General features: G+C 42.2%; 3 protein-coding genes and 1 long non-coding RNA gene across 12 annotated transcripts; 1 reads left to right on the forward strand and 3 right to left on the reverse strand.

The window, feature by feature from the left end:
- Positions 1–4,348: 4,348 nt before the first annotated feature.
- Positions 4,349–11,229, reverse strand: TLR2 (toll like receptor 2). Of its 2 annotated transcripts, XM_061374271.1 has the most exons (3): positions 10,782–11,229; positions 9,235–9,302; positions 4,349–7,243 (listed from the first exon to the last, which is right to left on the reverse strand). In XM_061374271.1, exon 3 carries the CDS (start codon positions 7,233–7,235, stop codon positions 4,884–4,886), a length of 2,352 nt encoding a protein of 783 aa, XP_061230255.1. In that variant the 5' UTR covers positions 7,236–7,243; positions 9,235–9,302; positions 10,782–11,229; the 3' UTR covers positions 4,349–4,883. The 2 variants fall into 2 exon arrangements, with proteins under 2 accessions (XP_061230255.1, XP_061230264.1); XM_061374280.1 differs by lacking the exon at positions 9,235–9,302.
- Positions 11,230–12,297: 1,068 nt separating this feature from the next.
- LOC133223585 (toll-like receptor 2 type-2) lies at positions 12,298–17,257 on the reverse strand. Its single transcript, XM_061374398.1, has 3 exons — positions 17,043–17,257; positions 16,817–16,893; positions 12,298–15,060 (listed from the first exon to the last, which is right to left on the reverse strand). Exons 1-3 carry the CDS (start codon positions 17,115–17,117, stop codon positions 12,678–12,680), a joined length of 2,535 nt encoding a protein of 844 aa, XP_061230382.1. The 5' UTR covers positions 17,118–17,257; the 3' UTR covers positions 12,298–12,677.
- Positions 17,258–17,488: 231 nt separating this feature from the next.
- LOC133223610 (uncharacterized) lies at positions 17,489–25,225 on the forward strand. Of its 2 annotated transcripts, none has more exons than XR_009728639.1 (3): positions 17,489–18,839; positions 20,678–20,836; positions 25,150–25,225. It is a non-coding gene; the product is annotated as an uncharacterized LOC133223610 (long non-coding RNA). The 2 variants fall into 2 exon arrangements; XR_009728638.1 differs by lacking the exon at positions 25,150–25,225 and having other exon boundaries at positions 17,489–18,365; positions 18,639–18,839; positions 20,678–22,337.
- Positions 25,226–37,810: 12,585 nt separating this feature from the next.
- On the reverse strand, positions 37,811–120,755 carry TMEM131L (transmembrane 131 like). Of its 7 annotated transcripts, none has more exons than XM_061374151.1 (35): positions 120,587–120,755; positions 120,238–120,308; positions 113,022–113,065; positions 85,379–85,450; positions 84,016–84,139; positions 82,836–82,952; positions 80,682–80,792; positions 73,986–74,063; positions 71,982–72,135; positions 69,662–69,720; positions 69,188–69,296; positions 68,161–68,263; positions 67,385–67,538; positions 66,560–66,730; positions 66,194–66,263; positions 64,056–64,173; positions 63,169–63,310; positions 62,095–62,204; positions 60,608–60,680; positions 57,966–58,108; positions 57,196–57,338; positions 56,705–56,891; positions 55,633–55,818; positions 53,856–54,005; positions 52,635–53,248; positions 50,159–50,313; positions 49,060–49,184; positions 47,429–47,586; positions 46,338–46,523; positions 45,196–45,274; positions 44,065–44,150; positions 42,329–42,449; positions 40,644–40,732; positions 39,679–39,821; positions 37,811–38,223 (listed from the first exon to the last, which is right to left on the reverse strand). In XM_061374151.1, the coding sequence occupies exons 1-35, from the start codon at positions 120,708–120,710 to the stop codon at positions 37,945–37,947; spliced, it is 4,848 nt and encodes a 1,615-aa protein (XP_061230135.1). In that variant the 5' UTR covers positions 120,711–120,755; the 3' UTR covers positions 37,811–37,944. The 7 variants fall into 7 exon arrangements, 6 of the variants coding, with proteins under 6 accessions (XP_061230135.1, XP_061230129.1, XP_061230121.1 ...); XM_061374145.1 differs by having other exon boundaries at positions 44,065–44,147; positions 52,632–53,248; XM_061374137.1 differs by having other exon boundaries at positions 52,632–53,248.
- Positions 120,756–121,896: the final 1,141 nt, after the last annotated feature.

Raw genomic sequence — 121,896 nt, forward strand, 5'->3', positions numbered from 1 at the left:
TTAAAATGTATTTATGCACCCTTGATTTTAAGCAAATATTTTGTTGTTCTTTGGCTTCTTTTCTCCTGTAAATTTGATCTTGACAGTTTTACAGCATCAGTGGCATACCAACAAGGAATTTGTCCAGTGACATCTGTACAGTCTGTGGGCAGAAAATTCTTGTGGGTATAAATGAAGAAGGGATTATTGAAAATACCTACCAGCTGTCCTGTAATCATGTGTATCTTTTCCATGTAATTATGGAACACTTGTTTTCTCCTCTTTTATACTGCATTAAAAAAATAATAGCAGCAATAAATACGAAGAAAAAAAAAAAAAAAGGAACCAAAACCACATTCAGAAACAACGTAGCACAAAAATAAAAATAGGAGCATGAAATATATTTCAGTTCTGTGACACAAGTTGAAGCCATGCAGCTTTTTGACAGATGAACTGACACAAAAGTGTCCATAACACCACAGTTTGAATCCTACGTCCACCTTCCAGGTACTTTGTGCGCAGCTGGTGTAGGTGTGCCTGGCAGTATGTTAGATTAGGCATGCTGACCCAGTGGCCAGGTCTGCTAACCCAGACTCCCCCATACAGCAGAGGATTTCCCCCAGCTGCACCTGGGGCTGTGTTTGTGGGTAAATTTTAAGGCAGATGTGGAATCTTTCTCAAACATGGCACATACATACCCTACAGCCGAACAGAAGATGAAGTGTCTCATACTTGGGGATACCAAACAACTCCTCACTTTGCGTTCCAGAAATTAAAGTGAAAGGTATCACATATGTGTTGGAACAATATTACTAATCACCCCCTTCTGCAGTTCATAAAAGGATCCTGGCTTCTTGCAAGCTGGAAATATGAATACCAGTCTAAATGTTCAGGACATCAGATTTAACTTCAAAATAATTCTAAATATTTTAAGTTGAAATTGCTCAGTTATAAAACAAAGCAGTATCCATAATCAGTCATTAAAATAATCTGTTGATGGTTTGACTAGGTTTGCAGATGTAAGCACTGGACCTTCTTTATATTTGAAAGAACTTTTAACTATACACCTGATCTCAGGTTTCATGAATCCTACATCCATGGCTGGTGCCTTGTTGGCAAGGACCAGGATTGCCCATACTGCCTTAAGAAAGTTAATTCAAAGAGAATGTTAAGTAACCCATACCATCTCCCTAGCAAGTGCTTTTGATTTGGATTTTCTAAACTGTAGCCTGATTATTTACTAATTCTTGTTTTGATCTGCAGTGAAAGGATGAGATGGCCACATTAAATATGTCAAAACCCAATTATTATTAAGGAACAATTACATTTAGGGAAGATGATAGTTATGTTTGGCTTTCTCTTATCTAAGACCCCAAGCAAGCTAGGAAAAGTCCATGTATTTCTTCCTTCTTGATTTAAAGACATCCGGAAATCATTTTTATAATGAGAGGAAGATTTTAAAGAATGTAAATCACAGTTTTAGAAAGACCATGCAGTGGATTTTGCTCTTTAATGAAATAACGAAATTGATACAATCCCCTTTCAGAACAAGTGCTGGTTTTTCTGTCTTCTCTTAGTAGTTAGTAAACAGCATTTTTTTCTTTAGTAAATGAAATCATAGTTGAAGATCTGCTGCTGCAACTGGAGAAACCTGCTCAAGTAGAAGCAAAGTTTGGCTTGCCTTTTTGAAGCCTATTTTAACCATTTATAGGGAGAATATTTAATTTCAACCTGACCCCTATTAAAAAAAAAAAAAAAAAGTAAATTAGAAATGCGGAAGGCATTTCAAAATTTTAATCCAATACTTTTTCTTTGATTCTGGCTAAGAAAAACACTAAGATTTACCTATTGTGGCATTTTCTCTCCAGACTGCTTAACAAAAGAGTAGGTCGGAACACATATATATTGTATAGACAACTTTTGGACTGGCTCTGCTACCTGATGGCTTGGCAATCAGTCGTTATAAGCATCATCCAAGACATTAGTTACTCATTGGGTCTAGAATAGGACTCAGATTATTAGTCAGAATGCAAAGTGTTGCATATTTACTGGTCTATAATGATCTGTATATTCTGTACGTAATTTTAAAAGACTAGAAAAAAATAGCAGCTGGTTGAACTCTCGTGTGCTATACACCCTTTTGCAGGACAGTGAGTCCTTTTGTATTACAGCAAGATTGTTCAGCATGCTACTAAAGCAATTTTTTAATTTACTCAAAATAAGAATTAAAAGAAATTTCTGCCAAAAGGCCCAACTCTTAATAAACAGCTTCTCAAACACAAACAAAACCAACAACCGGATCAAAATGGATGCGTATGTCTTGATGCTTAACAGCTGAATGATTGACATCTACACTACTCTGGCCACACTGTGGGGAACTGAAACGCATGATGTTTATCCAAGAATGGTGAGTTCTGCTTAGGAAGTAGAGAAGCTGGTCTTACAAGGTAATTAGCCTAGCTGAAGTAGCTTTGGAACTCAAATGAAATATGGTCAGTATATCAACAGTCTTTACATTGTTATTAGAAATAAGAGATAAAGATTTAATTTACACTTCAATATATAGATGAGAATAAAGCAGAGACCACACAAAGCCGTCTACTGATGAAGGTAAGTTTTGGATCCTAGAAGTAGAAAAAGCTGCAACTAAAAGTGTTAATTAAATGAAATAAAGAGCAGAACTAAAGGATGTCAAAAGCAGGGGGCTTTGTTTAGTTAGATGAAGTAGCAAACTTAATAATTCTTACAATGTGTCATGCTTGTATTCATGTATGCAAAAATTCACATAAATAAATCATTTGTGTTACACAGAGAGAGTTGCCCAGCTGTGGGTGTAATGGAAGAATGCTTGTCCTCAGCTTTCTCAATGGCTAGCAAGGACAGGGGGACTTCAGCTCTCACTGACATGGGGGCTCAGAGAAGAATTTCCGAAAAGCATTAATACAATAGGTAATTAGCTGTGAGATGAGACTTTCAATGTACCAATTCAGCTACAGGTATTGAGGTGTTTAAACAGAGATTTTATATGCATTAGATGCCCAAGACCAAACACAACAGTAAAACACTAACTTCAACGCTATCTTATCATGGATATAACCAAATGCTGTAGGCGATTGCATGTGAAGGGTTTTAAGGTCTGCTTCTCTATATGCCTGGAAATTCCCTACACTTTGTGTAAGCGCTGTACTGATCTAGAAGTTAGTTGTCCCTCTGGCCTACCAGACTCAAGATGTTAGGATTCATCTGAAATTTCCTGTGGCTGCAAGGCGTGCATCACCAAAGATACTCCTTTCTTTCTAAAGAAGGAAGAGCTTCTCTGAAGGAAAAGCTTAATGCCAGTGTTTCCCATTTATTCCACTTTTCCAGCAGTTAGAGGCCTTGTCCCAGTAACCTAGAGAAAACAAGGGTCCGCCAGACAGCAAACATGGTATCTGCTCTTTACCTTCCTCACTATGTCCTCTCTTCATTTATAGAGAGAGACAAGAGGTAGGAAACACCATTTTTGTGCCTGTGCTAAGGCTGCTGATCACAGAAAGGACTAACGGTGTTAGATTGAAAGACTACATATGTATTAGTGTTTCCCATATTCTAGATGAGAACAGCTTAAACTCCATTTGAAAAAGTCAGAAGAGTATTTGGACAATACTGTGAAACACCTATTACCACATATGGTACTGTGGAACTAGAGAGAAATCATCCTCCATCCTCTTTCATCAAGAAAGTTGTCTGCCATGGAACATATATGCTACAATAGCCAAAACCACAGTGTGAAAGTGCATTTTTACAGTAAGTCTTGCAGACGTGATGCTCTGGAGATCTGAACATTTAACTCACAGCGATTGTGAAATGCTGCTGAGAATCAGTCCTTAAATCCACAAACTGGTAGAGCTAGGACAAAAACCTGTGCTGCATAAACTGACATTTATTGCATTTGATTATAAGTGGTTTGCACAAAGAATGCAGAAAACCCCTTGGTTAGGCAGGCTCTCTTCAAAAGCTTTTACAAAGATAAAGATATATAAACTACATAGCTGGATACATAAATAACTTTTCATCATTAAATATTTAAATGAAACAGCTTTTGCTAACACTGTTGATTAACATGTGTAAACAATTGTCATGCTTTAACCCCAGAAGGCATCTGAGCACTACACAACTCCTTGCTCACTTCCCCCACAGTGGAATGGGGCAGAGAAATAAGTAGTGTAAAAGTGAGAAAATTCATATTCATGAGATAAAGACAGTTCAATCGGTAAGTTAAAAGCTGCACGCATGAAAAGCAAACCAAGGAATTTGTTCACCAGTTCTGTTAGCAGGTAGATGTTTAGCCATCTAGATCTAGATGTTTAGCATCTAGATGTTTAGCAGGGCTACACCAAACTTAACAGTTACTTGGGAAGACAAAAACCTTAACTCCAAATGTCCTCCCTTCCTTCTTTTTTTCCCACAAATTTTACTGCCAAACATGACATTATACGGGATCAGACATCCCTTTGGTTGCCTGGGATCTGCAGTCCCACCTGTGTCCCCTCCCATGATCATGCACTCCCAGGCAACTCACTAGCAGGACAGAGTGAGAAACAGAAAAGGCCTTGATGCTCTGCAAGATCTCTTCAGCAATAACTAAAACATGCCTGTGTAATCATCACTGATTTTGTCACAAATCCAAACCACAGCAACAAAGGAAAAACTATGAGGAATAAAAACTCTGTTCAAGACTGGATCAGTACAACAATCCATGACCACAGCTACAATAAACAAGTAATGTACATGGATGCAAAAAGAAAGTAATAGAATTTACAGTAGCTCAGCCTTCTATTCTCAACTTATAGATAGGTGATAAGATGAAAAAGGAAACAAATCCAAAGCATATTTGCTATCTAATTATGCTTTAATGTCCCTCTCTAAGATTTTAGAGCTACTTTCAAATTAAACCAAAACATTGCCTGTTGCTCTTCTTCAAGAGGCCACTCCAGGTAAGTCTTGGTGTTCATGATCTTCCGCAGCTTGCAGAACCTCTTGGGAATCGCTTGACTCTGGATGGGCTCCAGAAGGATGAGAATCGCTGCATCGTTGTTCTCATCAAAGAGGCGGAAGTGCGAGAAGTCCAGCTCATATTTGCACCACTCGCTCTGCACAAAGTGCTCGGACAGCACAAAGAGCGTTTTGTGGCTCTTCTCGATGGAGTCAATGATGTTGTCCACAATCCACTTCCCAGGCACAAAGTCCCGCTTGTGGAGGCAGAGCCGAAAGGGGGGACAGGCCTGCTCCAGCTCCCGCACCATGATGTTTTCCACCCAGTCTGAGTCATTCTCGCTGTAGGAGACAAAAGCGTCGTAGCAGAGGTCCTTTGGAGGGGCTCGCCTGGGCTTCCGCTTGGCTCGCAGCCATGCCCAGGTCATTCTCAGGTACCAGACCACGTGGTATTTGTAGCCAACAGCCACGAGGGAGAGGATGACCAGGAACACCAGGGTGCAGATCAACGACACCATGAGGGACTGGTGGCACTCCATCAGCGAGAGGTGCACAGCTCCGATCTGAGACCCTCTCACTGCCAGGGGAGAGTCACACACGTACTTGTCCGGCCACCCCACCAGCACCTGCGCTAGTCCTGCCTGGTGGTGGATGAAGGAGAGGAACTCACAGGAGCAGATGAAGTTGTTGTCACCGGCATCCAGCAGCTCCATGTGCTTGAAGGACTCCAGCTCTGCCTTGGAGAAACTGTTGAGCTTGTTTCTTCTGACTGACATGGCCACTAAGTTAGGGATGGGTGCCGCATCAGGCAAGGTCTTCAGCTGGTTTCTGGTGAGGTACAACTCTTTCAGAAATGGGAGTTTCAGTCCAAACTCCTTCAGGTTGTTTGCGCTAACATCCAACACTTCCAGCGTTGGGGGAATGCAAGTCGTTACCCTAGGAATTTGAGTTCTGGAGAGGTTTAAGTATTTCAGGGTCTTTGGCCATTCACACACACCTGGAATATCACCAAAATTGTTTTGGCTAATGTCTAGGAGAATTAGGTGTCTCAGATGAGACAAACTTTTACCCGTCATTCCTAAGTCACTCAGTGAGTTCTGACTTAAATTTAGAGTTTGCAGTGAGGGCCAACCACCCTGACACGCTGAGTGCTCCAAACTCTGGTCTCCAAGCAAATTTGAACTAAGGTCAAGATACTCTAATGATCGAAGATGACGTGAAAGCCTGCATGGTACCAAAAAGACCTTGGTGTTATCAACTGTGACTTTGGTGAGAAAAGAAACTAGTCCTTGCACATCATGAAGGTCTGTAAACAAATAGAATTGCTCTATAGATAATTTCTCTATTGTCAGAATTTTAAGAGTCTGTGATTGGTTTACATGAATTTGCATTTTCCATCGTCCAGTTCCCATGAGTCTACAGTCTATCAACTCAACCTCCTCTAATTTTGGCATGTCTGCTATGATGCTGACAATCTCAGGAACAGTGGCATCAGTTATTAAGGTCTCTTTGAAAGACATTTTGTTTGCAAAGGAGTTAGACAACACTCTCAACAGTTGCATTTCAACAGGCTCATTGAGGTCAATTTTTCTCACTTCTAACCAAGTGACAGAGTGCAGAAGGTCCCTGACAATTGCTGAGACTACGCTAATATTTCTTACGTTTATGATCATGTGATTTATCTTCCTAATCAGCTCCAAACTTCCTGGCTCATACTGACTGAGGTTGCCACCGTCAATCCACAGCTTGTCAAGAAGCACAACACCCTCAAAGTTCCCTTGCCTTATTGTGGAGAACCACGGGTTGCCCAGGTGAAGAGAGCTCAGGTTCCTCAGGTTAGAAAACAGGGAGCTTTGCCCCAGGTCTCTGTAGGAGTTGCCTTGCAGGTGGAGGTGCTGGAGTGAAAAGAGATGCCCAAACCACACAGGGGACAAGTGAGCCAAGCTGTTATTTGACAAGTCCAAGAGCTCCAGTTTCTCAAGGGAGCAGAACGAATCCTCATCTACTGAGCTGATTTTGTTGGACTGCAGCAGCAGGGCTCTCAGGTTCACAGCCTGCCACAGGTCCTGGGAGTGGATGTGCTTTATCCTGTTGTGGGCCAGGTTTAACACTGTGGTTTTGGCTGTGAGCCCAGGTGGAATGAAGTCCAAGCCCATGGAAGAGCAGTTGCAAATCTCAGTAGTATCACAGGAAGGACAAGTCTGCTTCATCTCTTTCTCTCTGGAGAGATTTACCGCTAAGACCATGTAGATGGCCCACACTTGCCAGGTATTTGTAGTCATTATTTTGCCTTAAAGTATAAAATACAGTCAGAGAAAACATAAGATTAATAGTTAGTTTTGAAGAATATATGGTTTGGATTTGTCTAATCCATGGACTTTACTGTTCTGTCCAGTTGATTCTGCTATAAATATATTTAACACTGTTCAGAGATTAAACAGATTAGTCAAAACCAGGCATACTATACAAAAAAATTCCAGAATCATTTATCAAAAGCTACGTTCCTTGAATTTACTTTTTTCCCCCTGTGATTTCTAATTCCATGAGGACTATCAAATAAATTAACAGCTGCACAAATCTTTAGCTGATTCACCTCAACATCTGAATAAGCATAACATTACTACTAACCTGATCCTTTGCCTGTTTAGGATATAGTCCTCATATATCCCTCCTCAGCCCTTAGGCATTTTTCTTCTGCATTTGTGAGTATCCTTTTGTACATATATTTTTTTACTAATTCTAATCCTGGATATGTTAAGAAGAGTCAGCATCTTGCAAGAGACAGTGACATTCGTGTTTAATATTCATGTCAGGTGTATGTCTAATCTCTATTCTGACAACAGGGAGAAGAGGCGTGCATACGCTTCAGTCCCCTTCCTCATTTTAACTTCCTTAGGCTATTCTGTTTGTAAATGTGCTAGGAGCAGGGAGAGAAATATTTGCCTGGATGTCTGTGTAGGCCATTATTTTCATGTTGATAACAGTGCAATACTTGCTAATGAAACATAACCTGGAAAAGCTGACCACTGTAGCTTACGGGCTCTTAGCTCTTCCTTTTTACTGCACAGACTTCTCCTCTGCCAGTGGCTTTTTCTGCTTTGGGTATCTGTGGCAGGGAGGAGGTCAGGCCAAGTCATGAGAAAGAGCCAGGGGCTTTTGGAGTCTCCTGCAGATCAGATCAGCTGGACTAGATGAGCTTTTTCCAGCCCCACAGCCTGTTCCTCATCTGGACTGAAATTATTCAAGAGAAGCTGCACAGCTGTGGATCCTGTGTCACTTCTCTTTCCTCTCAGAGCCAGGCCTTTCATAGTACTGATTTGACATGGCTTTTTGTGTTACAGAGCTTGCTGCATATCCAGTCTGTTCTTACTCCTGGTGAGGTGACTTCAGTTCTTCTGTCTCTCTGAGGAGCTGGAAAAACAATTCTTGAAGACTGAATCCCCTTCAAAACCCTTATTACGTACTGAATTATAACCCTTTTTTGTTTATGCTTTCCTGACATGGATCAAAGAGTACTTTTGAAGCTTTACTTTTTCCAGTGTGTCACAAATCCCTCTATTTTAGTAGGTATCTTACTTAAGAGGGTGAAAAGAGTGGACTGACCCCAAAGAGGACAATCAACAAGTTCCCAAAGATCACGGTGGGCTCTGTATAAGGTTAATCAGGTTAGACTGACTGAGAAGTACTTTCTCTTTCAGTCACCACACTAACACCCTGTGCAAAGACCTACTGTACTTTGAATTCATATTGTAGTTTGCTGTACAGTAGCTGACCCATGCATACAAGTTCATACAGACAAGTTCTTCTCTCTAGTTGCATTATTTTTAGCCAGAGTTGCTTAAAATCATTCAGAAGGGGCAGAATTAGCTAAGATTGTTCAGGCATATGGGAGAGGAGGAAAAGTTGTGGATAATTTTTCCAGTCATTCCATTTCTTCCCACCTGCAGGACTATAAACATTTTGACCTCTTGTGCTATTTTTCTTTAATCTCTGTCTCTCCCTCATGTAGAGCTTTGTGCCTTGAAGGACACAATCCTCTAAACCCATCATTAGATGCCCACAGCTGAGCTGCTCAACCACCATGTCCTTCAAAGTCAACGCAGAGAAAAAACAACTTTTAGGGGCAATTCACATCATGTCTCTTGGACACACACACTAAGATGGGATGACCCCAAGAGAAATTACTCCACTGACTTAAAATGGAGCACCAAAGTTTAGATACTTAGATATTTGTCCATGTGAATCCCACCAAAACAAACTGTGCTCTGTATTTACACTCACCTCTTGTACAGCTGAAACTTTTCTATGGGGCTTTTTTGGCCTTGCAAGTCTGGCTGGTTAATACAGTGCTGTAAGCCATAGGAACAAAGCTGTGAGTAAAATGAGTTTTAAAAGCAACAAATTTAAGTGGCATTTTTGAAGTTGCCATTTAAAAGCTTACTGTTTGGAAAAGAAACAACGAGGAAACCTGGCCAATCAAAATCTGTCTATAGGTAGGCTATTTACAGATGGAAAATCAGCAGCACAGAAGTGAACTGGGCAGGTACCGAGAGGGAAGTATTCTCTTTCCCTTCTCATCAATGTCTAATAGCTCATCTTAAGACCCTGACTTAGAGAGTTTTTCAGGCTTCTCTGCACCCACTCAGAAATATAGTCCCAGTCCACAATATCATTGCCCTACCAAGAAATCACTTTTCCCTCTTGCACTGGGAGGAAAAAAAAGCCACATAGAAACTGAAATGAAGCTAAAAATACGGAAATTTGCATAGATGCCTTTATACCATAAGGCACTGTGATGAACTAGACATTCAAATTGTGTCTGGGTTATGGACAAATGGTCTGAGCTACCAGACATGCTCAGGATTATCTTCCCTGGCCCAGGCGAGTAGAAGTGTTTGAGGAAATATGCACATATACTTAAACAGAACAATGAGTGCCAACACAATGAGGTTATGTAAATGCTAACAAATGCTAAAAGCTAATGTAACTGCTAAAATTAAGCATGCCAACAGTGTGCAAATTGATTCTAGCTTGGTGAACGCTAGCAAGATAAATGAGAGCTGGTAAATTTGAGCAATGCTATGGGTGCTGCAGTGTCAGTAGTTGGCGAAGGGAGTGATTCGCAGGCAGACTTGGGAAAGATGCTGCTTTCCACTTGACTGTGTGAATTTCACATATCCTAGCTATCACCCACAGCATTGCCTTAATCGTGTATGTGTATACACACACACACATATATAAGCATACCTCTTCTTGTTTCTGACACAGAGGGTATGCAACAGGGCAGTTAGGTGGGGAGACAGTTGATTCCACTGTCCTGAAGCCATTGCTCAATGAGCCCTTTCCTGGTTGAATTCCTAAAACAAACACAGTCCACCTTCGCACCCAGCCTTCCCAGGGCAGCTGGTATCAACACACAAGTGGGACGATACCCAAAGCACATACAAGGCACCCTCCTACAAGGAAACTGAGAAAGAAAGGGGAGCTATCTCTCCCCTTTCCCAAAGAACATTGCTCTCATCAGCATGTCTCAGCTCTCCTGGCTCTCCTTCCTTTTTGCTGCCTGCCTGCCTTGCAGCCATGCCAGCTGCCTGCAATTGCATGTGCCAGCTCCACTTGTGCTGGCAGCCAGAAATCCCTCCCTCCCCTGCACTCCTGCACGTGCTGGCCCCTGCCTTGCAGCCCCAGATACCCTGAATCTCCCATGTAGAGGAAGATGACTCAGTGGCAGAGACTATATAGCCTCCTCCCAGTGCTCCCTCCTTGTTTCTGCTCTGGCTCCACTCTCTTTCTGTGCATCTCCAGCTTCCACCCACCTGCAAACTCACCTCTGTGCAGAAAAGATTCACAAAGATGCCAGATCCAGCTCCAGTGCCTGCATGCTGGGGAACCTATGTCACATTCATCTCTCTCTTGCTCTTCACCCAGCTTCCTCCCACGCTGGTGTTTCCTTCCCACTTCACTGATCAGCCTTGGCAATGCAAGCAAGGGAATTCCCACATGGGGGCTCTGATTGACAGAAGAGCAGTTACACTATCAGTCCTTTTAAATGTGCCAACTCATAACAATGAACTTACAGTAAGGGCATACTGTGTGAAAGCCAAGGCTTCTCTTACCTCTCTCTTGCCCTCTCTTTGAAATGACTAGCAAGACGTGTTTTCCTCCTTACCTCCAGTCACTCAGACTCCTAATCTCTTTTATCAGTGCTCAGTGTTTGCTGTTATATCATTTGCTCATCACTTACCTGGAGTTCAACCTGGATTAGCCCACCAACTATTCTCCTCCAAGACTGTAAACATCAATTCTTTTGTAGCAGACTTTGGACTAACCCTACAAATATCATTATAACAGGAAAGTAGAACTGAAAGTGGTGTTTGGAACCTACACCCAGAGAAACCACCGTCTCATGTGTGTATTTGCGTATAACGTACACACAGGAGTGGGAATATATACATATGCATTAGCACATACACAGATACACATATATATGAGCATGTACAACTTTTAGGCGTGTGTATAAGCAAATTTCTCCATTTTTCAAATACTCATCCTATATAGCAATGCTTTAGTATTTCAGTATAAAATAATTGTGTGTATAAAGTTTAATCAAGACTCGTTTAGACTCTCCTGCACTTAAACTCTAGCAACACAAGCAAAGGGGAGCATGGAAGTGCCAAGTTAAAGAAACCCACACTTAACTTTATCCCCTAAGAGACAACTTCAGCTTTCTGCAAAAAGCTCTTCCCTGGTTATAAAGAAAGCCAAGTAGAGCTGTAAGGGGTGCTTGGCCCAGTGATTACCTAAACGTGCTGTGCAAAGTAGAAGAGCAGAAAGAAGAAGTGAGCCAGTCTGCAACACCATCTAGCCCACTCATTTTTATCACAGCCTTGAGGCCCAAAGAGAGAGGGCTTCAGCTATTTATGTGGGTAGGTCGAAGGGAACAACATGGTCACCATGAAAGGAGAAACAAGTATTCACAGAGAGAAAGAAGCCTATGGAAAAACCAAAACAACAGAAAAAAAAAAACCAGCAAACCCCAGTGATTTTATGCCTATGGATTTCACCAGTCATGCAAGGTGCCAGGATGGTTCCTTCCCTCGTATTGAGCAAATCCCAACCTGTGCATGGTGGTACAGATGCTGGTGTAACTAGCCAGAATAACAGACTTGTGAATGGAATTACGTATTCAATACTGTCTTTTATGGTGTTGCACAGCAATAGTAGGGCTTCAGAGAGCTTATTTTGATGTAAGTTCTCAGGGTTTTTTCAGAATTTAATTTTAATTGCTGTGATATGCATGATGGCACTGAAAATAAACTAGAGGAGAAGAACAGGCATGAAGAATATTGAAACACTTGGCTCTTATTTTAATTTGTAAATTACAATAATATTGTTAGGAACTAGTCAGGAATGTGGTAACAGGAGGAAAAAGTACAGAAATACCCTACATTCATCTAAATGTATTTGTATACATTTAAGTATATGAAGTCCAACAGGGTTTCCAAATATCATACTCATTGGCAGGGATTTTGACAGATCAGAGCACTAAATCACTGAAAATCTGAAAATGTGTCTTTCTCATTTAGAAAGATGATAATTATTTCTATATCCAACAAAGCAAGATCTCCATAGGCAGAAAACAGGAAGGAAACCTTTCTCAGTCAGAAGAAACACTAACATATACATTATGCCAAATACGCTGAAATAGGGGCTGTTCACTTGGCCTACATCTTCAAGGCTCCTTTCAAATTTTCCCAAAACATCTCCTGCTGCTCCTCATCAGAGGGCCACTCCAGGTAAGTCTTGGTGTTCATGATCTTCCGCAGCTTGCAGAACCTCTTGGGAATCGCTTGACTCTGGATGGGCTCCAGAAGGATGAGAATCGCTGCATCGTTGTTCTCATCAAAGAGGCGGAAGTGCGAGAAGTCCAGCTCATATTTGCACCACTCGCTCTGCACAAAGTGCTCGGACAGCACAAAGAGCGTTTTGTGGCTCTTCTCGATGGAGTCAATGATGTTGTCCACAATCCACTTCCCAGGCACAAAGTCCCGCTTGTGGAGGCAGAGCCGAAAGGGGGGACAGGCCTGCTCCAGCTCCCGCACCATGATGTTTTCCACCCAGTCTGAGTCATTCTCGCTGTAGGAGACAAAAGCGTCGTAGCAGAGGTCCTTTGGAGGGGCTCGCCTGGGCTTCCGCTTGGCTCGCAGCCATGCCCAGGTCATTCTCAGGTACCAGACCACGTGGTATTTGTAGCCAACAGCCACGAGGGAGAGGATGACCAGGAACACCAGGGTGCAGATCAACGACACCATGAGGGACTGGTGGCACTCCATCAGCGAGAGGTGCACGGCTCCGATCTGAGACCCTCTCACTGCCAGGGGAGAGTCACACACGTACTTGTCCGGCCACCCCACCAGCACCTGCGCTAGTCCTGCCTGGTGGTGGATGAAGGAGAGGAACTCACAGGAGCAGATGAAGTTGTTGTCACTGGCATCCAGCAGCTCCATGTGCTTGAAGGACTCCAGCTCTGCCTTGGAGAAACTGTTGAGCTTGTTTCTTCTGACTGACATGGCCACTAAGTTAGGGATGGGTGCCGCATCAGGTAAGGTCTTCAGCTGGTTTCTGGTGAGGTACAACTCTTTCAGAAATGGGAGTTTCAGTCCAAACTCCTTCAGGTTGTTTGCGCTAACATCCAACACTTCCAGCGTTGGGGGAATGCAAGTCGTTACCCTAGGAATTTGAGTTCTGGAGAGGTTTAAGTATTTCAGGGTCTTTGGCCATTCACACACATCTGGAATATCACCAAAATTGTTTTGGCTAATGTCTAGGAGAATTAGGTGTCTCAGATGAGACAAACTTTTACCCGTCATTCCTAAGTCACTCAGTGAGTTCTGACTTAAATTTAGAGTTTGCAGTGAGGGCCAACCACCCTGACATGCTGAGTGCTCCAAACTCCGGTCTCCAAGCAAATTCGAACTAAGGTCAAGATACTCTAATGATTGAAGACGACGTGAAAGCCTGCATGGTACCAAAAAGACCTTAGTTTTTTCAACTGTGACTTTGGTAAGAAGACTTAGTAGACCTTCCACATCCTGAAGGTCTGTAAACAAATAGAATTGCTCTATAGATAATTTCTCTATTCTTACAATTTTAAGAGTCTGTGATTGGTTTATATGAATTTGCATTTTCCATCGTCCAGTTCCCATGAGTCTACAGTCTATCAACTCAGCCTCCTCTAATTTTGGCATGTCTGCTATGATGCTGACAATCTCAGGAACAGTGGCATCAGTTATTAAGGTCTCTTTGAAAGACATTTTGTTTGCAAAGGAGTTAGACAAGACTCTCAAGAGTTGCGTTTCAGCAGGCTCATTGAGGTCGATTTTTCTCACTTCTAACCAAGTGACAGAGTGCAGAAGGTCCCTGACAATTGCTGAGACTACGCTAATATTTCTTACGTTTATGATCATGTGATTTATCTTCCTAATCAGCTTCAAACTTCCTGGCTCATACTGACTGAGGTTGCCACCGTCAATCCACAGCTTGTCAAGAAGCACAACACCCTCAAAGTTCCCTTGCCTTATTGTGGAGAACCACGGGTTGCCCAGGTGAAGAGAGCTCAGGTTCCTCAGGTTAGAAAACAGGGAGCCTTGCCCCAGGTCTCTGTAGGAGTTGCCTTGCAGGTGGAGGTGCTGGAGGGAAAAGAGATGCCCAAACCACACAGGGGACAAGTGAGCCAAGCTGTTATTTGACAAATCCAAGAGCTCCAGTTTCCCAAGGGAGCGGAACGAATCCTCATCTACTGAGCTGATTTTGTTGGACTGCAGCAGCAGGGCTCTCAGGTTCACAGCCTGCCACAGGTCCTGGGAGTGGATGTGCTTTATCCTGTTGTGGGCCAGGTTTAACACTGTGGTTTTGGCTGTGAGCCCAGGTGGAATGAAGTCCAAGCCCATGGAAGAGCAGTTGCAAATCTCAGTAGTATCACAGGAAGGACAAGTCTGCTTCATCTCTTTCTCTCTGGAGAGATTTACCGCTAAGACCATGTAGATGGCCCACACTTGCCAGGTATGTGTAGCTCTTGATTTGTGTTTTGTTTGTCTGAACATTTTGCTGTAGGAAACAGAAAGGAGACAAGGTAGCGTCAGGTTTTATTTTTGAACAGGAACCGAAACAATTGAAAACTTGACATCTGTCTGACTCTCCTGCTTCAGCCACTCAGCTCTGCAGACATGGTGTGCTACTCGTCTTTGGACTCCAGGCATATCATGTCTCTGCAATCTTCAAGGATCATTCTTAATGTTCTGCCTTTTCATGTGTGCATTTGCTATGGCTCTCACCTCTTACATCTCTTGCACTGTGCTTCCCCTCAAGAATGAAGCTACAGCTGGATCTTTCAACTCTAACAGGGGTTTAAATGTCCCCTAGTCCAGATCTGGACTAGGGAATCATGTGCACCTTCAGTGCAGAAGCTTGCAGAAGACACCAAGTTGGACAGGAGTGTTGATCTGCTAGAGTGTAGGAAGGCTCTGCAGGGGGATCTGGACAGGCTGAATCTATGAGCTGTGGCAAACTGCATATGGGTTAACAAGGCTCAGTGTCAGTTCCTGTACCTGGGTCACGACAACGCCATGCAATGCTACAGGCTTGGGGAAGATTGGCTTAAAATATGCCTGGTGGAAAAGGACAGGGCAGTGTAGTTCAACGGCTGGCTGAACATGAGCCAGCAGTGTGCCCAGGTGGCCAAGAAGGCCAACAGCATCCTGGCCTGTATCAGAAATAGAGTGGCCAGCCTGTACTGGGCATCTGTGAAGACCCTCACTACCAGAGAGATACTGAGATGCTGGAGTGGGTCCAGAGAAGGGCAATGAAGCTGGTGAAGCATCTGGAGCACAAGACCTATGAAGAGCGGCTGAAGGAACTGGGGTTCTTTAGTCTGGAGAAAAGGAGGCTCAGGGGAGACTTTACTGCTCTCTACAACTACCTGAAAGGAGGTTGTAGTGAGGTGGGTGTTGGTCTCTTCTCCCAAGCAGCAAGTGATGGGATGAGAGGAAATGACCTCAAGTTGCAACCGGGGATGTTTAGACTGGGTATTAAAAAAAAACGTATTCACCAAAAGGGTGGTCAGGCATTGGAACAGGCTGCCCAGGGAAGTGGTGGAATCGCTGTCCCTGGATGTATTTAAAAGACATGTAGACATGGCATTAGGGACATGCTCTAGTAGCGGACATGGCAGTGTTAGCTTAATGGTTGGACTTGATAACCTTAAGGGTCTTTTTCAGCCTTAATGATTCTGTGACTATGATTCTAAATGCTTGTAGCTTTTGTAGCATCAGCCTGCCCATATAGTATGACTACCTGGTAAGGAGAAACCCAGACAGGAGCATGTTCTTCCTTCTTGCCCCAAGTGTGCTGTGGCTTCCAACACTGCAGACTTCCCCAGAAGACATTTTGAGGTCTTCTGCATAAAGTCTCACCAGCCTCAGGGTTTTCAAAAAGCAAAGTTGTGTTTGCTCCTGGCACACCCTTTTAGACGCTGTGTAAGCAATTTACATTCTTTACTGGAAAGGCAGAACATGCTGATATGCAACCAAACAAGTCTATCACCCTTTTCTGAAAATCAACACTGGTAATAGATGGGAATTGGATGTTACTGTCAACATATAGACAGTGGATGTAATTATAAAGATACTGATTTTGATTTACAGAAGGGCTGTGTTTCCTGCCATGGGTGCCAAAGATCATTTTTGCGTTGGCTACACCAGAAAATAAGTCACTTATTAAAGTTCACAAACTGCTTTTAAACAGCTCCAGTACTGCAGACAAACAATACCCCCAAATTGTGAATAACCCTCAAATAAATACTTACCTTGTGTACTGCATGCTGTGTTTCAGTTTCCTTGTGTGAGAATCATGTATTCTGGGATCCAAGTGATCGCCTCGCACCTGCAAGAACAACAGAAGCTGTAAACCCTTTGGCAGGTCTGGTGTGATAACAGTCCTGGGATAAGAAAATATTTCAGTGTGCTTCTCAAACAAAACTTTATGTTAACTATTTCCCAACATCCTCTAACTATTCAGCCTGTGAATCATACCAGTCTACACAGCTTTTGCTTGAGTGCTCTCCTAAGTAATCCATGGCTTCTGAAGTGTTCGGAACTGTCCGGCATACATGAAACCGTCCTTCAAACTCGCATTTCAACCTCTTCTATCACTTCTGCTGACATGAAAATAAGCATGGATTGTGTTTGCACTCTCTCCTTCTCAAGCTGAAATTCAGTGGCAGATTGCTCTCCTTTTGTCAGTCATCACCCATCCCTGGAAAGGCTGATGCAACCATTTTGCGTAAGTCATTCTTTCACAATCACTTCCTCCAGCATTAAGTGCAGAAATAGTTCCTAGGCAGAACTGCATTCACCTCCCTGTATCTCTACTTTTGAGACTTATTGTTTGGTATGCACTGGGGGGTTATTAACTATACTGAGCAACAGAACATTTGAGAACAGCAAAGTTATTTTTTTGCGTAGGTTCCATGAAATGTTATCAATAAATCGATATATGTATTAATTTGATAAAAATCTAGAGTCAAATTGTTCAGTCAAAGTCAGTGCTAGAGAAACATGTAGCATCATGTCATTTTCTAGGACACAAGCAGCCCTAAGTTATAAACAAATAGAAAATGGGAATGATATTCTGTCTGAAAAAGAAGACAGTTTGAAGGAAAGTATCCACCTGTAAGCATCCAAATTGATTCTGAGAGGGGAGGTTTGATTATATTTTAGCCTGACTGAATGGAAACACATGGTTGGTCAAATGACCATAAAGGTGTAGGGAGTCTTCCTACCAGCTCTGAAAGGGAAACCCATTAAATTCTCAAGGGTGTAGACAGAAGCTTGAGTACATCTCACAGCAACCTTCAGTCCGACTGAGTTGAAATTAGCATTGCACATTAGGTTAAGAACTTGACACTTTCCAAACAAAAAGGAATTGAAAGACTAATATACCTTTGTATTTTCTGTCTGCTACAGAGGATAGGTGATAATCATAACAACATTTTAAAATAGAGACAGAGCAGCTGTGGGACACAGCAGAGAAGGGAAATGGTCTTTTAGTGAAGGTGTATCACCAATTTCCCCAAAGCTACCTCTTCCCTATAGAACCTCTCAGTTCTTGGTTTGAAACAGGGAAGACTTTCAACTTTCAAAATGCATAAAAATATTAATTCTGGGCTTTATGTGACTCATTCCTATATGCTTTTGTCATCAAAACTGCAACTCCTTGATACAGTTAAATATAGTTATATTTATGAAAACTTGTGAAGAAGACCACATATGAGGCCACATACTTCCCTGAGTGAGAAACGGGCTTGCTCTTCTATCTGTTGCAGCTTCGCCACCATGCATTCATGGATATTTGAGGTAGGTGCCAGATATTTCTTCGTAAGTACCCACTTTCTCCTAGCATCCAAGCTCAACCCACTCTCATCATGCTTCTAAATTGGACTGGGCTTCTGTTTTCTCTCAGAAAGAGCAGACTGGAGCAACCCTACCCAAACTCCCATGCTGCAGTTCAGAAACCAAGCAGTTCATTTCAGTAAGCTGCTTCAAAAGCCAAGAAACCTGGGTGAGTCTTCTGCTGGTTTCCATCAGTAGGGAAAACAGTCTACAAGCAACACATCTCTCTCATTGCAGGTCAATCTGTCAGGATTCATAAGGTTATCCAGAGACAAGAAGGTTTGAGGATGCTCAAGGTGGCTGGAAATGCCATCCACAAGCTGCTCCACACACAGAAGAAACACCTGCCTCCCAGAGCATCAGCTGTCAGCCTGGACTCAAAACAACTTCTTTTGAAATCAGAGAGTCTAAAGTAGGAGAAAGCTGATGTCTTTTAAGGTGAGAATATCAGCCATTTTCTTTTTCTCCAGAGTAAACACATGTTTAGCATTGAACAAAGTTGCACCTTGTGGGTGCCTTCTCTCAACCTTCAAGTTTAAGCTATGGCTATCCTTCCTCCTTTGTTTAAAAAGAGGGCATGTGCCTTCACCTGTGCTAGTACATTCCTTTTTCCCACCTACAGGGGCACAGAGCTGCAAAAAGCCTGTGGTTTTGTAACTTCAGGTGCTCCAAGCAGAGACAATGCACAAGCCTTTGCCAACAGGGGCTGAGGCAGAGCTCTGGCCATCATTTTTTAAGGTCTCTTGTTTCCTGTTTATTTGACGGCACAAGAAGCACAGATTCCCTCTGCCAGCTCTTCCCTGATCCCCAGCTACAGCCTGCAGAGCATCCCTGGCTCCCACAGCTCTGTGCCAGGTCCCCGAGTGCTGGCAGAGGGACAGGCTCCTGCCACAACCCTTCTCCACCTGTAAACCGCTGCTGCTAGACAGGGCAGCAACCAGTGATGGAGGGCTGTGTGAGATGAGTGTTGACCAAAGCAGATGTAGAAACAGAAATACACTTATGTGGGATAGAATCCCACAGGGATGAACTTGTTTATCAAAAGCCACAAACCAGGTAGCAACACTTGTCCTCAGTCAGTCTGCCCTCAGAATTACAAGGATTATTTCACTGCTACGTTCCCCACTGCCTCTTCTTTCTGCACCTGTGTTGTGTTACTCAAGGAACGCAGCTTTGGGATCAAACTCCAGTTGCTAGAGCCCTGAGCCCTCTCCCCTCTGCCAGCTAGAGGTACTGACTCCTCCATCTCCTGCTGTATCTGGGCACATCACACTCTTTAAAGCACTTCTCCTCCCCAGTCCCACATGAGAGGATCCTCCAGCCTGCCCCCTCCCTTCCTTCCTTCTGTACGTCAGCATCCACACTCAGAATGCTTTTTGTTTTTCTGCTGAGAAAGGACAAGCAAGCAGTGCAGAGGGGGCACAACCCAGGTGACACCCTGCCCCAGAACCCTGCCTTGAAGGAAAGGCAGAAGCAGTGAAACAGGGAAGGAGCTTACAAACACATTGGCCAGGCTGTGTTATGTGCAAAAACGCCTTCCAAATATTTGCAAGCAGTGCAAAACTGCTTCCTGATACTTACCCCTGGTAACCAGGATGTGTTAGCACGTCAGCTTGTCCGCAGGGGTGCCAGCTGGACTGAGTCGGGGGCACTCTTCTCCTAACCCCCCAGGAAATGGATGGCGAGGAAAAGTGATCAAAGCTGTGCTTGCAGTCTTTGGAGCAGGAGGTGTGATACTCGTGTAACTAAAAGCAGAATGGCTTGGCATCCTTTCACAGCCCTGGAAGCAGGGCCTTGGCATGCACTGTTGGTGCCTGTGTTTTAATTTGACTTGCAGGGCTTCAGCTATTCGTCTTCAAACTACAACAAAAAGGAGCACTATAACAAAATATAAACATTTTTAACTCTGTCATGTTTGGTATCAGGCCTACCTCTCAGCTGCTCAATATCCTGGTTACATCTTCAGACTGAAAGTTTAAATGCAAAGGAGCAGACTCCCTTTATTTTTCTTCTGAGCTATCCTCACCCTACTGTTGTGAGAGCATGGAAGTGCTGTGTAAACAGTTACTCATTCAGCAGCGAGCCTTCGGGACTGCCTCTGCCAAGGAAGCAGTGCTGTGTCGTGGGTTTTTTTTATCATATCCTGTCTGGAAGCATTCAGTGGGAATAACATGACGCTGATTTGCTGCTTTAACAGAGGAGCAAGTGAGCAGGGAAATTCACAGGCTAAGGCACCAAAGCTTGTTCTAATAACACGGCAAGTTTTGTTTTTCTAGACCAGTTGCATCTGCATGACTCAACAAGGGAAAAGACCTCATTTCTGGCAAAATAGTCCTGATGAGGTTTTGACTCCCAAGGAAGTTGCATCAACAGAAAGCAGACTACATGCAAGGCAAAGCTGGACAACGCAGTTCCTCTCTTATTTTGCACTTTAGGTGAGTTGAAAACTCTATGTTTCTGAAGCAATGACAGGATATTCCATGAATACGCAGTTGCAAAGCAGTAAATGCTGTAGCAAGCTTTGGCACCCTGTTCTGAAGACCACTATGGCAAACACACAAAACCCCATTACCAGCACTGCTCAGAATTGTTGCTCCAAATGAGAACTCTGAGACAACTCATACACAATGGGTCCCCCCAGCCATCACTGCTTGCTCCCAGAACTGCATGGGGCTGGATGCCAGAGAAGCATACCTGGGTACCACAAAGTATTTTGAAGGACTTCTTTTCTTTGCGCTGTATCTTGTTGTGTCAGTCAGTTTGCTTTGCTGTATCCCAAGCTACACGACAGAGATCATGGGCTGCCCAGACAGCATTTGGAGACATAAAACATCTCTGCAGTTTTTAAGAAAAAAAGGTGCCGTGCCTATTCCAAAACAAGGATTTTGCAGGTTTCCAGACAGAGCCACAACCACCCTCAGCTCTGGCCTCCCAGGAGGCAGCAAACCTGCTTGCGCTGAGATGGTGCTGTCCCCCTAGTACATCCCCAGCTATTGGGGGCACTGTAGGTACCCCAGGGTGGGGTTCCTCAAGTGGGCTGCACTGTAGGGGTGTCAGGAAATGAGAGGAATGGGATCTCTTACTCTCACTGTCGGACAGCTTCCGCTTCATTTCTACTCACCAGGAGAGAAAATACATTATCACAGCCCACCGGGTGCAAGCCATCACTGGCAGGCTGTTGTGAGGAAGTTAGGGTTTAACATCCCAGCACTGGAATTTCCCAGAAGGAGGAAAAACAGCTTTGCTCAGCTCTGAGGAAAAGCTTCTTCAAAAGAGGCTGAGCAAAGGGACACTGTGTCAGTGGGCTTCAGTGCGGGAAAGGTCCATCAAACCTTGTCTTGCCTCACTGAGAGGAATGCATGGACACATGTCTCATGTCTAGGTCTAACTAGTGCTGATAAAGTACTTGCTTTCTTTCTGTTTTTGCTGCTGTTGAGAGGGTGTCTTTTGTTGGGTTTTCTTAATGGAAGGGAAACATTCCTGGGAATGGGACCAAGTCATTGCAGAACCAGACAGTTTTTTTCCTGAATGGAGGTGCAAAACAGTGTGCTGGGGTGCAGAGATACATATTTAAGTGCTTGTTGTACCAAAAAAAAAGTAATTGTATTTTAAGAGTTGGGCAAGAATCTGAGCAGGAAATGAAGCAGATCATTATCATATGCCATAAAATATCGAGATTTTTGTGATTGTTCCAAGAAAGACAATGCCAGGATATGTTTGGTACAGGTAGTTCAGGCTTCACATTCAGCTGCTGCCTCCTTCTGTCTCTGATGACATGAAACATTTCAGACACGACAGTGCATTTCAGAAACATAAAGCCAGTCCATTCCAAATCCTTGTTTTCAGTTATTCAAGGCTTCAGAACTTGTTCCTTCAGTGCAGGTACTTCTCTTGACTTACCACCTATCAAAGCTCCATATTTTTTAAAAAATAGGCAAAAATCAAATGAGTTAATTCCGAAGTTTTTTGCACTTTCATGACACGTTTTATGAGTCTCTCACAGGGATTCTTTTGTATTCCTTTACAATTGTATATTTTTTTAAACCAACTTTTTAGAAGCTTGAGTACAGCAGAGCTGTAAACACCCATGAAAAAAATCATTTTTACTAGAAGTTAAAATTCTGATCATAAAATGATGTCAGTATTTGAAAAGCATGCATTGACTCTGACAGAGCCACCAAAACATCTTCAAATAATTAGATATTTCCAATATGTGACCATTCTCTGTCTTTCCAGACTTGAACATGATTGAAAACAGACATCCCAAGCTGATTTTCAAGTACGCACTCAGCTATTTTAATCATTCCTCCTAAATTACCCTCAGATTGCATTTCTTGCTCTTTTGTAAGTTTCCTTGAGTGTAGCAGTACCAGCTTAGGAATGATACATTCAGAACAGACTGTGTAACTCTTGTGCCTGTGCTGTAAGATGCCTTTTCGTCCTTATTGCAATATCGATAGAAAGAAACACCCCCTATTAGGCATCAAACTCCAAAACAAGGGGCTTTCTACTGCTGTGAAATACCCACATTTACAAACTTTGAACTTAATTTCTCTCTAACATATCATAGAAGCACAGACTGGTTTGGGTTAGAAGCACAGACTGGTTTGGGTTAGAAGCAACCTTAAAGCTCATCCATTCCCAAGCCCCAGCTACGGGCAGTCACACCTTCCACTAGACCAGGTTCTCAAAGCCCCGTCCAACCTGGCCTTGAACACTGACAAGGATGGGGAAGCCACAGCTTCTCTGGGCAACCTGTGCTAGGGCCTCACCACCCTCACAGGGAAGAATTTCTTCACAGTATCTAATCTAAATCTCCCCTCTTTCAGTTTAAAGCCATTCCCCCTTGTCCTGTCACTACATGCCCTTGTAAGAAGCCCCTCTCCAGATTTCTTGTAAGCCCCCTTTAGTCACTGAAAGCTGCTCTAAGATCTCCCCAGAGCCTTCTCTTCTCCCAGCTGAACAAGCCCAACTCTCTCAGCCTGTCTTTATAGGAGAGGTGCTCCAGAGCTCAGAGCATCTCTGGACTCACTCCAACAGGCCCAGGTCTTTCAGATGCTAGGGTTCCCAGAGCTGGATGTAGTACTCCAAGTGAGGTCTCATGAAAGCAGAATAGAGGGGCAGGATCACCTCCTTCAACCTGCTGGTCACGCTCCTTTTGATGCAGCCCAGGATACGGTTGGCTTTCTGGGCTGTGAGCGCACACTGCAGCCAGCTCATGTTCATTTTCTCATTGACCAACACCCCCAAGTCTTTCTCCTTAGGGTTGCTCTAAATCCAGTCTCTGCACAGCCTGTAACTATGCTTGGGATTGCCCTGACCCAAGTGCAGGACCTTGCACTTAGCCTTGTTGAACTTCATGAGGTTGGCACTGGCCCTCCTCTAAAGCATGTCAAGGTCCCAAGGACTGCATTTCTTCCCTCCAGTGTGTCAACCACACCACAAAGCTTGGTGTTGCTGACAAAGTTGCTGAGGGCAAACTCGATCCCACTGTCCATGTTGCTGGCAAAGGTGTTAAACAGGATCAGTCCCAATACTGACCCCTGATGAACACAAACCAAACAATCTTCCACGGCATTCAAACATCCAAACAAAGCTGTATTTTGGTTGATACACTGGAGGGAAGGAATGCCATCCAGAGGGACCTTGACACACTTGTCAGGTGGGCTGATGCCAGCCTCATGAAGTGCAAGGTCCTACACCTGGGTTGGAGCAATCCCAGGCTCAGCTACAGGTTGGGCAGAGAAGAGATTCAGAGCAGCCCTGTGGAGAAGGACTTGGGGGTGTTGGTCAATGAGAAAATGAACATGAGCCGGCAGTGTGCGCTCACAGCCCAGAAAGCCAACCGTATCCTGGGCTGCATCAAAAGGAGCGTGACCAGCAGGTTGAAGGAGGTGATCCTGCCCCTTTATTCTGCTCTCGTGAGACCTCACTTGGAGTACTGCGTGCAGTTCTGGTGTCCTCAACATAAAAAGGACATGGAACTGTTGGAACAAGTCCAGAGGAGGGCCACGAGGATGATCAGGGGACTGGAGCACCTCCTGTATGAAGAGAGGCTGAGAAAGTTGGGGCTGTTCAGCCTGGAGAAGAGAAGGCTGAGTGGAGACCTCATAGCAGCCTTCCAGTATCTGAAGGGGGCCTATAGGGATGCTGGAGAGAAACTGTTCATTAGGGAGTGTAGTGAGAGGACAAGGGGTAACAGGTTAAAACTTAAACAGGGGAAGTTTAGATTGGATATAAGGAAGAAGTTCTTTGCTGTAAGGGTGGTGAGGCACTGGAATGGGTTGCCCAGGGAAGTTGTGAGTGCTCCATCCCTGGCGGTGTTCAAGGCCAGGTGGACAGAGCCTTGGGTGACGTGGTTTAGTGTGAGGTGTCCCTGCCCATGGCAGGGGGTTGGAACTAGATGACCTTAAAGTCCTTTTGAACCTTAACTATTCTATGATTCTATGACATGCCATGCAGAGTATGGCTGTGCATTGGCAATGCAAATGTAGCCAGGATGGTCTAGAGATGCCTGAGGGAATCCTCACCACAGCTGACCACACTCTCCCAGAGTGGTGCTTCTAGGCAATGGCTTTAATGGGAAAATTTTTGCATTGCTTTTCTTCCTTCAGGTTTTGTTTCACCCCAGTGGTTTTGGCTAGGTCACAGTGTCTGTTTGAATTAAAGGAAGCATAGGTTGGGTAGCTATGGCATGGACTTGAGAGGGAATCATCCTTTCTTTAACAATGTCCCGTTACTCCAATAGTGACACTCCAGAGAAACTACGGGCACTGCAGGCCTTTCAGCAGGACTTAGGAACTCCAGCAGAGACCAAAACTGATCAACAAGCACAAGGTACGAGCGCAGGGTAAGAGGAAACGAAAAACCAACCCTCTCTTCACATGAAAGCAAGTAGGGAACTTGTACCAAGATCACACCAGGGGCTTGTAGTAATGTTAAAAAGACTTTTGTAGAACACTAATGAGCGTAGGATGCATTTGCTTTGCAGTTTGCAGCTTTTGGACAAAGAATTATCAAAGGAAGAGGAATCAAAGGAAATAGCATACACAAAAAAGTAAAACCAACCAACTTCCATCTCAACAGAAGAATAAGTTGGTTCAGATACAGCAATAGGATAACAAAATCTGTCTACCTTACATCTGCTCTATTGTGGGAAAAAACATCAAATTAGATGCATTCTCTTACCTTGTATCGATTCAGGTGATATTCCTCCAACACTGAACTCACCATGAGGTTTGCACTTGAAGGCAAAAGATCTTTGTTTCTCTGGGTCTTAGCATCCAGTGTTTAACAACACTTACCCAGTAAACTGGCCAGCTGGTTTGTTTTCAGCTTATAACTTACACAGGTGTCAGCATAAGGATTCTTTTCTATTTACAGAAATTATGTTACATTTGCACTTCTTTCATGTGCTATTTTTATGACATCATTTTAAATAAATTTCCTGTATGTTCCATGATTATAGTTTCAACAAATTCCCCTTAAAATCATTCCTTCAGAGTACTTTTTTTCTGTGGGGTTGGTTCCTTGAACTCTTTTTTTCCCAGCTCATATCTGGGAGCGAAAGGCCAAGCAAAGCATACTGAGAGGCACAACTCTTTCTTGGTCACCTCTCTTGTGTCCCCATGTTTTTCCATCTGATAGTGTCCTCTATGACTGCGAAATCTTCCAGTTGAATAGTATCTGTCAAGGGTCACTAACAAAAATGCAGTGAGTAATGGGAGAAGGGTCAGAGAAGGTGAATGCTGGCTGAGCTTTTCTCCCCTACCGTTCAGAGGCCTAAGTTTTTCTGCAAGGTAAGTATTCCTCACACTTGTCATGGTGAAACACAGCCTATGAATGAGTTTGACTTGTACCCTCTTTCTGCAGGTGAAGAAATCCCATCTCTAGCCTGGGCGGCCCCTTCCTTTTCACAGGGAACTCAGAAAGGAGCTGGCAAGCTGGTTTGCTGGACAAAAAACCCCTGTGAGCTTGTAACTTGTCACCAAGTTACGGGACGTTGATACCACTGACTCACTCTGGGTAAATCAGGTCTGCAACTGGCTTAAGGGAGAAGGGAAAGTTTCCATTCATTTTGGCTCCTCCTGCCAAAACGGCATCCTGGCCATGAAGGAGCTGCTTTGTACTCCACACTCTGCCTCTTACTCCTGCTAGGAAGTCTGTCCCTAAAAGAAACCCTCCCATCCATCAGGAATGCCACTGATCATAAAACAATCCCTCCCCGTTTGCTTCCCCTAGCTCTGCTGGCACAATGACTACACACGCTGCCAAAGTTAACAAGCAGGCACATTAATCCCTCCTCTTGCTAGAGAGTCTTTCCAGACCTGTCTAAACTTTCTGCCTGTGGCTGTGTACGGAGGCAGGTTTGCCTCAGGGTGATTGCTTATAAGCCTATCTGCAGAAGAACGGCAAGCAAGCACCTAATCTGGAGTGACTAAAGCACTGGAAGGCAGGGGACCAGCATTGCTCTGCAGCTGGTTTTTAAATCTGCAATTTTTCATTCGGGTGGTTTACTTTGGCTGTCTGTCCTTGGTAAACATCACACAACACGGAAACCAGGAAATACCCAAGAATAATAGAGAAATGGGCGATTACTAATAGATCTTCCTTTGCTGCCCCAGCAATCAGCCTTACTTTGGCCAGATCTTGCCATCCCAAGAGGAGTAAAACCTCTCTGGGGAGCTGCCGGGAGTGATGGATACCCCCGATACAGGAGGCAGCCGGGATGAGGGGCGTCAGCACTGCCTACCTTGTGCAACCACTGCTATGCCTGGCTGCGCAAGCATTTGGAAGCTGCGGGCTGAGCAAGGGCCTCACCCCAGCCGTCCCGGAGGCACGGGATGATGAGAGGATCACCACTGTGCCTCCAAGGCTTCTCTGTCCTGTTCTGTCCTTAGAAGCTCCTGTTTCTCGCTCCGCAGTTCAGCCAGGGGGTTTCCTGCCCCTCCAACCCTTTTCCTATAACTTCTGGCACAAAGAGAACTTTGCAGATAAAGCTGTGCCTCTAAACATGTGTTTGCTCTCTCATTAGATGGACCCCTACTGCATTTTAGAGGGAATTAAATAGTGAAGGCACTGAGATGCTGCAGAGCTGTCTGCTTGCATCCACTCCTCCTTGCTCTGTTCCCCCTCTTCCCAGGTGAAAAGCCAGGAGATGGGACAGACCAGAGATAATGAGATGCCCCCTCCCAGCTCTGCATCCCCACCGGGTCGCTGCAAGCACGTACATTTAATCTGGCCTGCATTCGGCAGGCAGCAGCACAAGACAGCTAGCTCAGGCAGCAGCACAAGACAGCTAGCTCCTGCATGCGGAGGCACTGGCTTTGCCTGGCTCTGAAAGCTGTGATCTTCTGTCCAAGAGGCTGTGGCAGGGGGAGTCACTGAGAACAACTTCCACGATTGATCCTTTACAGTAAGCAGGATAAACACAGACATCGAGGGCAGATATCCCATGACTGCTCCGTCCCATGGCAGAGGGGATTTTTTGGAGCCCAAGGGCTCTCTAAACTTCTGTAAATGCTCCTACAAGTGAGGGACAGAAGAAAAGGAAGTGCTACTTTCTTCTCTTCTGGACATGAATATGGGACACCCAAGAACTAAATGCTGAACACTTACATGTCTAAAGCGGCAGCAGGATCCCAAACTTTGCCCCAGACTCTCAGTTGTCACTAAGGTAAGACTGTGGTGTCTGATTCTTAAAGCACATTACGAAAGTCTCTAAACATAGCTTGCTGATGATCTACCTAAAAGCTGAACTTCTTTCTTTCTCTCTTCATTATAGGAGAAACATTAAAGTCTAACTGACAGATTGAATTTGAGGAAAAAAATCCCTGCCATAGATTTTTTTGCACAAGTTTTGTAGGCAACATTGACATCCAGCTTCTTGCATAGGCCTTCTGGAAACTTGACTTGAGGCCATTTTGATAGGGAATGAAGAAGAAGGGTACTGTTACCAGATCCATAGGTTTTTTAACTGTGCCCTAAATATCCACTGCAAAAAATATGCTTTTAAGTCAAGCTAAGTAAAAGCTTAAGCTCCTTAAAAACAAACAAACATGCACATAACAAACGAAATGAAAGCCTGTGTCCTGGGAAGCCAAGTTTCAGTATGGTAAAAGGAGTTAAGAGTCAAAGCACATGCAGTGGCATTCCCCTCTGATAGCACTGGGTTTGGCTAACAGAGCAGAGCAGCGAGGCGCAGGAGAGAGACAGGCTTTCCAACAGAGCTCAGTGCTTGTGGAAAGCAGCAGCTGCTGTTCTGCAGGCAAACCAATACAAGTCAGCGTCTCGCATAAAGAGCAAGCTTTAGCTCACCTGTAACTCTAAAGAAATCTGGACACTAAAAGGTTTATTCCAGCTTGGGAGAAGCAGCCTCTTCTACCCACAGAATAAACTGTACAACTGGAGGTCAGTTTTCCATGTTGGCAGCACACAGCATTCCTGGCTGCTGCTATGCTGCACTGCAGTTCCTGTGGGTTCCGTCATGCTAGATATCATACATACAGCCTGTCCAACAAGTCACAGGGCAGGGCAAGCCTGAACCAATCTAAATCAGGCATGCCACAGTCTGTCTTCTCCCTGTCTTTTTCTGGAAGTTTAAAACAGGACCCATAGGCAAGCGGATTGATCTAAACGGGTGGATGCTGACATCCTGAGCCCCTTGAGGAGCCCTGGGCAGCTCCAGAGGCTTCCTACTTCTTCCTCTCGTGAAACCCTTCCTTACCAGGGTCTCTGTCAGACTTTAGACTTGCAGACTTCTCTTAATATCTACAGGATGTTTGAGGCAATGCTGGGTCCACAGTAGCAGCAGTAAAACCCAAAACAAAACAAAAAAACACAACCAAAAAACCCAGAGCAGCCAGTAGGCTTTATTTACTGCAGGAATGCATGGGGGAATTTGAAATCAGCAGGTGAGCCCCATTACTGTAAGGACACATTTGGTCTGTCATCAATTAAAATGCATGGCTGCGTGTGCCTGGCAAATGCTTCAAAGTTTCCTTTTGATCTTTGCAAAGATAAAACTGTAATATTTTTGTAGGTATATGAGAACTTTAGTTACTGGACTAGTTAAAAACCACTTAACTTTTGAAACTGGTGCCATCTGTTCCCTGTATTTATGTTTAGAACTCAATACTCACTCTCTTGAGGACTTGTCTGACAAACTCTCTCTGTACCCAACATCAGAACACTAGTGATGCTTTGGCCAAGACTCCTGCTTCACAGGTCTGCGGATGGGGCTGTTCATGTAGCAGCCTTTAACTCATCCCTCAAGTCAGCTCTTCAGAAAGAAGAGTACCGTCTTGGTTAGGCTTCATGTTTCTCTATTACAGCAAACGGCATATTAGGTTCTTGCAACCAAAAGCAAGCCTGCAGCTTACTGAATTTCAGTCATGTAAGCTGTTCTGGAGGATGCTCACAGGCTTACGTGTCACCAAATAAACTAATAAATAAAGAGTTAACAAATACTTTATATCCCATTTGAGGATTCGGAAGCATTTCTACACACCATTATTTGGTCCTCAGCAAATTGTGTCAAACTGACAAATCATTGAAAAGCTTCCAAGTGAATAGACAGGATCTCTTCTTAGGAAAAAACCCCAAATAAACCTTTCAATAACCAGTCAATGTGCAGGCCATGTAGAAAAGCCACAAAGATATCTCTCCTTAATGACACCGTGAATTGAGGGCTTCCAAAACTTGCACATCGCTGCAGGGTATTGAACTGGGTCATGAACTTCAGCTATTGCAAGGGAAACTCATAATCTTGCCTGGTCAGAATGCAGAAATACAGACAGGAAAAGCTTGTTTCACCTTGAGCTCAGCCCCCACGGGCTGCCCACCCCAGCATCTTGATCAGGGCTTTGTGCCCCAGGTTTTTGCTTGCTATGAGGAGCATCCCGCCCTGTAAGCTGCAGATAGCTCAGGCCAAGCCACACAGAGCTGCAATGCTCAAGGCTGCAACTGAAAGCGTAGGTAAACCCTGCAAGCCAGGAGAGAGTGAGACCAGCTGCGCTTGCTGTGACATACCAGTGTTGAAGGTGATAGCAAAGCGCCAGGAGATACTTGCTCACCCACATCTGTGCTCACTAGAGCAGTGGCATGGGAAAACTGGATGACTGAGCCTTGATTAAGCAGAAGATACCTATGGTCTGACTTCTTGCAGCCCTGGAAAGTGCATTGCGTGCCAAGGACATGCTGACAGGAACAAGAGATATGCAGTACTCAAAGTCATTTGGTGGGTGCATGAACTGAGCACAGCACTAGCAGCAGGAGCCATAAGGCACACAGTGTGTGCCTGATGTCCTTAGCCAATGGGAAGGGGTGGTAGGTGCCTAATTAAAATCTAATAACTGCAGGAAGAACACAAGCTGTGATTCAGCGGAATCATCAACAGAAGCGGGGCTGACATCTCCTCTGGTTAACAACTGGGTGCTGTCCACAGAGAGACTGAACAACCTGCGGGCAGCTCTGGAAAGAACAGATCAACATGAAAACACTGCTGAGCTCCAGAAAACATTTACACCATATACCATGGGTCATGTGGTTGAAAAGCACAGGGGGAACAGAGGGGAAGCAAGGGCTTCCCACGCTGCTCTGGAAACAGGGCAGCACTGAGGTCATTTTCCATTTACTCACAAGCACCACACATCCCATCCTGGAGGTATGTGCGCGGTCACAAGCTGGGCTGGAGGAAGAGTGAGCTAGCCTGTGTGCAAGCAGCCGGAGGAACGCCGCCAAGCTGCTGCCTTCCTCATACGAGTGCTGCTGAGAAGACAGCAAGGACCTCCCACTGCCATACTACTGTCTCACAGGTCTGAGAGCAGCAGTGGGAAGGTTGTGGTGCAAGATTCCCTTATCAGCTTCAACATCTGGTTCGCACTTCTTGGCGTTTCCTACAACACACAGCAAAGCACCTTTCATCTAACAAGGACTAGTTGAGCAAATGAAGTGAAACATTTCCCCCCTAAATCAGAACCAGCGACTGTAGCAAGTTCTCACTGATGGCCAAGCGCGTTGCCGCAGCACCTCAGCATCGCGTGAGAAGGTTATTTGTAGTTTTGAGACAGCCCCACACCATCATGCCCGCTGACTCCCAGCCCAGCCTTCCACGTCATCGTCCCTGAGAGCCGGAGCGGGTCCAGCACATATAGGCTGCCCCCACATCTGTGCTAACAAAGACGTGCGAAAGCATCAGCTTCCCCTCACAAATCGTGCATTCACTCAAAATTAAAACCAAACAAGCGTCTCCGGCAAACCGCACGTTTTGCCGGCGCGGTTGGGGAAAGGAGGTCTGGCAGAGCCTCTCATTCCCCAACTACAGCAGCCATACTCCAAAGTGCAACAGGGATGGTCAGGGGTAGGGTCTGTCACCTGCCCAAAATCACTGTGTGGGAGTTGGTTTACTGAAGAGGATGGGGGCTTTTTGGTCACTTACGGCAGTGATGTGCCCCTTCCAAGAGATGTATACGCAATGGACTCAGTCGCAAGCCAAGCTTGGCTGCTGGTAGTTTAGCTGACAACAATTAAATTACTGGCTTATGCTAGACGAGAACTTTGTCCACATCAGCTAGAGCAGCTCATCTGGCACTGGGGAGGCCCCTCTTTCCAGGCCACTGTGGTCCCTGCTTGCGTAGGTTGCTGGCAGCCTCCAATCAGCAAAAACTCGAGAGAGGTGTGTGGGGCCACATGGAAGCACCAAACCCCTGCCGCCCCTGAATAAGGCTGCTAAACCCTCAGACTATCCAGGGAGCAGTTCCCATGTACAACCAGGGCAGCAACCAGGAACAGCCACCCTTCAGAGCAGCTCCAGAGTTACAATACGTCTGAGGGGTTGTGTTGCCGCTGTTGAAGAAAGCCCCGAGGAATGAAATATAGCAGAGGTGACAGAAGAGGTGAGCCACATGGTGTGTGACCCACAGCGACAAAGGAGGCATTTTTGTCAGGCAGACACAGACGGTTTTTGGAGGGAAACCGGCTCCAGAGGCGGAGGGAGGAGCAGCAATATTCAGCCTTAGCAGCAGGGGAACGCCTGTGTCCATGCATTAGTGACGAGCTGCAGAGGCAGCGGGTGTGAGCTCCCAGGACCTCATCTGCAACATCACTTTGTAGGGCTGGGACAGTCAATCCTCCCCCTGCTCTGCTCATCACTCACCCACAGCCGGCAGAGCACAGCTCACCCCCTGCCTCCTGCCCCTCCACATCCCACAGCTCACCAAGACAGGGAGCACCAGTGGGGCTCACCCAGCAAAGCATTCTCCAGTGCAGGACTGACAATGCTGGGATCCTCCTTCTCTGGCTGTGACACCTATTGCTGCCAGCTTCCCCTCATCAGAAAGGCAGGTGAGCATTGCATTGCCACTGGGACAGAAGACATCTGCAGCAGCACAGCAGTCCTGAAGAGAGTGATCTCTCAGCATACCCAAGGGTGCTGAAGAAGAGGATGTGGTAAATCCTGCCCTGAGCCATTCCCCCATAAAAGTGAATAGGCAGACTGAACAACGGGATGGGGCAACTGAAGGTACAAGGTAAAACACACCCATAGTGACGGGAAGATGCCACCATGCACCTTTCCCAGAAGCTGCTGAATGCAAAGCAAGCACATAGAGAGGGCAGAAGAAGATGGAGGTGCCTCGATGACTAATAAAACAAACAGTGGGTGTTCCCTGAGGCTGTAAGGGGAAAAAGCAAATGCTGGGAAGCAAAGCCCAACACACCGCTGTACAGACCAGCCGAGACCTCACCTAGTGGGGCAGCGGTGCCAGCTCTATAGGAACCTGTGGTGCTGCCGATGCTTCCCAAGCGGCATCAGGGCTTTTCCCAAGGCAGAGAATTTCGGTGCTGGAGATGACGGCACTGCCAGCCCCGGTGCAGGTAGTGAGCACCTCCCATGCCTCCTCCTCTTCCGTCTTCTTGAGTGGATTAAGATAGTTAACAGCTCTCTTTAACGAGCTCATTTACCCCCTGGCAGTCAGATCCTTCAGCTGCCCTCAGAGCTTTGAGGCTCATTTCTGCAAGCCCGACAGCAAGCTGCCAAGCTGGTCATTGCTCCTTGGGGCAGCTGGAACAGCCCTGCATGCCCAGGTCCATCTGCAGGACAGACGTTGTGCTCATGACAAGAGCTATGCTCCCGGGCTGAGCCTGCCTGCAGGCACTGGTACCATCCCACGTGCTTTGAACCCCACAGGTGGTATTTGCAGCTCAGTCTGGCCAGTGTGCTGCTCTCAAGCAGTTCAGACCTGGCTCCCAAGGCCAGACTAGTGCCAGCCAGGCTGCTGGCTAGTCCAAATCCCTCCGTCCAGAAGCAAGCTCAACACCACTTACCAAGAAACATGGTCCCAGTGGAGCTGCGTTGGATGCTCCTCTTCCCTTAGCTCTCTGGCTTAGTGCTGTGAGGGGCTGGCTGCAGCCTGGCAACGGAAGGGCAGCTAAACACCCCTGCAGTAGATGCTGGCTTTGTCCAAATGCTGTTTCTCATAGTAACTATAAGCCTTCACAAAAGGTGCCAGTAATATTCTCTGGCTCCAGGATTGAAATACTGGACCAACTGGGCAGTCCTGGCCAAGATGCACTGTGCAAATCAAGGACAGTGACAACTTGGTACCTGTCCCCTGTGCATATATAAAAGAAGCCACAAACCCACTGGGAGCAGGGAACAGGACTGGCTGTCTCTTCTCCCATGTCTCTTCTGGGGAAAACGCTCAGTGTCCTGAGCTATGTAGCATTTGCACTGTGGTAGAAATCAGCACACTTGTTGGACCGCCCGTGTTTTTCCCCCTCTTCCATCACCAGCCCTACTAGTGAACTGTGCAAGCCATTCCTTTTTTATACTGACATTTTTGTTTCTCCCTTTGCAACCTGAAGCATTTCTTGGGTTAACTGGAAACTTCTTTTGCTGCAGTCCCTCAGAAATTGGTACCAGTTTCAGAGATCAGGGAAGCTCCCGCTGTAAGGAATTCCTGGCACAAGGCAAGAAATTGGGAATTATTTTGCTCACGACAATGCGATGTTTTTAGAGCAACCTCTCCAGTTTCACTCCAGAAGAATTATAATCATCTCAGCACAAAGAAATTCGCAGTGGAATTATTTATTTCATCTTCCCCTTTACTGCAGGAGGAATGATTTTTAACTGAGCCCAAATGCACTTGCGTTGAGTGGGTTGCTAATTAAGCTACAGATGTCTCCTGATGGCAGCAATTATTCCTGGTAACTTTAATGAGCTTGTTACATTCCTTAGCTATTGTTATGAAAAGTTATATGAAATACTTTGCTTAATACTACACAGCTCCCAGAGGAATGACTTCTTGATCTGTTCTGGTTTGATTAAAGAGAATGATCATTTTCTTTCTTAGCAGTATTTCTCCACTTGTTTGTGGCTCATTTCCCTTGTCTTTTGCTGGCCTTTAACAATTCTGACCATTTTCTTCACAGAAATCACCTTTTCTAACTTTTTTTTTTTTTTTTTAACCCTATGGTGTATTCTTTTTTTAACTCTACAGTGTCTTTGCCTGGCTTATTGCAAGCTTTTTTTCCTCTCTTATCCATTGATCTGTTCTGTCTCAAACATTACAGTTACTTACAACAGGGACCTAATGCTGATCATAACTCTGTGGGGTTTTCTTAGAATCACCTCACACTAAACCATGTCACCTAAGTCTTCGTCCAACCTGGCCTTGAACGCTGCCAGGGATGGAGCATTCACAACCTCCCCGGGCAACCCATTCCAGTGCCTCACCACCCTAACAGGAAAGAATTTCCTCCTTATATCCAATCTAAACTTCCCCTGTTTAAGTTTTAACCCATTACCCCTTGTCCTACCACTACAGTCCCTAATGAAGAGTCCATCCCCAGCATCCCTACAGACCCCCTTCAGATACTGGAAGGCTGCTATGAGGTCTCCACGCAGCCTTCTCTTCTCCTTGTTGTTACAGGTCATTACAGTTGCAAGAAAAGCATCTACTTATACTGGTACTTGAGGAAAAATTTCACTCCAGTGTACGGAAAATACAGATCTCCTTAAAACAATTAACAGAATTAAGAGAATGAGCTGAGTAAGCTAACTAAGCACAGCTTTGCATGTCCCCTCTTCTCTCCTGTGCCTTTGTACATATAAAATTCAATGAACATGCTACACAACAAGCAAAATCATCAAGGGAATAAAGGATTTCATTATGTTTCGAACCAAAAGAACACTTTTTCCTTTTTTATCCATATTTATTGTGTTGGCACTCCCACTCTATTCCTCCTGAAGCCTCCTACCATAGGCAAGAGGTGCACAGAAAGCATGTCAGTGGTTAAGACTATTTCTCATGGCTTAGTACTGATCCCAGGAGCATCAAAGTCCATAAGAACGTGTGAACTTCCCATCAGAATCACATGCAATTACGATTAAACTGCAGAGTTAAATAGATTCCTGACCAGCACAACACATTGTGGAAAGCAGCCAGACTCCAGTCACTAGTTCCTGATCAAGCCATTAAATCACCATGGTTTTCAAAAGCATTCAGGGATGATCCTGTTTTTCTGACATCAAAACCAAAGGAAGCCTTAAGAGCACCTTCCCCAAGAGCAGTTAAAGCAAGTAAATGTAGCAGCTTTTCAGTATCCCACCCACCCAGTTGCTACCTCCTTCTGAGCTAACTCAAGCACACATGAAAGCATAGCTGGCAGGGTATCTTTCAACAAAGCTTTCCTTGCAGGAACTGTTGATTCACTGAAATAAACTTCATACAGAAATGTTTCTGATGAAACATTTAAAGCCCTGGATGGCATTTCCAGCTGAAACCAGAAAGTCAGAGGAGCTGGTCTGATAGCTCAGAGACATAGTGAAACTGGCAGGGACAGCATTTAGGTCTGGGAGGTTAGGCTGCTGAGCAGCCTTGCTTGAAGGCTGTCAGCAGTGCCTCCTCTGCTCTGCCTTCGAATAAAACAAATGGGAAAGCCTCAGCATCTCATTGTCAGAGTTCTCATCTTCCAGTCTGCGTTCAATGGGCAAGCGGACACCAACTGAAGCAGCAAGTAAGGAACTTGCTCAAGCTCACAGAATCCTCAGAGTGGTAAATGGGCAGTGATGGCCTCCAGTCCAACCTCCCACAAAAAGCAGGACTGTCATCACCACTAGCACTGGCCAGTGCAGCTTTGTTCAGCCATGTCATGAATACCTCCAGGCAGAAAAGATCTGTCTGCCCCTTGAGGCAGCCTGTTCTGCAGCACCACTCTCCAAGGGAAGTCACTCTGTCTCACGTTCAACCTGAGCCTGCCATTTGCCACAGTGCCAGCAGACACCACAGAAGATTTGGTTCTGCCATCTTTATTATACAATCATGGAATGGTTTGGGTTGGAAGGGATCTGAAAGATCATCCAGTTCCAATCCCCTGACACAGTCAGGGACACCTTCCACTAGACCAGACTGCTCAAAGCCCTGTACAACCTGGCCTTCAAAACTGCCAAGGATGGAGCAGCCACATCTCCTCTGGGCAACTTGTGCCAGTGCCTTACTACCCTCATAGCAAAGAATTTCTTTCTAATGCCTGTACAAGCCTGCTACTGGATCCCCCTTCACTCTTTCCAGGCTTAGCTTAGGACACCTCTGAATCTATGGGACACCTTCCCCTCTTTTTGACACCTAAGAGTAAAGATGCCCAGACATACTCTGCCATACCAGAAGAAAAGGCTCTACAGAAAGGTAAGCTGAGACATGTTGCATGATGGATTCAGCCCTGACACGGGTGGCAGCACTTTCCTGATTGCCTTTCCCACTAAAAGCTTCAATCTCACAACAAGAGCTAACACAATGCTGTTCTGTTTGGGAGAGTGGTGTGAACTCTGCACTCAAAGAAGTGTTTGTTCCAGTTCAAGCTCTGGCGTTTTAAACAAGGGCAGTTAAATGCACTGAAAATGCTATTGCAACATGAAGGCTAAAAATAAAAACACAAAATGTCAGGAGTCACTCAGAAGGAAAAGCTCCTGAAGAAATGCCCACTCACCCACACTGCACAAGCGTAACATCGCTCCTGTGACAGCTTGCATTTCGAAGCCAGATAAACAAGCCCAATTCAGCCTATTTTCTACTGCCAGAATTTTACACCCTTTCAGCATTAAAAGTGGCACCACTTGGGAAATCTCTGATCTGCACCAACAGGTAGGTCCCCAGTGCTACTGTTTGGTACAGATGCGAGTGCTTACGGGTGTAAGTTTGTACCTGCGAATCCTAAAGCACTCCTAATTTATACCACAGAATGTAAACTTCAGAAGAAACATGTGCAGTACAGGTTCATGGATGCTTTAAAGAACCTAACAGCATCCTTACCCTTCAAAAAAAAAAAGAGTTCTAAATTTATAGCCTTCACCTGACAATAACAGCGTCCTGAACACGCTTTGCTTTGTAAAATGCACTGAATGCTCAGACTTCAGTAAAAAAAATTTATTTTCAATATAAAAGTGCCAAAATATCCACCAACATTGTAATCTATTCAACAACCAGCTTACTCTAGTAATCAAAATTGCAAGCATCTTTATTCACATTTTAAAATCAAATTCCTTTCACACGTTTCCACAGTAACCCGAGTCCCTCGAAAGTGGGAAATTTGCATTTCGATTGGCTGCTGTAGTCCATATGTCCAAGTTCATGTAGGCACGGAAGGGGTTAAACCTTGGATAGTATTCCTGCTTACACATAACTGCCTGGTTCTCCACATGGGTTGAGTGCTGGGTCGTGGCACTGACGGGGCAGCAGCTTTCATATACATCACTCTGAGGTGCCCAGATGGAACCAAAAAGTCCAGACATTGGAGACAAGCTTCGGGTGCTTGAGAGGTAGGGCTGTAGGGCAAAATAAAATCATAATGGGAAACTGCAAAATGGACCAGTTAGAAGAAAATGTGGAGATGTAGTACTGAGTGAGAGGAAGATGAATCTACACAGAGAACTTGGGAAACACACAAGTAGAAAACTGCACAAGTTTACAAAGCAGTATGTTTGCAGAAAATATTACAACAGCCCTAGTGTGTGTGTGCAAAGGCACTTTGCTAAATGAAGCCATATGAGCTCCTCCCTGCATGGCACTGATATTACTGTAACAGGAACACAATATTCAGTGCTGGTCAGGCTGTTAAGAAAAATAAGAGAGAAATGGAAGACGCAAAGAGCACCACATATGTTTTGAGAGTTAAAAGTGAAGGACGCCTAAGAAATGACAAGAAAAAGGTTGAAGTACGTGTTAGTACTGAACGACTGAATGCTGGGAGCAGAGAGGGGTACTCACTGTGGAAAAGAGACTATAATTGGGAGCTAGGGAATTTAGTTAGAAAATTTCGAAAGCTTATAAAGAACCTCCTGGAGGGCAAGATGTGTTAGGCTGTGAGGAAATCCTCTCGGAGAAGGTCATAGAAGTCTTGGGACTTTTAAAACTGAATGAAACACTGAAATGTATTGTGGGGAAAAGCTCGCCAGGGAAATGAACTGAATTATCTAATGTATTTTCCAATCTTTACCTTCTCTGTTTCCTGGCGTTCCTGAATAAAATATAAAATAACGCCACATCTATGTTACCAAACAGTCTTCTACCAGTTTTGCCACTTTTTAACACTCAGAATTTTCACTTTTGCAGTTGGAAACATTTCTTGATTTGGTTAGTTTTAGTCAAAATAAACCTACTGTAAATAAAAAAATAAAATTCTAAACTAGACTATTTTGAAATATGAGCAGAAAAGAAGGTGGTTACTATTAAAGACCACCTTGAACCAAAGTCACTACACTGAACTATGGGATGACATATGCATGGCTAGTCTGGAGCCCAACAGGTCAAAGTCAGCACTCAGAAATCCGCACAACTCCAGCTTAAATCACTTGGATTTCCTAGCATAAAAAACCTGTCAAAGTCACTGAGAGCAGCTGTCCATTCAGCTCTACAATTTCCAAATCTCTCTGGGTTCTGCTGTCAGCACATTTTGTGTTTTACCCTCATCTGGAAAGGTTGATTTTGATAGGAAAAGTCTCAATAGACTATATAGTGCAAAATGTTTTTTTCCATAGGCAAGATGATTTTAGTCAATTTTCAGGCAAGACGATCTGTCTTAAAATTTCACAGACATGGTCCAGTAGCAACCTTGACCAACAGCTGGGAAAAAGCCAGGCCACCAATGCCAGCATCACATACATACACCAGGCTAAAGGATTCATGAAGAATGTGCAAGCAACAGGTAGAAAAGACAGGAACGCACTGGGAAGGCTTTGAAGAGGTGCACAAAGGCAGAGCCTTGCAGTGACAGTACTCACCGTGGAGCTGACATAACTGGTGGGCTCCCAGGCGGGTGGCATGTTGGGAGGTGCATTCCAGGTGGAGGGACAGTTCTGGTCAATAAAGGCTGTATTCTGCACAGCTGCAGTACCTGGGAAGCCACTAGGGTAGTTCATGTTTTCTGCAGTTTATAAAAGCAGGAAGACAAAGTAAGACTTTTACAATATAAACTCTTAACATTTCAGTGGAGAAGCATTGAATCTTCTTGGAGTGAGCCAGGCTGGAACCAGCTTAAGCCTTCAGTGACTTCAGGCAGCTTCAGGGCAGCACAGCAGCAAAGCGTAACAATTTCTGTTAACAGGAGTACCATTCTGTATTAGGGACCCACTAACAAACTGCTACTAGGAAGACAGGATAAAGGGTTGGCAATCTCTCTACTGGAAAGCAGAGTCTTTATCTCGCATGGCAGAGCCTACCCAGGCTTCACTGCCAACATGCCTCAGCTCTAAGCACCTGAGGGATCACCGCGCTGCCTGTGATACTGTAGCCTGACCTTTAATTATTGCTTAGGTAATGCTAAAGAATTCTAGGTTGCTGCCAGTGTACTTCCCAAGCCAAGAAATTCTAGCCTGGAAAGGTAATTGGTCACAAGAGGCCTTCTGTTTCACACACTTGAAGGCAGAAGCCTACCAGAGGGGAAACAAAGAAAATTATGCAAAAATTGTGTAATACTGTAGTCACGAGAATTTTTCTCTATTCCCTCTCAGAGTCCTGTATACTGGCTTTGCAGGCTTAATAACTCCATACAAAACCCAGTCTTCTCATCCACCACATGCAGACATTGTTTATTACTACAGAGTACCCAGTCAGCTGGAAACCATAAAGCCCACTTAAGCAATCAACACCCAGATGTTTATAGACAAGCTCAGCCTTTTGCTCTACAAAAGGTGAGAGGAAAAAACATCATGCCCAGTGATAATTCATAAGCTTTATTTCAACTTACCTTCTGGGAAAGCACCATATTCATTCATCTCTAGTGGACAATACATGTTGGAAAACTGGCTGTCGCAAGCTGCATTCCAGTCGATGAAGCTGTCCCATGAAAAAGAAAAACCTGCTGTCAGAAACAATTTGCAGAACTTCTGAAAACTGTTTAGAAATACTTTTTTTTAACATAAAGCTGTTGGATGCAAAATGCCTGCAACTGATGATGAGGATTTTCACATTCTGCTTGCCAATTCTGCCAGGATCCACTCTGACACACTACGCAACAATTCTCTCACTGAGCTCTTTTTCCTCTGGGAGGATGAACAACTTGTAATGACAGCTACCAGGGTCCTGCAACATCTAACTGGCTTCAACTTCTTCCTCTGTAAAAAGAAAATAATTGTACTTCTTTCCCACAACCATGGAAATGGTAGATATAAAGCGAAATAATGTAATGTGAGGTAGAAGAAAATGTAACCCAGTCTCAAGCATTTGAATGACTGAGAATAGCAATTAAAATGGAGATTTCTACTTCCCTTACCACACACGTTATTAAAGTCCTGTTAAACAGTATGTTTTCTAAACTACACATTAATTTCTAGGGATTGTATTTGTTTTAATTAAAATAATTTCAGAATCTCAAGAAGACTTTTCAAAAGTTAATTCTTGAAGATATGCCAGCAGTGAAACAAGCCCTGCTAAGCAGAAAGCCTGAACTCCAAGACTGCATACAGTCTGGACAAGGCAGGCATATGAAGGTAGGATTTCAGTTCAACTTGTACTAATTCAATTTTACTATTCAGGCAAGAAGCTATTGTAAATTATCACTACTACATATGAATAAAGAATTATACTTTTTTTTTCCATATAAAGTCCAAATTGAGATGGGCGTATGACAGCAAATTAGCATAATACATAATCAGCCACAAATCACATGTATTTCATCTGATTCCAGAGTCAGACAGATTGCCGGCTACTGCTCCCAATCACTAGGGTTGCAGTTTGTTGACATGACAGTCAGAATTGAGGTCAGCAGGTTGGTTGGGATCACAAGACTATCACTAGGGGATTTCCACATTACCACTGTGTCATTTCAGGTGACAGGATCTGACTTGAAGAACTGGCTCTAATTCACTGCTATGTGGTGGCAGAGTATTTCTTCTCCCTAGTTTGTGGTGCATCTTTCATTAGTAAAATTTGCAGTGTGGAGAGCCTAAAGTACAAGAACTACTACAGGAAGATCAACACAAATCTACACACAGCCTGAAACAGTAAGATGAGCTTGCATCCTTATACCACACTGGATTATTTGTCTTTATTTAACAATGTCTGTTCATGCCATTTAACACAGTACACACTGCATAACAGACCCCATGATATGCAGAAGCCATGTATTTAGCAAGAGGGCAACAAATGTAAAAGCCAAGCCCTCTGCCTGGCCAGGCAACAGAAGTGGAAGAAATTAAGAACTTTCCCAGAAGTATTTAATTAAATTTGAAAGAAGTTCCTGGATATCTGCACATGAGCAGAAACACCTTTGTCAGCAAAATTAATCCCAATTTACTAATGGAAGAGCATAAACAACTAGAACTGAGATTGAACTGGCAGCAAGAATTTAACTATCATCTGCTTTTCAGATATTGTAAGATAAGCTCAAGTGCAAGTGCAGTCCTCTGCACGTTTACATGAAACATAACTTGCCTGTTGTGGACAGAGGGGGTTTCTTGGATCATGCATGGTATATTATTCTCAAGGTTGTAGTTTAAACTGTTTGTCAGGCAGACTGGCTGGGCAGGCCACAAGTCTCCTGTTGGATAAAGACCTAAAAAGGGAAAAGGGAATGAAATGCAGAACAACAGGAAGGAGGCTCCACAAACTCTAAGCATCACAATGACACTTTATTCTCAGATCCATGATAAGGACTGTATGTTAGACTAAAAAAATCCAGTTAGCAACCACTCTATTCTTCTGTGAGGAATGTCCATCTTTAAACAAATCTCAAAATTTCTCTGTGTTAAAATATATATACATAAAAAGACTTGAACTGAGAAGCAGAAATTCAACAAAACAGGGCAAGAAATTCCTACAGACTGTCCTTAATTAATCAGCCATCAGCATTAAGGCAGCACCCTTCCCCACAGCAGGATAGACAGCAGGGATACCAGCCTCTCTGTCACCCATCAGTCAGTAACCATCTCTGAAGTCCAACCAAGAATGAATGCAGTGGCAAGGTTCTTAATGGACTAGAGCTATTCACGACCAAACAATTTGTGAACTCATTATGGATGTATTTAGCCCCTAGGGCAGATTTTCATTGTGCTGCTCTCTATGGACTAAGCGCTCTGACTCCCCACAGATACTTGGTTTCTATCAACCCTGGGAGAACAGGCAGCTGGAGAAACAAAAAATTCCAAATTAGCAGTTTCCACAAGAAAAGGGTTGCAAAGTTGGTTCTACTTCATTATTTCACGTGATCGATATTATGGATATTGCTACCATGGAAAAAGTTTAATCAGCATTTGTGACCTACAAGATTCAGGTTAAACCTACAGCAGAATGGACAGTCACAAGCAGGCACTTCTGTTGCCTGAAAGAACTACATGTCCTAACCATCTTTCAAACTCCACCTCACCACGCCTGATGCTTTTATGAATCCCACTCAACAAGCTAGTATTACCTCCCTTAGAGATACAAACAATGAAAACTCTGAGAGTTTCAACAGCCCAACCCAGCTTCATTCATTACTGCTTTCAAAGAGAGCGAGTCCCAGCTGTCTAAATTTAGAGACAAAAGGTCATATTTGATTTGATGCCAGTGCTTCATTTTAACAAAACCAGTGCTCTTCATCTTCCAACCATGTTACTTCTGGACATAAATCTCGCAAAGCAAGAGGATAAAAAAAACCCCAAAGAATACTTTAAAAAAAGTTGAAACCTAAATATCATCTTCTCCCAAGTAACAAGTGATAGGACAAGAGGTAACAGCCTCAAGCTGCATCAGGGGACGTTTAGATTGGATATTAGGAAAACTTTCTTCACAGAGAGGGTAATCAGGTATTAGAACAGGCTGCCCATGGCAGTGGTGGAATCACCACCCCTGGAAGTGTTAAAAAAACATGCAGATGCCCTCAGTGATATGGTTTAGTGGCGGACTTGGAAGTCCTGTGGTAAAGGCTGGACTTGATCTTAAAGGTCTTTTCCAACCCAGTTGTTTCTATGATTAACAGAGTAGATCCAGCCAAAAAAAAAGAAAATAAAAATCAAAGTTATAAGCTTTCATTTACCTAAGCTAACTTTGCTCTTAACTGGTTTAGAAGTCAAGTTCTAATAACAACATGTTTATCAAGTTGTTGTATAGAAGAATTATTAGCAACATCAATAAAACTGCTTGACAAAGTGTGCAAAAACCAGCTTCAGTTGTTAATAAAAGTAACTGACCTTTATTTTTGTCAGGATCTGCAGCTATGTCAGTGAAATTGGGACATAAGGTTTCAGGATATTGAGGGATACTGTTCATGTCTCTGCTGGATGAAAAGAAAATTTAATTTCTTAAGTCTAGATATTTATGTTTCATAATCCAAAGTATTTTGAAGGAAATATACAGAGATGTAAAAAAATATTCTAATGAACATCATGATTGCTACTGCTTTCCCACTTTCCTGATTTTTCATATTTTGAATTACCACTGGGCAATTTTATAAAGGTATTTTTTTCCTCAATTAAAACACATGCAAAATGAGTAAGATTAATACATCTTAATTACCCCCACTTCTATTATCCCAGTATCAACCTATTGCAAATTAATTCAACAGCTCTTCTCTAAAATTGCAAGATGAGTAGGATCTCTCATAATGTTTGAATGCTCCCAACAATTTTCAGGGAAGTTTACTTTTATGTCCATGAAGATACATAGGTGCACATAAACATCAATTTCGTATTTGTCAAAACCCATCAAAGAAACTAGTCAAAATGAATGGAAAGGGAACATTTGCAAGCACCAGAATGCCATGGGATTAAATTATTTCTGCTAGTAAAAAGAGAGTTATGAATGAGAAGTGAAATGAGGACTCACAGTAAAAATTGTAGATACTATCACTACTACAGTAAAGAGGTAGAAAGGAATGTGGGGGAGGGGGGAATCAATTTTCATGCTGTATATCCTAGGAGAACATTATTCCCATTAAAAGAATAGCATCAACTTGAAAGTCTCATTCCCACCTTATTTTTTTTTTTGAACTGTTACTACTTGAATATAACAAAGTGGCAATGGAAATGTAGTAAGTTCTTAAGACCTGGAAGAAATGAGAGGGGGGAAAAACACTTCCATTTTTTCCCCAATTTTATTTTACAGTTGGAAGCATTTATTGTATTTCCCCAGCATAATCCACTTTGCATATCTCTTTTCATGTACTGAAGAAGATTATTCTTCTTCTTCTAACCAGTAAGTACAATTACATGATCACAGAAAATGACAATAAGACAGGTAGGTATAATTTCTCAAACTGAGACAGGATTTCAAGTTGGTGGTGTTTCTTTAATGTCTTACAGGTGGAGATTCAATTTTTTTACCTGGTATTGCAGATGTTATGAGACAGATTTAAAGTGATAGGAGTTTCAGATGGAAAATCATTTTGTGAAATATTCTCTCCTAAAGAAAAGAATGACTGTGAAAATCAAAGATCCTAAAAAAAGGAAGTATGCACAGAATATACTGTACACAGAAATAGAATCATCAATGGTGTTTATCAAGTTTTGTCTCACACCAGAGTATCACTAACTGCATTAATTTCAAAGCGTGCTATCTATGTCCACATGGTCACATCTATGTGACCATATCTATGTCCACATGTATTTTATAAGTGATTACCACACTTTTAATGGAGAGGCTCCTTGTGACTACCCAATCAATTTTGAATTTGAAATGACTTATTTTCTTAAGAGGCATCACAATTTGAACGAACAGAAAAGTTAGGTATGCACAATTCACTATCTATTAGATTGGAGGTTTAGATGCACCACGTACTATCTTTCGGTAATTTACAGTTTTACACAAATACACATGTAAGTACATGAATATTTTTAAATTATTCAGAATGGCTTTTTTCAGGTAAGCTGGGCTTACTTTCTTTAAAATTTAATTCTAGTGCCATGTCAGTCTGGATGGTGATGGCAGTGACAGGGTTTAGGCTTTGAACTATTTAAATGATATTCAGGTACTCAAAAATCTGCAGTAACGAACCACAGTTCCCATTTCACATATCAGTCAAGTGGCTCAAGTCTCCCGTCTACTTATCCCTCAAATACAGCTACGTAATCCTAGCATCCTCAGATCTGGACTGCTTTCACACGTTCCTCATTTGTGTATTTCTTAAACAGCTGTAATATTTTTCAAAGAATAATGTGATATAACAGAAATACAAAGGCAGAAATTGCTTTGACTAGTTACTCTCAGTTCTTCCACCTTCCCATGAGAACAAATTGAGCAAGTGAGCAGCCTGACACTTTCTCTGTAACCTGACGGCTCATGTTTATCCTCACAAAACTCATGGTACTTTTTCCTAGTACCAAGTTCTTTAAATCTCTCCCCATGTTTGAAACGTGCCCTACAGAAGGCAGCTTACATGTCTCAATGCCACAATACCCCTTTCCATTCAGAAGGCAGGCTAAAACTCTGCCCACTACTGTGCAGAGGTGATATTTGCAGAACTTACTGGATGGAAGAAAATGCCTGGCAGTAATCATAGGCTTTTTATCTCCGTCTGAACTGCTGGTACTGCTCCAGCTACCCCAGCTCCCACGACTGGCACGAACGCTTCCTGATGAACTTCCACAATCTGAGCTTGAATCAGAGCAAAACTTCTCCAAACACTTCTTTTTGGACCGCTGATAAAAACTTTCTAAAGAAGTTGTAAAAAAAACCCCAATGATACAAAACATTAAAAAAAAAAAATCTTTCAGCTGAAGATTCAGTGAAAAGTCATCTGAAACATGTACTTACATGGTTTCTCTGAATTTACTATAGGACTGAAAATAGTATTTACTGATGGCCTCAAGATAAACGCATAAGCCCCTACACCACAAGGAGCTTATAACGTACATGACATCCCCAGTGAAATGAATGCAAGTGAGGACACAGTGAAATTAGAGGCATTGGTTTGAAAAAAGAAACCCATACTGTTCTTTGAAACATACAGTTTATATTTTAAGTATGAGACATATCCTTGTTGTAGGAACATGCATACTGAAAGCAATGACAAATATTGCAAGTAATGAATTCATAAGTAAGAGATTCTCCTTTCCTGTTACCTCATCGGGGGGCAAAGGACAATCCTATAAACACTGGTAGATTCTTCAGCCCTCCTCTTCCCCCAAGCCAAGGCAAACAGCTGCTTAACATCTTGCAGAAAGGCAGGAAGCAGGTATCCCTGCTAGAGGTGGTTTTAAAAAATGACCTGCCTATTCTAAAGGTGGCTCTCACAATACATCCACTTCAGTTAATACCAGCTTTAACTTGAACACACAGACAGAGAGTCAGCCCTTCAGCCGGGACTGATGGATTATGACTTTAAACTGACTCCTCTTCTGATTTGCACCACAAACCAACTACATGGACAAAGCATGTGGAGCCCTTCAGAAATGAGTAGGTATTATTTCAGGCACTACATTGTGCCAGTCCTGCCATCCTCATGTCGAGGTTAGAAAGGGAGAGAAGCCCAAGTCTCTCCAGGAAGGAATACAGCCCTAGTGCCACAAAAACCACATTATACTGCCTCCCCCATTTAAGACAATTAAGACTGCATACCTGTTTCTCCCTGAATAGACAAGCTCCCAGGCTTTTGATCCGCTTTACAGTTTTCCCCGTTACCCTGAGGACACCAGGCTCTTATTCCAATATTCGCTCTCAGATCCAGCCTTTCAAATTCACTGCACATGTGCTTCAATTCATTCTGCTCAGTGACCCTAATACAACCACACCCAAAGAAACATGTTTGCACTTTACATTTCTGCTGCATTTTTCCTTTTCAGGCATTAAACACTTCAACTCACTCGACTACCGAGGCAGCATATGGAGCAAAGAATAGGTTCAGAAGTCTTAATTCCCACCTTTACAGAAAGCTAAAAAACATTCCCAAAGTGCTCTATCCCACCACACAGGCTACAACTTCTCAAGGGGATAAGCAAAACAATGTGTGTACGTTTAACTCCATTCTCTAGTGCACTTGCAGAAGCCAATTAGATTTACAGTGATAAGTACAGTCTAGCATTGTACGAAGACCTAGATACACAGAAAAATGTGCCCTATGTCTATTTCACTGGCGTAATTATAACTAGAGTAAAACCACCATCTGAAGTAATCTCCAGTTTTTGCTAGTAAGACTGAAATATCTGGACCCAATATCTTAATCAGAGAGTATTAAGGAGAAATGAGTAAAATCCATCTGTCAAGTTTAAACAGGAAGGGAATGGTTACATCTTAACTCAGAAAACAGCAACTGCTGGATCCGTTCAAGGAGTAGAATTTTAGTATTTCTTTTCCAATTTTTTTAATCCTTCCTAGCTACAAAGGTGTGCATCTTACAAAGATTTACACGTGCTGACTTCTCACACAATGAATAGTAATTTGTTTATAATGAATTATAACAGCCCCTGCAGATTTACAATCTCCTTGTTAAGTCCACTGACCTCAATAGGACCACTTGCAATAAAAGTTAAGTCTGTGAAGGCTTTGTAGGATCATGACCTAAGTCAAAGGGCTGGGGGAAGGGAAGGAGGAGGATTTTCTCCTCGTGTTTCTATTCAAGAAGCAGCTTATAACTGGTATCTTTTAACAATAATCCAAATAATTTAAAATACATGAAAAAATATTCAAAGTAATTTACAACTGACATCAGAAATGCTTTTAAACAACCCTTAAGAGGAAACCAAAAGTAACTACCCAAGGTGCTCTCAACATTCTTCTGAGCCTAGTGATGCTGCAATATTTGTAATCATCATGGCAAAAATGCAAGCCACTCTCTACATATTTCTCTTCATCTTCCAGAACTACTAGAAGACAACATTGCCTTACTCTATACAGCAGATGACTCTCCTGAAGGTGGGACCATTTCAACAATTTTGTTTTCTTCACTGAACAGAATACATGGCTAGATTTTATTCGCACAATACACAATGGAATTCCAAATTCCAGACTGTAACACAGAGCAACCACTGCTATACAGAATGGGGTGTGTCTACATACATGCAGGTTTACAAATGGGAATTTTTTTTTGGTGATACTTAGTACTGCACATTCTTAAAAATAAAGGCTCAGGCCAGGATTAAATTGGGTTTATTTAAACAGATAAAGCAATCCTGCCAAATGTACTATGGAAAACCTTCAGAAACATTACAGCAACTCTGTATTTCTTCATGACTTGGTGAGGCAATACATACCTTGTAGATATATTAACACTCTTCTTCTTATTTTTCCTAGATGTTCTATTTCTATTCCAATTCATATTTGGTAAGTTTCCTTCCTTCTTCTCCTGAGGTTTCTTCTTCCTATACACATCTTCTTGCTAAAGGTAAAAATATGAGCCGAGAAAATACATACATTATAAAATGAAGTCAACTCACAGTAAATGAACTCCACTGGATTTTTCCAGCTAAATTTTTCTGGACAAAACAACCAGACCCAAATGCATAGTTACTTCATGATTTAGTGCCTTTCCACAGCACATCCTCTTTCCAGCACCATCAATTTGACCAGCCTTTCCAATACTCTGTCCTTCAAGACACCAGCAGATGATGAGAGAGAAATATCTGAATTCCCAATGTTAGCATTTTCCCCCTCATTGCATCTAGCTCTGACTTCCAGGGAAATAAAAAAGTGGGGGGAGAAAAAGGAAAGCAGTCAATAAAATTCCCAATGCACTAAAAACAAAAACACATCTGCCAGATTTATGATCAGTCTGTGTGCAAGTTCAGCAGCAATAAATCCTCCCTTTCCTCAGCAGCTGGAGGGTGGGAGGGGGTTGGGGTATTCATTTGCATTACAACTGAGGAAATTATGGGGTAAGTTAACCAACAAATAATAGTAATTTAAAAAAATGCAAGAAACAAACTGAGCTCCATCAGCTGCACACAGAAAGAAGTTTCTAACAACAGTTCCCAAAACAAGACAAGACCCTGTCTGATATATATTCCTCAAAGCATAGTAAGCAATTGCTCCTTACACCTTTTTGCCATGAGATTCCTATGCAGTAGATAGGACACAAATATAAACCAAATTCTTGGGTTTACCAACTACCTGATGAAGTTCTTTAAGTGTTTTACTCTGCCTGCAACAAATGTACCGTCTGCAGCATTAATATGCAGTGGATGTGGACAGCACATCTGCGTACTTCCTTATTCACCTGATTTACAGTGTTTCAGACCTGTGAATAGGTAATAATCCCTACATGCACATACATACCTGTATGCCTATATATATATAAATAAACAATAAAAAGACCATTTTAAATTTGGAAAGCAGAAAGATCACAACACAAACCTCAGAAGAAGTAATCTCCTCTTTTCCGCAGCACGGAGTCTCTTCTTTAGGTCCCTTACTCATCTTTTTCTCTGTGGAAGGCTTTAGGTTGATCTGCTTTTTTAAAGTCTCACAGTTTTCTGTTTCATTCCTGAGAGGCACTTGCTGGCTATTCCCTACAATTACAACAGTAACATCAGTTTACTTGGGAAGAGAATGGGCTCCCAATCATAACCACAGCATCTTCTACCTTTCTTTAAAAACAGATGTGTGTTGGTTTCCAAAACACTCGGAGACCAACATCTAGGCTGATGATGCTGAAAACTTCGAAAGCAAAAGCTAATGTTGTATAAAAATTCCTACAGCAGTTGCAAAAAGTAGCTCTGTACTGATTCAAACACATGGGCACACCACTCCTAGCACATGCCTAAGTTACCCAAGAACTGCTCATTTCATCTGAATTTGAACTATTTGAGTCCCAGCCATGGGTCTATAAGTTAAGTCAGGGAATAAAGAGAAAAAACCCTTCAAGCTGTGTGGGTAGGAGACCTTTCAAAAATGGGTAGATCAAAATAAGAACAGCCTGTATTTGGTGCAGTATGTCTCTGAAGTGCCCTCTGCATTCACTATGAAGGCAGAGAAATCATCCTTTCTTTCCACATTAAAAGTTAATTTTCTTGAGAGGCTTGTGAGGAAGAAGAAATATTCTTGTGTAACGAAGTCTAAGAGATGAAGAAAATGAGAGGAAACCTACCACAGCAACTAGCTGAGTTGCCCAGCTGAGTCACAGCCAGTGCTGGAGAGGGCAGAACTAACCAGCTCTGTTTCAGGTATCTCAGATACCTGGTATACATCCACAGTGATCTGCTACCGAGACTTGTCTGCTCCGCATGAGAGATGCCATCACTTACTGGTCTCCTCAAACAGTAAAGGTCCACCCAAACATATTTTTTTTTGTGGTTTCCTCTGTATCAACCACCTACAGCATCCTAGCTCTGAGTCAGCTACCTTCTCCTCTCTGGAGCAGGCAGTCATGATGACTGCAAAAGAAGCCCATATGAATGAGACACTGGAAACACCAAGCAAGGGAGGGTGCCAGAGCCCTAAAAACACTCTATTCTTCTCCAGCATACAAACACGGGAGGGAGTACCTGAGATCTTTAAGAGTCTGTTAGCACAAAACCAGGTCTGCAACTAAATCAAGATACAAACACTGCAGCATAGTACTTTTTAGACTTCATTTATCCTACCAAACTTCTTGAATCACAGACATGCTCACATTCCTGACAGTGCACAAAACAACTGCTCAATAGACAATGCATCAGATTACCTGTACTGCTTTACTACTGAATACAAGTACTCCTGAAACACTGCCTCAAGGTGGAAACTTTGTCAGTGAAAATGTCTACTAATTCTCAATTGTTTTATATACAACCATGATTTCCACAGTACTTCTGAGTTACTGTTTGAGTAACTGAAAGTTACTTTCGTTTGCACATAAATACAGTTAAGACATAACTACCGATTATTCTCCCCTCTATCTGATTTCCTAATTCAAAGCAAAGAATGACTAGCACTCTGCAGTTTAGAAGCACATGAAGAATGTAAAAATACTTTCTAAGTATGGGTGAAATTATTCTGCCTCTACCTGAAGACAGCACTCTTGTACCTGCTGCATCTCACAGATAACAACACAACTAGAAACAACAGGCCCACTACACACTACAGCAGGGCCTGAAATCCCACTGTGATGGCTCACTCACTAAACAACTCTGCCACAGTTACAGCAAATGCCAGCTTTCAGTATTCAACTACTTTGCCAAGTGCCTAAGTAAAGCCAAGCTTCCAGAGGACGCATTCTCCCATCCTGCTCTTGATCTCCCCCAGGTGCTCTTGAGCTGCTCTTAAAATTCTGAGTTGTGAAGGTAAGACATACGACTTCCCAGGCAGCTTAGTTCCACAAGTGGAAAAAAAACAACCCCCTCCAAAAGCAAGATAAAAAATAAAGCTATGCAGCTACTAAGAGAAAAGTCAATCTGCAAATTCCTACAAAATACGAGTGCACAATACCCTCTTTGTTATTTTAGGTGGTTTTATCAAAGAATGTCAAAGAATAACCAGTACTGGAGGTGCTGGCTTCGTGACTAAAAATCAGGCATCAGATTTTCAGTGGACCTGAAACGTTCTGGCATGTTTCTGAATATTTGACAAGGGCAATTTTTGTCTTATAAGCAGATCTATGACATCAATTACTTTAACCATTAAAATGCTACTGCATAAGCTCAAAATCTGTAAGCTAAGGCAAATATATGATTTATGAAGCAACTTTTTAATGCAAGCTGTTTCCTTAAGAATGTAAACATTAAATCATCATGAAAGCATAAGAAACACATCTCCTTGTCCCACACAAGAGACAAAATCCTCACCACACTGAACTCAACAGAAGATTTCACCCAACAATTCTGACTGTCAGAAATTAAAAAAAGAAAATTACCACTATTTTTCCTAGAAATTTCTTGCAGTTCCGGCTGTTGCTGAGGTGAATTTCTGGACAAGTGACTTTCAGGTAGCTTCTTGGGCATCTTCACAGGACAGAACTCCTGTTCTTTGAGCTCGACTAGATTTTCTGAAGTTTTAAGGTTAGTTTCCTTAGGAAACATACATGTTTGAAGATCTTCCTTCAGATCACACTCTGAAGAAGTATTTTTCATGAGAACTGTATTTTTCAGTGCACTTTCTTCTTTACCCAGAAAGTCTTCTGGAAGAGTTAAATTCTTGTTAACATTTATGCCATTTGCATATTTGAGAGTTACCCAGTTCTCACTGACAACATCAGTGCAAATGTCCTCTTTTGGTGCTGAGATTTGGTTCTCAGTAATCTGATTTTGTTTCTCATCAGTAGCTGCAATGGCACTGCCAGCCACTGTGTTTGGTTTCGGCTTACTGTAGTAAACTGAACATTTGTGTTTCTTCTGAGAGTGACTGTACGTCGCAGGACTTCTCTTTGCTGCATTCTGACTTCGGCTGGAAGAAGCGCCTACAGACAGGAAGCCCTTCCCTTTACCTTTATCTGAGGAGCTATAGGAATCCATAAATGTCTTGCAGCTTCCCCTTGAGAAAAAAAAAATTGAGATTTGTTTTTATCTACGAAGCTATCATGAATTGTTTTATAGCCTATTTTTGTAAAAGAAAGGGGAGGGGGCACAGTCACAAGCTGTGCCACTGCACTGGGTCTTCAATTTACCATATCAGCTAAGCACATTCTGATTTCAGGGGGAGATGAGAAAGACTCGGACTTCAAACACATTTATATGCTTCAGTAAGTACCTAACTGACCACCCAAGGGTGTCAGAACTGAGGACCACTAATGTATTTTCAGCTCTTTCCATAGCTGCTGTGATGGATCCTTTATTTCTTTTTTGTGGTTTCCTATGTACTGCTATCATAGTAAAGGATACATGCTGCATCTTTTACTTCCATCACACAATTTTTACCCTATACACTACTAACAATAATCAACATTTATAAAGTTCTTCCATTTCTCTTTTGTGGAGACGAGACCCAACACTAAAAGCTCTCTGAAAGAGGCTGCTTGGAACACCATCTCCCTTAAACCAACCCACATCAATATCAAAATACAAACAGACAGAAAGCATTACTCCACAATACATAGGGTACCAAAAAAAAAGGCAATTCAAAAGAAAAAAAGTATTCTCACTTGTAGGAATCAGAGCTGATTATGTCAACAGAGTTGCTGTTCTGCTGTGGTGAAGAACTAGGATTTGGCCTCTGTCTTGATTTCATGAACTCTGCTAGGATATACTGGGCTTGCTGGAAGGCTATTAGAATCACGCCGAGCAGGGACAAACTGCCAAAGAAAACAACAGATACTGGTGTCTACAATTTTCAGGTGTATTCAGTGATAGAGTTAATAAGCTTTAATAAAATGCATTTTTCAAACATTTTGTTAGCAAATTCTAAATAAGGAGACAAACAAGAAAGCTCTCAATAAAATAACTCAGCCAAGGGCTTTACAAAGGAAAAAAAACCCAACCAACTAATAATGAAAAAAAATCCATCCTAAAAAAAGCTAATACTTGATCTGAAGATCAGTTAGAAGTCTCGTTACCACCCAATAGCAGCATCTTATAGTAAGATACCTATCAGTCTTCTAAGTACTTTCTATTCATTTATGACAGTTATGTCATTATTTTGATATTTATTTAATACTGTCTTTTTCTTTTCCTAGAGAAGATACTGGCATAAAATGGGCTACAAATGCCACCACACTTCTGAACTAAACTTGAAGCTGCAAAATATCCTCTCTTTCTCTGTTGTCTTAATTGCACCAAATATACACCAATCACAATAAAGATCTTTGTAATTCATTAAACCACTTTCTCAATTATGCAATATGAATTTTGTCAGCAGGAAAACAGAATGAGAAACTCCTGATCTTTCAGATCCTTGTAGTCTCCTTCTGTTGCATCTAGAAGCAGTAATGTGGTCCTTAGTGTTGCTTCACTTATGCTCTGTTTTCAGTGTCAAAACAACAATGCAAGCAGAAACACACCGTGCATCAGGATCTCAGTGAGGTATGCATAGGCACGTGTATGTATCACCGCAACATTCACATGCACTGCTTGTTAGTAATGATTGTAGGAATTCAGATTGGTGTGATGCAAGCACTGGGGATCATCTGTGACATACACAATATTCAGTTCACACTACACAGTGTGAAAGGTTAGTTAAAGAAAACAAGAAAAGAGTATGTTTAGGAGCAGAACCCTTAATTGTTGTACAAAGGTACTGTCCTCTTAAAAGCAGTTCACCGTGTGCACGCAATGAGTCAGATAACACAAACCAATTAATCTTTCTCAGCTAGCCTGTTTAGCAGTGTGCCTACCAAAAACCTAACAACAAACACAAGTATTTTTCAACACGTGAGAGGAGGAAGAAGGCATAAGGAAAAGCAGGTCTTCACTTGGTTGTCTGAAACTTTATAAATAAAATTCATATTAATTTTTCAGAAATACTTCAAGATGATCTACCAATCCACTCGATTCTATTTACAACATTCAGATACTAGTATGTTACATGTTGTCCTGAGTGCAGCAGTAGCAGAAGGGCGGGAGTGAGAGAGCGGCTGCGTGGTTCTGGGTTGCTGGCTGGGCTTAAACCATGACACTTGTGCATCTCTGCTGTGGCAAGAGTAAGTCTTCTTAGCAAGGATATTCCTGTGGGGGTATCCTAGCCTTTTTTTCTCTGCAGCCTTAACATGGAATTTATTATTAGGAGCAGAAAGAAATGCTTGAGAACTCTATTATCAGCTACTGCATCACACCTAAGCTGTCCAAGCCATCTGTCAGAAGTCTTGGGACACAGACGCAGTAGAGATTTAGGCCCTATCACCACTAAAAATCTAACACAAGCCAAAAGTGCTTGTGTTAGCATGGATCCCTTTCGAACTGGTGCAGGGGGCCTGAAAGCATTACCTTACGAAAAGGACAGTAAGCCTCCAGAAAGACTCTTCCCAGCTGGGTCCTGGCACCACATCTGCACACAGCGGTAACAGATGGTGAGGAAGAGTCACGTTGAGCGTGAAGTGGAACTCCAAATCAGCAGCAGTTACCAGTGTAAGCTCCCGGATTACCCATGAAGATGTAAAGTCAGGAGTAAATCTGTCAGGAAAAGCAGACAGAGATGGTGTTATTTTTCCAGTGCTGGACTGAATTTAATTTTCTAAGTCACACCAATACCAAAAATACAAAATAACTTCTGATTTAATTACATATATGAAAAAAAAAAGACAATGAAATAAGGGACCACTGTCTGCTTAGACTACACAGATGCCATTAGCCTATAACAGAGGTAAGACTGTCAAATTGTCAAGGGTACAGGCAGCATTACTTCAGAAAGGGACAAGTGCTACAGTAAGCCTAGAACAAGACAGGGAAAGCAGAAGAAACCATAAGATTTGTCTCTTCTTCTATTTAGTTCCCTGGCCCCTACCATTATTCTGACCACCCCAGGTATTGCTAGAAGGTATGACTTGCTTCCCACTCAGTAGAGGTGACACTTGTATATGAAACCGCAGACACTGCAACACAGTAGTATTAGTTCTATTTGTGTTTAAGTCTTGATTCTTGTTCAACAGGATTTTAAAAAGAATCAGTTTTAGATTATGTGCAATTTTAGGAATACATGACTAGATTGTGGTCAGGCTACTTGGAAAAAGCCAGGGAATAACGATCAAATAATAAGAAAAACCCAGTGGCAAAGCATTTCTTGCTCTTTTATTGTGACAACTGTTTTGCTTATTACTTTATAATGCACTGATAAAAGACACATAATGCTGCTTTTAAAAAATAATTTGAGTCTCACAAAGACACACTGTTATCAGTTTGTTAGAATAACCCTTACTGAAAAGGGGAAATGCTTACGAAATTTATATTTGAAGCTCACCAAATTTTATGTGAGGGTGAGCTATTGGAGTGTCTGTTACTGAGATTAATTACTTCAAATTTCCACTTAAGTTAATTTGTCAGCAAATCTGTCAGTGCTTACACAATGCTTATCTCTCGTGATGAGTTCTGAGCCAAGAAAAATTCCTGACAGTCTAACACTTCAAATCCATATCCTTGGCAACTGTAACCATTGATTTTCATTGATGAAATTGTTATAGGAAGAGGCCCAATATTCTCTACTTTGAAGTTCTTCGTAATGGATAGAATTTGCTTGCTGTCTTTCAGTTCTTAAAGGAGAAAAAAAGAAAAATTATTTTACAGTGTTTACAGTATTTTTCTTATGTTTATCTATATAAAACAATGTTTATCTAATAAAAAATCAGAAGTGATCAACACTGACACAGACTGATTTGCAGTAGTATATTTCTAGAATCTGTAACTATGCTCAGTCAGTGTTTCGAGAAAACAGAATCTACCCAGCTCTTCAGCTTTTTCTATTCCAACATTCTGTTTACTTTACAATAATGTGTATCTGTACCACTACAGAATAACACAGCCAGCTACAAAATCAAGAGACTTCTTCTTTCTTACGTCGTCTGCAGTCCATTAGTGTAGCTTCTGGCACCTTGAATCGAAGGGATCCTCCTGTACCAGGTAGTCTTCCCCCTACTTTAAGCAATTCTTTGGCTCCAAAGCCTTCTACATTGACCACATCCAGAACAGTCAAGTTGTTTCTGCCATAATACAAAAAACAAACAATCAGCCACTAGAACACAAATTAAGTTTTCAAAATCACTGCTTTGCTATCTAGATGCCAATCCAAGACAATAGTGTTTCAGTAACAGAGCTACTGGCCACACCAGGATAGGTTTCCCCTAAATACATACCGGACCACCCTGGAACCAGTCACCAGTGAATTTCACATAGTGAAGGAACAAGCTCTGTGACCACTGCCACTGGATAACAACAGTTCAACCTAGTGAAAATGGTTGTTTTTTCCATAAAGTGCCTTTTCCTTCAGAGACAATCAATGACTGGCTGCACATCAGACACACTGGATACTCAAATCCTATCACTATGAAGCTAAACTGAAAACAGCAAAGCCACCCAACGTGTTGCTCACTTAATTCAAAATTACCTCAGTCCATTCATATGCATTTTAGAGTCCACTGGTCAGATACCAAGGAAAAAAAGGTGCTTTCTTAATGACTGAGGCATAAGGCACAAGACCCTTTAAGCAATTTTTATTAAACTGGAGGTATTCTGACTTTCAAATTTTGACCATTTGTCTGTACTTCAAGATTTCATAAATTCCTTTCCACATTGAGCTATTTGATTCTCAAAACTGAAACTTGGCTTACCTGATTAAAATAAGGGAAGCTACTTTTCTGTAGTCAACTGGTGTAAAAATTACGCCAACTTTTCTAGTTTCCAGTGGCTGCAAACTTAACCAAAGCAGCTCGGAACTGCATTTCTGGTTGATGAGATCCTCCCGATATGCATTCTGTTAAACCAAAACGCACTTCTTATTCACAGAAAACGTGTGTTTAAAGATCTCTATAAAGAAAGCACTACAACTTTACTTAGCACTACATAAGATATTTTTGGCAAGGTGCAGTAACTACTAATTAGCTTGTTATACAAAAGTCTTTCAACTTGACAACGTAAAACATCAGATAAGATTGTTTATTTGAGCAAAAGTTCATATTACTGCATTTATTATTATGAGGAATGTATTACTTCATTTTTTAAAACAGTTTTTATTTGCTCAGATGGAAAAGAAATTATATAGTGTCTTTCATATTCAAGGAATCTTGAAACACTTCACAACACAATGAGAACTGACACTATACTGATTGCACAGGGAAATGTGGCAACCATTATACCTTCAGTGTAAAACTTGCAACTTGATTTAAGTGAGAAAGGGACTGTTGGCAAGTATGTTGACCATTTAAGTCACTGGAAACAAGCCAAAGTGAACTCCCTACCATATTAATTGAAGACCAGAACTACCAGAAGTACACTGAGTCTGGAAATAATGGTTTTTTTTTTCCACAATGCTGTTGTTTATTCTTTTCCCCATAAAAAAAAATAAAATAAAAACAACCAAAAACCAACTCTAAAACTTTCTATTCCAGAGGTTGGGGTCTCATCTTAGGAAAGGGGTGATCAGACAGTTAGAGCAGTCAAAACAACCATAAACATTACTAAATGTTACAAAACAGGCTCTTGCTCAGTGGTTTTTCAATTCATGGCTGTTGTACTAATGGTTCTTCTGATCTTTTCCAGTCCAAACTGTTTTATTCTTAGTCCATTTTATGAAAAATGAACATACAAAAAAGTTTCAGAACCTGCATTTAACAGTCAATATTTAATAAAAGCAAACCACATATGGCATTTGCAAACTTCACCCTGTCACCCCCTACAAACAAAGATACTCATGCACTCAAAATGTGAGCCTAACAATACATTACACGTGTATATAAAGTGACTAAGGAAATAATGACAAATTCAAAAATGTAAATAGTAACAGCTAGTGATTTGTTAAACAAGTCAAGACCCATCTCATACGTGCTGCATGCCTACCTAACTATACTTTTCAAGTCTCTAATGAAAAACAGGTATTACACACATTGATGTAAAGATCTACTGCTATTTTTCCATTTCGTCAAGCACATGGTGTATGGGACTGTGGAAACTCAGTCCTAAACAAGTACTAGTGGAACTAGCTTCTTTTTCAGCGTGTGGCTACAGGCTGCGATTTATGAACTGTTGTCCCCTCTCTTTTACAACAACTCTTACAACTGTTGCCAGAAAGGAAAGGTCAGTTTAGATTAGTATAGCAAACACAGTCTTTTCTTTTTATAAGGTACTAACGTTTCATTAAGGTTCTAAAGCACATGTGCAGAAATACGTATCTCTCTAGGACATTAAAGAGGCAACTGCAGCATGCCCAAACTGCAAGGAAAATATATCAATTCCAGGCTTTTATAAAAACTAGAAGTCAAAGAAGAAACTCTCTGGGACCCTGGACAGTACTCTGGGTTGCCAGAATATTGTTGCCAGGAAGCTGGGACTGTTCAGCCTGAAGAAGAGAAGGCTGCATGGAGACCTCATAGCAGCCTTCCAGTATCTGAAGGGGGCCTATAGGGATGGTGGGGAGGGACTCTTCATTAGGGACTGTAGTGACAGGACAAGGGGTAATGGGTTAAAACTTAAACAGGGGAAGTTTAGACTGGATATAAGAAAGATTCTTTCCTGTTAGGGTGGTGAGGCACTGGAATGGGTTGCCCAGGGAAGTTGTGAATGGTCCATCCCTGGCAGTGTTCAAGGCCAGGCTGGACAAAGCCTTAGGTGATATGGTTTAGTGTGAGATGTCTCTGCCCATGGCAGGGGGGTTGGAACTAGATGGTCTTAAGGTCCTTTCCAACCCTAACTATTCTATGATTCTAATATGCCAATATCCCTGACACAGCATCTTCTCTATTCCTGTCACCCATGACACAACACCTCAGGGTTTAACCACAGTTCAGCACTGGTGTGACAGAGTGAAGTGTTATCACACTCATGCTAAAAATGAGGCAACGGGAAACAGAGGCAGCTATAACATCCTAACCTGAGTCTGGTGGAGTCGCAATGAGACTGAGCTGAAGTAGAAATCCAGCTTTCTTCTTCCTTGAACTATTGGACAGTATTTCCCTCTACCGAAAAACTTATCAACCAGCTTCTGACATAACCAACTCAAAAGCCTGACACTTCATGGACAATGAGTGGCTAAATGTAAGTCCCAACACAGAATGCAAACTGTGGCTCTTAAACATGTACACACATGCATGCACACACTCAGACTCAAACTCTGGAAAATAAAGGTAATTGCAAACATACAAACCTGACAGAGAACCAAGAAAACACTGTTGAATTGCTTTAAATAGCACTTGAGAACAACTCAGATAGAGCTTTTTCTAGTGTATCAGAACACTTCTATCAAAATTAGCCATCTTACCCTGTAAGAACATTCATCCATGAGCCTGAATTCAGTGGTTGTGAAATTAATAGCTTGCACATTTATGCTGAACCTAAATAAACCAAAACAAAAAATTAAGCACTTCAAACCTACTCTGTCAGAACTACATTGACTTATTTTTAGATACTGGCATTTATTCTAAAAGGAAGAATACTTCTACAATTGCACTTTGGCAGATGTGAAATAGATGTGGGTCTACATTTTAACAGAATACACTACAAATCAGTTTTATGTGGATTCCACACATTTGGAAAACAGACAAACGGCTGGGCGTTTCAGATCTCTCAGCAAAAGATCACCACCAACAAATACAATGTCTAAGCCACACAAACACAAGCGCCCCAAAGCTTTTTCTGCCTGCATAACTGTTAAGAAATATTCATTCTCAAATCTCATTAATTTACTCAAATATCCTTCTTTCTGCTCGTAATTTGTTTGGGACAAAAATCTTATTTTCTTTCACATACTTTGTAAATTTAATTCACTTACAGCAGTTATTTGCCTGACTGCAGACTGCAGGCATTTCACATTAAGGTACTGAAAACAGACATAGGAAAACCAATAGGTAAAATTTTGATTATAGAGGACTAATGGACCTCCAGCCACTGAACTCATAATTCACTTGTCACAACTTTCTGTGACATTGGCTTTAAACAAATCAGTCAGTGGACATGATTTCTGGTAAACCTAGAACATCTGCAGAAACAAGTGTGCAAATACAGAGAAAATGTAATTTCAAACCACTAGAAAGAGTCTATGTGGAAATTGTACTTAGTATGCAAACAGATGTAGTTATTAATGTGCATATATACACACACATATATATGCACATACTAGTACGCATGTAAAGAAATGAGGTTAAGGAAGCAATTATACAGGGATTTGGAACCCAAATCAGTAAGCAACACTTTAGCACATGAGTAGTCTCACCGGCTCCAACTAAGGAAATAGTCTACCAACAGTTTTTCAAAGTTAAGTGTGACACACAGGGCTCTTCTTCAACCAGGGTTTTTACTTAAGAAAAAGTGAAGAGGAAAACCTTTTTCTGGTAGGAAGGCTCAGATACATTCCTCCTCACTGATCAGTCTACAGACTCTGTATACTTCCCAACTAGCCTTGCAGGGAGATGCACATCCCCGGTACTGCAAGTTGCTCCCCTCACCTGGGTAGTTTTAACAGGCTTACACTAAGCCCCAGATTTTAAGATGACAGATTATAGTCCACAGCTGGCAGACATAAACTTGCTGAAAACATGCTCAGTTTGATCAATGACCAGGTACATTACAAAGTCATGGTGCTCTGTGAGCTGCTCTGAACATTATTATATCTTCAAAAATGGGTCAGAACACTGTCCCCACCTAAGCTACACTGAAAAACTAAAACAAACCATAAGCAACAATCAGAAGGCATGGGAAATAGGTATTTTAAAAAGGAAAACAGTTTCCTGAGATAGTTATACTCATTACCATTTGTTCAGTAGACTCAATGAAGCTTGAGGATCAGGGTAGTAAGAAAGAGGCAGAAGCTGCAACGTAACTGGGAAGGATGAAGGGTTTCTTAGTACAAAATATTTTACCTAAACAGTTTGGAGGGGAAAAGAAACAGTTAAAAACTACATACTTGAGAACTGGAAGGTAAAATCATTCAGCACTGGTAATATGACCTGCATTTTCAAAGGACTTCAACCTGGCTTCTGTTTTAATGCAATATAATCAATCGTGCACAAAACTGCATGGAACAGCAGGACATGTCACTACAATGTCATCATTCGTCAAAACAGCTAAGAGTGCATGAAGAACCACATGTGCAAATATACAGACCTTCCCCAGCCCCTAAACAACCCTTTCATTTAGATTTCGATTTATGCAGGCAGATGTGAAGAGAGCTCTTCCACAGAATATGGTGAAGTTAGTGAGGTGCTACCCTTTCTTACAGAAGTCTGAGTGCAAGCAGGTTATACACATTACTATAATGGCTGATAATTAAATGGCACAAACAGAGTATTAAGGTAATTCACAATATATGCATATGAAAACTATCTCCATATGACTGGTTCTGGCCCAGGGTAGGTTAGTAGTGACCTAAATCTGACAAACAAGAAAGAGGCAACCATCAGTGTGACTGAAAGACACATTATGGATCTCTCAAGCACTGTATCTCTTGCAAATGTTTTACACACTTCCATTGCATAAGACAGTGGTATGAGGAAAGCTATGCTGTAACCACATGCATCCTTAATGACAATACACCCTATCCCTAGTCCCTTGTTCAATTATTTTACCATATGCGTGTAACTTACACAATGATGCAAGGAAAGCTTTTACAACTATCAACAATTGTTAGTTGCCTACACTGCTTTACTCCTCTCCTTGCATTAAATATTACAATTACATAGCTAGAGAACTTCTCAAAGAGCCATAGGTATACCAGTCTGGTGTCTTAAATTAGACTTCAAACACTGATCTGCAAGCAGTATTAAAATGCTACTTAAACAAGCTAAACATACATCAGCTCAGAAAAAGTGCAACAACCATCCTCACCATACTACTTTTAACTGCTGTGGCACTGAAGTTGAGCGTAAGGCCAGGCTCTGTAGTCATCCGTGGTAAGAAAAAGGCAAAGGACTCCTCTTCAGGCTTCTTCTGGTGAATAAAGCGAGATGATCCTAAAATACTTCTCTTGCTTTATTGAAAAAAATAGAAAGCTTTGTTAATTTTATTTTCTCTTTTCTTTCAAATGAAGAAGAAAACAAATTATGATTTGCCAGAACCTATAATTACACCAACTAATCTTTCCTTGAAAGTATTCTTCACAAAATAAAGTGCATAAAGCTCTAATCTACTAGTAGAGAGTCAGTGTAACTTATGTGCATCCCTTCAGTCTCCATTTTTACACCTGCAACACAACTGTGGTTTTCACAGCTCTACCTCCCCATTCTAAAAAGGGGCTGGTGCACTATGTCTCCACAAGAGTTGCTCAGTCACAACGACTGCTTCCTTCTCAACATCCCTAACATGCAGTATCCATTAAGCCAGGGACTAAAAAACCTTAAAAAGCTATTTAAAGACCCTGATCCTGAAAAGACTCTTATGAGACCTGCTGATGAAAGACTCATGCAACTCCATAAACAATCTGGTAAAACATGCTTTGACTGCTTTAACACTGGGTAGCTATGGTTGTCATAGTAAGAACATTATTTACATTCTAAAGTCAGGCATCTGAAACATTTACTTATGGCTGCAGTGCCTTGAAATGGAAGCTGAGGGTGTTCGGGGTACTCTGAAACTCCCAGTGCTTCAAATTAACAAACAAGTGCAGGAAGGCCAAAAAAAGTTTGTTCTAATTAAGAATACTTCAGAACAGAAATACTCTTTCTTACAAAACTGTACTGGCTTGAATTAAGAACTTCAACAGATTCTGTACAGACCTGCAGGCTTCCCCACGTCTTATTTTTTGCCATCTTTCATAAAGTTCACTTGCAAGCTCAGAATCCACATCCCAAGCAGAACGGTCAAGAGAGAGACTCTTCTGCCAAAGCAGATTTGCTAAAACGATAATAGATTTTTCATATTTTACAGAGATAACATTTGCTCCTTCCATCAATCTACTTCTGAACACGAGTAATTGGCATCTGCAAAGGGTCCTGACACAAAAATAAAGCAAGCAACCCGCTTTTTCCCTTCAAAGCAAGCATATGTGCATGTGAGGGTATATACATGTGAGTGTATATGTATTACTGTATATATCTTCTTTGCTTAAGGTATCTGCAAAACACAACAATTCTATATGCAAACAGAAGTACGGGTATAGCACTGGCTTTGTACGCTCCAGTGAGCCCTTTTTACTGTTGCTATTTCTAATGCATGCCATTGAAAAGTCATTATGTTATCAGTGGTCTTTAAACAGAACTCAGCTGATGCAAATAAAGCACCAAGATCATACGCTATTTTCTACATAGTGGTACAAAATTATCACAGCACAGCACAGCAGGGAGCAAAACAAATCCCACAGTTTGGCAGAAATGATGTTTGTATCTCAGCTTCTCTTTTTGAGGTGCTGATAATTTTCCCAAATTTTTCTGAAGATAAAATTGCAAGGCTTTACATCACTCTAAAGACTAATGCCTTTTAGAAAGTCAAGCATTTTCACACAGCAGAACACAGTTAGAAAAGCAAACTTCTTTCAAAAGAAAACAAAAAATGGCTTATTTTTAAAATGCATGTACTTTATTTTACAATCCTTAGGGTTTAAAGTAACCAATTGAGATTGATGATGACTGGGATAATCCAGCTACAAGTTCTTTAGGTCAGTATTTTCAAGCTTTTGCATTAGAGTTTTTTTATTTAACAAATACTATACTAGTACCCTGCATTAGAAGGCAGAATACCTGTACATAAAGATCTGATTATGTTCAGATAATCAGACATGAATGAAAGATAAACAATAAGGACTCACTTTTATCAGAAAGATTTCTTTCTGAAGATTAAAAAACAAAACAAAACACCAAACAAAAAGCAAACACTTGCTTCCAAGGTCTGTACCTAAATGTGCGTATGTACCAGTAATCCTTCAAGCCATACGTTACCATTCGTCACCTCAATTCTTTTTACATTTGACTGAGTACTACTGCCTTCTTCATACCCTCATACAAAATACACTGCAGGAAAGCACCATCTTGAGAACATGTTTGGGAGAGTATTCAATTTAGCATTTCTTTAAAAGGTACCATGGTACCATTTACTTTTAATGGGTACCTATGTTGCCACTACTGGAATTTTTTACTGAGCAGAGATTAAAAAAACACTATTCAGAATCAGTTTTCATCAGATTCAACATTCTCCAGGAAGTACTATGTCCATGTAATACCCAACACTATTTTGGTAAATGCCAGCCAGGTACTTAGAACAGCTCCCAGCATTACAGTATCTGGAGACAGATTCCTCAGTTCCAGAAAGAATGAGACCCTTTCTTTCTATTTCACATGATACAGCATTAAGGATGCTATTTTAATGAGCCTGATAAATGGTGTTTTGCAGAAATCTAGGACATTATTCCTGTAAGAAACAGGTAAAGAGAAGGCCTTCAAATTTAACTATGGCTAAAGGCAGGATACTGGTCAACATTTGTTTTCTGTTTCAAAGACTTCCCAGGATCTGGACCCAGATTAGACACATTGCCTAACACTTCGAGCTAGTTGGCAGCTTTATCATTCTACCACAACATCTCCAGAGAACATGCATATGAAGAAAGAAAGGAGCAGTACACCACCAGTGAGAACTTGCAGCAGAGTCTTCTTAAACATTAAGTCCAAAATAATGTTTCAAGACAGAACAATAGCTTAGCATGTGCTATGGAATTAGAGGTCTGAAATACTGCACAATGTACTCGGAGAAGGTTACTCAAAGCCATTTATATGCTCCCAGAAAAACAGATATTTTTAAAAGACATAAAATTAAGTACTCACATTCTCAATCTCAGTATTCTCAATACAAGTCCTGCTACATAAAATGGATTTTCTACAATGAAACTACTAGCAGATGCAAAAAATCGCCAAGACAAGCCTACCTGAATCAGACTTTCCCAAGTAACACTGAATATCACAGTGGGCAATCGCTTCAAAATGAAGATCTCCCTGCTGGAAAAACAAAATAAGAACTATAACTGACCACATGGTAAGACAACAAGACAAATTCTAGTTTCTCAGTGCATAATTTAGATGAGTCAAGAGAATTAAGGTTGTCTAGAGGACTATAATTCCATCACTGTTCAACTCGGGGGGCTTAACTTCTCAGCTACAAAATGGTTTCACAGAATGGTATGGTTCCAAGTTTTTCTTTCGGGACTAAGGGACAGATTTCCGGCCTAAGAAAGAGGCTGCTGCGTTTGGGTTTGCAGTGCATAATAATCATACGACACAACTGAATATGGTACCTTGGAGACAGTCGAATATATCTGCAGAGGTATTTCAAACATTATTCCCACATTTGTGGCCAAACAAATACTAGAGAGCACATTTGTTACAGTGTCTTTCACACTGAGCTTCAAAGAAAATACGTTCCAGCAGCCTGGAGGCAGAGTCAAAGGTTCAGCAAAGTTCAGAATCTAGAAAGAATTAAATGACAAGTGAATTAAAACTGGTACAGTATTTTTGGTGCAAGTGGTACCTTGAAGAATGTAAACTTTCTCTTCCTTTGTGTTTTTGCTGTTATTACATACGCATATGTGCCCATAACTGATCCGTACCATGCACATATGTAAATCTCCTATCTAAATATACAAAGAGCCAATTAGATGCCTACATCATGTGCTTATTCATAAACCAGATTTGCCTGGTTTGAATCAAGCAATTGCGCGAGTAAATTATTGGCTTTGACTTCTAAACTTCAAAGCTCATCTATGTAGTAAAGACTTCCATTACAGACTATGAAGAAATGCTGAATACTATGGAGCACAAACACACATGCAACAATTCCAAGAACAGAGCAATGGTATATAATTTGATGCATCTGTAGCTGCAACTCGAAAGAACAGTTGCTAATGAAACAATGCAAAAACAAGCTGGACAGTGAATAATGCCTGTTGAGAGAGTAAGCTCTTCAGAACCTAACATTTATGGCCATACAAATACCTTTATTTTTAACTTATTTCAACCAGCTCTGAGAATACAGAGTCCTTCAAAGGATCTATTTCATATACTGAAGGACTGTATCCCTAAATCAAAGACAAAACAATATATGAAGCAGAAAAAAAGCTTACCTCTAAAACGTTTTTTGTTTCTCTGGCTATGAAGACTTCTGTCAGTTCAATGCTGAAGTCAAAATTGTTTGTAAACCATATGGACCAAAATCCTGAAGTATTATGATGTGGTTCTATATGAAATAATGCTGCAGAAGGATCTACATCAAAATACCTGTAAGTCAATGCAGAAGAAAAATAAATACACCTGCAACTGTCCTTGAGCACACATAAGAGGTCCGCAGAAGAATGTTAACTGTAGTATTCTTGCATAACAATGCTCCTTTAAGGTTTTAAGGAGAAAGAACAGAATTATTTCCTTTGGAATGCTTACATACAATATCAAAGTAAAAATTGACAGGAGCGATGCAAAAGAGATAGGCAGGTTTACACTCTTCCTGTGCTATATAGTATATCACTACCTACTGCTTTGGAATATGGTGGCTTGGATGAAATTTATGAAAGAAGAAAAGACTCCACGTTTTTTCTGTAACTATCCTGGTTCTCCATAACAAATTTTATCACAGACTCTAAGCAACATTTATATGATATGAGCTGCTAAGGCATACCTCTTTATTGGCTCCTGAAATTCTTGGATAAAATACAGAACTACCACTTGAAATGTCATAGCTCTGTTTTGGCAAACGACACAGTAACAATAGCAAGAAGCCTCGTCACTTTTCTTAGATTTCTTCAGTGACAGAAAAAGCTAACCTCATCTCTTTAAGTAGGGTACAGTATTCTTCTGACAATATCGTGAATGTTAACAAACAAACAAAAATCCATTGTCAACCTACCCTTCCATCACAGGACAGGAAAGACAGGCTTTTAGTGTTGCAGTGCCTTCCAATTGATTACTCTTCTTGTCACCATAAGGACTTTCAGTGCCACAGGATGCAGCTGGGCAAAGAACAGACAACAGGAGAATACAACATCAGCCAGAACAATTTCCACATGAGGGTTTGGAAGAACGCTACAAAGCGGAATATTTGTTAGTCCAATTCTAACACATGTGAACTAAGCATCTAATCGCTTATGTCCTGATTTTCAGAGGTTCCACACTTTGCTTTAAGAAGAATTTATGACTGCTACACACCTTTCAAAAACACACACACAAAAAGGCTGTGAAGAGCAACCCAACCAATTTTAGCCATGTGTCACTGGCTCAGCATTCTTACTTATCAGTGCACACTGCCTCCTTTTAATAAATGAAATAGTTTTGAAAAAAGCAATCACTTAAAATATAGCCCTATCTTCTTATTTTCCCTCTTTTCTAGGAAAAAGAAGTCCCAGCATTATTATGAAAGCAGTCTGGTTCATAAACATTTAAAGTCTATGCACTGCAGTCTAGTGGTCAGAATAGGAAACAGGCTGGAGTCAGGAGTGCCTAACTGTTAATCTTTGCTCTTCCACAAACACGCCTGGTCCCAGGCAAGCCTCTTCAATGATCCTGCCAAGAAATGTCATAGAAAATGACCACCCAAGCACAACAGCCTTTTAGAAAATATATTGGAAACAGAAAAATAACCACTAATTATAAAAGGATGTTGAAAAAGCATATTCACTAATTATGCTTACCAAAAATCAGCAACATTTTAGCAAATGCTTTATTCCCTTTTTTGTAATATGTATAGCTTAGAGCCTTCGATCAGCAAAAGAGAAAGCATATATACATCAAAATGGTGGAAATAATTAGAAGAAAGAGTTCATCCTCCTTCTCAAAAAAATCCAAGCAAGTTGATTTTGAGATCTTCCAGGGTCTCTTATCTGATGAAAAGCTACCCTTTTATAATTAAATCCTGTTTAATCATAAGTACACTGTACCTTTACAAGAAATAGAAGCAACTTTTGTAAAGTTAGTAGATGATGAAGATAGTAGTACTGGCTCAAAATGCACAGGTGACATTTCTTTTTCTGACAACTGCCGTATTTCCTGCATGAAGACAAGACACAATAATCCTTGTAGAAGTACTAACATTATTAGCGTAGCTCCTGTATTAGTGTATCTTCTTGTCAAATTTGCTAGCTAATATCTGCCATTTTCTCACATCTTTTAAATGAACCCAGGATTTTTATTCAAGTTAACAACTCTTATGTCTCTTAAAGAAAAAAACATCACTGAACTACACATCATCATCAAAGAGATCTATTAGATATCTGGGCACCTTTAAAAATATACAGGCATGACATTTGCTACCAGAAAAATCAATCTGCTATTACAGAGTAAATCAGTGGGCTAATTAATTCCCCAATCAAATTCAAACCCCTAAAATATGACTTCCTTATGCTCACAATTACCTGTATATGTACAAGGCTGCTCCCAGAATGCATGACGTATACATCTACTGAGGAATCACCTGTCCAAAAGAATGAACACTGATGTAAGTTGACCAAGGACAGAAGCTCTCTTGCTTTGTCAGATACTCATATGAGAAGCAATCCCGATTTAAGTGTAAGAATCTTTGTACGACAACTACCCTTGTAAAAAGGAGGAACTATTCACATCTTGAGCTGGCAACCATTTCATAAAGGAGTAAAAATCCACCCAAGCATTTTGGCCATAAATGTGAAGGCAAACATCAACAGGGAATCTTCCTTCATTATCTCCTAAATCCAAGATGGAACATTACTACCCCTTTCCTATGGGCAGAGAAACAGGAGGCAGAGCTAAAGGAAACAATGATGGCTGATGCTACCATGACTTTCTAGGTTTAAGGGCCAACCCATCAGTAGCATGGGATTGTCCAGTAAAAACTATTCTGTATGCATATACAGCTAACTCAAGATCCTGGCACACTGCTTCAAACAGCAAGCATTACCAGGAGACAGCGAGAAGCTGGATTAGATCCTTAACACCTTTTGGGCTTAAAACAAGAATTGTCCTATCAGCTGGTAGGGTAGTAAGTAATCTGTTGACTAGAGCAAGAGGATATGGGTATAATTCAGCTTTCACCTGCCAATGAGATGGTACGACTATACTGGCTAACCACCCTTCATCACTGGAAAAGTTATGTTCCCATCCACAGGACACTACAAACATGCAGAGGACCAAAAGAAGAGCAGTGGGACAGAACAAGAGGTGACTATTACACCAGGATGGTCATCCCACTTCCATGATGGAAGACTACCTGAGCTTTTGCCCTTGCTTATACTTTAATTACATTAGTAGATGTAGGCTGACATAAAAAGACATTCTCCCAATTCATCCGGCACAATTTCTAATAATCAGTGTGCTTTGCTCAGCTGCTTGAAAGCAACACTACAGGTGCCAGCTTCCAAAAGAGAAGCTGGTTCAAGATACTGACTTTGAATGAGCAGATGGCCCACATACCCACAGCTGCTTAAAGCACATAGTCGTCAATCTTTCCAGGTGGCTAGTTCCCCTGTGCAGACCTTGCCTATCTGCTGTCCTACTCTAAGTGCAAACACACGTGCTGTACATGGAAGACTAACACAGCACCGTATTCCCTTTTGCTAGATCTTTCTCTCAAGACCACATCTCATTTGATTATACAAATCAAAGGCAAGCAAGCACTGCTGTTTGATATGGTAAAGCACCATATCAAATGGAGCAAGACCAAGAACTTCCCACTGACAGCAAGTCCAAGGGCTAGACAACCTCCAACGTAGTGAGGACTTATAATTGCATTATATTTAATAAAAAACAGTCTTAAGAGCACACTTCTATTATTTAACCATCAAAAGTGTTAACAGTAAGCACCCTTGACATAACAGATGTGAACAATTCTCTGTCAGCATCAGAATAAACGTATGCCCACAACTCAGCAAAACAAAGCACTGGCATCTCACTGGCAAGGAAACTAGGTTTACAGAGGGTATTTCAGTTTCAGCTCTATGTAAATATCACATCTCAGAACAGGCACCAGAAAAAAGCATATATTGTTTTGTGACTAGATCTTAAACAGAACTTCCCAAAAGAAAAGAGATCATGTTCTTTTTTCACTAGTATGTTAAAAAAATATTATTTTAATATGGATTCCTAAGCAGTTCCTTCTTCTTTAATCAGAAAGTAAAACCGGCAGAAATGTCTAAAAGAAACTATTCAGACAGACTGCAAAGCTCCATAAGTAATGTAAAATCCCCTGGATTTAGAGGATTTGCTCACCCAAATGATGTAGCATAAAAAAACTGCAAGGAGTTGATTGTTTTGCCTGTGGAATTCTAGCTTACAGGAACAAATGATGCGCACATCTGTATTACCTCAATACCCTGCTTTCCACAACAGCTACTATTCCCAGTGCCGTACAAACCATTCTGCCTTCACAGTTCTATTATGGTCTATTTAATTGTGAAACCAGAAATGCAGCTGTAGAAATCAAAGGACCATGACATTTTCCCATACTATGAGCGACTACAGAATGAAACAGAAGTTTACAACTTTACAATCATTACCTTCATAAAGAGCACTGTTGCTCACAGTAACTGCCTTAAACAAACTAGCTGACAAGCTGTGTTCAACTAAACTATTAACACTTAGCTTTTCCCCTTACTTGCACAATTTGGCTGCCACTGAATTTGACTAAATTTAGCACATCAAATAGCAACTTATGTATAAAACCAAGTTCTATTACAATTAACAACCATACTTAGGACTTACCCAAGGTCTTCGTATTTTCCACTGCTACATAAACTACAAAAAGATTCTCCAGTAAGTATTGTCTGTGCTCCACAAAATCTCGTTGGGCATTTTCCATTCTTACCGTTAAGCTCATTTCTAGCAGCACTGGGTCATCAGACATAAAACAGCAACTCTGGAGCGAGACAAGGGGATATGGTGTGTATGTGGTGTGAGAGGAGAAAATTAGTGCAGTAAGGTATTTTTAGAAGTTAATCAAAGGTATTAGCTAACAGAGAAGGTTACCAGCACTTTGGCACTGGCAAAACAGGAGTAATTAGGACCTCAGCTAAAATCTCAGCAGAAACCAAGGACAGTGTGGGTACAAGCAGCACAGCAGAAACAATGACGAAAAACAACTGAAAAGGACACTGAGCCTTTAAAGAATGCAAATTTATTAACTGTCTTAGTCAGTCTCACCTCAGGGACTGCAAAACAGTTTCCTTTGTTAAATCCTCTGCCTTCAATAAAATGTGCCATAAACAGACTGATGCATGTGTCTTAATGGTAGGAAGACAGCTCATGTTCACTGGTCTGTTTATAGTTAATTTTTCCAAATCCTGTGTTTTTTGTCTCCATTTCTCACTGAAGTAATTTTAAAAAAACAAACATACATGTACAATTCTTAATAGAAAACACTGTCGTCTGGCTAGAATACTTCAGATAAATACAAATAGGGTCTTACTGCCTTCTGTAAGTAGTGGCTGCTGTTAAAGACAGCTGAATCTCAGCAACTACAAAGACACAGACACTATTTCACAAAAAAATCATGCCAACAATGAGAAACAAAACTAGATAGTCAACAGTGAATAACATAAATTGGTCCTGCATCACACCATGAAGGTCGTTCGGCTTCAATGCCCCACCAAGAGGACTAGTTTGCTCAGGAGGAAGAGGAGAAAACCACTCCTGGCACGTGAATTGCTCTCATGAAGCAGTAGCAATATACCTTCAGCTAATCTGAAGTGTCGTAAGGAGGTACAGTGGGAGTAGGGAAGAGTCTTTGGTAATGGAATGCCACTTCACTGCTCAAACAGCATCAAAGAAACCATCAGCACATGAAATGGCTGTAAGGAGCAGGAAAGGAGGCCACTGTGGAAACTGAAGCACAAGGATGCTGTGCCCCTGGAAAGCTCACACCAAAGAGCAAGCAGCCACACTACATGCAATCTCAAAAGTTCAGGTGCATCTCAAGCTTAGCCTTATTCACCAATGTAATGGAGTAAAACAGCACAGGGTCACTGTGACATGTAACGTACAGGAATACAGCTATAGAGTCCAGGCCTTGTCACACTTGATGGAAGATGCTGTAGACCACAGCACAAGCCTATCTATCTGAGCCAATCAAATACCCCGTTGAATACAACTAGCACTGTGAACCAATACCCATTCACTGTGCAAGGACATTTAAGGAGAGAATGGAAGAGGAGAATCAGATAGCACTGCCCAGGAGGATGGAGAGACCTACTGTCCTGAATGCTCAGAGGTTTTGAAGGGGGCTTTTCTGCTAGCAAGCTCACCCCTTCTCAGCTCTGCCCAATGCCAAAGCCACCTTCAAAGCTTCTTGAGCACAGAGCCCAGACTTCAGTTTTCCAGGTCATTGATTTCTTGTGAGTGTGAATCAGAAACCTGTGAAATGTTTCTGCAGAAACGGAATTAGAGGCATCTAATCACTTTTGTACCTCATAGAAGTCATGTAACATCTACACATTAAAACACTTGGCCTGCTGGTTTGGTCTTGAGGGAGGGGGGGCATGGAGGTATTTGGTGTCTTTTTCCATCTCCCCTCTTCTAAAGGTTATAGCGTAATGTATGTGACATTTCATGTATACCTCAGGGTACAGTTTTATAAAGGCATAGGTAAAAGCACAATTTCCCTTTAAATTAAGACACTGGATATTGCATTGTTGCTAAAACTTCTAGAGCTGTAGAAAGTGCCCCTCTGAAATAAGACTTAAATAGGTATAAAATTATAATAAAACACACCTTAACTTGCTGATATGCATCATTAGGTAAACTGCATTCAAGGTGAACACGTAAGAGACTGGCATTTGTAGTTTCTGCCTGTAAGAAAGGAAAGTGAAGAAAACATCAAACATCTGATTCAAATGTGCTTCAAATCCATTTCACATACCACAATTTATAAGGATAACAGGACTGTTTCCACATATGCATGACACAAACATAAGAAAACTTTAAAAAATAAACACAATTGCTCTATACAGTAGGTGAATAATCAATCTCCAATTCTCAGGAACTCTGTCAATACCTGCTTACTCATAAAACTATTATTCTACATGAATATTAAATATTTGTACAGCATCAACATGAGCAATGCTTATAAACTTTCATGTTTCAATAAACTGTATTCAAGAGAGCCTTTTCTGTGTAATATAAAAGCTTCTTTCCTTGTTTTTCTGTGTATTTTTGTTGTTGATTAGATACTACCAAGAACAAAGTGCTTCTTGGACATGGCCTGATACATAGGCTTCATGCCAAAATGGACAGACAGAAAATACTTGTTTTGCCTTTTTGTTCATCTGGAAAGGGGAAAGAGAAGACGACACTGATTGTGCCAGCTTGTAAAGCACTCATAAATCTAATGGGGCAACAGCACCAACAAAGCCCAGTATAGTTCATGAAAGCTCTTTGGAAATCTGGACTGCCAAATTAGTTGCACAAACTGCTCAGCCAGAATATCTTGATACTAAATTAAAGACAAAAATAAATTAGAATGCCTGACCTGTCACTCTATCAGAGCCTCAATTACAGCAAAACTAACTAGTGATTTTGAGACTTACATGGAACTCCCCCCGGTTTCTCTTGCGATACTTAACTAAATATCTGAGTGGGGTATCTGCAGGTTCAACCTTCTGCACATGTCAATGCAATTGACTTTAAAGAATGTCAATAACACTAATTATTGACAATGTCAATATTGTATTAGTATATTTCTAATAATTATAATTATACATTATCATATACTTATAGCAATGATCATTACTATATATTATGTCAATATTGCAATATGTTTATATAATGTCAATAATGCTGAAAAGCTAAACTGTGAATCAAAGTTTTTTTTCAGTATCCAGCACCCTATTTGCATCGCCCTGGGACAGGCAGAAGGGGGCAGGGTGCACCTGAGCAGAAAGCAGATTTACCACATGCGTGGCATTTCATGGGGTCCAGTCTTACACAAGCACAGTCAAAAGGAAGCCAATATACAGACATTCTGCATTCCCGATTCAAACAAATTTCATACCAAAATGACTGGGACCTCACACAAGAGGGCGATGTAACCTCTGCAAAGGTGGAGATGCACATCCCAAACCCTGTCCCCATCGCAGCTCTTAGGGGAACATGAACGTCTGCCACCCTTCTTTTTGACAAATGCTTTTGTCCTCATCAAATTTTAATAGCAGAAATAAAACCCCATTCCGTTCCAAAACATGCACCACTTACTAACCTCTCACAGCCATGACTGCTAGTGTAGTTTTAATGAGGCAGTAAGACTACACGGAGAGCAATTTTGGGGATGCTCTTCTGGTAAGACAAACCTTGATGCTTAGGGCTTCCTTTCTCAGTGGTTCTTGAGAGATTACTACCACTTTCCCAGTCCTACATGAGGAGTTGTTAGCCTTTATTCAATGCCACTGTAGTTTAAAGAAGTTTAAGACCGCATACCCCTATTAAAAAAGCTAGATCATTTTTCCAAACTTTTTTTTTTCTACTTTTGCCATGGCATACCTCTAACATGAAAAACTGCCGTCACCTTAAAACTGAAGCTGCTGATGTACCACACAGAGATGAAAAAAATGCAACTGGGGTGTATTTGATGGTGATCTGTTTTCTGCACGACTGCCACACACACACACTCCTCCCCCACCCTTGAGAAGCTATCTTCAGAAAAGGAAAAGGGTTTGCATTTATCTAAGGCAGACAACAGATGCATAACTGTCATGCCCACTATCTTACAGCACTGGTAGGACAGCTGTGTTAACCATAAAGCGAAGATAAAGCATCTGTGAAGAAAACACTGTCAGAGGCTGACTTTCCAAGACAAACCCAGGACCATGTCCACATCTCCCAGCAGCACAAGCACTCCATTTACACTGTAAATATCACTGCCTATGAATCAGAGCAGGGAGCTGAGTTATGCAGCATACGTTTGCACCAGAGAACTGCAACAGAGAGACACAGCACAAGGAAAAGTCAGAGAGAGTGCTACAAAGCAGTACAACCACTGCCACATCATTACCTGATGCCTCTATTTTGTATATGCAAGCATATATACTTGTGCATACACACACTCTCAGCACACACAAATCCTATGTGCACTGAATAGAGAGGTCTGATAGAAGCCACACAAACTAACTTGCCAGTTTTGGCAAGTTCTTACATTTTAAAGAAACAGAGGCCTCTGTCAAAAAAAAAAAACAAAACAAAAAAAAACAAATAAAAACCACCCTGCAAACCTGAACCATCTGATCTGCAAGGAGCTCCACTCTTCCCTTCTGGCAAAGGTCTAGGATTCCCACTGGGGGACACTACAGTAGGCAATTACTTAGGAAATAATTTACCGACCAAAAGAGAGACGGAGCACCCACAGGACAGCTGGCACGGGCCAGTTCAAAAGCCACCAAGCAACCACAGACCCAGAGTCACTTTTAGGGAAAGAATTCCTTATTCTGCCTTAGGTGCCTGCCAATGGCTCTAAACAAGATTTTCAGAGAGATGCTCATGCATCACAATTTGGACTGTACAGTTCAAACCACTTCCTGGGGTTTGGCTACAGTATAATCAAAAAAGAGCAAGCATTGAACAAGCCTCCCCTTCTTCCTGCAGGCTGATACTTCAAAGTTTCTGTCCTGGACTAGCCCTGGCCCTAAAGAGCTTTTTCCACTCTGAATGGTGTTAATTAACTGTCCCTGTAATAATGATTCAGCAGGGTTTCATCGGTTTTTTGCAGGCAGTTATCAGGTTGGCACACCAAGGAAACTCTACTGTCCAACTACCTTCCTTCTCCACACCCAAGCACCACACTTGCACGTATTTGCTTCTCTGATCTTCTGTCTACTGGCACAAAACACAGCTTAAAGTCTTGAATTCCTGCCAGTATTTGCAACATTACGTTGGTTCATAAAGTCTGAACTCCTCTGAGAAGTCAGCAAAGTGATGCCTGTGTCTCCTACGATAAGATGCTCCACCCTGCAGGTCACTCCTCCATTGACATTTCCAGTGTGCTTGTACAGCATTTTGAACATAAAGAGGCAGTGATGTAGCTGCCCAGTCAGTGCCATCCAAATATTAAACAATGCCAAAACCCAAACAACTAGAGCAAAGACTACATCCAGAAGTTGGATAAACAAAGATGACCTATATGTGCTCTACCATCTGTTACTGCTTAGGGGTAACTAGCCAGACTGATGAATGGCCACGTGGACATACTGTGAATTCACAGTGTTGGGAGACAGGTCTTCTTTCCTCCCAACTGAGTGAGCCAGGAGCCCCGAAATCCTGGGATCCAGGACCACAGCCAGAGCATGCTCATCCTGAACTGTTCAGAAGCTGAAACTTTGAAAAGAGTAACAGAAAGCGAGTGAAATTCAACAGCAGAGAAGGCAACTTCGTCTTTCTTTTTCTTTCCTTATTAATCTCAGGAGTTTCTGCTAAAAAACCCTGGGGGAATGATGAAGAAAAAAGAAAAGCCTGTGCACCTTTGTCTACTAAAGGATAAAAACAAGCCACAAAATCAATAGACGCTTATTTTCCACCAAAACAAATGCAAACATAAACTGTATTTCCAATGGAAATACTACTATAGAGGTACACTTTCATCTGTAATTCCCACAGATACATCATATTTCAACATAAATGTTCTGTAGAGACAAAATTTCATCCATATTCCTATGTACAGTTCTGGCCAATCACCTTGAACAGAACTTTTACAAACTGGAGAAGCTGCAGAAAGGGTTTGTCAATTTGGTTAAGAAATGGACAGCCCATCACTGACTAAGATACTACAGAGCACAGACTGTTCAGCTTGGTAAGGTAAACATTTAATGACTCCTACAAATGCTACTGGGCTTATACCATGACAGCAGCAGAAGTTACATAAACTAAATGCATATCCTAACAAATATAAACCATCCACAAAGCCATTTACATTGGAAGTCAGGTGCAGGACTCCAGCCATCAAAGGAATAGTAAGAAGTATTTGGGGTTACGGTAACAATGCCTCCAGCAGTTCTGAGAAGCCACTTTACCGAGCCCATGATGGGATTACGTGATGTTACTTTCTTACCAAGGCCTTTATGATCAAGGAAGTTAGTATTACCAAACAGTTTAAACACAATCACCTTTAAAACAGTAGACACAGAGGCAAAAAACAGACACACACCATGCAGCACCCAGTGAGAAAGCTTTCTCATGGGTTTCCAAGCAGTAGACTTCAGAGGGAAGGATACCTATGGTGTATCAAACTAGACACTGCTGCCCAAGGTGACAACTCATGTATCCAAAGATGACAAGAGATGTGTAAATGAGGCTTATGCTATCCTGAACTTACAGTGGTATTTTATCTCAGTAAAAATAAATGGGAAAGCTAACACACACAGTTAAGTGAGTATGACTGGTTTGTTTCAAATGCTTTTTCACTACAGATCTCCACTGTGTGTTTAATAGCTTTGTATCTTTAAGTTTTCCCATGTGTAGTCATTCACTCAAACCTCATATATCTCTTCTTCACAGCTTCTGAGCTATAATATAAACAGGAAAAATCAGAATCATATCAATTTTTAGGGTATCTGGATGAGAGTATTAGAAGGGTTAACTGAAGGAGGTACTTCTGGACAGCTGTCCGAAGATAGGCTAAGAGAGTTGGGGTTGTTCAGCCTGGAGTAAAGAAAGCTCCAGGGAGAACCTTACAGCAGCCTTCCAATACTTGAAGGGAGTCTATAAGAAATCTGGAGGACTTTTTACAAGGGCATGTAGTGACAGGACAAGAGGGAATGGCTTTAAGCTGACAGAGGGGAAAGTTGGATTAGATGCTAGGAAAAATTCCTCCCTGTGAGGCTGGTGAGGCCCTGGCACAGGTTGCCCAGAGAGGCCGTGGCTGCCGCATCCCTGGCAGTGTTCAAGGCCAGCTTGAATGGGGCTTTTGAGTCCGGGTCTAGTGGAAGGTGTCCCTTACCCACGGCAGGGGGGTTGGAACTGGATGAGCTTTTAAGTTCCCTTCCAACTCTAACCACTCTGTGATTTTTCTAAATGGAACCCAAACTTGAGCCATAAGAACCCCTTCAGTATTACGCAGATCTTGTCTACCACCTTCAGCTGAGGAGCTGCTCCCACTGCTGCAGCATTTCTGTTCAAATGTGTACCTGTGAACTGAAGACGAATTCCTCACTTACAGGAAAATTACACTCAAATAAATGTTCCTCACAATACATAAAGGACAACATCAAGTGCTTCTCAAAACTTCTCTACTCAGGAATTCAGACAGAACTGTGAAGCAGCAGTCTGCATTCAAACTTCAGACAGTAGCTGACAATCCCTCATTGAGCTGGACATGAAGATGTAGAGACACATCATTAACAGCATCCAAGAAAAGCCTTCTTAGTTCTACCTTTTGCACCCCAAATCACAAAACCTGAAGCCTTTTGGTTCCTTTGCAAGAGTATGTGTACACTCACAAGTAACCACACCTGCATGATTACAACAGAGACTCGTACAAAGGAAAAAAAAGGAAGATAAGGAAATCGTGCATTATCCTCAGGTAGAGGTAAGACTGACCTAACATATATGCAGCAGACTGAAAAATATTATCTAAGCTGAGAATTTTTCTCAGGTACAGAAAATGACATCATGAAGGCAACCAACACAGCTCACACATAGATAGAAGATTAAATTGTGTTACATGCTAAGACATTCTAAATATGTTCTTGAAAAAAATAAATCTGTGTATAATACAAAAGGAAATTTGAAAGATCATTTTTTCCTTATTCACCTGAAAGGTTCTGTATGGCCTTTAAGACTATGAAAATACCTGCAACTACAACCAAATGACAGAAATTGTTAAAACTTCTTTCAACTGAAATAGATACACCTCTTAAATCCATCTTGCTGTATTCTTCAGAGCTCTCTGCTTTAGTCAAGCTGAGGTAAGCAAGCCTGGTTATCTTCAGCAGCAATATGAGCAGGAGGGGATACTGCAGCCTGACTCCCACCTCTCATTCTCATCCACACAGTACGTCACACTTTTTAACTGTGGCAAAGTGTTGGCACAGCCCTGCTGTGAGCTGGCATGGGGAACAGGTCTGAAGTAAAAACCAGAACAAACCAAAACAGCCCTCCTCCCTGCCTTTATAATACAAAGTTTATTTTTTTAAGGACAGGTCAATCCTCCAGTCTAGTTCAGAGCAGGGCCTCACAACTGAGACGACAGCACACCATAGGAGCATGAACAAGAACAAGTAGGAATAGTTTAAATGCCAAAGACTTTTCAGAAAACCAGAACACCAGCTGATCACAGTAGCTCTGTATCTCACAACATCTTTCCTGTAGTCATTACTGATACTTGGACTCTGTTAATGTTCCTTGCATCACAGCAACCTGAGAACAAAACCCTTTTCATGCCTAAGAAGGTTTATGTTTCATCTCCATTTGAAATGTATACTGTACCAGTGTGTGTGACGCCCTGATGTTTTGAATGTGTGGAAGCAGTAAGTAGGTGCTTGCTAGCTGCATTCTAGGCTCTTCTGGAGAGGGCATCAGAGTTCCTGTTCCAAAAACCTGGTGTTAAAAACAAAATGTTTTAACATTAACATTTAACATAACATTTAATATTTTAACATTAACATCTAGAATTTCATTTATCACGGTAACTTACAAAACTACTTTCCTAAATAATAATAATAACAATCTTCCCAAGAAACAGATTTGGTTTTCACGTTAGTTCTTTTGAAAGAGAACTTATGTTAAGTTCCAATGTGGAAAATAACTGTACACATAAACAGCACTTTAGCATCTTCACTCATTCAGGCACTATCAAAAACACAAAACAAAGCGCTTACCAGCAGAGCATCAGGTTATCCCAAAAAGAAAGTATCTAAACTCCCTTACTATTCTTCCGGCAATTACAATACATGCATCATCATTTGGCAGTGTAGCTATCTCTGGGAAAACTTTGTTATTAGTCCCATTTCATATTTAATTCAACAGCCTTGTCTTAAAAAATGGGTAAATAACTTTTTATCATTTTAGTTATTAAATTCTACAGTTTTCAGTGCACTATTAAAATTTGCAAGTTGAGGGATTTTACTGCACTCATATTCTGCTCCACCAAGATCAGTTTATGACAACAAGGTGCAAGATAATGGGGAGGAGATAAAATCATTAGAAGTTAAGAAAATTACCTTGGAGTTTTTCACTTGTATACAAAGATTTTTATTTTTTTTTTTGCTTCTCATAACAGAAAAATCACGTTTTTAAGTGGATAATACAATACATTCTCTGTTCGCTGAAGATCTCTGACTACATAGAGAATATCAGAACAAAGGGAATAGGTAGTTTTTTTTATGGAGGCACTTACAAAATACATTTTGCTATAATGACACTTCTACTCCACTTGGGTGAATCTTCTGCACATACTCTTGCATAAGGGCATTAGGAACATCACACATATTTCAAGACTTTGGGGCTGTCAAGAGCACTGTAACCACTCAAGTTACGCCTATTTTGAAACTCTTAAACCTAACACAAGCTGAAATCATAAGCAGCTACTTCTTCTGTTTCAAGTGGCTAGTGAAACTGCTCATGAAAATCAGTCCATTACTGATTTTATCAGCAGTCCAACAAGAGACAAACTGATTTTCTGGTAGCACTGACAACTGCTTCCCCATGACTTACTTGATAAAAGGCTCTGCCTGAGCTGATCAGGCAGGTCAATAAATCAAAGGGGCAAGAGTGAGCGCAAGGAGAAACATCAGAAAGAAAAGGTCAATCACTCTCTAATGCACTCTTCCCCCAACCTTGATGAAAAGTTTCTACCAAATGTGGCATTTCCTCTAATAAACAGTAGATAAATATAACATATGTATTAAAAAACAGGTATTTCAACTGAAATAACCTATGCTTCAATTTAAGGAGCTTTGTTTTCCAGCACAGTATCTAAGTATGGGAATGGAATAGCTGGGTCGTTGATTAAAGCTGGCACTGTAAATCACTGAATTGAGAGACAGATTTTTTTATTTAACAAACTAATAAAAGCAAAGAATTTGGAGCATAAAATTTCCCTCATAAAAATAAAAAAGCTTAAGACTTGCTTGTATTCAGCGATTAATCAAGACAATAGATGGCTTTAATGCACAACCATTACTTTGACTTTCCTGTTTTAAGGGCCTAAACCTCTCACCCTGTGCTACATCCCCAATGTGTTTACATAAAATCCCACAGAGTAGCTGAAAACCACCTAAAGTATTTCCTAAATAGGTTTTTCATGACAAATGCATTCCAGCACAGTGCAGTCTAGACTGCAGTATTATATGAAGCCAACTAGTAGGACCATGATCTTTTAAGTACATATATACAAATACACTTTGTTTTACTACTGCAAATAGCTGCACTAACAGTAGTAATTTTAATCATACAGATAGATGTACGAGTGATCATGAGACTAGCGAGATCTGGTATACAGCACGAATTGTAAACATTACCCCACCTGGTATGTATCAGGAATTCAATGAACTTTGAAAGTCTGTAATTTCTAAACGTATAAAAATCACTTTTTAGAACACAAGCAAATCCAAAACTCAAGCTAAAAAGAAGAGTAGTTACCTGATATGAAAGTACTCCATGAGATGAGGTATTTATAAATAATGAGCTTTCTATACTGCCTTCTTCTGTTGGCAGGAAGAGGACTCTGAAAGAGATTTTTCCCATCGTAGGAATCACCTGCAGAGACCACAAAGAAGTTTTCTTGCTCTGTGCCAGTGATCACAACACTCACCATTCAGTCACACCGCCCAACAGACATCTCCACATGTACACTCATGTCTGTAGACCCTATTATGCATATCTCAGCCCTGAGAAGTTTCTGCTGTCCACAGCTCTCAACTCTTACTTCAGAGAAGAACTGAGACCACGTAGCAACTCGTCATATTATGGCTGGACTTTGTCAGCTAGCTCGAGCCTCGTCAGTCAAGACTCGTTTGTGTTCGAGAAGTTAATCATGCTTTTTTTTTGCCTCTGCATGCATAAAAATTCTTCCTGCATATAGATACCTATTACAAACTGAATCAATCCCCCCCCTGATACACAGTTGAATGAGTCAAGGCTGAACCAAGCCAACACTATTAGTAACCAAATCGGTCTCACTGAAAGAACAATGACGTTCATGTCTGCAGAGTAATACCCATTCAGTCATCGTAAAAGCACAAATCAGATGAAAGCATAATAAAAACCCTTTGCACATCAGCAGAGGATAAAATGTGGGCTACATCAAACTGAGATCACAGCAATTAATTCTTAACATGCATTATATTATTAGACACTGTTAAGAAAAATCAGAGTGAAAATAACAGTCTTAGATCATAAGGTAATTATGCTCATAATTGCAATACAAAATGCATAAAACGTTTCACTGCAGGTTGTTTTGAGGAATAGGCAAGATCATTCAAAACACTGAGAATTCAAGGCTGTAAAACACCCACATGCCTGTAGATTACTGCATAATGCTCCTTAGAGAAGAATGAGAGTTAAACAGCCTCCTCCTTAACACTGAAAAATTCTTCTTCTCTGTTACTGTAAAACACATTTCTTACTGTAGGTTTTGGATGTCTTTTACCAGTCTAAGGAGAAGTGAGAAAAAAAAGCTAACAAAACAGAAAAAAAAAACCTTGGAGGTCCTACGAAAAAGCACGAAGAGAAAACACAGTATGAAAAGCTTAGGCCAAAGGAAGCATGAAGGCTTGGCTCTTGGCCATTACATAGTTTCCAAAAGTACATCAACACTCACCCGGCTATGAGCAGGAGACACATGAAACTGTCTAGTAGCTGTAAACACTGAATTCACTACAACTTCTCTATCTCTACTAGGGTTGTAGGCATGCAGCATTTTAGCTCTGGGTAACCCCAGTAATCTACAGAAGGGGGGGGAAAGAGAAAGAAATTATTCACTTTATAAGCATAGACTATGCACAAAACAGCAACAAACACAAATCATTCTAAAACATACTAATATGCAACAATTTTCTAGTTGTATCTATTCTTTGGAAACATGCCAAACAAACGTTGTCCTTTGGTATCTACAAATAAGCAACACTGGCATGTAAGAGGCGCACTTAGCCAAAAGTAATTTCAGTCACCCGGCGTTTAAGAAAACTTATAATGCACAAAGTTTTGAATAAGAAAGTTTCAATAACCAAAGCCTTGTTTTGTCAGCTAAAGCAACCATTCTCTCTAGGCTTCTGCTTTAGTTAATACGTCCTATACATTCATTCTGTGCATCCCCTGAAACACTCTTTTAACTCAAATGGGGACCACGTTTCCTTTGGTTATCGATAGACCAAAGGCTGATTGTCATTTAAGAGTAATTCTTAAAGCTTTCTTAAAGGAGCACATAAGACCAAACCAAACCAAAATAATATGCCTTCCAGTATCTGAAGGAGGAGCTATAGGGATGCTGGGGAGGGACTCTTCTTTAGGGACTGTAGTGACAGGACAAGGGGTAACAGGTTAAAACTTAAACGGGAAGCTTAGGTTGGATATAAGGAGGAAATTCTTTCCTGTAAGGGTGGTGAGGCACTGGAATGGATTGCCCAGGGAAGTTGTGAATGCTCCATCCCTGGCAGTGCTCAAGGCCAGGCTGGAGAGAGCCTTGAGTGACATGATTTAGTGTGAGGTGTCCCTGCCCATAGCAGGGGGGTTGGAACTTGATGATCTTAAGGTCCTTTCCAACCCTAACTGCTCTATGATTCTACCACTATGTTTTGCCTGGGACTTTCTGGATTTTAATTTCATAAGTTAAAAGAAGCAACAAGCACTCCCCAGGTACTTCCCTAGGAAGGGAGTTTTTCAAGAAAAGAACAACCAGCATGCAGAACTGATTGGACATCCACACAGAATAACCCGAAATGTACCCAGAATGTCTGATGGTTCCCTATTCCCTTTTCCTCCTTTCGAGAATTATATTGATTTTCATTTACAAAGTATTGCAAGGCAAGAAACACAGTTTCAATTCCATGGCAATTACTTATTATTTCTCTTTCTTTTCAAGAAGACAAGATGTCAGCTAATGCTCTTTACCCAAATGTAGCCCAGTGCAGTTGTCCCTCCCTGCTTTGTTGTTAATCAAAATAACAATAATGTAAGATACTTACTGCATTCCAAAATGCAGAACTGACGGGTGAAAATGTAAGGCCTTCCCATTTGGAGGCATCTTTGCTGAGAAGCTGAAAAAAATGGAAAAGAGGTCACAACTATTATTTAGTGGGTGCAGGGAAGGACAGACTCTGGCTCTTTATATTCTAACCATACTCTATTTCCAAATCTTCCCATACATCCCTCTCACTGCCATAAGACTGACCTTTTAAGAAGGTTTCCATACAACAGCATGTGCTGGAAATATCATGCCAATAAAAGTTCAGTTTAAGAAGTATCCCATTTTAAAGACAATGCTGCCTTGGATAACCTCAGTCATGCTGATACACCTTAGTCATGCTGATAGACCTTTTATGGGGCTGCACAGTGAACCACAGAGGGAAAACAACTTCAGAGTCCTGGGGAATGAAAACTACACTGGCATGGAGCAGATTCCCAGTCTTGTCAATTCAACATTCACACAAGCACTGGTATGAGCACACCTGAGAGATGCAGAGGTAGAGAAGTACATAGCAGCTTAGGCAAAAGCTGACATCAAGAGAACTGCTTGCTGAGCTGTAGCTTTAATGCAAAAGCCAACTCGTTTCTTATATGCAAAAGAGAGTTAGAAATAATGTGTAACACACATCATCTTTCCTTTGCCCTAGGAAAATTCACAATACAGTTCCCATCAGTTCTAGAACATTTTTACCTTATTTGAACATGAGTCGATGTCTTATAACACAGGAATCTCAGGATATCTTCACTACTCGCTCAATTTAAACCTGTCCTCTGCAAGTCCTAACAACCACAGTGGTAAAAAGCAAGTCCAGCACTTGTTCACTACATGCATGTACCTAGTGCTAAGCTGCTGAAAACTTCCCCAGAAGCAGTCTGTATACTGCATGGCCAGAAACCGTTTCATCTTTACTGGATGATGACTGGAAGTATCCTAGCAAGGATGAGTCTGAGACGGAGGGATGGACTGTGGTCTCATTAGTTATCCAGCTGCTTTGCATAATGTGTGGTAGTACAGTTAATTGGTCCCCAATTTAAAAATGTAGTTTTGTAACATTACACCTTTAATATATTAAAGTGCCTACATAATTCTGTTGTTATATTCCAAACCAATAGACATCATAATTTATTACCACTCAGGAAAAATCTGGTTTATTATTATAAAACCCCACAACTTGTATGAAAACATTGCTCATGCAAGGGAGCAAACTCCCTTGCTGCTGCAGCAGGAGGAATGCAGTATATCCAGGTAGCATTTCTGGGGAGCTGCTAGAAAGTAATGAAAGAACAGATGACGCAGAACTACAAAGTCTGGGTGAATGACAGGCTCCTTCCAACCATCTTGTCTGCGCCACACAATTCTTTCTCCGTTCCTAGAAACACCGCAGCAACCAGCATCTTCTTCCTTTTCCAAGTCAGCCTCAGAGACATACCCAGGAGGAAAGTCTGAATATTGCTGTTGTAAACATACGCGAATTAAAATTACTACTGCAGTGAAATCCCCAGATATCTGGGGCAAGGAACACTTCTTAAGGGTCCTCTGATCCCTTTTTTATATGCACACACATATACGGCAAAATAAAAGTTAAGCCTGTGGTTTATATGCTACATTATCACCCTGAACCCCATCATGGCTTAAGTTTCTAGCATCTTGCAGGTACTGCTGAAATAACCTTTTCCCACCAGAAAAACCTTTGCTGAGAAAGGCAAGAAGCCAAGTGCTTCTCTGTGCCAGTAAGTGTAATTGGCAGTGGCTCTCCAAGACTTATTAATCTTCCTTCTGTGGAGCTCTAGCAGCATCAGCACTTTTCCTCTCAACCCTCACTCTCTGCAATAGGCCCCCAATGCACAGGGTGCAGATGCAGCTGTGGATGTAGGAAGACTGCATTTCATTCAGTTTGGGTGAACAAGACCATACTGCAGCACTGATCCTTAGAAGGGCAGTCTGTTACTGTCCAGAAAACAATCACAGTCAACCCTTTCCTAGCCAGAAAAAGGGGAAAGCCCTCTGACAGCAGCAACAGATGTAGCAGGATCCCAGGGCTGCTGTCCTACTCCTTCTGGAGAAGGCAGTCCGGACCTGTGATGGAGGAAGCTAAGCCTCAGCTAACAAACTCTCCAGGCTTTGAACTGACTCTTGAGCATGGAGTTAATTCCAGAGCATCCCTGCACACCACTCCCCAGCAACCCAAGGAACAAGTCTGTGGTTACAAGTCATCCAGCTTCTGCTCTGCACCCCACAAAGGCTGCCAAATTGCCCCAAGCCCCAGCCTGGCTGCAAAAGTAGAACTGCCACATTCCTAGGGCGCTGTGCTCACAACTCTGGCCAGCTCCAGGGTGTCTGCACCGCTTATCAGCAGCCCTGAAGCAGTGCCAAAACCCGACCTGAAAGCTGATGGGTTTACTCAATGGCAGGGCTAGTGGAAAGAGAAATCCACCAGTTTTGGGGTTCCCTGCTTCTCCCAGGGGAGATGACAGGTTGGAATAGCAGGAATGGGCAGAGGATCATTCTGCCCACCAAAAAGGGAAAGGCCCATCTACATTATAAATGGGTTACCACAAGTCTCTTAAAGCCAGCTGGAAGCTGGCAGAACACCCCTCTGCATCCCTGAACTCCAAACACCATTCAACACATTCAGATCTCTGCAGGGCCCTGGCATGGAAATAAACGTCAAAGGCAATTTATTAAGGCATTTAGAAGCTGAAGTAACTTAAGTAACTTTTTATAACAAAACATTTACTTTTGGGTGGTTTTTTTGGTCGGTGGTGGTTTGTTGGGGGATTTTTTCCTTCCTTTAAGAACCTCATCTCACTAGTAGAGTCACCTCAAATTATGCCAAAAATTTCTCTTTCGGCTGTAGACAACATGGCCAAAAAAGTACATGGATCGTTTCACAAGAACTTTACAAGCCTGGGAAAGACACAGATATCAGCCTGAGAATGGAAGTCTTGAAACAACAAATGTGGAGAAACAGTCCTCTTCATAGTTGGAAGCCAGGCTTCTTCTGTTATTTCATTGCTTTGAAAATCAGCTAACATCACATTATGCATGCCACCTAACAAACCAGACTCCCCACTCACAGCATCTCTCTGTTTTTTCAGGGAGATCAGTTGAACATCAACTTCTGAATGATAAATGTTGATATAGCAGGTCAATTCCAACGTTTCAGGGGTCATTTTCAAGCACAAGTGGAGCACAGAACTGGATAGGCAATAAGAAATATAAGACGGGAAGGAAATTCCTGGCACCTACTCTGAACTCAGCAGTAATTGCCTTTGTATCAAAAAGCTACTTTAACTGGCCCCATTATCACTGCCAACCCAACAATTTAAAGCCCCTCCTCCTCTCCATCCTCACAATGTATTTAAAATGCTGACACCCTAATCATCCATCTGTAGCAAAAAAACACAGCTGAAACACTGGGGAGGCAATGGAGGGCTCCACAGGGTCGCCCAGAACACCCAGATCAGGGGGAAGATGGGGGGCAGGCTCTGGCAGGAAGGAGAGGGTGAACCTAAGAGACCCGTAGCTCCAGTCCTCTCCAGCTCATCACCTGATTCATAGAATCACAGAATCATAGAACGGTTTGGGTTGGAAAGGACCTTAATATCACACAGTCCCAACACCCCTGCCATGGGCAGGGACACCTCACACCAGACCATGTTGCCCAAGGCTCTGCCCATCAGATGGGTGATTCACAGAAAACACCCAGCTGAGAGGGAAAAACCCTGAGCATGCCCACAGCTCTCAGCACCAGGGATGCTTGCCTGGGGAGAAAGGTGCACATGGAGCAGACAAAAAGGGGCTGGAGGGGAAGGTAGGGTGAGAAGAAGGGTGACACCAGGGCAGAAGAGCCAGATGGAGGAATGCAAGAACCACCAGACTGCCTGTGCAGACAGAAACGTGTCATTACGGGGCAGCAACTTTGGGTTGTCTTGTTGTTGTTTAAAGGAGCACGAGCTGTAAAATCTTAATCCATCATATTCCCTCTACTGAGAAGCCTCAGATGTGCTCTTCTGTAGGAAAAAGAGCATCGGAGAACATGGATAAGTTGTTCCAGCCTTTTACAACATTTCCTGCACCAGAAAAGAGCATTTTGGTGTCCTGCTGATGTGAGACTAAAAGGGGATGCTAATATGGTATGCTGAGAGAGCTGTTAAATACACAGTTGAAATCGTTTTGCCCTCGTTTCTTTCATTTCAGTTCTGATACTCTTCGATGTAAATAGTAAAAATAGGTAAACAACCAAGTCAGCATGATTTTATATATATATATATATATTTATTTATTTATAGGCCCAAACCCTAATATTTATATGCAGTGTATAGGACACACAAATGTTTGCTCCAAATAAGCAAAGACCCTTTTATTTCCCTGAAGACCAACAGAAAAATACCTTTCTTCCTAACAGATTTAGTCATACTTCACCAGCCAAAATCACAAGAGAAGTATTTCTCCTAAAAATCCCCACAAAAGGCCAAATCGACTCTGAATTTCACCATTTTTGTGCTGTGGTTTGGATTTTTTTGTTTTCTTTTGCCCCTTTAAAAAACAAACCAAACAAAAAACCTTAAAACTGGAGTTAATTCATCTAATTCCACGTAGAAAACACTCAGCAATCTGCAGAATAAGCTGCATCTGACCGGAAGCAAAGGAACAGTTCCTGGAGGGAAGTTTATCCGTGTCACTTTTTCTTCTATTTGCTCCTTCAAGTCTGCCGTATGTATATATTTACTCTAATTGATTACTCTAGATTAGCTTAGAATGCATGTTATCTGATGATTCAGATAGCAAGCCTACTGTAGTTGAGAATAATTGCAATTGCCACTTGGTGGCTTTTCTTCATCCTTCCTTTTTGTGCCCTTTGTTCACAGCAGATGAAGAAAAAGCAAGTTGGGGGAAGGCATTTTATTGTTGGGTCTTTTTCTTTATGGCTGTGGGGTTTTCTTAGAAACAGCAGGCAAAAAAGTCTGGGCTCTTTAACACACAAGAGGTCCTTTTTGAGTAAACTGCTTAGGCAACACTGTTTTATTTTTCAGTATGCCGATAAAGTAAAATTTGACTTATGTTTGGTATTTTGGCACTTCGTATGTTCAGTGCAGGAATATTAATGAACCCTCAGGATGAGGTTTCAAGATAAGAAAGCATGTATGTATTGTTTAGGAAAATATAATTTTTAATATGTAAACTGAAACAGGAGAAATGAAATTAAAATCCCCTCATTTACTGATGAATTTTAGATTCATTCCTCTAGATTACAGCTCATAAACAAAAAGCAGACTAAGGGGACTAGATTCACACTATGCGAACAACCAAACCCAAATAAATATTTCTGATTAAAAAAAGTATCTTGACACACAAAACCAGTTAAGAGGAAACTGACATAGAAACAGCAGCTGAACCAAAGTCTTTTGCAGAGCTACTTCAAAGCTTTCATTTGTCACATCCCCTTGTCCCTCTCTTCTCTCAACCTCCCATTTACCAAAGGCAATAAAAGCACCAAGCAGGAGTTATGAAGGTTAAACTGCAGCTCCTGAAAAGACACACAGCACCTTTCAAAGAGATTATAAAATTGTTTGGAAATTCAAAATTAAAACTTGAGTTCATCATGGCAACTCTGCCAAAACCAGAAACAGATGTATTTTTAAATTCTGATTTTTTGTAACCAAATTCATCCTTTTTCCTAGAGGCAGAAAGAGTTCTCAGAAATCAGAAAATAAGTTCATCTTGCAACATCTCTATACAGCTCTCAGGCAAGCCATATGTGCTGGTGTCCCTGTAGGGCTGTGGCTCCTGTGCAGTACCAGAGCTCAGCACAGCCTGAGCTCTGACATGCTAATCACCTCAACTCCAGAGACTTATGGAACTTCTCCTGAAGCCCTGTACCAACCTAAGACTCAGATGATAACACATGAACCTCTCATTCTCTGTAGATGTTTTTATTTTTTTAAATGTCCAGCAGGTAAAAGAATAAAAATATGAATTTTAAACCCTGGAAACCTAGAAGTTAAAAAAAAACCCCAGTATTTTAGCACTGCATTGTTTAGGAAGAGCGGGAGGACTGACTCACTGCTTCTGAATGCTTGGGGATTGGCAAACCATCCTTAGGAATTCACTTACAACTTTACCAGAGAACAGTGCTGCATCTGGAAGAAGGATGGTCATCTTTTTCTCTGAGCTATGCTATGTACATCAGGGACTGAATCCTAGACTGTGGAAAGTGGGAAAGGCCAAAATGGTGTTACCCATCAAATAATACATGTGCATGCATGTGTGATATTTCGCATGTTTCAGCTATAGGAAAATAGGAAAGGGGAGCTAAACCAAAATAAACTGGTGAAATGGATGGGATAATCACTTTAAAAACAAATCCCATGGTTTCTGGCCAAGGTAATGATTTAAGGGGCAGAGAGGTCTAGCAGTCATTTTCTTTTTCTAAACTTCTGAAATTGGCAAAGCAGCATATAGCCAAGACCTGCTCACCAAAGTCTCAATGGGCTGCTACTTAGTTTACTTTTAAAGTACTGAGATAAAGAGGTAGGTAAGCCTAGCTAAATGTGTAAAGCACAAATCACTCCCCATTACTTTCATTTGGCCCCTTGTCATCTCAACTTAAGCATCCCCTTCTGTTCCTCTCCTTTAGCCCTGGCATTTCCACTGCCATTATCTGTCTTTCTTGGTACTCTTCTCTCGCTGCTGGTACTCTCTTTTTCTATAAAACTCTGCAATAATGTTTATACAAACCCTTTGCAGAATAGTCATTCAAACTAGCAGTACTTCAGTTTTATTTATTACGAAACTACAACAAAACTGCAATGATCAAACTCACAGGATCGTACAGGATAGCACTTACAAAGTCACATTTCTCAATGGGATATAAACGGAAGGACACAGATTAAAATAAAACTGACTTTTTCCCCTTCTTTCACACCCAAACAGTCTCCTTGAAAAACATCCGAAGAAGTAAATGCAGACCACAGTACGAACCAGAATAAGACTCATGAAGAAATCTACCAGATGAGCAGTGCAGCACAAAGCACTCTAGTGAGCATCCTGGTTAAAAGGCTTTCTTCTCCAGATGCGCCTGTGGTTTGTATTTCAGCAGCAGCAGCACAATAAAGCATGCTTAATGGCAGAATAGAATTACTCCCTCCCATAAATTAGCCCAAACTTCTGAAATAACTGAAATCTGTACTAAATTAAGAAATTAATTCACAATGACTTGAGTTCAGTTGAAGTTGCTTTCTGAAACCTTTCAAAATAGCAGCCTTCCAGTATCTGAAGGGGGCCTGTAAGGATGCCGGGGAGGGACTATTCATTGGGGACTGTAGTGATAGGACAAGGGGTAATGGGTTAAAACTTAAACAGGGGAAGTTTAGATTGGATATAAGGAAGAAGTTATTTATTGTAAGGGTAGTGAGGCACTAGAATAGGTTGCCCAAGGAAGTTGTGAATGCTCCATCCCTGGGGGTGTTCAAGGCCAGGTTGGACAGAGCCTTGGGTGACATGGTCTAGTGTGAGGTGTCCCTGCCCACAGTAGGGGGTTTGGAACTAGATGATCCTTTCCAACCCAAGCCATCCTATGATTATCCTTTAGCTGCCCAGATTTCAAGCAACATCCAATGCTCTCTAGAGATGGTCCAGGGGGACCCTGAATTTTTCAGGCACCTCAGACAAACAGTTAGGCTTAAGCAAAAGAAAAGATACCCTAGAAACTCCCAGGCACAGACCTGGGGGAACAAGAAGTGAGTTATCTGTGAACTGGGCATGTAAATCAGGTACTGATGTGGCCTAAGCTGAACCTTCAACTAACTACTTGTACACACACAAAAAAGGAGTCTTGTTCCAGCAGGGCTGAGAAATACCTAAATTATTTGTTTTGGATGAGTATATAGGGCCCACCAGTTCAAAATGCACATATTTTCCTCTAAGCATCTCTGCCACTGCCAGCAAATTCCAAATATCCTGGCAAGCAGAACATTCACCTTCATTTTCCTTTTTGTTTTGCATAATTTAACAGGTGCACGTTCATTCTGCAATATTTCATAAACCAATATCCAAGTACTTAAGACAGCAATAACTGCTCTGAAATAAAACCTTTACTTTTTTTTTTAAGCTTCTTTAGATTTCAACTTCAAGACGTCAGCAACCTTCTCCTAAAATGTTAAAGTCACAGAAACAATAAAGTCTGTTGGTTTTTTTTTTTAGTCCTTCCCAAAACAAATTAAGAGTCTCTTGCCTAACACAAACACACACTTTCGGCTCCATCAGAAACCCTGGCTTTCTCCATGCTTTATCCTGAATTACCAGGTTCTGGACTTCCAGGGGTATGAGAAAATACTGTCTTTCATGTCTTTTTAAAGAGTGCTTCTAGTCCATCAGTATGCATAATAAAAACACAAATCCCAAAGGCACACAAAGCAGCTCCTGCTATTTTTATTTTATTTTACTTTTTAAACCTCACAGCTTTTAAGCCAAATTCCCCTTTTTTTAGTAATTTGCTTACCCTGTAGTTGCCAAGCCCTCAAAAAAAAAAAAAAAACCCCACAAAAAACCTCAACTAAAACCAAACCAAAAAAACCAAACAAAACCCAAAACCATTTAAACTGCTTGCATAACCCAGGTTTATTCTTCAAAAACTGACACTAAGATCACAAATAGTTTCTTAGATGATAATTTCTGCCTATCTTACTTAATTAACAAGCATTAAGAAAAGGCAGTCAAACCTGAAATCACCCTGGCCTCACTTATACATGCAAATAAATGGCTGCTTTTTGAAGAATGCTGCTCAATGTTCACAACTCAGGATCACTTCAAGAGCAGTTAGGAGACTCCATACCTCTGAAAGATCACGCTGTACCTCCAAGCTCCTGCCCAGAGTCTCTAAACTGAAAATGAAATGTTTTCAAGTGGAGATGTGCTGTTCATAGTCCTTTTCAGACACTCTGAAAACATGAACCCTAGAGAAAAAGCACGTGGAGAAGTACCTAGAGAAAAGGCTTCTACCATGTCAGTATGGTGCTTTCTCCAGTTAGCAGCAAAGAGGAGACTAACTGCACATCTCATGCTGAAATACCATGGAATTTAAATAACCACTCCCTATGCACGGTTTTCAAAACATTTTACTGAAAGCAATCAAATTTCACAGCATGGCCCTGTAAACGAGGTAGGATAAACCAACTTTAAGAAAGGCAGAGAATAGAACACATACCCACCTACCCTGTACCTGGGGAGAGCATGCTTATTTTTACTTACTAGGTAGTAAAGCAATGGTGAAACCATGACAGGAGACTTTCGTGGCAAGGGCTGTTTTTAAGCACAGTCCTGTACTAACATTATTAGGAATCTAACAAAGGGAGAGACACTGCAGAAAAAACAAATACTGATTCTATCACACCTGCCTTTACTAAATTAATTCCCTTCAAAATAACAATAAACTAGTTTTCTGTTCTTGCAGTGTCTACAGGACAATAAGCAGTATAGACGGAAGAGATTCAAGTGAAAACAGACCTCACCTTTTAATGGATCAACTGCAATTCTGTTTTGACCAGTTAAAATAAAAGTTCATTTCATCACACACACACAATTTTACTTATAAAACTCCCCAAGCTGAAGAGCAGAGGGCCAATTTCTGTCAATTCAGCAGCAACCTTCCTCCAAGTGTTTCACTTTCACATGCAGGAGCAATGCAGTATTTCTCCAACTTGGGGAATCTGGCTCCTGCCTTGAGAGAAGGGGGGAAGGCATTGACAGGAAGCACAGTGAAGCTGCAAAGTTCACGGCAATAGGAAGTTACATTCTTGTCAAATATCATTGCACCCAACCATTTCCTTTTTCTACTTACAGCCACAGCCAAAAATTTCCATCTTGACAGAAACCATTTTAAGTTAGAACAGTTCAGCAAAATGCATGAAAGAGCTCTGTGGTCACTGATAAACTTGACCTGCTTAATAATTAAGAGTGATAATCTTCCTACAGCAATTAAGAGCTATAATCTTCCTACCAGAGCTGCCTTTTACTGTTTCTATGTTAATTCAAGCCTTTTAGTTTATTTTTATAATGAAAGAGAACAGGCCTGTAGAACAGCTAAGGCACAGATCTTAATAGCCCATAAGAAGCCTTTACACTGAAGCGTTAAGTACTAAAAAAACCTTCCTAATTTTTCGCCAAAACCAGAAAAGAACATTAACTGAAAAGGAAGCTAAGCAAATACAAGAAAACTCATACCTAGGACTTAAAAAAACAGTAATAATTTTTTTTTTCCTTTAATTTATTCCCCTTAGTCTGGACAATGCACCTGATACCACTTGCACTGAAAAGAAGCCAAGGAAAAGCCAGTAAGTTCACGTCTCAAAGCTGCAAGATCCAAGTTCAAAACAATAGTGGAAAACATCAGCTTAGACTTTGCATGTCTTCTCTCTTGTGGATTTCAGCCCAGACCTTTAAAATCAAAGTATAACCTTTAAGCATCAATCTTTAAGCACAGTAATTCACCTACGGGCATCCAATACTATTCCTTTTTTAAGTCAGCCTATGAAGACAGACAACCAAAATGGGCTTGATATGGAAAACTGTACATGTTATCTCAACAGTACTTTGCCACATAGCTTCATACACTACAAACGTGGGAAATCAAACACTACAATATACAGCTTAGATGCATTAGGCTGGTAAGACACTGGGGAAGTCCCTCTTGGAAACTTATATACACACATCTCTTTCAAAATCCTCTTAGCAAGCATTTGCTTGAGTCACACCAACACCAGCTTTCTCAGTGCTACATTTCGGCTTTATAAGGAGAAAAACTATTGCTGCTGTTGATGGCCAGACTTATTAAAAACTTAATTCTTTCCTCTAACAGACAAAATTTCATACAAGACTTCCCTCAGCATGTGCAAACTACCCAGAATTTAAACTACATCTACTAGCTTTCTAAGAATACCCATTTTTTTCATGTCATTAAATAGCATTTTCTAAAGCTGTACTATATGACTGCAAAAGCAGGATGCAAAGAATATAACAAGGAGCAAGGCGGCACTTTGCCTAAAGGTATTTCAAGCATAGTGCTGCAAGATGAAGCAAAATCACCCTGCATACAGCAGGGGAACAAAGCTGCTCTCCCACACCCCAGGGTTCACTAGCAAATCTTAAGGAAAAGTTAAAATGTAAGTCATTAACCAAAGAGCAAAACCAAAAAGTAGCTTTGGCCCAAAATTGGGGGTATCACTCTCTTATTCTTGTTTTCCAGCCCTCCCAGTTGGGATGAATGAATTATTTCTTCTTTAGTCCCCATCTAAACATTTTGGTGTCACTTGCAAAGCTTTTTGTTCTGGTGCACTTAGTAATCTATTGGACCTATGCCATTATACATATGTGATGTGCAGTATTATTTATCAGATGGGACATGCATTTGCTTCAGAAAAATACAGAACTTTATTCTTATGAAGAACCTTCTTAAATTACTATAGCAATGAAAGAAAAATGCATACTACTTTTATTGTTCGTTCTCTTTTTATTAACTGATTGCACTGTCATCTATGTGCTTCAACTGCACAGTCATATAAACCTACTCCCAAACTAAAAGCTTTTCTTTTCCAGCTCCCCATACAACTACAGTTGTACCTCCAAGCACATCCCTTACTGCAGGTAGAAAAAGAACGGAGAAATCCTCCACAGCTTCAGATCATTTCCACACGTGGTGGCAGGACACTATGCAGACAGCCCACTGAACTCCCCTGCCTGCACGTTCTGAAAAGAGCAGTTTGCTGCACTCGCCTGTCTTGTGTCACTCAGCACTCTGGGTCACGGTACGCAAAACGGGAAGACAGCTCCACGATTTAGCGCTATTAATAAAAGGAAGCACTCTCACAATGTATTTGTGACCTACTCCTATGTACTACCATGTATTTATACTTTGTCAGATAACGTTGCTAGAGAAAGCAGAGATATGAAAAAATTTATACCAGAAAATTCCAGCTGGCAACATTTCAAAAACGTTGGCATTATTAGGATTAATAGCCACAACACTTATTGCAGAAATAACCAGGTCCTTACAAAACATCTGGGATCTGTTGAAGCCAATGCACAGCATATGCTCTGAGCCAATTTCTTCTGACGTACAAAACGCTGCAACCTTCTGCTATTAAACAAAGCAGAACCATGTGAAACACACCCTGTTTCACAGTTTATTAACAAAACGTCTACCACTGAAAACAACCTCAGGTATGTTACGGCTGCCACGTTAACCTCGAGCTCTGATTTCCAGCAAGGGGCACCTTGAGCCAACAAGTTAACATTTGTTTCCTTCAGCAGGATTGCTGGTGGGGAAAAGGAAAGGAGAAAAATTAGCCTCAAAAGCAGGAAGTCAGCTTTTGATTATTTTGTATCAGTTAAGAAAAAGCCCTTGCAATCAAGCACTATATTAAGGCTGCCTCCCCTAGACTTTTGCATTTCCGCCTTTATTTCAAAGCTAAAAAGCTAATCGGAATTCACCAACTTCAAATTTTCACCTGAGAAACTAAGGGCAAAGAACCAGTAATGCTATTTTGAGTTTCTTAACAAGTCTCAAACCAGAGGTCTTCTTCTACTGCAAGAAAGGACACACTTTGCTTCTGCACACTCCAGATATTAACCTGTTTGACACTGAATTTCTCAAGCTGCCTGCAAGGGGAAAAGATCCTTCAGACAGGCCAAAGATCCCTCCTCAGCCCAAAGGCACATTTAACTGGGTTTAGCATCTCTCTCCACATCTTCTCCATTGCAAGATAACCAAATCAATGCCATGATCCCATGTGGGAATCCCCTGGGACTTGCACAAAGTCGTCCTGAAGCCAGTGGAGCTTCCTGGGCAGAGAGGGGGGCCTGGGAGTGGGACTGGAGTGGACCACTTTGCCCCTTAAGGATGCGTTCTGAGGTACGACACACATGGGACTTAAGTGCATGAAAACAAGCTTGGCAAATGCATTAACCTCTGAACAGGCTTCTTCATTTCACTCCACAGAAATATTTCACACTAAAACAGGAGCAACAAGGGTTTGTAAAGCAGACTGCTCTTTGAAAATGGAAAACATTGCAAAAAGAGGGAATAAGCAAGCATGAAGTGCTGCCCCAAAACACATCATGGCTTTGCAGCTACAACGAGGTCATATTTTCATCACCTTTTCATAGCTTTTAAAATGTCATCCGAGAGGGAAAACAAAGTAACAAGGTGTGAGTGCTCAAACGAAGTCTCATTGTCCCTAGCCCAGTACTTGCTCCCAGGACAACCTAACCTCCAAGCCGCATGCAAAGCCGCAAAAGACATGGATAGGGCAACTTGCAGTTCTCCAAGTCCCAAATGAGCTTCCTCAGTTTGGGAGCAAAAGCAAAGATCCGCATCTTACAGTCTGGCAGTGCACACTCTTCATGGTAGGGCACTGCTCTCCCCTCCCTGCACAGCAAACGTTTATTAACTATTCTGAGCACAAACCATCCACCAAAACGCATCCCACTGCTTCAGTGACCAGAAAGCGTTAATAATTGGTTTTATTTACAAGGAGGAGGAAAAGAAAAACTCCAAGCAAGACTGAAAGCTTGGGGACCTGGGCTGGGTGGGTGTTTGTTTTAGAGCAGCTACCCGCATCTGCCGGATCAGCCACATTATCCCAGCACACTGGGAATGCTCACAAAGGCCAGAAATGCCCCCTTTTCAAAAGGGCAGTTTAAACGTGGCAGAAACTGGGTCAGCAGCAGGCCACAGAAAATACCTAAGCAGGCAGCAGGCACCTCGTGGGTTGCAGGCAGCAGGCTTGCAGCAAAGGACTGGAATAAAAGACACAACACACCAAGACAGAAATCAGACAATAGCTATTGAAGAAAGGCAGTTAATAGCAACAAAGCACGTAAAGCACGGGTCAAGGAGTCGGTCAAGTACAGGCCCTTCAACTCCCTACCCTCCTCCTGTTGCCAGGAATCAAGATTTAGACACAAACCAGCGATGCACATGGCACACAGGACTAGCAGCCAGGCACAGAAACTAAGACGGTATGTTAAATCCACAAAACAGTAATGAACTACAAAACTCATCCTACAAAATTCCAGAGCTACTCACTTCCTGAGGACAGCACAGTGCTCCTTCTTGTTTCAGTCTCATTTAAAAAAACCCAAACAACACAAATTGCACGATTTATGCACTTTGTATATAGTTAGCATACCCTTCATCTCTTGTGTTCAGGTCTCTACTGTTTGCATGCTTATTTATGGGCAGAGACCTTAACTTTAAAATGCCAACCCACAACTTCAGTCGATAGGACAATGTATTTCAGCACAAAAAAATATGTATACAGTCAAAATACAAGAGGTGACCTCCAAGGTTACTAGTGAGGCCTGACTTGCTGACTGCTTTGTACCCTGCCTGTGCGATAACTGACATTAAACAAGCGTGTAGCAGGACTGTTGAACACTTCAGACAGAGTGTGGAGACTTCATTCCATTTTGCACAGACCTTTAAAATCATCTTACACTGAAATAATTTTACACATAAGAGGTGGTGGTGATTACACAAGGTGCAAGCAGTTATGAATCAGTCACTCTCTCATTTCACTTCCCTTTTGCTATTGTGTGTCTTTCCTTTCATGGTTAGATTGCAATCTGCTGCTGTCCCTTATCAGTTTTGCCTATCAATTATAAAAAGCAAGCTTTCATTTTCTCCCTTCCTAGCAGTATCTTTGCTCACTTTGCACTTTTATCAGCGGTGCCTTTTCTTCTTTTCCCTCCTTTTGTCCTCTTCACAATCTTTAGTCATTTTCTCTTGCTACCACACTTCCCCCCCTTTCCCCGGGCTCTCTGGTAATGACACCCTGTCCTTCCTCCAGTGCCAGATTCTAGCCCAGACAGGTTCAGCATCACACCTGAGCTGTTTCCAGCACTGTGTTACGTGAGATGTCTCACCGGCACCACGACTCACCAGCTGCCCAGCCTCTCCCCACCAACCATGCATGGATGGCAGGCATCCTGTTCTGGTAGGGTTTTGCCTTCACCAACATGCTACTCTGAGCTACAGTAAGAGACTACACAGCTGAAGAGAAGAGCCCTATACACCAAAGCTGATGGGAGCCGTAAGCAGCAGCTCCCCAAGAAAGGGCTGGGGGCTGCTGGGTTGCCCTTTGCTTCTGCAGCAGAAAGTCCTGCGGTACCCAAGGTGCAGGTTGCCAGTCATAGGCACTGCCCCTGAACACCACAGACTGAGGCTGGGCGTCTCAAGCCTCTGAATCTGTACAAAAACCCGAGCAGAGAGGGCAGCCAGGTTCATTGTGCAAGTCAGAAATGCTGCAGGGTTGAAAAAGCTACTGCAGCTTCACCTGCCACCTTGCCCTCAGCGAGAAGGGGAACCTGTGGAGGCAGGAAGCTGAGGGGGATGCAAGCACTCCCTCACCTTGGGCTCCAAATTTAGGAAACCTGTCATTCCCCCTCCCTCTTTAAGTGCTGGGAAAAACAACCTGCTCCTGAGAGCAATTCAAAGTAGCCAAATTAAAGTCCCTTTGACCATCCTCTGGTGAAACCTCTTTCTCGCTGCAGGGAGAACCGAAGGTGACCAGCCTTTCAACATCTAAAGCTCTGTCCCAGAATTAGTCCTCCACTACCGCTCAAGTGCTTCCCCACAGATGAGAACACATACTGATGGTGGGGATGGAACCTGCCTGACAGCAAGAACCACCCTCAGGTCACAGGGCAGGTAACTTTTGGCTGGCTACTGTCCTTACAGCTCTTCCATTCCTTTGGAAAACATTTTTATCATGATGCAATCTGACCACTGCCATACTCTATCCTTAGCGTGCATTCAAGCAACAGATGGGCAATGCACAGATGCCACAATGGCAATGTAGGATACCGCACTGTTGTAATTACAGGGAAACAACACCGCAAAATAGTCTCATGGCCTCAACAACATCACTGGCTTTCCCCATTTAGCCACCACTTTCCTGCCACCTCCTTCTCCTCAGATGCTCAGCCTCTCAGACTCTGGCTCCCTGTCAGGTAATAGTTCTGGGCTGCTGCATCCATAAGATTTGTACCAGTCTCTCCAGAGAGAGCTCTGCTGGGACAAGGGTCTGATAAGCCCAGAGGGTACTAAATGGGAAAACCAGTGCTTAGTGCAATTTTGCAGTGTAGTTTGTTGCAAGGCAAACACTGCTGTGTATCTGGCCAGACAGCAGGGATTTAATGAGAGAGGAAAGAAAAATCACCCCTCGTCCTCCCACATCGCACAGCAAAACCCCAGTGCCTCTTCACCCAGAGGTGGAGACACAGGTGTGTAACCCTGATACTGGGCAGTACTCAGTAATACTGACAACATCACTACTCCAAAATGCCTGGGATCTGTGATTAGTGTATGGTGCAGGAGCTGACCTGCTACAGCATTACTTCAGCCAGGAGCTAGTGCCCAGTGCCCAGATTGCACCTGAACCATGACTGTCCCAGCCCTGTGGGTGATGACAGCCACTAATAACTTTGGTCCTAAAATGAAAATCTTTTCATGTTTCAATTTCATGAAGCAAACAACTACACTCTGTAATTTCTGCATTAACTCCTGCAAATGCAATCAAACCTTTCAGGACAACATCTAGTATCTACAACTGTGAAATTCCATGCAATGCACATCTCCATATTCTAAGCAGTGCCTCAGTAGCAGCAGTAACAAAAGTAATTAAACTTTAAACTTACAGCTTTTATTGTGTACCAATTTTTTTTTATGAATCACAACAATTTACCCTTAAAGAAAATATATCTACTGTACTGTCAGATATTTCAGTATAATTCAACCAAACAGTTTTGCTTTTATCCTAAACTCTCTAAGGATTCAGCTCTGTTGTGCAATGACAACTGCTACACTACAACATGAATGAAGATGGGTTTCAGACAGAGCGAAATGTACCCATAGAACACACTTGTTTATAAAACATCCAGCCTGTAACAGATGAGCAATTAACAGCTTTTACATATTCCCACCAAGAAAAGCTTTGAGGACATGGTGCACTTTGCTCTGGCACTCTGACACAGAGCGGAGAGGAGGTCTGAGTGCCTCGCGGCATTTTCTATGGCCTGTGGAAGCTGCACCTCTCCTCAAAGCACACTACAGCCATGGAGTTAAAAGGCAACACAATGTACAGGAACCTCAAGACCTTGGAAACCAGACAAAGGATCCTCCTCACAAATAACACACAAACAAGCGCACATCTGTTTTTTCTCTCTCCAGTGCTAAACACATCACACCGAGACTGCTGGCTCTGAGCCCAAGAAGTCTCCAAAGTCCCTCTTTGTTCCAAGTGTATTCCCAAATGCTGCTCCAATAAACATGGACTGGTCTTCCAACTGCCAGGAGCTGGCACTCAAGCACATGCACCCATATAGCCCAATTTCAGTTTGATATATGACAGCTGAGCCTGTTTCTGTTCCCACTGATAAGAAACAAATACCTACCACTAAAAGACTGCAAAGAGTTGCCTGATCCCACCAAACCCATGTCCTGCCCATAGAGGAACTAACTGTTCAGAAGCACTCACAGGGGAAAGAGCATCAGCAGGAAGCTGGATGCCAGGTGGCCCTTTTTTTTTTTTTTTGCTTAATTTTGATAACTAGAAATCACAGAAATAGTTGAAGCACCTTCACAGGAAAGGTCAAGATTTCAGTGAGCCAACACATTTAAAAAGTCATTAAGCACTAACATTTGGATCCACTGCTTGCCAAACACTGTCAGGTCTTTAATAACTGTGCAGGAGTTGATGGCAGCACTGGCAGTGACTCAAAGCCAGCCTCTAGAGCTTCCAGAAATATGACAGTCTGTATAACAATCCCATTCTGGACTCTCTCTTCAGAGTCACAAAAGCTTTTCAAGCATATACCTACCGCGCAGGTGACCAGGAGAAGCCCTCCAGTAAATCAGTAGGGGAAACGGGGCTGTAAGAACATGGCAGAATTCAGGGGGCACAGAGAACAAAGAACAGTAGAACAAGAAAGATTATTAGCTTCCACTAGATCAGGTATAAGCATTCACACATCATTTTAAAAGGCTGGGAAATTCCCATGCAGGAGATCAACATGTATATGTTGACAGTAGCAGAAACTAAGATGATTACAAACTGGCCATTTATCTCTTTTTCTACTTTGCAAAGCTGAGACTGCCTATTCAATTTGGAGCTAAGTTTTTCTTTTTTGAGACAGAGGTACAGAGATATGTGACAATGGAATTATGTTTCAGTCTCTCAGAAAATAACCAGGTCCTGGAGAGAAGCATTAAAACAATGAACAGCAATTTAAATAAACTGGAAAGGATAGAATAGATAACAATTTATATGTTCAAAAGAAACAGAATGTATGTCAGAACACTTTTGACTTAAGGTCACTTTTTCTTCTTCACATATATCATTCAAGGTTTCTGAAAGTTTTCCTAACATTTTGAAGCGTGTGAAATTATCATTCTATAGATATACAAGTGTCTCCAAAGGACAATCCAGTTTCAAATCTTAGGACTGCAAGGGAATTGAGGTCTTTTATAATGCAAACTCAGCTACATTACTGCAAGCATCACCGTCCTATCACCCAGAAGAACGATTTCTAGGCTTAAAAAAAGAAGTGAGTTGTTTTCTGCATTTCTCACATTTCCTTAAGGACCTTCCTGTTGTGAGCAAACATTTTAACATTTTTTTTCCCTAGCTCAGAAAGCCAAACTCCTAACTGACGGACAAAACCACAACCCAGAGTCAACACAGCCCATGCTTTCAACAGAACTGAACATGATTCACCACCTTTATTTTTTACTTTCAAGTCCTTAGAGCTTCTTCATTTATCTTCATGAAGTTCTGAAGTAGAAGTTGGCTTTTATCAATCAAAAAGTATTATTTTGCACTTCAAATTTCTTAATTTTGACATATGTGGAGTTCTGGTATCCAGGTGGATGAGATGGTAAACCAGTGATTACAGCCTACTAGCTACTGCAACAGTATCCTGAAGCAGACAAGTGGCTGTCAGAAGACGAAAACTTCACCAAAAACAAAACCACAGAGCTACTTCTCAACCTCCTCTTGAAAAGCATTTTCCCTTCTCTCTCCTCTACCTCACAACTCTGAGCAAAAGAAAACTTACGCACAGTGCCTGGTTTTGACCGAGGAATTCCCATGTTTCAAATTTATACAAAGTCCACGTTTGTTCTACAGAATGTAAGGTCTCTCAGTACACACACATAAAAAAAAAAATACCCTGTGTTGCCCTTGGTCAATTATATTTTCATTGCACATTCTGAAAGTCACCAGACACAAACACACACGGAAAGAGTAGCTTTATTCGCATGACACGCTGGGGGCAGGAGATGGAGAAGATGATAAACTGACACAGCCAGTTTTGCCCTCTTATCTTCCTTATCTCGGGTGGCAGCCTGGACATAATATAGAATGGTGGAACCCTGATAGGACAAAGCAGATACCTAAATAATTCATAGTGACCACGTGTTTCTCCTAAGCAATCAAGCTTATTTGATTAAAGCAAACTCTTCTATAAATATAAAGCAAATATTTGCAGTGAGTACTCAGAACTCTGCAGAAGGTTAATACACACTGTTGTCAGACCAAGTGTAATTAATATTTGATGAACTTTTCCTCTCCCTGAAGTAGACAAGGCTATTCTGCCCTAATGGAGAGGTTGGTCATTCTGCAATAACCACCACAAAGCAAGAATCTTTTCCCAAAGCAGCTACTCAAGGAAGCAGATAAAAAGTGTTTAAGCCAATGTAACTAAGACGGGCTTTTTAAACTTAGGCTTGAATTTATAACAAGCCTGAACTGAAAGTGGTACAGATGAGCTATTTGCTTTGTTTGCCTGCCAATGTTTTTACTTACGCTACTATGGCAAACACCAAAATTACTGAAAGGTCTTCTTCACCTACATGCCTACAAATCATCCACCCAAAGCCACTGCCAGGGTGGGAGTGCAGCTTCCCCTGTCAAACAAAAACACATGAAACAGCATAAGCCAGGTTTGCTTTACCTTTCAGTCTCCAGGAAGATAACAGGCAGGTAACAGCATTGCCTAAAACACTCTATCACACTGCATCAGACAGATTTCAGGGAACTTTACACCCAGTTTATAAGACACAAGGTTGGGTTGATCCAGGAGTGGACTGTGCAAATTCCTGAAAGGGAACAAGCTGTTGTTTTGGGTTTGGTTTGGGGTTGAGGGGAGGTGTTTTTGTTTGGTTTGGTTTTGGCTTTTAATTTTTTATTTTGTCACTATTTGACAATATGCAGCAACAGAAAAACTACGAAGCTAAATGCACATAGGGTGTCAATTTTCAGATTGCTGACATCAGTCTATTATTCCAGATATCTATCATTTAACTGCATAATATTAAAATTATGGCAAATTAACCTCTTTTAAGGGCAACTAAGAAGCAGCTATTAAGGAAATAAAAATATTAATAATTAATTACAGATATAAAGCAAAATCTTTCGTGGCCCACTGCCCACAAATCAGAGGGATTAGCCTGAGATTAACACACATTTGAAATTCATTATTAGTGTATTAAAATGTAAAAGTAGAAGCATAAGAAGAGAGTTCCTATTCTGAACTACCTATAAAAGCAGTATGCATGGGTTAGGGGGACACTAAGTTTACAAGAATTAGAACAAGGACAAGCATGCACCTGCTTTTGCCTTCTTTTGCTCTCCTCTAAGCATACAAGCATGTCCTAACATCCCCTTTTTCGAAACAAGGAAGGTTAAGTTGAACAAGAAACATGCCATCTACACAGAGGACCCGCAGGACACTTGCAGCATGTGGCTCCTTGGCAGCAGGAGCTGACCATCCCCATGTGTTTGTTGAATGACGATACAGCCTGCATCACCATCAAACCTGTCTCTGCTTCTGTGTAGCTTTGCAGACAGTACTGAAACTAACACAGAATGGTAAATAAGATACATGTGCCCTTTTGTCCCACCTGCTCAGATCAGGACAGTCCTCATCATAAAGGCCACGCACTCTGGGTGGACTTTGCCCCAAAGCATAGGCTACAGGAGGAGCCTCCAAGGTTATCCATCACACAGATGCAAATGCTTTTTCCCTTCTCCTACTCAACAGCTATTGATTCAATAAGGCATCACTTCCAACAGGACATCCTCCCTCTCAGCCCCACACTTTTGGAGACTAATCTGCTCGTCTATCTCACCAACAGTGAGCAGAGCAGCAGATTTGGCTAGGCTCCTCTGCAGCTTCTCCTGCACTGCAGTAGATAAGGGAGCAGAGGCAGCCTTGGCACGAGTACCACCATGCAACCCGAAAGTCTGAAAAGAAAGTGAAGAAATTAACAGAATAAGATACAGGACACCAAAATATAAAGCAGTTTATTTGTCCATTTAAACCAGGTTATGCGAGATAGTTTACTTCAGTAGCACATATTCACACATACGGCTTCTTCACATACACTAATGCTTGCACAAACAATAACCTCATAGCCCCAGCTGGGAGGAGACTGTCACTGCTACTATTTGTACCAGTATAGAAACTGTGGTAAAGACAGCCTGCGTGGCTTTTTTGAGGCAGTGTGAGCCATATGAAAGTACAAGTGCCAATTCTCAATTACCACACCAATATTGCTTTCATTTCTCAAAGCCAGGTTGTCACCCATAGATGACAAAGTCCATTTTAGGTCAGCATACAAGCCAATGTACAGATCAATCAGTCACCAGGCTGACCATGGGGTTCTTCCAACCCAAGGCTTAAAACAGCAAGAGAGATGCATGCATACCATCAGGGCTTCTTCAGTGAAAGCAGGCAAGATTTTGACAACTGGGACTGCAACATGGTATCAGTAACAATCTGGCCATGCAGTATTTCAGTTAATATCAAGTAGGACTTATGCCCAGGACAGAAGCAGGACAGCTCTTTGCAAGACACAGCAGGGCTGTCCCATTTAGGTACTGTAGTGACAGGACAAGGGGTAATGGGTTTAAATAGGGGAAGTTTCGGTTAGATATACAGGAGAAGGCCTTTATTGTGAGGGTGGTGAGGCACTGGAATGGGCTGCCCAAAGAAGCTGTGAATGATCCACCCCTGGCAGTGTTCAAGGCCAGGCTGGATGGGGCTTTTGAGCAGCCTCTGCTACTGTGAGGCTTCCCTGCCCATGGCAGGGGGGGTGGAAGCAGAGGATCCTAAGGTCCTTTCCAACCATTCTATGATTTGTCATTAACTCCAGATCTTAGAAGGCCATAGCATTAGCTCCTCCATCTGGTGTGAAACACAGTACAGCTGGCCTAGGCCCCTGCTCTCATTTCAGAAGTGACTGAAAGCAACTTAAGGACAAATAAATAACTGGATAGCTTGACTCATCTGCTAGCTGTCATACCTTGTCCCAGGAAAAAAAAGACCACCACAAACAACAGAACTAAACAGGGTTTTTTTACAACCCCTATCAACGCAACACAATTCTGTAGAAGGAACGGTAGTTTGGAAGAAGCAACACACACAAGCGGACAGCTGTCCCCAACAGCATTAATACAAACTTCAGCAAGGCAAAGTTCATCAGTGAATGAATTACAACATATAAAACAGAGATAAAAGATTAAAGCAGCAATAGCGCAACCTGCTACCCTGCCTGTTCCTGGTGGAAGCATACATAAGGGGAGGAAGAGTAACACTGACAGTTCCTTCTAGAACAATTTGTTTCTTCATCCATAAGAGACCCCCAAACTTCATTTGCCTTCTAGCAATTTTCTTCTGTAAGCTTTTTTTTATTCTAGCTTCACATTACCCTCTGTGTTCCCAAATGTGTTTCGGTAGGGGTTTTCACCCAAGCATAACAGGTATGTGTGTGTGTGAACATCTCATTTCCTTCTTTACTTCTCCAGTACATTATATAAATTTCATTTCTTTAGGCACCCAGCAAAACTTAAAATTAGTAGTCCTTTGGTGATCTGGTGTAAGTAGGATACAACAGCAGTGACTTATCAAGTAAAAACAAAAGTTAACCAACAGCAAAGCAGGTTTGGGTGCAACCCAATAAAAACACCCATTCCATGCATACTGTAGAAATGTGTTGCTATACGCAAGTGCATTAATGTTAACGAAAAAGCTTCTTCCACACAAAATGCAGCTTTTTTTTTTTAATACACACAAGGATTTCTGCTTCTTTTGTAAAGAAAAAAAATAATTAAAACTATTAACAACTTAAAAGCAAATTTCACTATCACAAGTCAGGATCAATCATATATTCTAGGAAGTCTTCATGTAATGGGGAGGTAAATTTAATGACAATCTAAATGATCGTGGTACTCAATACAAGCTTAGGTTGAAAATGTTAGTTTAGGATGGTACCTTCAAACACTTCAAGCACTCACTGATACTATCAAAACTATCTTTCAGCTCTTCATTTCAAAACACTTCCTCAATGGATATTCAGTTTGACTTTAATAAAAATGTTTAAAAAGTAAGCAACATAAAACATTGCTTTTCTTATAATTTGGATTATTTTTTTTCTGGCACAAAATTTTTATTTTTTATTGTCAGCTTTCAGTAAAAAAAAAAACAGAAGGAAAAAAATACAGTTGATTCTAACCAATTTTTTTCAATTTTCATTTCCTGGGTTAGCCAGCAGCCAAGCTAGTTATCTGGTACACAGGCCAGTACCACCAGTCCCTTGCCATTACTTCTAAAGAACTGGACTGTCAGAGTTATGGCACTAAGACCAGAGACTTTGTTGAAGGATGAGCCCCCCTCTGAAGTGTCTTAACAGTCCATCCACAGCACCAGACTCATCTATGTCTCGACTGGAGACGATATGAAGCTCTGGCCAGTGAGAAATTGCCAGGTGTGACCTCACCTGAAGCAGGCGCACCCCCCCAGCCACTCTGAATTCTTCCTGAGGCAAATGTTACGAACACATCTCTTACACATCCGCTAAACCCCCAACTAATTTTGCAGTCAAGGCACCTTAACTGCTTTATTGTCTCTCAGGCAACCAGTAAGCTACTCCCTTGCTACCTTTACCTTCCAATTTCTCTTCTGTGTCTGGAGCACTCCTTCAGGGACACAGCAAAAACCACAGGATTAGGAGTAATGAATCCCACTTGGTAATTAGGAGAGGTCAAAGTGCCAGGCACCAGATGCCACTCCAGGGCTGCACTACCACCCTAGCAAGAACCCACTGGGAGCTGATACCATCTACTTCCCCAAGGAGTTCCAACCCACAGGGTCAAACGCTCTCCCAGTGATCAAAGGCAAAAGTTCAACAGAAATGCTTGACTGAGCTAACTGCATCGCATTTATCATTCTCCTAGCAGCTGATACCTATCTACTCAAAGCAAAATATGCCCTAACTGTCACAGGTAAGGGCTGGAAATTGTCCTTTTACCAATTGCACACCATACTCTTAGTATTGTATGGCTTTTCTTTCTCATGGACTATTAATGCCCATCTCATATTAAGAATGCATGCTCCTCATCTTGAGTAAAGCAGCTGAGTACAGTGCAAATGTTATTTAACATGTCAGCTGGGAAACTGGATTCTCAAAGGCCTTTCTCCAGAAGTCCTCAAAACCAAGGATTAATAGTGTCATACGTATTAAAACACTTTTTTCTTTGGGTAGTCCAGTGTCTACTTTCTTCAGTGGAGAGCTGAAAATTTTGATAGCACCATTTGTGCGCATCACCTGACAGTGCTGTCCCTTTATCTGTGCCCAGCTTCTGCATTTGACTTGTTCTGCTGCTTTAGCAAATGCCTCATAAAAAGCAAGCACCTAACTCCTCAAAATTTGCTACTACCAGCTGCGGCAAGTGAACAGTCACCAGTGTGAAGGGGGGTGGGAGACAAGAACCACACGAAAAGCCAGCACCCACAAAAAAAAAAACCAAACCAACCTTTCTGTCAACACCTGATATTGACTTTCTTCTAATAAAACTTCCCCAGTCACAGTTGTTTACTGCTGACTTTCAAACACAAGAAACATTTTTTTAAGGAAACTAAGCTTTTTTCAATAGGTTAATCCAAATACACATGGCTCTAATTCTGTCAAAGACTGTGGCCCGAAGCAGTACATCCAACAACTCAAATACCTACTGTCCAGTATTTCTTATTTCAGAGGTTGATCGAGAGAGACAAAACAGCAGAAAGCAATCTGTGGTAGCACCCAAGCAACCAGGGAATAGGCTGGAAATTAGGAGTTGCTAATTACCTTTTTCTGACTCAGGGCAGCTGCAAACCACAGCCCTCCAAATTAACCACTTCGCATTCACCTCTGAAATAGCTCTTTACAAAAACTGCTATTTTGACAATGTCTTTTTACCTCCATGCAAACTTCTGTATTTGTTAAAGCTAAGCCTAAGGCAGAAACAGTGAGACTACATCCTCCCCCCTTGTGCACTTGCCACAAAAACAATAGCAAACCAAGAAGCCCACCACAAATGGAAGCTCTTGTGATGAACATGCACAGGAAGTCAGTTTACAGACTGTTAATACATTACTTCTTTTTTTGTTTAAAGTAGGTTAGCAAGCTCCCAAGGGGGCCCATTAGCCTAGAATTAAAAACAAAATAAAACAATGTTTTTGGGAGAAGACTTTCTCCTTTATGCCCTAAGATGCCAAACTACACTTTCTTCAGCTCTGGGAAAAAAAAATCTGTTTTCTCTATCTCCATAAACTTCTTTTCACAATGCTACTTTAAGGTGCTTTGCTTCTATGGGCTTCAAATCAAATTTCAGTAGCTTAAGCTGATTTCCCTAGGGCACGCTGGCAGACAATGAGATGGAGATGCTGCAAGCTCTCAGGTTTTGCTGCTACAGGAAAAGGAAATCCCCATGATTTCACCATATAGTAATATAAGCTAAGGGAATGAAAGTTAATCTGGAAAAGAAATAATAAATTCTAGTCTTTTTAATGTACTTTTGCTAGGTCTTCTTTATAAAGTCTACACTGTAACATCCCTTCAGTATACAGAGCACACACAGATTGGTGTCTATATATGGCAGCAAACCAGAACAGTTTAAGAGATGTGCAAAACCTAGTGTCTGTTTAGGCAAGTTTCCTGAAGCATTTCAGTATGACAATAGAAGGATGTTTCCATTCATGCAAGTGAACCTCATAAGCTTTACTTATACAAAACAAGTTCACTTTTGGAAATAATTACTAGAAAAACCTTTAAGCACCTGAATGACAAGAAGAAAGTCAAACCACTTTTTCCTATTTCCTGAGTCTCATAAACTATTTATCTTTAAACAATATTTTTATTATTGCCATAGTAGCCCGTTTCTCTATTCGCTTCCAGAGAAAAACAGGCAGGTAGATATTTTTTCCCTAAGCTACATCTCTGCCTACTAATGAAAAATCTCAGAAACCACTTTAAGCACAGCATTTGAGACTGCTGTCTTCTCACTATTTCTCAATAAAGAGAGCATGCAGTGAAAATGTAACATCAAAACCCATTCCAGTCCCCAGATGAAAATCAGGGAAAATGCCAGCTCTCAATGGTTTATCCTTCTTTCTGCAACAGGAGAAGGAAAAGAACAAGCCATCAGCACCAGCTGTCAGAGGCATCAGTAAGTGTCCCATCCTGTTTTGATACCACTTTTGTTATTCCCATGGTGATGAGGCATAGGAGCCCTAATGTGATGCTGGGTTCAGACAAGAAGGCCCCCAATGGAGTAGAAAGAGGGAGAGGAAAGCCGTGCAAAGAAGTGTTACAGTGCTTCAGGACAGACCAAACTCATCATAACCATCCACTTCCTACCCCCAGGTTTACGCCTTCTGCCAGCTCCCAATGAGGCTTGTGTCTTATCAGATCTGTTGGCTCTCAAAGCCAAGCTAAGGACATGGTGATAAATGAGAAAAGCATTTCTGGCTAAATGCAGCCATCAGAGCACAGTGGTGTTACACGTGTTTATTTTAAGTCTTATGATCTTTCTGTCTGGCATGGCACCGAAAGCTGTACCCACATTAACACATACCAAAGGAAGGAAGTGTTTCACTGGTAGATGTCCAAGCATTTTAATCTGGTCGCTCAGAGGAAACAAAATGTGTATTTAAAAAAATAATCTGTGATGCTATTTACCCAACCCTTCAAAACAGTGGAGGCCTGATATTATCAGAAACAGCAGAGTTGAGGCTGTGGTTCTTAAGAGCTTTATTTTTTATCTGATTTCAAGAAAAAAGGCAGAATATTTATTGTTCCACAGCAAGACACTAGTAGGCATTTGGCTTTAAACCTTCCTTGCCCCTCTCCCTGCTTTGGTACAAATTACCACTCCAAGGCTACTTATGTTCGCAAATTTTGGAATGGAAAATTGTCCTCTTGTTTAAATAAATTCACTACAAAATATACAGTAGAGCAAAATTAATAAACACAGGTGTTTTTTTTTTTTTGTGTAAAAGCAACTGCACCTTAGAATAAGGAGATGCAAGAGAACATTCCAGTCTTTCATATGACGCGCACTATTTGTTCGTTTTGCTAAGAGATTAGTATCAACATTAGTTGACAAAATAATGAGCTACAAGGAATGAAAATCCATTTAATATGCAGCAGAAAAAAATATAATTTTTATTAGTTTGCCCAATTACACTTCAGTATCTCCTAAAGCAAAAAATACAAAACCAGTTTCACAACTCTTTGTTTGCATTTGAGTTTTGCTTACCTTTGCTCTTGCGGATGCTCTTCCACATCCTCCTCCAAATCAGCCTGACAAACAGAGAAAATACTATGTAAGAATCTCAGAACTGCAACAGAGTACACTGTACACATGTACCATTTTTAACTCCACTGAAGATGGACTCTCATGTGACTTGCTTGCAAAACAAACTCAGAAATCGAGAATTCCTACAGAGATTCCTTGATGATTAGAGTAAGGTATGTGCTGGCCATCCCATTTGAGGTTTCAGCTCATTTCACCAAGACAAATGGTGACCTAACATGGCTGCTCCATTATTTTTTCCCCAAGTGTTCATTGAACGCTCATTCTTCCACTTATACAAATACATCTATACAAAACTGCTCACTCATACAATTTCAATCTAAACCAATCAATTGTCTTCAAAGTACAGGAAGACTATTTCCTCCACCTTCAAATTACTTACCCCCATCAGTAAATTTCGTTAGTGAGCACCTGAGAAAATAGGATGCAGAACGCCTTGAAATTCAGATCATGTGGTAATGCCAAAAGCAATGGCAAGGTACCATGTTCCAACAGGAATCGCAAGATCCCAAACCCAGATCTCATCAGTGATCAGCAGCACATAAACGAGAGAGCACAGAAGCTTTAAACACAACAGCTTAGCTCAGTTGCTGGACCAGAGCAATTTTTGAGACATGCAGTTAACACACCATGCCAGCTTGCAGTTCACAACTAACCTCTTTGAGCTGTCTACAGAAATGAACTCAAGCGTTGGTTCAATGAGCTCCCTACAGGAAAACCATTTAAAACAAGCAGGTAGCTGCTCTGAACCAGCCAAGATCTCCAGGAAAGCTTTAGGTACAACCCAAAATGAAGCATGTTACAGCCATCCAACCGGCGCTGATGAAACCAGGGACGACTTTAGGGAGATTAACATTTTTCAGGAAGAGGTCACAGTTATCCTGCCAGGAACAGCTGGTAAGTTTTCCCAGCTACTGCTTCTGGTTTCACAAGACATAAGCTACAGACCATAGCAATGAAAAACTATGGGGGGCAGTGAGGAAAAAGTGTTTTAAAATTAAATGAATGCACCTTCCACCACCCCTCCTACACATTTCCCATGTAAGTGCATCACGGAACAGGCCCCAAGTCACCAGTTTTGACTCCAGCTCCTACTTGCATCTTTCTGCAGGCTTCGAATGCTTAAGTAGACCAGGCAGCCCTACTCGTGTACTCAACAGGGCAGATAGGACTCTGAGCACTTAAGCCTTGTGCGGGGGGGGGGGAATTGCAGCCATACTAAGGCAGCAAATATGGTTAACAATATTAATGATTCACACTATAGCTAGAATAATGACAATATGGCTAGTATTATTACAGCTCTTGCCGAAAGCTACCAGATGTATCTAAACAATGATCTTTTTGCCACAAGCAGCTCATCCAACAGCAGCAGCAAAGCCTTCACCATAGTATAACCTAATCTGCAACTACACTGACAAATTAATCTGAGGAGTTGACAATCTTTCTGTATGCATGCCCTTAAAGAGTGTTTGGAGACACCATGGTAATTGCCCAGGATCTGCAACATCACACAGCCCTTCAGCACAGACCTGCTTCCCTAGAGGTCCTAGCTCCTGCCCCTCACGATCACCCAGCCATCTCTTTCAACAACCCAGCTAAGCCTTACTGTTAGACCCTACAAGTAGGGCACAATATAAAGCCAATTTTCTCAAGCCTCCTTTTGAACTTCAGAACCTCAGTACATACCAAGCAGAATTAGAAAACTCCTCATCCACACCCTCCAGAAACAGCTTCTCTGCCACAACAAGCTGACGAGCTATCCTCATTTTAAATGGCTTAACTCCTCCTTTAAAAGGCTTAACATCTGCCAGGCATCAGAAACCTGTGCCTCTGTCATTATATGGTGCTCACCCTTAACACTAGCTATCTTGCCACTTCTCCTTTTTGCTTTTTCTCAAGCAACAATGACAAAAACCTCCCCAGTCTATAATGCAGCCACAGCATAAAAGACCAACTGTGCAAGAAAAAAAGTAATTACAGAAAGAAAAATTACCCTCGACTCTTAAGCATGCACAGAGTTCCATGTCTTCTCTCCTCTATATGCCACAGGCCACAAGTATACTTACATTAGGATTTAACAAGGCAAGCTCTCTTAAACTACCATAGGACCAGACAAATAGTACAGGGGGATGGGAGAAAGGGAACACCTCTGAAGCTAAAATGCAGGTCCCAGCAGCCTATCCATGACAGAAAAAAAAAAAATCTGCTTCCTCCAAACTTCATCCTGAATACGGGCAGGTGCTTATCTTTGTGCTAGAATGCCCCTGAAAGCGTCCCTCTCATGTCACACAAGTGTTGAGAGCCTGGGCTGACAGCTTCTGCATAATCTGCAGGGCCAACCAGCCCCAAGTCCTATCAGCACCATCCAGAAGCTCAGCTGGGAGGCTGAAGGAGCCCTTTAACAGCCCAAAAAGGAACCCAATTCCCACCCGAGTCTGTCTCGGGCTTTCACACAAATTGCGTACCTTCCGACAAACCCTGCTTTGAAGTCAGTGACTCCGTGCATTTAATTTGTGCATAGCTGATGGGATGCGCCTCTGTTAATGACACACTGCAGTGCTGCATATCTCAGATACATAAGCAAGATCAAGGTCTTCATCAGCTTTCGAAACCAGCAGAACAATTAACCTTATTAGCCCCTGAACTGCACTGAAGAACAGGAACTGAAGATGAGTTGCTACTACATGGGAAAAGAAAAACAGCACAATATCTATCAGAACTGAGCAGAACCTTTAAAGTGAAAACCGAGGCAGCAGCTCTGTATTTGCTCAGCATCTGTAACAATACAGCAAATATTGTGGCATCTTTTTCTTCCTCCAAAATTCAAGCGCTCTAAACAGTAAAATGAAATGTCTGTCACTGTAATCTCCTATCTGCAAGCAAACTAAAACATACACAAGGCATTCCTCTAATGAAACATCTCACTCATCTCCTACATGCAATGTGCAGGAATGGTAGAAAACCCATTACAGCAGACAAGCATGGCACCGACACCAAAGAGTTTGGTCTATGTTGCTTTTGATGACTTACTATCATTTTCAATCATGACATCAAGACCTACAATTTAACCTTCATTTCATTTTAAAGTAGTTCCTCCCTCAAAAGTGAAGAGGCTGAAAGGAAAGCGCTGCATGCCCTGCTCTGCAGGTACCCAACCCACCTGCCCATGCCTTCAGATGCTCATAGCAATCACCCACACAGTGCTTCTCCTTTCATACCCTCGTGGCAGTGGAGGCAGCAGGCCCTGTACCCTTACTGTGCTTTTCTTTAAGCTCTTTCCTCTCCTCTCCAGCAAAAAAAAATATAACTAACTGCCTTCCAGTTTTGCACTGAAGTGCTCCACCATGGCTGTTCCTCTTTGGAGCTTTTTCAGCCTTTAATGGTGAAGGGCCTAGGTGTCAAGTCCTACACAAAGGAGCTTTTTTCCCAAGCATTTTACTTAAGTAAGTATTAACAAGTTACAAACAAACAAGCAAAACCACAAAATCATAAGGAGTCTGAATAAAAACCACAACTGCTCTAATCAAGTCTCTCACACTTGAGATTTTCTGTGTTGAAATCCCACTGGTTTTCCAAGCATCTCCCAGCCATCAGGGCAGGCAAGGCTCTACATTTCCCCACAGGGAGGACAAATGATGGGAAGAAAAACAAAATCAAAAACCTAGTCACCCACCACAGGGACATTTGCTATAAAATAGAGTTCAAGGTGAAGGAGAGCAAGGTGCCTACTTCGCACTTCACATCACCTTCAAAGAGAACGAGCATCTGGGCACAAAGGAATATGGATACCACATCCGACTGGGAAACCCAGCCTGTCTCAAAGCAAAAAGAGAACCCAGGATGAAACATTTAAATGCCGGAGGAAGCTGCAGACCAATGGAAGACTGTCAGCATGCTAAATACAGGCAGCTGCTCCTCAGCTCCAACACGCAAGCCCACGCACACCCTTTGGGCTCGGCTGTGGAGCAAGAGCAGTAGGTGAGCCATCCCCAAGCAGCTCTGCAGGCTTCAGAGGAAGCCAAACTCAAAGGATCACAAGCATAAAGGGGTAAGAAAAAAGAAAAGCACAAACACGTGTGAGAGGGAAGCTGGGAGGGGGCACGCAAGAAGCACAAACAATGAAAGGGAAGCAAGAGGAAACAGAAGGTAGAACGACCAACCGGGGTGGAGGCGCGGGGGCCCTGGGCGGCTGCACTCCAGCATGCAAATTCATGCAGTTCACGTAGACAAAGCAATGCTGTGAGAGGCCTAGAAAGCAACTACAGATATTAAAATGCTTTGCTTCCCCCTCCCTCGCCTCCTAACACGATGTCTTTATTCGGTACGTGCTCTTGGAACAAAAGCACGCGCCAGCAACCTGACGGCTGAATGGGCTACCAACCCGTCCAGCTTTCACCCTCAAATTCTGCAGGCAGCAAGGAATGCTCAAAACTGCTCTGTCACAGGCAGCTGATGATGCACGGAAAATAAGATAATAGTGCAAAGTCATGACAGAAAGGGAAAACATCCATCAGACAACACTGGTAGCCCACCAGAAATGGGTAAAACAGCTGGGCAGACAGGGCACAATCCCTGCCTGGAGCCTGCAACACACTGGAGAGAGGGAGACGCTTTGGGAGAGAAGCATGCACAGTTCCCTCTCTAGATTTTTCATTCCTATATGCAAAGTCCTCACCCTCCTGTGCCACACTCCCTCCTGCCCTCCTCCAAAAGGGAACAGGAAGAACCAGATCGAGAAACCACGGCACTTCCCATTCCCAAAGTCTTCCCCGAGACCCATCTTTAGATACATGAATGAAGCAACCTTCAGATATTCCCTATCAAACAATATTTATTATCCACTCAAAAGCAAGGAAGCTCTTGCTCTTACTAGACCCTCACCATCACATCGCCACTGCTATGGTACACAAACAATAGGCAACCCGTGAGAGTTTAAGAGAGAAAGTCGGGTTTTGCAAGGAAGAGAATATGGACAACCTCCTTGTAGAAGTAAGGCAGACCATTTTTCTTTAGTGGAGACAGATAAACAATAAACTTCTTGCAGCTTAAGTACCCCTCTAAAAAAGAAAGGGCAGTTAGATGTTAATGGATGAAGTGATTTTCCAGATCTCCAGCATCTCTGCTGATGCCCCTCACCAACTCAGAATAGTCACCTGGGAGGGTGACGATGCTGAACTGCCTTCAGGACCTCACAGACACCAGAGGGGATTGTGGCAGAGTGGGCAACCCTCGACTCCTTGGGCACTCAGGGAAGAGCCACAACCAGCAATCAGAGCAATGCCATAGAAACACTCCGTGGAAGGGGTGTTGAAGGGTCCCTTGCCCTATCTGCACAGGCTGAGAGAGGTCTCCTGTAGTTCTCCCTGACAACTAGAAAAGGCAGCTTCAAATTCAGCCACAGACACCAAGCCCACAAGGGAACAGGAATGTGGGCATCAGGCTTGGGCCTGGAACCAAGCTTTGGTCTTAAAACTGTGTTTGAGGAACCCAGGCCCTTCTGCTTCAGCTTGAGCAGTCACGGATGCATCAGATGCTGCTGTGGTCCCCATACTAGGAGGGGGAAGGCATGCAAAACAGCTGATGCACCACCAGTGCTCAGGAAATGGTTCATCTGGCTTCACCTTGTATTTCAATGAGCCTATAGCGATTTTCACCCCTCACTCTGTCACAGCTGAAACCAGAAGACCTGCTCTCTTTCCTGCATACCAACCACAGCATCTACAGAAATGACAGAGGAGCAGAGCAGCAGCCTCAGCTTTGCCTTTCATGGCTGTAAGGACTCGGCAGGACCATACGCTCAATCACGCCAAGTTCATGGGCCATTCGTGCCTGGTTTTCCTTCAGCCACACCACAGCTCATTTTTATGAGGATGCTCAAGAACAAAGTGTTTTCCAAGTGGACCTAATCTCCTCAGGAAGTAAACATCACGTCATCATCAGTCAGTTGCAGCTTCGCTATGAGAAGTGACTATAAAGGACTGCATTACATGCTTCTAAATCTAATGCGTCTTAATGTCTTCAAGGTAAAGAATGCACAAGCAAAAGGTCGAATTCTTTCAGCATCCCTGGGCACAGACTGCACCTTCCCTTAGCTACTACTGTATCGGCACCAGGCAAATTCTGAACAGTGTAACATATATATATATACACACATATATATACACATGTATATATATATAATAATTTGCAGATATAGTAGGTGACACTTTCATAACACCACAATACAAAATGCTGGGCCCTGGTAAGCAGCATCAATCATTAGCTAGCTGAGGAAAGAAATAACACTTCCGCTCTTTTTCCCCTATGTTAATAGGTATCAGCGGCTGAGCACTAAATAGAGAATGATATAATGGCTTAAGAGAAACAAATTACCCTCTTTTCCCTCCCTCACATAAGATGATGTCCCCAAGGACTGCTTCTTCCCATTTACGAGCCTGGTGCCTTGAAGTCTAGGAAGGCACAGCTCAACATATGGCAGAGTCCATGAGTGCAAGTTAAATGACTGCCTCAAATGCCAACAACTCCAGACCACCGCCTCCATCCCGCACAGCACCCCTTCTCACTCACCAGCCCACCCCTGCCTTTTACCATCTCGGCTCCTCTTACCAGCACAGAATTTAATAGATCTCATTAGCTCTCAACAGCAGCAGCTAAATAAAACAGAACTGAGCTAGGACAGGAGAGGGCCAGCATCAGAAATGATGTGTCATTTTGGGGGGTGGGGAGGGAGGGGAAAAAATGGCTTCACCTGAGCAGGTTTGATATACAAAATACCCGGTATTCTTTATACGAACATCCAGTATTTACCGTGCATTCGTTAAATAAAGGAGGCAGACAGAGAAAACGGGGGGAGGAAAGGGAAGAACACTGGGGAAAAGGGAGGAATAAAGCCTCAGAACCCCACCGTCATTCTCATCCCGGTAACGGCAAGGCGCGGGGAGGGGGAAGCCGCGGCGGCGACGGGGCTGCGGCGTGTGACAGCAGCCGAGGCCGCCCCCGATCGCCCCCCGCCGCGGCCCCACACCCGCTCCATGGCCCCACACACTCCCCCCCTCACCCCGGGGCCCCGCAGTGGCTCCTGACCCCCCGGGTCTCGCCCCCACTTCACACCCTCCACCCCGGCCCCAACCACGGCCGCCCCCCCCAAGTGCCCCCTCACCTGTGCGGGCAGCAGGAGCTCCCCCTCCTCGGCCTGCCACAGCTCCACCACGCCGGGGATAGGCTCGATGGCTGCAGGGGCAGAGAGAGAAACCGCGGGTGGGCCGGCCGCGCTCGCAGGGGGCCGGGAGGCCGGAGCCCGCAGGCAGCGACGCGGGGCCCGGCTGACACCGGGACGGGAGGAAGGGTGTGGGGGGAGGCTGCGAGCCGCGTCCCGTCTCCCTTTGTGCCCCCGGGCTGCCACCGCGGCAGCCGCCCGAGGGACGGCGGTGGGGGCGGCGGCCGCTCTCGCACACCCGAGGCGGGCAGCTGCGGCGGCGCCCCCCGCTCCCTCCCTCCGGTGCGCTCACCTTGCCCCTGCGCCTCACCGGGTCGGAAGCAGGGCAGGAGGACGTGGAAGACGCCGAGCAGGAGGTTCATGGCGGCGGCCGCGCGGCAATAGCCGCTCTGCTGCGGGTAGCGAAGCCCCGCCATGCCGTGCCGCGCCGTGCTGCGGCTGGGCGGGGGCGGTGGCGCGGGGCAGGGCCGCGTGAACCACGCCGCCACGCCCACCGACACGCCGCGCGGCTGCGCGCCCCCGAGACACGCCTCGGTCACGCCCCCTCCGCCCCTCCCTGGCCACGCCCCCCGGTGGCGGCAGCGCCGAGCACGTGGTGGGGGACCGGGCGCGGGTTCCCGGACCCGAGGGGGCAGCGGGGGGCCTCGGGGATTGTGGCCGCGTTTGTGTGTGTGCGGCTGGGGCGTGGTTTGAGGTGGGAGCGGGAGCTGCCCGCCACCCCTTATCAGGTGTGCTGACATCGATGCCATCCCTTACCCCGAGCGGGATGTGCGGACACGGGTGCTCCCCTGCTGTTCCAGGGGAAAAAGAGGGAAGGATGGAAAGCAGAGTTCAGCGTGAAGGGGGAGGGGAAGGCACGGAGAGGAAAGCTGAAGGGAGGGGGAGAGGGGAAAAGAAAACTCAAGTATCTCCCGTGACCTGCGCCTGCAGATGTTCCTGGGAAAAGTGCTGCCAAGCATGCGGCCAGTATATGGTTGGGAAAAGAAACGGGCAGAGAGGTTTGTCTGCCTCAGTATTCCTTGCAGCTTACCAGCACTGCGCATCAGCGGATTTCATCTGCCGTCCTTGCCTGTTTGGGATCTCAGTAACTGCCTCGGTGCTTGGTGGGTCTCTGATGGTTGTGGCGTTTATAAAACACAAGTGTAGAACAGAGCCCAGCAGAAGCAGTATGTGCTGCTCGCACAGTCTTAACACATGTTGTCTCACATGCCCTTCTTAAACACTTGTCCCTTTTCATCAAAAAATAAACCTTCAGATGCTTAAATTACAGGGGAAAACAGTTGTTACACAAGTTCTGCAAACCTTGAGGAAAACAGAAAGCAAATACCTCACAAGGTTTGCACAAGCCCAGAACTGCATTTGGTTCTCTCCTTACGGATCGCACATAGTAACTCACATAAACAATGGAAACACAGTGCTTACTCACTGAAGGCTTATAAATAAAGCCAAGCAGGTAACAAAACCCATTTTCATTTCCAGACTGAGATGGCATATGAGGCCATGGGAGACCTTGGTCTCCATCAGCAGTGGGATAGCTACCCCATGTCTGCTCCGCTTAGCAGCAATGAAAGCTTTTCCCACCCGGAAGCCACCCAGGTTTGG

Source organism: Neopsephotus bourkii, unplaced genomic scaffold (assembly GCF_033783945.1).
Source record: "Neopsephotus bourkii isolate Nb327-2 ecotype Australia unplaced genomic scaffold, CSIRO-AGI_Nbou_v1 NB_168, whole genome shotgun sequence".
In the NCBI taxonomy this organism is placed as follows: Eukaryota; Metazoa; Chordata; class Aves; order Psittaciformes; family Psittacidae; genus Neopsephotus; species Neopsephotus bourkii.

What these genes read in the sequence shown, in the direction of transcription:
- TLR2 (XM_061374280.1), bottom strand. Translation starts at nt 7,235, where the DNA reads ATGACTACAAATACCTGGCAAGTGTGGGCCATCTACATGGTCTTAGCG.
- LOC133223585 (XM_061374398.1), bottom strand. Translation starts at nt 17,117, where the DNA reads ATGCCGGACAGTTCCGAACACTTCAGAAGCCATGGATTACTTAGGAGA. An exon ending in AGCAAAAGCTGTGTAGACTG is followed by an intron (nt 16,894 to 17,042) that starts GTATGATTCACA and finishes TTGTTCTTGCAG; the next exon opens with GTGCGAGGCGATCACTTGGA. An exon ending in CACAGCATGCAGTACACAAG is followed by an intron (nt 15,061 to 16,816) that starts GTAAGTATTTAT and finishes TGTTTCCTACAG; the next exon opens with CAAAATGTTCAGACAAACAA.
- TMEM131L (XM_061374137.1), bottom strand. Translation starts at nt 120,710, where the DNA reads ATGGCGGGGCTTCGCTACCCGCAGCAGAGCGGCTATTGCCGCGCGGCC. An exon ending in AGTGTTAATATATCTACAAG is followed by an intron (nt 47,587 to 49,059) that starts GTATGTATTGCC and finishes TGGTTGTATTAG; the next exon opens with GGTCACTGAGCAGAATGAAT. An exon ending in GTCTATTCAGGGAGAAACAG is followed by an intron (nt 46,524 to 47,428) that starts GTATGCAGTCTT and finishes CAACTTCTTTAG; the next exon opens with AAAGTTTTTATCAGCGGTCC.